This window comes from Pempheris klunzingeri, chromosome 23 (assembly GCF_042242105.1).
Source record: "Pempheris klunzingeri isolate RE-2024b chromosome 23, fPemKlu1.hap1, whole genome shotgun sequence".
Lineage (NCBI taxonomy): Eukaryota > Metazoa > Chordata > Actinopteri > Acropomatiformes > Pempheridae > Pempheris > Pempheris klunzingeri.
The window spans coordinates 4,820,084-4,964,262 of NC_092034.1; the positions used below are offsets into that span (position 1 = coordinate 4,820,084).

General features: G+C 41.1%; 7 protein-coding genes and 1 long non-coding RNA gene across 10 annotated transcripts; 2 read left to right on the plus strand and 6 right to left on the minus strand.

The window, feature by feature from the left end:
- The first annotated feature begins 34,092 nt into the window (after positions 1–34,092).
- Positions 34,093–56,786, plus strand: casq1b (calsequestrin 1b). Of its 2 annotated transcripts, XM_070854519.1 has the most exons (12): positions 34,093–34,484; positions 49,621–49,653; positions 51,825–51,918; positions 53,301–53,401; positions 53,637–53,748; positions 53,860–53,933; positions 54,177–54,307; positions 54,544–54,589; positions 54,696–54,750; positions 54,854–54,954; positions 55,401–55,475; positions 55,899–56,786. In XM_070854519.1, the coding sequence occupies exons 1-12, from the start codon at positions 34,248–34,250 to the stop codon at positions 56,184–56,186; spliced, it is 1,347 nt and encodes a 448-aa protein (XP_070710620.1). In that variant the 5' UTR covers positions 34,093–34,247; the 3' UTR covers positions 56,187–56,786. The 2 variants fall into 2 exon arrangements, with proteins under 2 accessions (XP_070710620.1, XP_070710621.1); XM_070854520.1 differs by lacking the exon at positions 49,621–49,653.
- Positions 56,787–58,029: 1,243 nt separating this feature from the next.
- Positions 58,030–59,866, plus strand: LOC139223219 (complement C1q-like protein 2). The gene is made up of 3 exons (XM_070855194.1): positions 58,030–58,258; positions 58,999–59,127; positions 59,586–59,866. Exons 1-3 carry the CDS (start codon positions 58,030–58,032, stop codon positions 59,864–59,866), a joined length of 639 nt encoding a protein of 212 aa, XP_070711295.1.
- Positions 59,867–60,909: 1,043 nt separating this feature from the next.
- On the minus strand, positions 60,910–63,818 carry LOC139222685 (uncharacterized). The gene is made up of 3 exons (XR_011585936.1): positions 63,771–63,818; positions 62,232–62,446; positions 60,910–61,052 (listed from the first exon to the last, which is right to left on the minus strand). It is a non-coding gene; the product is annotated as an uncharacterized lncRNA (long non-coding RNA).
- Positions 63,819–65,175: 1,357 nt separating this feature from the next.
- On the minus strand, positions 65,176–80,109 carry LOC139223220 (uncharacterized). Its single transcript, XM_070855195.1, has 29 exons — positions 80,073–80,109; positions 78,779–79,359; positions 78,452–78,547; positions 77,926–78,159; positions 77,631–77,778; positions 77,519–77,549; positions 76,984–77,375; positions 73,370–73,563; positions 73,141–73,222; positions 72,974–73,044; positions 72,579–72,666; positions 72,374–72,462; positions 72,087–72,174; positions 71,882–71,970; positions 71,705–71,792; positions 71,500–71,588; positions 71,213–71,300; positions 71,008–71,096; positions 70,831–70,918; positions 70,626–70,714; positions 70,339–70,426; positions 70,134–70,222; positions 69,906–70,037; positions 69,268–69,363; positions 69,011–69,114; positions 68,497–68,605; positions 68,028–68,172; positions 67,911–67,937; positions 65,176–66,587 (listed from the first exon to the last, which is right to left on the minus strand). The coding sequence occupies exons 2-29, from the start codon at positions 79,355–79,357 to the stop codon at positions 66,043–66,045; spliced, it is 4,047 nt and encodes a 1,348-aa protein (XP_070711296.1). The 5' UTR covers positions 79,358–79,359; positions 80,073–80,109; the 3' UTR covers positions 65,176–66,042.
- A 1,063-nt stretch (positions 80,110–81,172) lies between these two features.
- LOC139222678 (E3 ubiquitin-protein ligase TRIM47-like) lies at positions 81,173–85,365 on the minus strand. Its single transcript, XM_070854521.1, has 4 exons — positions 85,290–85,365; positions 82,524–83,168; positions 81,470–81,708; positions 81,173–81,341 (listed from the first exon to the last, which is right to left on the minus strand). The coding sequence occupies exons 2-4, from the start codon at positions 83,091–83,093 to the stop codon at positions 81,257–81,259; spliced, it is 894 nt and encodes a 297-aa protein (XP_070710622.1). The 5' UTR covers positions 83,094–83,168; positions 85,290–85,365; the 3' UTR covers positions 81,173–81,256.
- A 1,182-nt stretch (positions 85,366–86,547) lies between these two features.
- Positions 86,548–88,981, minus strand: LOC139222672 (E3 ubiquitin-protein ligase TRIM39-like). The gene is made up of 6 exons (XM_070854514.1): positions 88,409–88,981; positions 88,212–88,307; positions 87,907–88,140; positions 87,324–87,471; positions 87,216–87,242; positions 86,548–87,125 (listed from the first exon to the last, which is right to left on the minus strand). The coding sequence occupies exons 1-6, from the start codon at positions 88,979–88,981 to the stop codon at positions 86,548–86,550; spliced, it is 1,656 nt and encodes a 551-aa protein (XP_070710615.1).
- Positions 88,982–89,535: 554 nt separating this feature from the next.
- On the minus strand, positions 89,536–94,799 carry LOC139222904 (E3 ubiquitin-protein ligase TRIM39). 2 transcript variants are annotated; one of them, XM_070854807.1, is made up of 7 exons: positions 94,776–94,799; positions 92,722–93,727; positions 91,939–92,034; positions 91,569–91,799; positions 90,979–91,126; positions 90,837–90,863; positions 89,536–90,746 (listed from the first exon to the last, which is right to left on the minus strand). In XM_070854807.1, the coding sequence occupies exons 2-7, from the start codon at positions 93,682–93,684 to the stop codon at positions 90,193–90,195; spliced, it is 2,019 nt and encodes a 672-aa protein (XP_070710908.1). In that variant the 5' UTR covers positions 93,685–93,727; positions 94,776–94,799; the 3' UTR covers positions 89,536–90,192. The 2 variants fall into 2 exon arrangements, with proteins under 2 accessions (XP_070710908.1, XP_070710909.1); XM_070854808.1 differs by having other exon boundaries at positions 92,722–93,659; positions 94,776–94,797.
- A 559-nt stretch (positions 94,800–95,358) lies between these two features.
- LOC139222905 (E3 ubiquitin-protein ligase TRIM39-like) lies at positions 95,359–105,048 on the minus strand. The gene is made up of 8 exons (XM_070854810.1): positions 104,997–105,048; positions 103,290–103,765; positions 102,477–102,668; positions 102,120–102,215; positions 99,364–99,597; positions 98,188–98,335; positions 97,352–97,378; positions 95,359–96,756 (listed from the first exon to the last, which is right to left on the minus strand). Exons 1-8 carry the CDS (start codon positions 105,001–105,003, stop codon positions 96,218–96,220), a joined length of 1,719 nt encoding a protein of 572 aa, XP_070710911.1. The 5' UTR covers positions 105,004–105,048; the 3' UTR covers positions 95,359–96,217.
- Between the last annotated feature and the right edge of the window lie 39,131 nt (positions 105,049–144,179).

Here is a 144,179-nt window from a genome sequence, read left to right on the forward strand (position 1 = left end):
TCTCACATCCACACAGCCTCCAACACCTTTTCTTCACTATCCAACCCCCACTTATCACGTTGCTTTACTTCTTCCATTCACTGCCGGAACATCTCCACCACCTCCACCCTTCCCTCTCATTCAGTCCTATTACTGCATATCTCTTTTTTCCCTGTTGCGCTGCTCACATAATCACACATTCTAGTTTTTCCCCCCCGTTTCTCTTTCTCAGACTCTTTCAACATCTTACAATCTGTTGCATTTGAACCTGCGCTCCTGCCCTCCTGATCTTGTTATCTTTGTTTTAATCTCTCTTTGACACACACATCAATGATGCAAATCCAGCAAACACAATCTCTCTCTGTGAAAGGGTCTTACTGCTACCTTTGTCTGGATGTGGATGAAACCTGGATATGTAGCCAAACTTTATTTGCTGTGTTTCTATGGAGAATACTCACTTTCTTCCCCGAGCTCAACGTCTCAGGTGCCATTTCCTCCCAGACTCAATAACTGGGATCGGCAGATTTTTTCCAACAACTTTGGTCTTATTATGACCATGAAGGAAGACAGATTAGTTTTCCTCTCTGACAGAACTAGCCGTTTCCCCATTTTTCCAGTCCTTATGCTAAACTAAACTGAGCTTAATCTGCTGCCAGTAGCATCAGAAATAAGCAGATTTCTATAAATGAAAAAACTTGTAACTTAATCATGTTTAATCTGAATGATTTGATTGGTAGTGTTTGCGTGGCGTGTTGCGTTACACCTGGGAGACTCCACCCAGGAAACCAAAACCCCTGAACCAACCTGACACATCACAAAAAAAAAGTTTGTTAACATGGCAGATGCATTTGAACTTTGAGGGCTGTGTGCCCTGAATCCTTAAGGAGCAGACACATCCATATATTTCAGCTGAGAAAATAACTTCATTTATTTTAAAATGTAAATGCTGAAAACTGAGTCCTACATTGTGAAAAAAGGGTTCTTACTTTATTATTCCCCTGGACGGGGCCTTTTTAACATTAGCACACATTTTGGCTGCAGCAGATAAAGGAGAGTACAGCCTGGACCATGACGTGGCTTTTCTACACTGGAAACAGAACCAACACAGACAGTACACTTCCCCTTTCTTGCTCTTTGTCTCTGTCCCAGCAACATGCAAACAAAGGCAAAGAAACAAGCACAGGGGCCAAGTGACACACACACACACACACACACACACACACACACACACAAAAATCAAAATCACTTATGCAGACATGCAAAGCAATGCTGATAAAAGGTCCACTCTGACTTTGATAGTGCAGGGCTTGTTTCCCGCTCACTTTGCACACACAGCAGCTTTGCATAAATAAATTCAGGCGGCTGCTTGGACAAAAAAAAGAGCAAAGAAGAAAAACAAGTTCCTGTTTGGCTCCTGCCTGATCCCAGATGGAGAAAAGGCTAGATGGAAAAATGCTGCTGGAGCATTTGGACAAGATGGGAACGGCAGAAAACTCTTGCTCACGTGTTTATATAGAATGCCAATGAGCTGATGCATTATCACGTTTTTATGGTGCTTGTGACGCACCAAAATAGCCCCTCATTCTGAATAAGACACAAGCAAGACACACAGGATTTCTCCAGCTACCATCCCTGTCGCACCATGAAGGTGTACTTGTATGTTTTCTGTGTCTGTGTTTGACAGACACCTGCACAAGCCCACATTCTCACATTTTCCAAGCTGTTATCAATGTGTGAACATTGTGCCTTCGACAACACGTTTCTCTCCCCTATTGTTGGCCTGTGGTTTTCACCAATGTGAAGCATATGGATGAGTGTTATCCTGCGAACAGGGGTTTGTTCAGCCTGCCTATCACTGCCTTTGCAGCAGCTGCTGTTTTGCCTGTCGAGATGGAAAATAGCAGAGACGGAGTGAAACTAAATACATTTACTCATGCACTGTACTTTTGGAGTTAAAGGAACTAAAAACCCTCTGGAAAATGCATCGTCACAAAGCTGAAAACGGCCTATTTTTGTGAGTGAAAAGTCGACTTTTTAGAGATACATGGTTCTCACAGGACAGCAACGCTGCAAACATATGATAATCTTGCAGACCATGATGCATTGCTGTAGATTAAACTACCTAACAGTATACAAAGTTGTTAAAAATAGCTCATCCTTAAACATGTACAGCAGTGAAATGCTGCACACATCCAAATACATCATATCTAATAGTAAAACATTCACATGGACTATTTTTCTGCAGAATGAGTACTTTTACAACTTTTACAAGTATATTTTGCTGATGATGCACACGTTTACTTATGCAAGCAGGAGTTTCACTTGTAGTGGATGAACTTGATGAACTTATCAAACCAAATGAATGCCATTTAAAATACTTATGGGGTGTTTTCATCGACCCCAGCAGCTCAAGGCCAAAGAGATACTACTCCGTGCTGACCACATTACCACCTGTAGGCTTGAAATGCTATGAAATGTGCAGCAAATCGTTGGCAGCAAGTGTACACACAAAAATTAAAACACACACACGCATGCACACACACACACACACACAGAGCAACACAGCGGGTCTTGGTCCGGAAGCCGGCATTCTCCACAGTGATAATGGGGCTGTATCCCACTGTAATGCACAGTTCACTGAGGCTGGCTCCACTCCAGATGGAGAGGCAGCGAGGAAAAGGAACAGGATGCCATAACCTCGCCTCACACAGTGGACAAGAGCCACAGCTGCAGTCACACACACACACACACACACAGACACTTACAGAAACACACACACAAGGATAAACAGGCCAGAGCACCCACGCCTGCATCAACCCACATGAATGCTTGCATCTACAGAAGAGCAGACTCGCTCGATATACAATATCTACTGTATAAGTTTTAATGAAATATAGAGAAACTCACATGGGCATGCTCAGAAACACACTTGCAAACACACACATGCAGTTTCATGCAGAGTGGCTGCTACATTCACCACAACACCACAACAAAACTGGTCTCAGTGCACACACACATCACACATTTACACACACATACAGTGCTCTTCATAAAAGGTGTTGGCTGTGGTCGTGCAGCTCCCACTGTCTGACAAGAGCAGAAAGTAAAGGTGATGGTGGTGGAAGTGGCAGAGGCTCTCAGGCTCTGTGAAAGGGAGAGGAGTCACGACGTGTGAGAGGATTAGTCACTGAAAAGTAATAATGTTATTCTGCCCCATTCTGACCTGTTAGACAAGGAAGCCAAACCCGTTCTTTGCCATAATCAGGTCAAAAGTTTGTCCAACACCTATGACCAAATACCCAGAAAATGCACTACATTCCCATCAGTCTCAGCCTCACATTGTAATGTAAAACTAGAATTTGTACATCCAGACCCATTCATCCAACCAAATGTGAATTATGCTCATAATCTCCCCATCTGTTCCTGAGTTGTGGCATTGAATAACCATGAAAAGAGTGTTTTTGTAAAGCATTATGATGTCACAGCGAGGCTGACCTTTGACCTTTTGGACATAAAATGTCATCACTCCATCATTTCTTCCTATTAGAATATTATAGTAAAATGTTGTCATAATTAGCGTATTCATTTTTCAGTTATGGCCAAAAACGTGTTTTGTGAGGTCACAGTGACCTTTGAACTCTGAACTCCAAAATCAAAATCTGTTCAACCTCGAGTCCAAGTGGACGTTGAAGAAATTCCCTCAAGTGGAGCCGTAGAAAATTCTCTCAACAGAATCTTTACTATGTGGCGCTACAAAACACTTTGACGAAGGAATCTAAAAAACTGAATCCACTTGTTTATGTGTATTGTAAGTACTGCAGCGCTTTGCTGCCATTCATTTTTTGGGCTTTTGTATTCCTCTAATGGTGTCTAGCATGCTCACTAAAGACCTTGGGTTACATAATAACAAATCTATGCCTCTGTGTTTGTCCCATTTTCTGCAGGACTCAAAAAAGTACCAGGGAGAGTCAGAACTGGTAGTTTGAGACCATGTTACTAGCAATCTAGCCTTTTATTAGCTGTAACAACCTTCAGTCTAACAGGATATTGCACACCTGCGAATACTGCATAACTGAGAAAGCGGAAAGGATCTGACAAACATGGGCTTTGAAATGTCAGGATCAATAGTATTATTTTGTAGGACAGATTTGTGTCCTAATACTGTGTATCTCTCACAGTTCACAGTGCTGTGATGGTGGTAGCAAAGTATTTGCTAGACATTATTCTTTAAATAAATGAATTAAATGAAATTATTTTGTCGATGAAAAGAGTCTCGCATTATCTTGTAAAAAGGGTTTTAATTGAGGAATTTAGAATTACTCTTAATCTTGAACCGTCAGCATTTTGGAAAAGATAAAAAGGACGTGGGCGGAGAGTGCAGCCATACCCCGAGCCTTGAGCTACAGTAACTGCCACTAGAAACACAAGAGCTGCCGCTGCTGCGATGAATCTGCGAACAAATGGGGAGGAGGGAGACATAAGGGATGAAGGAAGCGGAGGTGAGAGAAAACAGAGAGATGGAAAGAGGTGAAAAAAGAGGGGAAGGAAAGAAGGGAGAGCAGGATGAGGGAAAGGAAGACGAAAGAGGGGAAGAAGGGGGGGCGGGGTGTGGTCTGAGTCATCGTCAGTTACAGCCATCAACTGAGCCGAAGGGGGAGAAGAGACGAGAACACACACACACACACACACACACACACACACACACAGAGGAGAGCCCATCTTTAATGGCAGCTTCTCCCTCTTTTTAACTAACAGGGACGTAGAGTCAAATGGTCAGGGACTGTGGGGAATGGCTCTCTATATTGGAACCATTGACCCCTCTCTGACACACACACACACACACACACACACACACACACACACACACAGTGAGCCGGAGTCCCCAAACAGTCCAATAGAGATTAAACAAGTTATTCGGTCTGTTTTAGACTCTACACATGGCTCAAAATTTCAGATCACTGTGCCTGCCCGCCTGCCCGTCTGCCTCCTGTCCTCCTGCCCGCCTCTCCGTCTCTCTTTCTATCGCTCCGTCCTCTCTATTGCTCCATTAGTGGATTAATCACGCTGGTACCAGAGAAGAAGACGGGTGCAATTCAGAGGAAATAAAACTCAGTCAATCACCCTGCATCGGGGGGACGTGAGACATCTAACTGGCGTACTTTACCTGCCTGCCTTCATCACCTCTTCACATTATGGCCCTGTTATGGAGTTCTATAATAACACAACAGCAGATGAATTCACTGCTGGACTCCTTGTGCACTCTTGTTATTTAGCCTCCACGTTATTGAGGTAATAACTCACAAATGCATCAAATGCATGTTCCAGTTAGCAATGCAGAATTTTATTTATATTGATGGCCAAGTTTGGAACCTGTTGAAAGGCAAGAGTTGCATCTCATTCTGTTGCACAAGACTAAGAATCACAATTACAGTCATGCTAGCGGCTCTGCAAGGCTGAATTCAGGCAGTATGTGTTTAACGGTAATGCTAGCATGGCTGTAGACTGTTACCTCTTAGTTCCTTGGTGGCATCCACCCACGGACCACTGATGGAAATGAGCTTTTAGCTGTATTTGATGCAATGAATATCTCGTGCATTGTCCGTATTAAATAAAATGAACAAAAATAAAATGCTAAATAAATAAAACATGCTCTCGATGACAATGTTAACACACTCACTGTTTGGCAGGTATATTGTTTTTGTAAAATATTGTTGTTTCCAATGTTTCTGTTAGCATGCTAACATTTGCTAATTAGCCCGACACATAAAGTACAGCCCAGGCTGATGGGAATGTGATTATCTTTAAGGTATTTGGTCACCAATAAATAAAAATTGGATCTGGTAATGTTGCTAGATGGCTAGCTAAGGGATCACCACGTCGTTACAATTCGTTCTAAGGGGAGAACATGGATATTTGTACCAAATTTAATGGTAATCCATCCAATGTTTGTTGAGACATGTGACTCAAATCCACAAATGTCAACCTGCTGATAATAGAGGAAAGGTTAGAGGATAACCGAAGTCGGTGGTATACATCATCTGGAAACCATTAATGTCTCGGCAATCCATCCAAAAATTGCAAAAAGTAACCTGCTGATGGCGACAGACAAAAAATCATTAGGATCAATCCTCTGGATATCTGCCACTTTGATGCTTAACCATTCTGAAGAAAATATCCTTTCAGATATGTGGTACACAGTAATGGTAGATAAAGAGCAGTTATGCGGCCATAATAATACCCACAATTACAGTGATTAACACCCTCAAGAACATTGCTGCTTTTTCAGCGAATCATTACAAACTCATGTGAACTGAACAGGCATTATGGTGAGATGTAGTGCAGTTGCAGTAGGATATCATTGTAAGAGATTGCTAATTAGCTCCTTGGTTACAAACCACTTACCTTAGCGACCAAAGCATCTCACAGCTCTGTCCTCTTACAGTAATTATCAGTATGGCTGAAATATAACTTTCATCACTAAGATTGTTTGGATTCAATTACTTCTTATGTAATACAAGCATTAAAAGGCCCATTTGCCCGACAATATATCCTTGTTATCCTCCTAATGTGAAACTAGATGCTGTGTGAGGTCATTAAACAGGAACACAAACATAATATTGAAGAAATATGGGCTTCCCCGCTTAATAGTTTCGCTCAATAGTGTCCAAACTCTGTCTAAAAACACCACCAAAAGACTTAATGAAATAATATGAGTCAGTTATTGAGCTGCGTGGTGCGGACTGCAGGAGGCATTCATGCAATTTAACATGAACAATAAGCTGGACATATAAATTAAGAGGGATGCTATAATTAGTTTGATCTTTATCAACCAACTTGATATGTTAGAAAGATGTTTGTTCTAGGCTGCACATGTAATCAGGTGCAAAAGGATAACGTTGAATGTAAGCGCTGCAAAGAAAGAAAGAGATGTGGGACCAGAAATGAAACAAAGACAAGGGCAGATGTGGCTTGTGGGCTGCTCGTTGCCCACCGCTGACTTTAGTTTCTCTAAAAACTCTGTGAAAAGGTATTACATTAAAGCTCCTAGTCGGGCCTTTGTGTAATGGTACAATGCATTAGTGCAGGCTGTAATACCTCAAGCACTAGGTGGGTACACAGGTCCCCAGAGGGTTACATAAACAACATGCACAGAGCAAGTTTGACGTCTGCATCGCATTTTATCAGTTTGAGTCGAAGCAGAGAGAAAGTACACGTGTGTGTGTGTGTGTGTGTGTGTGTGCGCGCTTTGTGAATTTTTCATCTCTGTGGCAAGGAGGTTAACCTGATTCCCCGGGCTTTTTCAACCACACATTCAGTACATGGACTTACATACACAATCCTGAACACACAAACACTAAGGAAGGGGATGGAGGTAATGACATTAAGGCAGGCAAAGACACGTTCTGGGCTTTAACTGATGAATTCAGGAAGCAACCTTCTTTTTCGAGACGGATGACACGAATGGATGCTCATGGTTCAGACAGCTGTGTGAACAAACATCAGGAAATGCCAGAAAACTGGCTTTAAAATGTGTATTTCAGAGGGTTGTTCCCGTCCAAATAGGCTGCACCAACCAAACATTCTCATAAAACATGTTCTCTAGAGTACATAAGAACAACATTTGGTGTAATTCAGCACGACATAAAAAAAATCATCTGAATCACCTCAGCAACACAAAGTGTCTCATCAAGGCACTCATGGCTCATCAGAGCAACTGTTATAGACCCGCACTTTCCACCCACGCCACGAGCTTCTTTATCTCTGTCTCTCTCACACACATACACACATGCATACACACATACCGTGTGTTGCTATCTTTGTGGGGACAAACACAAAGTACACGGTAACTCAAAAACACTAACCTATCCCTGACCCTGAACCTTACCCTAACCTTAACCACCAACCAAACAAACAAGTGGAATCGTAGATTTATTAATAACAACAACATAGTTTAGAAAAATGTTGTTCTCCTACTGTGGGGTCCATCAAAAAAGCCCCACAAAAAACTGTGGGCCCCACAATGTGAGTGTTTCTGGCCCCACTTAGTAAGTAATACACAAAGACACACACACACACACACACACACACACACACCATCATCCAAAGAGCAGATGAAGAAGTGCAAATATACCAGACCCCCCGACGGGCACTGCCAGCTTCTCGCCGGTGCCACAGGCTGAGTCCTCGTCTGTCGCATGACAAGAACAAAAACTGGCCACAAAGTTAGCTGTGTGTCACAAGCACAGCTACACACACACACATGCACGCACGCACACACACACACACACAAGGCTGTTGTTGAACGGCCCTGATATTTCATTGTGCAAGACTGTGGTAGTTACAGTTACAGTTGTTCGCTTTCTTACTGAGCGTTAGACGAGAGGAGAATCGATCCCATTCATTCATATCTTCTGAAGGCCAGGCTGCTAGACACCTGAACAGGTTCCTTTGGATCTACTTTCTACCTGAGAAGCAATCCCTACTTTTAGCACCACAAACAAAATTCCATTCTCTTCCATTGTATTAACACCACTAACAAGTAAATGAGCTAATACTGAATTTGGTGAACAAATCCTTTCATTCTCAGCACAAGCACCTGAATGCACCATGCAGGTTTATTTTCTTAGCTTTGTGAAATTATTGGAAACCAATGGCTGCCTGAGAGCTAGAAAATTAACCTAAGTGGTAAAGTAGTCGTGACTTATGTGAGGCTCTGTGCAGATGTAGATGAGAAGACCATGTGAAATGCATCAGCTCGAGGGCCTTTGCTGAACAGCTGACTACGGTGTATTCAGTCTCATGATGTTTGCTACTTCACTGCGACTGTGCGATGGCGCTCAGGAAGTGTCAGAAAGTTTGGTGTGATCAAACACACATTTACACTAATGTACACACTGAAAGGCGAGGTTGAAAGGCAGTTGCATGGAAGGAATCCAGCGATGCTGTACCCTGTAACACCTCAAACACACAAAGCAGAACTGTATCGCCTCCCTCCCCTCCTGCTTCAGTCGAATCAACTCTTATCAAATCCAATCAGACCCACTGAGGCGTTTCATTTGGAGCCGGGCGGCAGAGAAGATTATGCACACGGACGAGGGGAAATGGCCTGAATCAAAGTGCGCACGTATATGTGTGCATGCAAAACAGAGAGGTAGAGAGTACCGGAGAGTGTGCATATCCACGTGTTTGTGCATGTGTGCGCTTCTGCCCATCTGCACTGTTGCCGTTTGTGTGGCTCTCCCCGTCTGTGTAGGCTTAGGTGTACTGCATGTGTGTGTGTGTGTGTGTGTGTGTGTAGATCATTTCATCCATTATTCTGGCCACTGTGAAACGCTGCCAGTCGAACAGATTGGATTTATGGAACACTTCCACAGCTGTGTTAAGGCAGACAACACGCCTCTGTTTCTCCCATCCATCCATGAAAATCAACAGAATCACTCCAGCATTGCACACAACCTCGCTAGAGTCAAACCTTTTCAAATCCTCATTACGTTGCTGATGCATCGCTGCTCCACCCCCCAAAAAGAGGAAATTCAAAAACTCTGCAGCACGTCATATTTGCATACATGCTATTACAACACAGAGCGGATAAACAGCATCAAAAGTGGAAGCAAGCATTAAAAAGTAGCATTTTGCTAGTGTAGGCGTCACTTGTAGCACAGCAACCTACCAACCACGCAACCAAGCAGTTGCTGCAGAGATTAAATCTCTTCTGTCCATGTGGCTGCAGCCTGAGAGAGAGAGAGGCTTAACCTTTGTGGCATCAGGGAATTTACAATAAATCATTGCACATGCTTCAAATATACAAACACTGTATCGAGGTAAACCTCTCCTTTAAATTAGATTCCCCCTTCCAAATAACACATCCTGTCATTTTTGATGCTCATTTCCACCTGAACATAAACACAATCCTCTTGGCTAATGCATTAACCTGCAAACAAAATGGTACACTGTGACATACCGTAGGCTAGTGGGCGGAGTTAGATAACAAACCCCGCCTACTGTAACCAGATCATCTGTAATGTAAGAAATCTGTGACAGGGAATAAGAACTGATTAGAGTTGGTGATGTAACTGGAAACGCGGTCTTCCCCTTCAAGGCATTACTTGGGTGAGAGCAACACAATGAACAGTTTTTGCTATAGACATTTCTAAAACATTGGGGGCGGTAAGCTTGGCTCTGGGTGCTGGTTTCACTCTTGGCCCAGTCCTCCTCTGCCCTGTTCGCAGTAACACTTCCTGTGACCCCAGTGACTGAGACATCTGGCTAAAGTTTCCAATGCAGTTTCAGCTGCGAGCATCAGGCCCGCACTTGAATCTGACGTTTAACTTTTCAGGGGGAGAGGGGGTAAGTGTATCATGAGCTTGTGATGCCTTCTTGTTCTTACTTTACTATTGATGTTTTTCTTTTAAAACACCTTTCCTAAGATTATGACAAAAAGCAGGGAACAGAAACAAGTCACAACATCCTCCAGAAAACAATTACATAACTTACTGGATCAGTTTTGGAGTACTGTTTTAAAGTTTCAAGCACCGACTGCCTGAATATTTGTAGTCATAGAATTATTCCACCAGCTTTGTATCTGTTCGGGGCTGCAGGACCACAATGCAAATTTAGCGTCATGTTCTAACCTCAAGTGATTTTGCTCGTCGCATGTGTAGAACGTGTGCGTGTTTACTTTAAGAAACATTTTCCTGTCGAGTTAGACAGCGGCATCTGCTCCCACTGTTTAGTCTGTAAATGAATACGTAGAACAGAGCCGCGGCGGCGGAAGAAGCGAGCAGCCGTAGCACAGATTTCAGGCAGTGATGTAACACAGCGTAAAGACACTGAGCCTCTGTAACTCATAGCTTCCCGAGAGCCCGGCGCACACATGGTGAAAGTGAACAAATGCGCAGCAGGGGGATGTACGGGGAAACAAAAGGCAGGAATGGTCTGACAGTGACATATCTGTTCCCTCTGTGTACCAGGAGGCCTGTCAGAGGATCCACTGCTGCAGGAAGTGATTCTTTCAGGCTGACGGCGAGGAGGCGCTGCTGAAAAAGACGGGTTGTTTTCCTGATATCCGAGTCCCTGCTTTGAGACCACACGGATCTGTGTCGGGTTTTCATCATGATGTGATCTTAATTACCCAGTCTGCTGCGTTGACATGCACTGTTGTCAGATCAGGCTGATACCGGGCTTTATTAAATATCAAATGTCAGCCTGTCAGTGTCGTCTACAACTGATGCAATGGGGGTTAGCCCGAGTCTCATGATGACATAAAGACTTTTTCAGAGACTTTTCTACATTGAAAACAAGGCAGTGAATCCTCAGTCTTCACTGTAATAAAATATATTAACAAAAAACACTGAATAGTCCGTGACAAAGTCAGTGACAACACTTACATTTGGCGGTAGGCATCAAAGCTGTTTTGTTCCAAGTGGACTCTGGGGTCAAAATTAAAGGCTCACCTTGGACTAAAAGGTTTAAAATGGTTTGAGTCCACTCCACTGACAGCTGTTGGAAACTTTCTGATACCCCCGGAGGAGGGTCAATACGAAATGCATCAGGCCATTCAAAGTGTATCTGACACACACACTCTTTGTTTTAATGGTACAAGTCTTTAAAACACTTTGCCATGCTTTACATTTTGTGCATTTCCGTACACACATTTGTCACAGAAGTCAAAAGTGGGCCAATTCCACTTTGTTCATGCTAACAAATGCTAATGCTGACAGCTAATGTCAAGAAACATGAAACTGATTATTGAATTAGATGTATGCGCTTTACTACTTTGGTCCAGACTGAAATATCTCAACAACAAATAATAAAAAAAATGCGAATCATCCCCCATACTTGAAAAAAGTAACCAAGAGCAGCTTTTGAAGGATGAAGTCAGTGAGCTCCACACTGCACGCTGGTGTTCATCTGTGATGTTTCATACTGAATGAAGCCAAAAGGATGAAGAGACTGCCTGTTACACTCCCTTCACATCTTTGGTCTGACTTTGCCTCCAATCTAACTGGTCTCCATGGGGTGGAGGGTGATCAATCACTGGAGACCAACGTGTCCACTTTAATCTAACCTCATTTTAAGATGACACTGATGCGCAGCCATGCCAACATACTGGTTTGCCTGAGTTTTAAGAGTGGAGCAGAGCCAAGCAAGGACAGACAAAAGATACCCGCTTGACGACGGCATCGTCAATCCTGCCAATCCACCACTCAGCGGAGTGGACGAAGGCTAGAGAGGAGAGGAAATGGATCAGATGTTGGTGAGTTCAGTTTCATCTGCACAAAGTTTCCATTCCTCATTTCATGTGGTTGCAGAGGTTACCATAATCAACACCAGACTTTGTTTATGGGTAAATTCCAGTGAATTTATTGGTTTTAGTTTTTGTCGAAGAGGCGCTCATCCTTACATACTAAAAATATGCTTTCTTAATAGTTTGGTTGTTAGGCTGAACACAGTAGCTACAACTTGTTTCTCATGGTTATGGTGAAGTGATTAAGTCTATTCTGTTCTATTGCCTGTTGTCTGGAGTGTGTGACAATGAACAGCTTGCTGACAAGGGAGTCGATAAGTCGTCCATGCCAAAAAAAAAAAAAAAAAAGACATGTTTTTCTTTTGTTTTGATTGTTTCAAGTTACACCAGTTTAACGCTGATCCTCCCGAAAACTGTATTTGACTCAGCGCCTGCAAACAGTCCACCACAAACATTCCCCTGGCGGCGGCGGGGGGACAACCGACACCACAGACACACACAGAGAGGAAGTGAACCCGAGAGAGGAAGCACATTTCTGCTGCGCTGCCCAGTTCTTCCCCCCTTCGTCCGAGAAGACAGATCAATATGTATCAGAGAGGAGGAGAGGAGACCGGCTCCCAAAAAGCTGAGTCAAGGCACGCACACACACACACACACACACACACACACACACACACACACACACACACGCTAAACCCACCTCCTCAAATATGAACCTAAAACTAAATCAAACAACTTATCTTGTCCCTAAAACTATGCTTTAATCCTGAAACAGCCCCTTTGAGTCAGAATCTCCTCACTTCTAAAAAAAAATCCTCATAAACCTGCAAAAATACACACACACACATATTCAATGCACGGATTACAAGGACAGTTCACTGTTTCTAGCGCTTTGTGATCTTACAACTATTTCTGAAACGTGAAGGTACTTGCAGTTACTGTTTTCAGTCAAATAAGGGTGACTCCTCTCTGCCCTGCTCTACTGGGATGGTTTAACAGCTTGTGAAAAGTGCCCACTGCAGAGGGAGAATATGACTGGAATGCAGCCTCCCAGGAAATGGACTGACAGCTGTCATGCCGTACGAGTGCTGCATGCTCTGAAGTGTTTGTGTGCCGTATGTGGATGTATGTACAGTGTGCAGCATGTGTCTCACGTGGGGTCAGGATGCAAGTGAAGGGCAGTGATTTAACACACGCACAGCATAGAAATCACTTCAAATTAGGCCTGAAACTAAACGTGAACAGATAATTATTACCTAATATGTTCATGTCTCTGTTGGTCAGATCAACCAAACAAGCAATCTGGTGATGCAACTGTGATTTTTCACAATTTTTCTGACATTTTACTGACAAAATGAGAAAATAATAATCAGATTAATCAATACTGAGAAATAATTCTCACTTAAAACAGGACAAAAGCAGAGAGACTGCAAAACATACTGAAAACATGTAAAAATAATCACAATCACACAGCTTTCACTGCTTTATAGTTATTACTACTTTTCTGTTTATTGTGTTTGAGCGTTACCAGAATGTCTCAACTCCACAAAACAAGCCTACTTTTACTCCACGTGTTTCATTCACGCCTTGTTTTAATGCCTTTTTATCATATTTACAGCAATTTCAGTCACTTCTGCTACGCAAAAAAAATATCCTTTTAACATTTCTACACTGAATATATGAGAATATCACGGGAATATGTTTGTGAGACTATGATAGGATTAAAGTACAGACAGTACAGGGATATTAGGTGATGTAAACCAGCTATTGGTGGGGGAGAATAGTACTCGTCACCCCCTCCCCTCCCAGCACACATACAGTGTTGGCAGGCCAGACAAATCCATTCATAAAAGACCCACCCATTCCTCATCCGCTCTCTCTCACACACACACACACACATTCACACACAGCCATCAGGGATGGTCACAGGTGGCCGCTGGTGGTTTATGAACGCCTCTTTCCTCTGACTGAATTTTTAGTGTGTTTAGAGGCAGAATGTTCTGGATAATCTCACCCAAAAGATCCTTACAAACACAGATATGGTCCAGTAAAAACACCACAGACAACTTAGGGAACAAACCTCTATTATCTAATGTTCTCTGAACATATATAATAACATATAATAACGCTAAATCCAGTCTGTATAGGAGTAATACGGCACTATTTGGCTGGGACATAATGAAAAGGACATTAGATAGGTGAATGCCAAGAGCGACACTAAACCCAATCCAATTAGTTTAATCAATGGTGTGTTAAAATGCCCTCTTGAGAATGGGAAATTCAACAACTACTTAACAGTCAAGTTCATGACTGAGTTGTGTGTCGAGCCAAAGAGGCATTGCTCATTTCACATGGCTTCTTACTTCCACAGACACAAAATGTGAATATATTCTTCTTCTTTTTTTATTACTTTTTTCACTATTCTGGGGAAATAATTTGTTGAAAGTGCCCTTTTAGTGTCCCAAACGTCAACTTGAAAAAAAATGATATGTTTATGCTCTTATCGTCTACATACATTTATACACCCATGAGGGCCGTGAACGCCCCATTTCTTCAACTTTTTTATGCAATTCGCCCAATTGATGCCAAAAAAACAAGCCGGAAAACTAAATTTTACAGACAGGCTGTGAAGCAGGCGAGTCTCTCCCACAGACATCATGTAGAGGTATGCGAGGAGAGAAATGATCCCCGTCCATGAATGGAGGAGGCTGACTGACTCCCAGCATGGGCCAATTAATAAACTACACTCTGGACGTTTCTGTCTTGCCTTGGTCGCAGACATCATGGGAATAAAGAGAGTAAAAAAAACAAACAAAAAAAGAGGTGTACTCACCCCGAGCGCTGCAGAAAGGAGTCGGCTACAGACAGGGAGAGAGATGCGGGAGTGTGCGGGAAGATAATCTCCTCTGGATCTCGCAGGAAGCCGCTCTGTGGGGATTTACCGTGGGCCTGGAGAGAGAGAGAGAGGACGGGCGCGCTGCAGGGGGAAAAAGTCCGCTCCGTCAGCCTCTGGGCTCGGCTCAGGTCGGGTCAGTGGCGGATCTGGGTCTGTCTCATCGGCGAAGGGGGGAGGCGCGGCCGTGAAAAGGGGGGACACGGGTGGGATGAAGTGACAGTGTTGTGAAAGAGTGATGAAACTGAAATGCCGGCTTCAGGATGATCGTGACTCCTCTCTGTGTCCGTCTGCTCCGCTGTCCGCTGCTCTGTCACCGGCTGCTGAAACGTGGAAACGCCTTTTCCTCTCCCTCTCTCTCTCTCTCCCTCTCTCTCCCCCCTCTCTCTCTCTCTCTCTCGGTCACGGTTTAGCACGCTGTCTGAATCGTCCAGAGATCGTCTATTGAGCAGAATAGCTCACTCCCTCTCAAGACAAAAAGCTCAATTTATTAACGCGTGAATTTGGTCGAATTTAAATTGAATTTAATTGATCCATTTTCAGATTGATGGACGTTCAGATCCAATCCAAAAGGGACTTGGGGATAATTTGGAGCAGCTAATAAGGATTCGCCGTGAATAAGTCATTTTGCTGGAGCTGGTCAACAAACTGTGGAAAGACTCCGAAGGGCCAACAAATTCCAGTGGAGTTTTATTTTATATAAGCTGGTTTTGGCTAATTAATTAATCACACAGTTAGAAAATGTGTCCCACTGCAGCATAATCTAAACCTATAAATCTTATTATTTTACTTTATATTGTGCTCACTTGATGCAAGTTGTGTTTAATGATAATAAACTAGCATAAAGTAATTAAATAACGCTCCAACGTGCAGTAAGAGTTTAGAGAGTAGAAACATTTCCACCTAATAGATTCATCGGGCTACTAATGATGAAATTTAAGGGATGTGAACAAAACACTTGATTCTTCTGCGATAATTTCGATGCCCCACTAGATCAGAGCTGATAGCAAGTCTGCAGTCACATTTAATCGTACTGACGGCACACAGTACGTGCCTAATACGATATAGGCCTACCAATTATTCTATAGTGCATTAGTCAAACTGCAACTTTACATTTTCACTTACAGACTTTTAAGCAACTTGGAGTATATTTGGTCAGCCATCAGTGTAACTACAACACATACTAAAACCTGCTGAGAATCTTAGAATGAGAGTTTATATTTTGGAATTGAGGTTGTGGTCATTGTTTAATCTACATGGTGCCGGCCAAGCTGCAAATGAATCAAAGATTTATGCATCAGACTAACTGTTCCTGCAAGAAAAGGGAAACAAAAGAGAACACATGCAGACTTTTGTGTGTTTCCAGTTTCTCCTCGTCTTGACATTTGGTCCTAAGGAAATTTTTTTAAAAAAGCAGAGTGAGAGCTCTTTCCGTCCTCCTCCTCTCTGATTCCGCTTTTTCTCAGACACTGGCACACACTCAGACACACACACACACATTTGCACACACACATTTTTCAAAGCTGATGTCACCGCACTATCCGGTCTGCAAATCCCTCCTCCTGTTTCTTTCTCTCCATCACTACACCATCCAAAACAGCTCCCCCCCCCTCCTCCCTCCAACCCAACCAACTCTATTCTTTTAAAAGTGACAGTGAGCCTGCAGGAGCTTTAGGTGTTGGTCCCTCAAATGAAGTTAATCATCAGTCAGTTCCCCTTCTCAGTCATCCTGTGGTCAGGGTTCAGGTTACGAGGGGGCCCATGAAATCAGTAAAATCATACATCTGTGGGGTCATTAACACATTATTAACGACGGCCATCTACATTTTTCCATGTATAGTAAGTATTATTTACCTTAAGAAGATAAAAGGACGACACCATATTCTCTCATGAACGACAGCACGGCTGCATTTCACCACCAGTCAAACAACAGTTTCAAGTAGTGAGCAGCTGACACATAACACATAATGACCAGAGAAGTGTCTTCCTCACTCCTAGAGAGCACATTTATTTATTTATCTCCACCCTTAATGATTAATATATTGGAGACACCCACAAAACTCAAATTATAACTCGAGCCGTACAAATAAAATGGGTAAGAAATAGAGTTTAGACTATTTCCTATTAGACTAACACTGGGCTGCCTCCCTGACAGCCGTCTACCTGACAGACAATTCCCCCAAAAAGAAAAGCGGCTGCTGCTGTTGCTACGGTCCAAAGGTGCGATTACGTCATAGCCTCGGCACAAGTCAGGCACGGTTGCATTTTGAGTAAGCATGCTCGTTTTTGATTACTGGAAATGTTCTGGAAACTCTCTCCACTGACCCCCAAAGCCAATACGGATAGTGTAAGCAAAGGAAATGTAATGATACATCTTTCCCTCCCGCAGAAGAGACTCGGCCGGCAAAGATAATCAGAACTGAAACTAAAAGTGTTTCTTAAATCAGGCTTGTTGGGACCAAAGAGAATATTTACAATAATAATGTCTTTCTGGGTGTTTTGATCATCTTTGGCCATGTTTCCTGCTGTACCTCTGAAGTGGACAATAAGGAAAGGAACATTTCAAATGGGTGTTGCTGTGTGCAACTTTCCTTGTGGCTGCATTGCATTCTGGTCTACTACTGGAGGCTACTGTAAATCAGCCTGTAGAGCTTAGATAAACAGTCTTGTAAGTTATTGACACAGAAAACCAACACGTATTGTTGATTTGAGATCGTTTAAATATCTAAACTAAATATCTAAATATTCTAAACTCGAGGGACACTTGATCACATCCCACGGCCTTCTTAACTTGTATAATTCTTAACTATGTGGAAAGTTGCAACACTAGTTACTGTATCAATAGTATCAATAAAACTGTGATACTGTTTTATTTGCTGGGAATATTTTCCTTCAAAGGCCAATTATTTGCCCAATTTTATCTCCAAACATCTCCAAAAATGCTCCTCCAGTACGTGGGTGTGCAGTGCACAGCTGCTTCAGTTCGTGTGAGCAGTCTTTAAGTGTAATCTAAACCCCGAATGTTTGCAGGTGTTGGAGGCCAAAATGGCCACAACATCACATGAAGCCACTGAAAGAAATGGTCCTGCTTGCAGCTACGCACTGTGGAGGTAATGACTTCTAATGGGTCCACATACCTCAGGTGTGTGTGTGTGTGCGTGTGTATTCTTCAGTTCTGAAAGAAGTATATTCTAATGCACAAAACGACGGACTTGTAGACTTTTTGGCCTTCTACAATGTGATAAGCTTTTCCTCTCAAACTGCACTGGCATGTGCAGCAGCGCATGGTTTGGAAGTGAGTCGCTCTGAGCGCTGTTTTGTGGAAAATTTGCAGTGCATCTCATGACCTTCAGTCTTTCACACTGTGCTTCATTCCTCGTCGGAAAAAGAGCTGTGACTTTGCTGCTGGTCCATAACTCATGATGAGGCACATCTTCACATCTTTGGCTATGAATTAGACTTTTGTTGTGAGCTCTGTGACCCAGAGGCAAGGATGAAGTCCCCTTTTTAACACAAACGCACAAGCTTTAACACACACACACACACACACACACACACACACACACACACACACGCACAAAGACACATAGACACACTTCTCTTCTCTTGAAAGCATGCAACACTTCTGACTTAAACTTATGGACAAACTATATTACACTCGATTTATGTTGTTGCCTCACCTCAAAAGATGCAGATGAACCTTACTCACATGACATGAGAGGACAGATGGGGTTGTTGTATCTGGGAGGGAAAAGAAAACTAGAATATGTTACTTTACATAAGGGTTTCACACCAGTTTGATCGCATTAGTGGTGGAAATGAATAACCATGACCAATCCGAATCGTTTTGTTCAAGTTAAAGGGTTAAATAACCACGTAGTTTGTAGTCTTAATCCACTATGCTGTTATGATGTTGGGGCTGATTCTGACTGACAGCACTAAGTTCAGTCTGTTTCTGGCTCACACTCATTCAGTTCATTAAAGAAATATGAAAACATTGTTTAAATAGCTCAGAGTTCACACTGTGATCATTTCTGTGGCTTTCAATGAGGAAGTGATTTATTATTTATCATATTTAAGCTGACAACAATGCTCTCACTGCTAAAAGTTACTAATTTGGTCTCGTCAGGTCAAGACCGAAACAGGTCAACCTGTTTTTATGCAAACGTTGTGATCCGTAGTTTGAGGATTTGACTGGCGCTTATTTAATTATATCATCTTGTTGCACCTTCTTCTTCTTCTTCTTCTTCTGCAACGGTTTGATGGCACCCAAGTGGAAAATTAGCACCACCAGCTGTTTATTTTTTGTTATTGATGAACGAACTCCTAATATTCGTGTAACAATAGTGGATGGAAACACGAAACAAAAACAGCAGGGAAGCAAAACACAAAGCAGACAATTTCTGTCCCGTAATACTAAAATAAATCATTTAAAATTAAAAAAAAAAGGCCATCTTTCAAAATAACCTAAGGGGGAATCTGTTTGTCGACGGGTGAATCCATTGTATTATAGAATTAGAGGACTGATGAAAGGTGTCCAACATATAGTAAAGATCTGTAAGTATTCATTTAGTAGTTATTAGTCCCATATGCTTATGGCTCATATACATACTGAAGGGCTCATAAGGAGTTTTATGTAATATTCCACCACGTACCATGGACCAGTTGCATGCATTGCTGCTTCGGATGTGGTGTTTGCCCAAAAATCGTACAAAGAGCATGTGTGTGTTAGTGTGAGTCTTTGTATCCTGGGGATGTGGCCGTCCTAACTGACAAACAGGATCCAGATCGAAGACAAAGCCGAGCCACACACACACACACACACACACACACACACACACACTCTCACACACACTCTCACACCCACAATTTGGATTAAACATCATTTTAATACGAAAAACTGTATTTTTATGTGAACTTGTCTGTTTAGTATGTACAGCATGTATATATGTGCATGTGCATATGATTGTGTCTGTATATGCGTGTGTGTGTGTGTGTGTGTGTTTTTCCCCAGAGCAGGACTAAAATAGGGAAGTTCTTGTTTCCCATCACAAGACCGGCTCGTTCATTGAAGCGGAGAAGAAAGACCCACAGAAAGGAAGTTCTCCCAAACAAAACAAGTCTGAGGACTTGCTCAGCTGGACGGAGAGGAAGGAGGAAGGGAAGGACGGAAGAGAGAGGGAAAGATAAAAAGAAGAAACAAAGACAAAAGGGATGGAGAAAGAGAACGCTGGAAGGATGGAGGAACGACAGAGGGAAGATTAACGGAGAGGGAGAGAGAGGGAGAGAGGGAGAGAGGGAGAGAGGGACAGGGAGGGACGGACTGTTGTGTCACTGTGTGTGAATGTGCTTATTGAAAAGGATGAGTCAGTGGAAAGAGAAACAATGAAAATGCAGAGTCACTGCACCCCTTTCATTCTGATCTCTCAGTCTGCTGCTCTTACTTTCTCTACCTTTGTTTCTGTCTTGGTTAAAAGCCTTATTTGTCTCCTCAAAATCTGGATTTTAATAGCCACATTTTAACTGGGATCTGGTGTTTGTTAATGAGTGTGAAAAAAATCTGAGAAAAAAACCTGATCTGGCTCTGCTGGATATGTCAAACAAACAAAACAAAACAAAAAAAACATACCTTGAGGTGCATGACCTCGACTTGTCCTGTATAAAATGCCTAAATCCTAAATTGTCTGCATTGTCTCAGTGAAGTATTTAATTCACCTGAGACCAATGCTGTGCACTGGGCTCATGTTCAAAGGATCTGGGGGAACATTTTTTACCATTTATAACTTTCTAGTCCCGTCAAAATCAGCGGTGGAAATCGTTGATGATCAAACACTACATGAATTCATATTTTCCTGTTTAGGCCTCAGCTCCAGTATGTCAGATCATAAACTCTGTCTGTCCTCATATAATCCTGTATTTTTTGGAGAGGAAATGGTCATACATGGGATATTTCTTCAATCATTAAAACAAACACTGTGTACACTAATATACCGGCTGCTTTTTGCTTCCATGCATGTGTCTTTTAGGTTATTTTTCTGGCAACTTTTTTACTTTCTACATTCTAACATAAATATCTGTACTTTCTATTCCTTACATTTTCAGAACAGGCTCGTTACTTTAGTTTTAAGGCATCTGAGGGGAGTTTTTATGTTTTTATTTTGCATCGTTGTGCACCTTTTCAACACCAAAACCCATTTCAACCTAAATAGATGGGACAATAACACATTAAATAGGGCAATCCCTTGGTGTATCCATCGGTGCACATAAAAATAGCAGACGTGACAAGATGACAGAGACAAAAGAGGAAGATTCAAACGTCTAGTGAATGTTACGTCTATGTAGGAAGAACTAGCAGCAACATGGACGAAAGTGAACCAGCTGACATTCAGAGCAGCAAGACCTTCCCCATTTTAAGTACCTTTCAGAGCCTGTACTTTTTCACTTTTACTAATAAAGAAGTTGAATCAGTGCTTCGACTTTAACCAGAGTCTTTTTAACACAAGTATCAGAACTTCTACTTGAGTAAAGACTTACATACTTTTGCCGAATCTCTCCACACCGCAACTTTGACGAAAAATAAAACAGACAAAAAAAATGAAAGCTCATTGCTGACCTTGGGAATGGCATTTTGAAGAAAGGAAAGAAGATTTTTCAGGAGCTTTCAACCATTTTACACTTCACTTCGTCCTCTTCAGCAGATGGAATTTGCTCACTTGACATCGAGATGGATCAAAACCTTCACTGCGGTTGGTTACCGCAAGCAAGTTTCACTTTGATTCTCATAGACAGCCGCCTCAAGTTGCACAGTTAAAGAGAAAAGGATGAAATCAGAACCAGAGACATCATCTTTTTTTATTCCATACCCCTACACACCCCCCAATGCAGCTCGACTGCAGACTTTTCCAGTTGTACTCCTTAAGACGTGTCAACAGAATATGAAGATTCAAATAGGCCCCTTTAAGAAAATGTAGGACATTATAGAGCTTCATATTTCTCTCAGTGTCCTTCGTCTTTTTCTTTATCTTCCAGCAGGTGTCCTTTGTCATTTATCATTCTGCCATCTCACCTGCCTGCAGTCATCACTCACTTCCTATTTGTTCTTTTTAATGGACATTTTTCCCTTTACACACTCGAACTTGGAAGGTATTTCCATGTAATCTTTGCTGAGCATCTCTCCTGCTCTCTCTCCCCTTCCACGCGATGACACCGACTCCACGGCAGAAAATCAAGGCCGAGCTCTAATCACCAACAGCACTAAGTGCAGGCCAGTAGCTCGGGGCATCAGACCCCATTATAAACACAGAGACAGTCAGCCCAGAGCGGTAATGACAAAGCAGCCGCTTGATAGCAGGGAGACAACCCTGCCCTCCCCTGTTAGACCATGACACCATTTGATGCTTACCTAAAACTAAAGCACTACTATTACAACTATGCCCTTTAAACTGATGCAATTACAGGTCACAATTACCTGACAACTTGTTGCTTTGAGCTCGGGTCTTACATTATGGTATCACATTATGGAGTTGTGCTCCTCAATTAAAGGATAATTCGTATTCATTACAACTTAGGTCATTTATAGTTTTTACACACACACACACACACAAACATATATATATAGTTTGAGTCATCAGTTATGTCAGTTGTCATAGCCACTGTCATGTCAGCCATATGTTTGGTGACTACTGTTCAAACCTTGAGTTTAGCATTTTCAAAATCACCATCTTGGTTTAACGGGGGTCGTCATCTTGCTTTTGGAGCCACAAGTGATGCATGAGTTTATTTCCCTCTGATTGGTTAGTCACTAGGTAGTCCCGCCCTAAAGCATACCCCGCTTTATGGTGTCTTTTATTCTAAATGGGACCATGACTTACTAAATAAACATAAAGAAGACACCTCGTTAGGCAAGTGTTTACTGTGGAAATAAATCTAGTGAGAAGTAGGATCATTTTATCATAGACTTCCATCCATCCATCCATCCATCCATTATCTATACCAGTGGTTCTCAACGGGTCTGGCTTCAGGACCCACCATCACCCCTTAATGACAAGCCCAAATCGAGGAAAATGTTCAACTTCTCAAATGTATTTAATGAAAAGATGGTGCAGATTGAACCTGAGATAGTCCAGAACATCCCAGTACGCCAACACAAAAAGTTTAATGATAAACCAAAACGAGCAGCAGGTGGCGACACTCGATTAGCTGCATTTAAATTAAAACCAAAAAGTGCATCTTGGGGACAAGACACAAGGTTTCAAGAATATTAATGTGACTGTAGCTGTGATAACCTGAACAGCCCTGGATCAATAATATTCAATCAGTAGCACTTCAGTAGCCGTTGATCCTGAGGCTGTGACAACATACACAACACTTCAGTAACCTCAGCCTGTTTTAGCAGACCTAACAGTGCTTTCATGCACAGACAGGAAATAAAAAAGTGCAACTGCTGAGAAGTATTTTGAAAAAGACTCAAATGATGTAGCTTTGTGTCCATAGTGTAAATATTTATTTATCATTACAACATATATTTATTTGTTATTGCTTATTTTCTACTGCTGTTTTCTTTACTCTTTCTTTTTTCTATTGTTGCTGCTGTAACATGTGAATTTCGCCCTATGAGGGGATCAATAAAGAAAAGTCTAAGTCTAAGTCTTTGGCTGAGGATCCTCACTCACTGAATCTGAATCTGTGACCAACCAACACTGCACTGTGGGAAACATTCAGTTTCTTCAGGAGCAGTTTTTAATCCACAAACTCAAAATAAATTAAACAAAAAGTGCAATTCACAAAAGATTCAAGATTACCTTCTCAGTAGATACTGAAAAACATTGAGCTTTGAAGAAAAGTAAGCAGCACTCACTTCAACCTCAGGTGAAACAGCTCACTGCACAAAACTGAGGTTTTTGTCCTCCTTTGTCCTCCATATAAGAAAATCCAGATGGCATGTAGTCGGTATCCTACCTGCGTTTTGCTCAATTAGGATGAAAACAAACTTTGCAGGTCTTCTTCTATACTGGGTGTCAATTAGCATCACCGGTCATTATCGCCACCTACTGTTAGGGAGTGTGAATAGATAATCCTCTTCAAAATAAAAGCACAGGATTTTTTTCTTAACCTTTTTTTTTTTTTCTCCAACTGAACACAGATTTGCAACCCACTTTTGGGTCGCAACCCACCAGTTGAGAATCACCGATCTAAACTCCACACAGAAAGTCCCCAGGTTCAAACCGGGATTTCAAACCTGGAACCATCTTGCTGTGAGGCAACGGTGCTAACCACCGCACCACCATGCCGCCTGACTGCCAACCAATTGGGTTTAAGGCTCTTCAGCTTTACTTTTCAGCTACCCAGCCACGTCCACTTCTTTCATTAAGGCTAGCAGAATTTAGGTAATTTATCCTTTTGTTTTAATAACCGTGATGAAAAGATGAAAAGAACATACAATGAGCTTCTCAGTAACTATTAACTGCACCCCCACGTTCTTGTTCAGCTGAGATAAGATGAGTGAATTTTTAGATTAAAGCGATAGTCAGGAGTCACGATCCCAAATCTCCTCCGGGTGACTTGAGTCATTCAGAGGTTTGTGTGGCCTCTCCTGAAATACTCCAGCCACGTCTGAATGTGTCAGACGGTTATGACTCCCATATGTGATGTGTTAATTACATCCTGGTGACGTTGTCTGGTGCTGTGATGAGTAATGACTGGATAAACGAGGTGGATTTCTTTCTTTTTGTACCACGTCATAAAACTCATCACATGCCATCTTTTCATTCTGGGGGTTATTTTTCTCCGTCATCTTCTGTCTTAGTGTTCATTTATTTTTAAATTTCACTTACACATTATGTTGAATACGTCATAAAAAGCCTAATTATCTACAAGGACAAACTGATTCAGTCAAAGAGAAAGTCAGTGGAAGTTAGATCTGATGAATTCTACCGCTGTCCAGATTCACATCACTCATCTCAACACCTTTTCTTCTCCCTGAGTCATGTTTCTTTCTATGATTTGTGGCTCTCATGCTACATTTGCCCTGCCGTCAGACACAGCTGCATTCGGCCAGGTCTGGGTTAGACATCCATACAAGGATAACTGTTCTCCATTACCTGCAGTTTCGTAATTACACCGTCCCCACAAGGCCTGTTAGCCAGGACACGATTACAGTTTGCAATTATGACCTAAAAGGGTTGTCACATTAGGTGTTGCTCAGAAACCTGCAGAAGAATTGATTACAGAGCATGAATCACAACACACAATGGCTGCTGCAATTTGTAGCTGTGTGTGGAAAAAGGCTGAAACGTTGCAGACGGAAGGATAAATGATGCATTAGCATTGGCTTGTGTTTAACCCCTTGTACTCCCCTTTCCCGCCGATTTAATTTTTATTAAATCATATTATAATATACTAATGAAATGCATACAATAATCTTATTTAATATACCTTCTATTCTTTTATTTGATATATCTTATCCCATTCTTTTATTCTTTCATTTAATATATCTTATTCTGTTCTTTATAAACAGTACGACATCACCATAGCAACATAATATCGTGCGTGTTTGTTTAGCCATCCTGCCATTCCCTCAGATTTGTTTGTTTTCCCTGTGCCATCCAGAAGGTGTTGTTGTCCTCTGCCTGAATCCATGTGAATGCAGTATAAACCTTGCCAAAATACAGTCCTAGCCCAAACCCTAACCTGGGACACCACCGGCAGGTAGGGATTGAAACAAGTGGAGGTTTTTTCACATATGACTAGTTGAGCTCAGCAGGTTTTGCATGACTTGAGGGGATTTATAGGGGAAATGAGTCTCCATGTTAATCTGAGAGATAATGAGAAAGATTATTGTGAAGCTCGAACACCAAGCAAGGGTGGCCTTCACTGCAGAACCAACAATCAAAAAATGAGCCTGGAAAATGAAATGTGAGTGAAATTAATTGCAATTTTAGGTGCAAGACACCACATGCAAGTCATTCTTAAGCATGTCTCATACATAGAAGAGGAAAGAGGTCAAACGAAGAACAATGTTGTCAGAGTAGAGACCCTTAAAGGCACAAAAACACACAAAACAAGACTGCGCTCTCAAGAACAATGACAGTTGTTTCAAAGTGGCCCAAAACAACCTACGTTAGGACTCATGGAGACAGTATCATGAAGCTCAGGATGGATCGATGTCAACAAAACATCTGTTTGTTTCCCTTTACAATCGCTGATCAATGTATCTCTTTTTAAAACATAATCATGATCATTCCTGAATTTCATCCATACTTGTTTTTGTCCGACGAGGAACTTCTAATAACCCAAACAATAATGTTTCCTCAAACCTATCAGACAGTATCAAATCACAAGAAGAATTTGTTTTTCCACAGTCATTTGCAACACTCGTTTTTATTTAGAGGACTTGTTGCATAAAACAGTTTTGGAATAGTAAATACTCTGTTGCAATAGGTTTCAAGCTTAGTGTTATTCCCTGGGCTGGATCTCATCCCAGCATGCAGTTGGGTGAAATGTGGCAAAACAGCTTAGGCAAGTCACTAATTTGTGTTTGTTTGGATGAAAATCTACTAACTAATCATGAAATCCTGTCTCAGACACGGGACACAAGAGGAAGGGTTGGTGGGTGCTGCCTCAGGTTCCAGTTTAGGGTTAAAGGTGACCAGATCTGAAAGAATGCAGGTATTAAACACTAGATTGTGAAAATCCTGCATTACAGTTAATACTTTTTCTTTTTCATCTCTGATTGAACGACCATCTGCTTCAGTCTCTTGACTGGGAGCATCCTGACTGTAAACAGGTTAAACCCTTTGACCCTGCCTCAAACATTTGCATATTCCACATCCCTGGTTCAGAGGTTTCACACAGCTCTCTCTCGCTCTTTCACACACACACACACACACACGCTCACTTACTACAGCACGTATCCCCATCCTACACACACCAACTGTTCGGTCTGAGGCTTGATCAGTCAGTCTGTCAGGGTTTTCGGTTACTAAGCAACATCTCATCCTCCAGTCATCAGCCAACTGTCAAAGAGTCTCTTTATATTGACATTTCTTGACAGAAGACTAAATGGTCTGGCATGAGCACAGACACTAGAGTCAGAAATGAAATTCTGCTCCAGGCAAACACGCTTTCAAATGATTATAAAATGAGCAGTAAAGGCCCCAAAGTGCTCTTGATTAGGTGTGCGCTCTCTTTGCATTTCACTGTGTTCACATTTTATTCACTGACTTGCCAAATATTCATGGTGGATGGATGCAAATGCCGTCCCCCGTGGGCTAACGTGGGTGATGTGTGACTGGGGGATTCTCTCCTGTGCTTTTAGGGTGAGAAAAATAAGGTGGTAGAAAACCAAGTGCGCAGCCTGAAGCAGTTGGAAATGTTGGCAGCACACAGGCAGCAGAGCCACACTAAAATCACTGCGTCAACAAAAAAAGTACCAGGCAACAGTAAACATGATGCTTTGCAGCTCTGCATCTTTTAGATATTTTTCATGTTTTCCATAGAACAGAAAGAAATAAAACAAAAAATACAAGGGGCAGTGAACAGTTACAGCTGTCCTTAAAATGAAAAATACTTTATCTCCTATTAATGCATTATATTAGAGATTCATAACAGCAGCATCTGTGATCGGTTTTGTGACATTGTCCTTTGTAAAGATGTTAAAATGTGTCTGTTGGCCACCTGGTGAATGTAGGTCCAATATTCACTCTCTTTTAGCTCTACTTTTGGTCTCCACCAACGTCTGACTCTTAAGCTGAAAATGAAGCTACGAGAGTGGTGAGAGTGAACTGCAGGTCTGACAGCTAAATAATGAGCTGAAACCATAGACTGTATAAAAGAAGTGGACGTAGCCACCATGATGTTTGTGGACCACCGTTTTGAAGCCTCACTTCACTTTACGGGCATTGTCATCTTGGTTTCATCATCACTACGAAGCTGATATATATGATTGTATTCATTATAGCCACTTAAAAACTAACATAAAACAACTTGAAGATAAGGTTTGATTTGAAATTAATTGTAAAACTAAAGTTAGTTTGTACCTTGCAGCGCGTTATATTTCACCGTGTTGGCTCCTTCTGTTTTTGTGAGGCAAATTCAAGCCTCAAATGTAATTCGACACTACGGTGGAGTGTTGAATGTTGCATAAAGTCAAACTGCACCGCCCTTTCATTCACAGCTGAGTGCCATCCTGGGAGACAGGTGAAGTCTGACAGCTACTCAAAGTATCTCACCTGAAAGACTGGGACTTCTGAACTGTAAAGAAATTGGCTCACTCACAGCGGCTGCACACGCCCTTTCCCCACTCTTCTGGAAATGTCAAGTCCTTACCTGCTAATAATATAAAATTGCACGTCAAAGAATCTCCGTGTATATCTGTCCTTGATGTTCTATGTGCATGTGTGTGCGCTTGTGTGAGAGAGTACACTCTTTTCTGCCCTCTCCGGTTGCTTGGACACCGGTACTGAGAAGCTGGCCTGTGTTTCACACTGAGTGCCAACCCACCACTTCACCAAGAGAGATTTATCTGTAAGGTACTGTGGTGTTTCTTTATGTATAGTTTCACATTTATCTATGCATTTGATTATCTGTGTTGCAGCTCCATATGTTTTTGGAACATTATTTTGTCTGCGTTTACATTTACTTATTCTCAGTCCCCATAACTTCTGGACATGTTTGTGTATGTGTCAGAGCAGGAGTGGGTGTCGGCTGCGTGTGGAGACGCTTAGCAACATTTACGCCAGCATACGGACCGTGGGTGTGGGACCGAGAGGGAGCAGGCACCAGGGCCAGACTGGTCCTGGTGGGAGGCAGCGATGTGTGTGTGTGTGTGTGTGTGTGTGTGTGGGGTAGTGGCTTGGGTATGATTTGGCAGATTACTCAGACTCGATGAACTATTAGTCAAACAAATCTTTTATTAAACATGTTGAATTTCAAATCTGGTCAGCTGCAGTACATCAATGTGATTCAGAAGTGAAAAAAAAAAAACATGACAGTCAAAAGCTTGATGCCATATGTGTACACCCACTGTTATGCTCTGATTGTCTGCAGAATACTTGTGTCAGCATGGATATACAAGAAGCAACCACCATGTCTGAATGTTAAAACCAATGCAGAAGCACGGCTGAAATATTCAAACAGAAGACTGCATGTTGTTTTTTTTGTTGTTTTGAACAATGTTTGGCTGCAAAGCGTTTGTAGTGACTCACTCAGCACAGTTTAAGACATTACAGTTGCAAGCAAAAGTGCCGAGCGAAGTACTTCTGGTGCATTTGCTCTCCATCCAGCAGTGCCTTGACGTGGGTCATGGGTCGCGCTTCAGAGGGCAGATTTCTCGTTTCATACAATGCATGTGGTTCACCTTTGGAAAATGATGCAATCAGTCCCCAAATGAAGCTCTGATGAAAGTTCATTGAGGAGCATCGTTCTGCTTTTACTCCTCTGCAGAATCATTTCTTCTATTCTGACCTCCTCTATCACCGACGCTCACCTTCGTGTCAGCAGTTTCCATCATCCATTGTTTGCTGGCTTTACTCCACCACCAACGCCATCATCTAGACTCCCACAAAGTGTTTTTAGCTCACAGTTTCCCAATAAATAGTATGTGCCACTACTGAACACTGTGATTTGAATCACATATTGTTACAGAAAGAACAGATGTCAAATTTTTTCAAGTTATAGGTGTCATAAAATGAGAGGAAATTCGAGATATTGCAAGGGAAATATGGTGCTTTAGTCATTTTACCCTCTGTTTTTGTGTCTCAGATGTGTATGTATTCATTTACACCATTCTGGTGAGTATTAGAGTTTGGCACAATCATCTCCACTGAGCCTGATTACCCTATAACATTAATTATAGCCTTGTTATTAGTTGCACAGGCCCATTTCTCTGTTTTTCTACTCCTTTATTTAATTTATTTCTCCATCTTCATTGTGTGTTCTCCTCGCTCTTCTTTTCATGACTTCCCCTCTCTTCTCGATCCTTCGCCCTCTCAGCTATTATCTCGCTTCCCATTACACCTTGTGCTCCCTCCCCCCCTTTCCCCAACTCTCTCATTAGCGCCCTAACTAAGACGTGTCACATTCTCACCCTCTGCCGTGGCGGAGGAGGTGATGTGCAACATGGAGGCCTTTCATCGCCCTGCGGTGACACGCTGCAGGTCGCCGGTCTCCAACCAGAATGAGCTCAGTCCTCACTGTAAAGGGACAAAGCAACAAAGGCTGTGATATCACCATGACCCTCTTATCTGATGAACCGAGGTCTTTAAAACATCTTGTTTAAGGACTAGTATGAAAGAGATGCAAACTCTAGCCTGTGCATTTTCATTTTCCATTTTCTGATAAATAGATATGCAAGGTCTTTTTTATAAAACAAAACCCAAAACATTAGATCTTCATCAATTTGGACAGATGGGTGGGCTTTATTTGCTTAAATTTGCTTCAATTTCGTCCTCTACTGAGACATGTTTTAAGTAGCCCGCATTGTGCTTTCTCATCTGATAAAGAGAGCTGTTTGAGTCAACCTTCCAGTTGTCATAGCAACGGCACACACACGCACACTTTAATAACTCAGCACAAACCGTACGGCTGCATGTTATTACTCATGATGCTTTAGTTGATTTGAAAAGAGGGTGAAGGAGAGACGAGAGGTAAGACTTAAAATAATGCAAAATAGTGGTTTATTAGTGCAACTGCCAGAGGGGGGTGCTGTGTACCTCAGGAGGTGCAACAGTTAGGGGGTCACTCGGGCACATACATACATCTACACAGATATCTTACCAATGCAGAGGGTATTTAAATAAGGAAGGCAGTATCTGTTGCTATGGGTCACACATCTGTTAATAATTAAGAGTAAATGTCAGCTCTCAGTGGCAGTAAAAGTCTCCTCTTAAACCTTCCTCCCTGTGATGTTAGATGTTAGATGCTGAGTGCAGAGAAGGGATATGCACAGTCTGCTTGTATCTCTGTGTCAAGTTTCTTCCACTCTCTGTCAGCATGAACTCTGATGATGAGTCTTTGAAAAACTGTCAAATCCTGCTGCTGTCTGCCATTATCGCGGCAGCCACTCCTGCCTGCGACTTTTCAAAATATTTAATACAGAGTTGACGAGTGTAACCCAAAGCCTTTCAGTCAGCTTGTCACCAGACCATTCTTGCACTTTCTGACAGCTGAAAGACGAAGGAAACAAGTGCTTTGAGGCATACAGACACGCAGTGCTAATCAGGTATAATGTGAGATCTCTATAATGTCTACATCACAGTGTAGAACAAAACAGTGACTGGATGCATTCATTTTGATTATATTTCTCCTTAATTAGCTTTAATGTTGGCAAAATCACCCTCTTCTACACTGTCTCACAATGATGTAGCTATATTTTGGATCAGCTTGTTTTAGCGTGTTATCCATGACGTATATGATGTTTAGACTCTTTTTAACAACAAGGCAACAAAAGGCCTCAAGACAAAATACAAAAGAAACACAATATAAAAGGGCATTTATAAATGGGAGTTTTAAAAATAGGAGATACAAAAATTAAGTTAAACATTTAAGCAATCATTCTATGTATAGAATAGTACAGCTGAGATGAAACACTAAGTGAATCAAACTACATCATCGCATCAAGATTTTATACACATTTCCCCAAGATTCAGTCAAATTTGGCATCTTTGAAAACTTTTTTCTCAACTTCAAAACTTCCATGAGTGTGAAAGATATGAGAAATGGCGTAGATGTGCCAGCGGTTAAATATGAATGTTTCATCCCAGTTGTATTTGTTTATATGGTTGAAATGGAGATTAAACTTCAACTCCAAATGTTAAGCTTAAAAACTGATTATAGAACAACACAACATGAGCATAACGTAAATATTTTCCTCATTGAAATATGAAAACGAGGACTCAAGGCTCAGTTCAAGGCTGAGTAATACCTTGGAGGAGATTTTGTCAAGTCTGGGCTTTTAGTCTGGACTATAAATGATAATAATAACCATAATGGATGGATGAATAATGGATTTTCTGAAGTGGGTACTTACATTTAGAGTATACCTACAAGCAGTCGCCCCCAGCTTGGACAAGCAGGCAGGAGTCTGCATGGCTGTAAGCAATATTCTGCTGTGACAGGGTCAGCAGGAAAATGTATTTTCGCCACCTAAAAAACTTTTAATCAAGTGTATGCTACATTTAGAATATCTGCTTTTTGTTACCTTACAATTTCATGCTGTTCCCTCATTCTCTTTGCTTGCTTCAAAGCCACCAGACTCTGTTGGCAATAATAGTAATTTTACCTTTGCTAGTCTACTGCTGCCTCAATTGTTCAGCTTGCTTTTATTATTGGATCATTTTACTGTATTAATTGGTTAGTTCAGATCCAAACTAATGTGTTGATTCATCGATTGAGGCAGCGGTAGTCTAGCAAATTGGTGCCTCATAAAATCCCACTTCAAAAAACTGGAACAATCCATTTAAAATAATCAATTAGAGCTGCTATTTTATAGAACTACTGCAATCAAACTATGACGCTACTTCTAAGCTAACTAAGGCAGTTCAAAAATATCAACACATCTAAGAACTTGCTTTATACAATCAATGCTGAATTCATCAATTTTCAATTGTGAATCCCAGAATTTACAAAACAATGAAACAAATATTTCTCTATCTGAAAGCTCACACTATCATGATGCTCTACCCGCATAGTAGAGACCCTCAACCAGTGCCCCCACACCCTCACTGGCATCTAAATAGGCACACACTCACACACTGCCTGACCCATCATGCTGGCAGGGGGAGAAGGCTGATCATATTACACAGTGTTATTAATAGCCACCCTCTCCCTTTTCTCATTGTAAATTAATAGCTGACATGATCCCAAACTGACGCTCTCTGCTTGCATCTCTCTTTATCTCTCATTTCATGTTTCCATCTCTTTTTCCACTCAGATCACGTCTTCCAAAATACCTTTAAAGTGATGGCAGTCAATTAAAGACATTAAACATTCTTTCAATCGTGTGCTTCTATCAAGTTACAACATTTTTTAAATGTTTCTATTTGATGAGGGACACCGAATCCTTTTGTTTATTCACAATCAACTCCACAGGGCACCTTTAACCCTTAAGCTCAAAATTGATTTTATCCTTAGGGAACTTTTACTTACACTTGGAAGAAGTACTCAGAAGTAAAAACCAAATATAATGCTCCATTATTTGACTGTTAACTATCCATATCTATGGCTAAACTGACCAACACCATCTTAAAGATAAGCAATTGTCCAGCTAAAAGGAATATAAATGTGATTTAATTGCACAAATCATTATTATGGCATGAGAAATCAGCTAGACACACATCACGTTTGGATTTGCTTTAGATGCACAAACAAGTGTGTGCAAGACTCTGTGTCTCCATGTCCCTCTGTCCATCTGTGCCTGCAGAGCACATCTACCCTCTGACCCTCTGCGTGGACACCATCTTGTCCACAGTGTTGTCCCGCAGAGGCCTTATTTTTAGCGAGAGTCCGAGTCCTCTGCAAAACTTAATATGGGAATGGCATCTTGGAGCTCTTCTTTCCTCAAGCTCTCATCGTACATCCATCCATACCTTCAGTCCTCCAAGACACTGTGCTGGTATCTCTAGCTCTCCAAACACCCAACACAACCGCTGTCCCTTTTCATAGCCACGGCTTCAAACAGGTGGCTGTATGACCTAATCGCAGCTCCGCCTATGTTACCACCCATTTGCTATTTTTCTGACCACTGCTCAGATGCCCCCTCCCAGTCTCTTTCACTGTCTGTCCGACTATTTTGGCAGCCCCCCTGACTTGTGCACGGCTTTTGGACGGGTGGGATCAGTGCCTTGCCTACTCACATACCGATTTGCGTCCACAAAAAGAGCCCCTCCCCTTTTCGTCGACCAGTGGCGTCAGCAAAACCACGTGTATCTCTTTTTTAAAAGGGGGGTGTCACTGTACGACCTGCTCTTCTCTTGCTGGTGGGGGACGGAAGCAGACTTTGTTCCTAACTCTCCCTGCTTGACACCAACTTACGTTAGGGACAACATTAAAACAGTGTATTTTTTTCTACCCCACGTCAATAGTTAAGGCTCTGAGAAGAGGCGTTCTTGTGGCCACCAGGTGACGATAGCCATGAAGTGGGGCTGGGTGTTTCTGGGGGTCTTCCTATCTTTGGGGACCCTGTCCTGGGGGGAGAAGGGCTTGGAGATCCCCGAGTACGATGGCAAAGACCGTGTCCATGACCTCACAGCCAAGAACTACAAGTCCGTCATGAAGAAGTACGACGTGATGGTGCTCTACTACCACAAAAATGTGGATGGGAACCGCAGTGCCATGAAGCAGTTTCAGATAGAGGAGCTGGCTCTGGAGGTGGGTCTCCGCCAAAGCATGACAGTGGATGGATCTGTGGCCCATTTGGGGAAAGGGTCACGGTGGGAAGAGGGGAAGGAAGGTAAGGGTCTCACATGAAGAATTCGGCGCCAGTTGGGGATTCTTGGCGCAGTCATGGCTTTTACAGTTAGGGTTTCAGACAAGCTGTTGACAGGTGAGGAGGAGGGCAAACAACTCAGGTGGAAATTATGGAGTGTGGTTGAGTTGGGAAATTCATAGTCCTTTCAGGTGTGGCCTCCTGCCAAGTAGGACTGGATAGATGCTGCAGGTTGGAGAACGTGCGCACGGAGGGAACATGATGGAGGGAACGACTGATTGGAAACTTAACGCCAGGATGCACATGTCAAGTGATTGGTGAACATATTTAATCACCTGTTGTCTGACTGTCAATTAAGTTGTGATTGGGTCAACTTGTCACACACGAGGATTTGATAGGTGTGTAGAGACGAGAAAGTAGGCAAGGTTTGAACTTGAGTGTAGCCATTCAACACTTGTGTTGAACAACAATTTGTATGGCTCAGTTTCATTCAAGCATCCTCAGTCCTTCTGCCACATTGTGCCTGTCAGGTTAGCCCAGTTTATAAAGCTAATGTAGTTATGGTGAATGCCAATAACAGACCATAGCACAAAAGCCTCCCACATAATTTTTATAGATCATTTGGGAGTTTTATAGTTTTCCATTAAATTACTGGATCGGACAAAGTCACACCCGAGTCAAACACTGTATCATTTAAGTATGTCTATTGTGCAAGTCCTTCAGCCGATGTCACCCAAGCAGCATTTCACTGCAGGTGAAGACCAGGTGAAAACAGTAATACATTTTATACATAGTAATACCTTTCATGATCATCTCAACACGGACGGTCTTTAATATTGTGTATTTCCAAAGTGTTGTTTTGTTGAGTCTGTATGCGGATATGGTGCATCACATTTAGAGCTCAGTTTAACTGTCACAGGTTCTATTAGTAAATAGAGAAGAGGCAGATCATACTGGGGCAAGTAAATGAGTCTTTAAAGAGTGATTGCCGAGGTGCCTTTGAGCCAAGCACCTAACTCTGAAATTGCTCCAGTGGTTCTACTAATCAGTTGGTAGTAGAAAATGATTGCACATGCTCTGGAAAGTCTTTTTGGATAAATAAATCTACTGGGCTCTTCACCAACCGACCTACAGGCGACGCACCTGGGCCCCACTGTCTGCCAGTGTATTCACCACAGCAGACCCCTGCCTGTCAGAGCAGCAGTGTCTTCTTACAGAGACACAGTGTACCTTACACTAGCCTCCATAAGTCACCTCTGTAAATAGCCCAGGACAGCCCTGCATGCTTAGCAAGAGGCTAAAAGCCCTCCAGGGATGGACAGAGAGTTTAGATCCATATCTCACCTCAACTACTGCTACCACTGCTCTGTCAACTCTCGCAGGCAACACACACGGTTCTGTTTTGAATCACTACACACCCTTCTGGGTGCAGTCCTAAACCATCATTTACACACCCAAGTCATTGGATCTGATCAATTTCCTCTCAGTGCTGCCAAGTTGTGCTTCTTGGCTTGAGAAAGAGATGCTTACTAGAGCAGGTCCCTGCTGGACTGTTACCCTGTTACTGTCTTCCTGCCAGTGGTGAACCATTCAGCCAATCAGGAAAGAGCACAAGTGGCGCTCAGAGGAGATGCCTAAAATAGCTGGTCATTACCACCTATGAATCAGGAAGTATGAATTATTTAAGTGAGGAGCTCGGGGAATCAAATCAAAACTAGCTGGGTTTAAAGCTTGGACCTTACATGTATGATAGGATGTGACATTTATGTATGCATCTACTTTGAGGCATCATACTGTACTATTCATATTATTCATAACAACATAATGTCAGAGGGTTTATTGCATTTATTTGGTTGTATTTTAATTTGAGCAATATCAATGCTTGTTTTCAGTTTGTATGACTATACCATGTATTTCTTATAACATGCTAGAGTGCACGCTTTGATGACACTCTGTGGCTCTTTCTTTTGGTTTTTCACTTAAACAGTGAGACACACGGGAAAGTAAATGGCCTGTCATCATTTTCAAACCACAGCTTCCTCTTTGATACCCACCACATGAGCAACAGATTGAATTAAATGTAGATAATTAGTTTAAAGAATAATTGTGTAGATGCTCATCCTTTCCAGCCTGAAAATTATAGTATTAAGTTTCAAGGCTTTTCTTTGTCTCTGAGAACTTTATTGAGATATGATGATGGTAACAACATGCTAGGTTATGTTAGCATTGTGTGATTAGCATTGTGCTGTATGGCTGCGTGTGGCTGATAAAAAGCTCGTGCAAATGCTTCTGTTGAAGTGTAACTTGCGAATCATGACAGCAGTACGGTGGCCGGGAGGTGCAAAACAATTTTACAATACGAGAAACACTTTTGCAAAGCTGGAGACAAATTTACATTTTAGAAAACATTTTTACAAATCAGAAAACAAAATTACATTGCCATAACACATTTACAAGTCCTGAGACAAATTTACATTTGAGAAAACAAATTTACAAGACGTGAAACACTTTTACAAACGCAGAGACAAATTTACAAGTAACTTTTTCAACTGGAAAGGGAATGTACCAACTCTCGAGTAGAACCGGAAGTGATAAGGAGTTCATGGTGACCCACGCTGGACGGCAGTCAAGCGGTCTTTTGCCCGTTTTGTGGCGAACATATGATCCGATTAACGCGGTACATTCCCTTTCCGGTTGAAAAAGTTACTTGTAAATTTGTTTCGGCGTTTGTAAAAGTGTTTCGTCACTTGTAAATTTGTCTCGCTGTTTGTAAAAGTGTTTCACGTCTTGTAAATTTGTTTTCTCAAATGTAAATTTGTCTCAGGACTTGTAAATGTGTTATGGCAATGTAATTTTGTTTTCTGATTTGTAAAAATGTTTTCTAAAATGTAAATTTGTCTCCAGCTTTGTAAAAGTGTTTCTCGTATTGTAAAATTGTTTTGCACCTCCCGGCCACCGTACAGCAGACTTGTTTACGTTAAAAGAAAGAGAGATGAGAAGGCTAAAATGCAGACATGACAGAAATCCTGACAGCGAAGACAGGTAGCAAAACCTCCCAGTGTAGCGACAGTGTGTCACCAACTCACTGTTAACTCAGCATTTTCCACTCAAAAAGGTTGTGTGACAGAAAGAGTAACCCTGTCACTCCTAAAATATGCCCAACATGCCACTTTTGACCCCAGCTAGAGTTGTCTTCCATCCATCCATCCATTATCTATACCGCCTATCTGTCAGGGTCATGGGGAGGGGGGGGGCAATCCCAGCCGACTTTGGGTGAGAGGCGGGGTACACCCTGGACTGGTCAATAGTCAATCACAGGGCCAACACATAGAGACGGACGGCCATTCACACTCTCACTCACGCAAAGTCATCAATTAACCTGACCTGCATGTCTTTGGACAGTGGGAGGAAGCCCACCGCAGCACTGTGCTGCCCTAAAGTTATCTCAGTTTGTGAAAAATATATCCAGCGTATCCTCACCACTGTTGGAGGCTATGGCAAGTTTCCCCTCTAATGGCCAGGGGTTGTGTATATGCACTAGATTTTAGTATTACAATAAAATGGTGTGGTTTATTTTGTAAATCTCCATCAAAGAGGTCCACGTCGTGTGGGATGATAATGATAATGACACTGCGTTGCATCCAAGGCGAGAATAGATAATAGTTATTACGGTTTGTAAATGTTTGGGAATGTGTTGCACAAAACGCTGCAAAGAGGTGGAGACAGTTGGACAGAGATCTGCTTTGAAACAGAGCTTCTCAGATAGAACAAATAATCAAATTTCAGTCAGAGACACTTATATCAAATGACATTTATCAGATGTTTACAGTTTATTTGTCAGAAATGGAGGAGCAACAAGGATTCTGACGACAAAAATAATTCCCCTTGATACAAACATATATGAATTAAAATCTTAAAATGTACCGCATGAGGACGATTGCGATCGTATTAGCAGAGTATTGACAGTGTCAGGTTATACTGGCCACTCTGTACGCTTGAATTGAATATGGGAGCTGGTGAATGAACAACACTGCATTCCAAATCACATACTTTTTATTTTTACTATAGTACATACTGCAGCTGTCCTCGAAAAGTACAAACTGTCCATCCATTGGGGGAGACTTTGTCATAACATTACCTTGAACTGTGACCCTCTTGCTCATACATTGGCCGTAGTCTATAATGCAAAAATTTGAATATTGGAGAAAAAATGGTTGCCTTGCAGTGCAGCAGATATTGTGGCATATATAAGCAGTAAAACTATAAACCGTAGCTGCAAACTTGACAGGACAGAAGAAACTCTCAAGGGAAACAGAAATAAACTTTTAGCTTCAGAGATAAAATCTTTCAGACAGCTGTGACAGGAGCTCAGGATCTATCAGGGGAATGGCGACTTCACTCCAAACTTTTTCACTTTCACTTCACTTAACTTAACTATATCACTGGATTGCCTGTGTGTGTGACCTGTATGATGTGTAGGAGAACCCAGAACATGAATTAACATTAGATCCTGTCTGGCTCGTGCATAAATACGTACAATGCTTAGAGGGATACACACTTGTTTCTGCTGCAATGGGATCCCTTTAGGTGATTCACCTCTTGCAACCGATCCTTTATTAATCAGAATGCTAATTTTAAGACCACATTAACCACGTTGGTCACAGATGACTGCAATCGATGCATACGTTTACTCTGTCTGCAGCTCGGTCGATGTGACAGATCTTCCGTTGCACAGAGGATTGTGGCTCAGAGTAGCCAAAAAAGTATTCTGCATTTCATACATGCAACCAGATGTAGTAGGACATCCTTGTATTTTTGACACGAAGCATTTGACATGTATTTGGACAGACTAAATCATTTTCTGGCACACTTGATAGCATGGTAGCATGTGTAATGGAATGAAAGAGCTGGTGCCAATCAGTTAATGTAAGCTGTGGGTTTCATGCTCTGCTTGAGTTTGTTGCCATTATTATTTTCTTTATTTACAAATTAACCATACTAGGACTACAGTAAATTATTGCTTTAGTTATTGATTATTGATTGTTTGGTCTGATAAACAAATTCCCAGCATCTTCAAACTCAGATGTCCAAACAGCTATACAGATATTTAATTTACCATAATGTGTAAATGACTGAGAGAGGCAGCAAATTCTCACACTGAAGATGCTGGAATCCTATTTTACTGGAAAAAAGATGAGCCGATTATCAAGTAGTAATCGATTAATTTTCTATCAATAGAATGACTGATTGACTGAATGACTAATTGTTGCAACTTTAAACCAGGTTGCATCACTTGTACCACTCAGATTCATACATGATCTAATCAAACCGATGTTTGAATACATTTCCTTCAATTTATTTAGATCTAAATAGAACAACTCTGTCTTCAAGAAAGTTTTGCATGTAAAAAATTGTAATTTGTATAATTTGTTGAGTGAGATGTCATGTAAGAAGAAACAGCTTGTTTTTCCTTCAACATATGTTGATTTCGAGCGATTATTTCAGGGCTTTTGTGGATTTCACATTTGGCTTAACAACAGGGTTCAACATAGCTGTCACCATGCAATCTTTCAGTTCCATTTAATATCTAGGTGAGAAACGGCGGTGTCTAACATTCAATCTGTGCAAAGTGACAACAGCAATCTGTTTAATGAACTGGAAGGAAATTCAAGAGCCGTGACACAGATTTGATGGTCCTGATGAGTTGGTCTTAGGATAAACCCACCTCACCTGCAGCACGTTAGCCAAAATTATCTCTCATTATCATGACTCAGACCAAATATATAATGAAGCAGAAGTCACCCAGAGATATGATTAAAGGCTAACAGACAGGCAGAGAAATTAGCAACCCTATAATAGGCCCACATGTTGCACTTGTTAAACACATTATAATTATTACATCTGAACTCTGAAAAATGTAGGTCCCCATTTAATTTTGAGAATGCTGGCACTGATTAACCTTTTCCTTGCTTGTCTGTATATTCATTCTCTCTCTCTCTCTCTCTCTCTGCTTGAACTCTGACCTTTGGCATAGTGCATACTGTAAATGCTCACACTCATCAATCACTGCACTCCAAACAGCTCAGATTGCAGTGAGCATACCACCCTTCTCCCCCTCACACACACACACACACACACCCTGTTGCCATGGCTTCCATTCAGTAAACTGTATGAACAGATCACCGTAACCACACCTCTTCGCTCTCTTCTTAATGTCTTACTACTCTATCAGCAACAACCACAGAGAGAAGAAATATACAAAACGGTGTAGGGCTACAGCTTATATTTGACCAGGTGTATTAATCAGAGACAATACACATTTATTAATGTCATTATGATCAACAAATATATAGCACCACATAACTGTTTAGAGGTGACATAACATGGCAAACGCATAATCCTCACGTACTGTAATTTTCAAGATTACTACACTGCAGAGTTTCATCTTTATGTGAATGCCATCAGAAAAAGTAGACTGCTTTGTCAGTTGGGGTATATTTTCTTACTATTATGGAAGCTGTCAATGTAGAGTCTGTGAATCTATGTGAATCTATGTGCGTTGTAAAAGAGCTTTAAACGAGTTTTAACAATGATGGTGATCAGTCCACCACTTCCAGACTAAAATATCTCAACAACTATTGGAAGGATTGCCATGACATACAGGCATTCATTGTCTCCAGAGGATGAAGCCTACTAACTGTTTTGATCCTCTGACTTTTCTTCCATGAGATTAACACTGGTAAACAAACTTTTTATCCAAACATCATCAGGTTTGTCTTTGTATTTGTCAGATCCTTTGGTGTACGACTAAATGGATTATTCACTAAAGTCAGCTGGCGACAGTGTTTTCAGGTGACATTTCAGCAAGCAAACGTGGTGGTCACTGGTTAGAAATGGGAGGCCTGACTTTGTCCACCTCTGTCTGAAATCATGGACCAATACTTCAGAGGTTTCTCTGAATTTTCTAAATTGTAAACTGCATACTGTATGTGCTGTGCGAGTACGGAGAGCATGAAAGGCATAGCAACAGTTACTGAGGTGGGTTGTATTTAATGTTCGATCGGCTCATGTTGCCAGTAACCGGGCTGTTGAAAACTCTGCCAGGCTCTCCCACAGCTTGCTGCTGCCACTGTAAACAGAGAACAAAATAAGCCAGCTTTGCGATTCTCAGTGGACACAAAATTAAATTTCTCTAAGTCAGGGTCAGTATTAACTCGTACAACACGTCCATCCCATGCAATGACCTGTGACCCTGACAGGCAACCAGATAGCTATTATTGACTCTGATTTTAAGCGACAGACATTGACACCTCACATTCAGAATGCATAAGTAGGATCAGATCTCATCACCACAAGTTATCTTGGATGAGGTTGGGCCATCAGGCCAAGTCCCCATGGCCCCTTTACCTGATGAACTCCAGATTAGGGACTTCACCTCCAAGCCACTTCATTTCCTCCAGGTTATACTTTGAGAGCCTGTCATAGAGAGCCCCCACCTTACTCCTTAGCCGCACACTTCAGACGACAAGCTTCCTTTTCCCTCATTCAAGTAGTACAGGTGTCACCACTTAACGTTTCCCTCCATTAAATGAAGCTGCTGTCAAGTTGTGTGAGAGCAACATCACATCTTGATAGATCTCCTCTTACCTTCCTTGCGCTGCATCTTGACCTCCACAATTAACGGCGTGAAAGAGGCGCTAAATTAAGAACTAATTTGTCAGATGTGATGTCATTAAATGTGACAGGAGTTATGTTTAGATAAAACGTCCTTGGTGTTATTCTCTGATGACACCTCATCAGTGTTGATGGGTAGAGATATTTGTTTCGCAGCTAAGCTTTGCTTTCCAGCTTGTCCAGTTTATTCCATGTCAAAAGCCACCTGTTGTTTGCAGGCGATTAATAATAGAAGCTTTAGCCTATTGATTTCTAGGGTCTCAGCTGCCGTTGAAACCATATATTTGTGCTGCCTGATGCAGTGTCATAATTTGGATCGCCTAAGAAGTGTTGAATGCTTCATTGGATAGCGCTAAACTATCTCAAAATATATATTTTTCTACACCTTTGTTCTACTCCTCAAAACAGAAATATATACATCTCATTGATCACAGGTATGACTGTGCATCTGGATATACAATGCAACATGAGACTTGGATATTGTGTTTTTTGTCTATTCAGGAGAGTTGTTTTTATCCAGATTGGGTGACGATGAACTGCCGTTCTCAGGTTGATTTATTGTGCTGAAACTCCACCGGGCATGTGATCATCCCTTTCTGTCATGCATGAATTAAGATATTTTGTCAAATTTATTTTAGAGTTTAATTATAGTGGAAACAGGTCCCCCTCAGCAGATGAACAGTATTGTGCATTTTCATGAGAAGCCACTACAGAGTACATTTGCACATCTGCAATCTCATTTGGTAAAAACTCCTAATGGCTTTATTATCGCTAGTGCTGTTGAGCAGCTGTTGACTGCGCCAGGCCTCGAACCAACTCCCAAATGAAATTCTGCTCTTCAGTACATACATGTTTCTGTAAGAGTGAAAGAAAGAAAGAAATGAACATGAACATATTGCATAAAGTTCACTGATGTTATGTAGCAGGATTTCTGCCTAAACTACTACCTACTCCTATCGGGTTATTGCTCCAAAAATGTAATTCTAGAAAATTCAATCATCATTCATATCACCTACAAACCTAAATCTTAGTTGAATGTTTCCCCCTATTCTACCAGATGTGATGTACCTCTTTTTGAGATCCACAAACTTATTCATTAACTCATGATTAAATCCCAAAATAAACTTGACTAGAATCTATTTTTTCTAATAATCCCAGGGAAATTGGGTCATTACAGGGGGAGAAAGAGCAACATAGGAGCATATTTTGCCTTGCAAAATAGGAAATAAATAGAGTACATTAATTAAATGAAAGCAAAGGGGAAAGGAAAGTGAAAGTAAGGCATATGTATAGTATCAAAAGGATACCCCAATTTTAGTGTGGCACTTTCATAAAGTTGGGGGAATCAAAAGAAACAGGTTTGAAAAAGGACGGTCAAAATCAAAGCAGCAGAGGCTTAAATATCAAGCAAGGAGCCACACAAACACTGCATTCTTCTAAACCTGGATGTGGGAAATAAACCTGTTTTATAGTGTGACGACACTGTGGTTAAGCTTCAGTTAGGTTCAGGCACAAAAATGACTTGGTTAGTTTTAGGGAAATCTTCATAGGTTGTGTACTGAAATGAATACCTTGTTAAGGTGCTTCATCATCATGGTGACTATAATGACCACGAGGTAAAAGGAGCGATTGTAGTCATGTTTAAAAAACAAAAAATCTCATGGTAGAAAACAGGGAATGACCAGTGGTCTCTTGTGTTAAAGTCTGGTGTTTGATGATGATAGACTTTCAGACATACAGTGTGTTACAGTATGCTTCCTTCTTGCTGTACATAATTATTTATAAATGATCCCCGCTGTCTTCCTCAGCAACATATATTTTTTAAGCTTTTTACCCTTAATGTTCTTTTGTGCCCCCCCCTCCCTCCCCTCCTCGTTATCCGTATCAGTGAATGTCTTCGTATCTCTTATTCATGGGAGAAAAATGTCAAGAAAATGCTGGGGATCAAGGTGCACGATGAATAATTTAAATGTGAATTTTGTGGCGTTGAAACCCTGACTTACGTCTTCATCCACAAAGTCAAGAACCTGAATAAAGATAGCACTGATAAAAATAAAGTACTTTATTTCATTGTTATTTATTTATAGTAAGTCGGTGAATATTCTTACTTTTTCCTGCACAGATTATCTCTAACTGTGTACAATGTAGACACAGATGAGATGTTTAAAGTAAAATTAGATACTTGGAAAGACTGTGCTAACATCAGCACGCTAACACTTTAATTATAACAATGCTAATACGCTGATGTTTAGCAGATAATGTCTACCATCTTCACCATCTGAGAGTGTAGCATACTAATATTAGCTAATTAGCTCTAAACACAGAATAGCCTACAGCTGAAGATGATGGGAAAGTCATTAGTTATGCAGGTATGTGGTCACAAATGACGGTAGTGATTTCAACCAATCCACCAAAAAGATGCCAAGATATTTCAATCAGCCTAATAGCAGTACTAGAGAAAAGGTTGGGGGGATTCATCCTCTGGGAACTATGAATGTTTGTACAAAATGTAATTTAAGTCCATCAAATAATCATTTCAGTCCTGTGCCAAACTAATTAATTGTACTGACTGGAAAGATTGACACATGAGGAAGACACGGAGACAGAAAGTTGTGGGCCACCGTTGACCTCCGGTTTCTACGGTAATTTAGGTGAAACATTATGATTTAGTGATGCAGAGAAAAGAAACAGGAAATAGCCAGATTGATTTTTTTTGTGAGAAATTCACATTATTTGTTTTCTTCACTTTTTTGATGAGTGCTTACAGTATGTCACTGATATACAGATAATTTCATGAACGCAGATGCTCTTAACGTTAGCTGCTTTTGCATGCTGCCCATTAAATCTGAATAACTGAAGTGAAATGACGGATTGGCTTGAAAGGTTTGGTGCATTTAACACCTGCAGGATTTTATGTATCTCACAAAACAAGCTTGACTCTAAGTTATAGCTGGGATTGTTATGTGACATGTTTGTGATATGGCTTATTGCTGTCAAAGTGAGTCATTCACAGATGGTCCCAAACACTTGTGCCCTCACAGTTTGTTGTAGTGAATCAGCTTGAAGGCCTGTGAGATTTCTAAAAGCTTTCCATGCATTTCATCATATCTCCCATGAGAAGAAGTTGTGCTGAGAAAAAAGTGAAAATAGTCAACTCTGTTCAAGGAATCACAGGATGAGGTTTCTTTTAGATTTATGGTCTTTAAAAACCATTAAAAAAAGGCGTCAGCTTCGAACATCTTATTTCTGTGTAAAATCCTGGATCGCCTTCTTCCAAACAGTGCAGTTACACTAGCTGGTGGCAACTCAGAGTGTGTGCGTCTATACACTGTTATATCTGAATCTTTCATGACCACCCCAGCGCAGTGTTATGTAACAGCCTGGTGTAGAACGTCCTGATGTGTTACAGCAGCCATTACTAATTTACTGTCTGGCTGGGGGGAAAAGCTGGCTGAACTTCTAATTTCTGCACAAATCCCAGGACACTTTCTCATACGGGAAGATGGGAAATCTTGCAGCGCTGGAAAACCCTTTAATGTTCTTTCATTTTACAGATTCTGCATTTTTTTGGACACCGAATCAGATGCTAGAATTTTGAGAAATGATGACAAAGTTTGATTTTGCTGCTTTTGTTGTTGCCTGTATTATTAGTTTCTGAATGGGCTGTTTGCATGTTTACTGCAAGTCACACGTACTTTTACTGTTAAATCATCTTATTTTTTCTAATACTTCTCCCACAATATAGCCATTGGTTTCTTCTGTTCTGTTCTGCCAAAGTGAAACTGAATAATCTGTCTGCTCGTACTTTTCGCTAAAATTACGTTAATGTTTGTCATAAATTACATTTTTCAAACAAATATTCACTGTAATGCACTACAGTGAAACAATACTTTCAATAACCAAACAACAGGCAAACTGTCATTACTTACTATACCCAGATCAAACAGATTTCAAGTCTGAATGTTGATTTTTATCCTATATCGAAATCAATGGAAGCCAACGGCTGCCTGGGAGATCACCTTCATAAATAAAGAAAACAATGGATTGTTTTTGGACAACAATTAGGCTTCATTATTTTTGTACAAATAACAGTTGAAAATCCAATAAAAAAGAAAATTTATTGTATTAGCATTGCAAGATGGCCTCATTATTTGTAAATGCAGTGAACAGCGTCTTCTTGTCCTGGCTTAAACTGAAACCATTTTGTCCTTTGGATTCTCACTGAGTGATTTCCATCATAAGGTGACAAACAAATAAAAAAGTGTGACTCATCAACAGTTGTTCACTTAAGAAACACACAAGGCCTACAAGAGGATGTAGACAAAAACACTCAGTCAGAGGCTCAGATTCAGAACAAAGAGTAAGAAAAGGGGACAATATGGCATGTTCTTTTTCAGTAATGGTTTGTTCGGCCCTTTCCAAGGACTGGCTCTTGAAGCGTGAATGACACATAGTGTGGGGGCAGTGAAGAAGGACAGCGTTGAGTTGATGGATAAATAAAAAAAGATCAGGCTTATGTCAAGTCGCATATCTGTTTTGTTAAATAGTTTACATAAACAGGAAAAAGACAAATTCTACCAGACCTGTCGGCATTGGTTTGGGCACTGAAATATAACTTCCAAGCATGAGTGCTGAAGCCAGAAGCTGTTTCCATAGAAGCCAGCCTGTACTGAATGATCAGGAAACACTTCATGTCTTCTCTTAAAATACAAAGGTTAATGTATGTTTAGGTATGGCTGATCTAATCTAATTTAATTCAGTCAATGATTAAACTGCTTTCTTCTATCATGAGTCTTGGTGATGTGATTGGAGGTTTTATTTTCTAGTACACAAAAGAAGTACTGTATGTTTTTGGGTTCTCCTTGATTGTCAGGAGCTCTTTTGTAACTCAACTTAGATGCAACCTTTGCTGAGAATGAATAGAAATAAGCAGGTATAGAATTGTGTAGAATGGATGGTAGCTGATTGCATAGCTGTTGTGCATTTATGGATGAATGGCATGCAAATGACTGTGATTACAGTTCTGCTTTATCATTTTTTGTATGAGATGTTTTTCACATGAAATGTTACATGAAATGTCTTGGAAAGCCTGTTTATTTCCAGTGGCACTATCCACAATATCTGTGCAGTAGATGTGAGGAGAATAGAAATGACTTGACATAAATCCATGTGACGGATCATGAGCCAGAGGGTGACTTTTGGAGTCCTGAAATCTTGGCATCTGGTGAGGGAATCATTGATCCCACCCAATCAAATGCCAACACATACAACACTGTCATCTTGTGGCACCGACCAATGCAGTTCAAAAACGTTTCGCCTCTTCAAAGGCGATCTCGACCAAAAGCTATTGCATATCAGCAACTAACCATACTACCTGGTCACAAGCATCCAGTGTAAACACATTAGTGACAAATGGAGGCTGTAGCTGCGCTGTTGGAACACAATGATGATACAAATGAACAGAGGGGAGGTGGATTATGCTGCAAAGTAGATTAGGAAGTTTATGTGAACTTTCATTTCCATGAAAATGGTCACTTTATAGAATCCTTTCTGACATTTTTTGGCTTGTTTTATGGAGAATTTGTAACTTTTTATGCTTGCGTCAGGTGAAATGATAAACTAAATACTAAATAAATATACGAGTATTACTGCATTTATTCCCAGAGGCTTCTTCTTGATCTACTGTTGTGTTTGAATTGTGCCTAATTTGTGTTGCTAACTACGACAACTGAAGTATCTTCCAAAATGATTAAATGTAAAGGTAAAGCAAATATATAAAATCAAGGCTGACAAGAGCTACTGTCTTCTGCAAGAGACAAAAGGGACGATTGCAACTCAATTGCAGTTCCAACTGATGAAGATAAAAGAGCCCAAATCAGAGACTGGAAGGTTCACTATATATGTGATGTCATTTTGGACAAATGTGTCTATCCCATAGCAATAACATCTGCCACTCGAGTCCAGTTAAATCAAAGTAACCAAAATATAGGCTAGCCTGCAGTGGGCAGTGCAGAGTAAGTATGTGAGCGGCTACATTACAAGAAATGTGACCCTTCTACTGCACTGCGAACCGGCCACCCTCTCCTAGCTCATCATTTGGTGCCACAGCCAAGTGCAGTAGGGACCCAGAGCACGTTTTTGACAACTCACCATGGCACTCTGCCCTCGTCTTGTGTCACCTGACAAGCTGACACTGACTGGGCATTGGGAGATGGAGCCAAGCGATTACACTGTTGACCTCTCGCTTGGCCCCGTGCACTCAGACTTCTCTGGGTAGGTCGATTACTAGCAAGGGAACAGATGAGGGAGGGTGAAGGGGTGTCAGGAGACTGAGTCAGGGCAAAATATCCAAAATGGAGACAGAGGGTGCAAAAGAAAGAAGGTGATTATGAGAAAGACAGAAAAACACTAAGCACAAAGCAGAAATGAGAGATGACGGCTGTGGAGTGTTAATTTGCGTGTCAAGTGTCCTCTTCCATTCATCGGCTACGCCTGCCTACGCCTGCCTTCCCTCCTCCCCCTCTCCACACCCATTTCTATATGTAACAGATCTCAGCTTTCTTTTCTGCTCCTCAACATGCTTTCTTACACACCCTTATATAGCTGTGGGACTCCCTGCTTTGCTTCCCACCCCACTGCAAGCACCCACAACTTCACCTCTCTTATAAATACCCCAGTGTTACAAATATGGCCATGCCCCGTGGTAACAGGGAGGGGAATATAGGATGAGCTTTGAGGAACAGTTTTGGACAATCAAGTTCTATGCTTAAAAATTAAATGAGGGATTTTATTGCAGCGCTGTTGGCGTTGTCTTGTCAGTTCTCTAGTCTAAAACATTGCTGACATGCTGCAGTTACTGCTGCACCTACTTTGACTTGTGTATGGGGTTATTCTAATCAACAGAAGAACATACCAAAAAAAAATTCAGTCATCCCAAATTCCAGGCAGCATACCGTTTATTAAGTATTTTGTCAAAATGGTAATTTCACTCTATAACTAAGCACTCTTCTGCTTCCAGACGGCGATTGAAAAAATTAAGAAAAATCTAGTTATTCAATCACTGATGCATGCTACACTTGAAATTATTCAATAATTGTTGGATGTCTTGTGTTAAGCTCTATTCACACTCAGCTAGCATGACCTCAGGACCTCATGCGATGTGAGATGTGAAAATCATCAAGTGTTATAAACAATTTTTTTAAATGTAAGCACACTGCTTATAAATGCTTAAAGTAAAGTGTTTCCCATAATCCTTTGTAAATGGGGCTTTAATCAGCCAAGTACAGTGTTCTCAGTGTTTAAGTTTGAACCTATTTTTTTTCCTGTGAAGGCAACTCCGATTTGTTGTAAACCTGGAGGCTGTGACTATTGTGCTTTGCCCTAAAGCGTTACCTCTTCTTGCAGTTGATCGCAAGTCAAGCAGCAATTATCTTTCAGGTATGTTAAGGTCTGCCTTTTGTGTCTGTAAAGCTGGGCTGCGAAAAAAAAAAAAAAAGACTCCTCTGCTGCTGCAGTATCTGCTGATTGTTCTCTTCAACTCCTTGACTTCAGTTTACTTTAAAACAGATGAGATGACATGAAGGAACAACCAGACGCCACAGACCAATGGAGGCTTAGCTGCTTTCAGAGCTTGGGCCAGTTTGAGTCTACAGTGAGACTGTATCCTTGTGGGCCATAGAGATGCAAGAGAAAGGCAAAGCTGCTTGAAAAAGGCTCTTTCCTAATCTATTAATCAAGCATTAACATGTCCATCCATCCATCCATCCATCCATCCATCCTCCCTCCCATTCATCCATGTAATCATTAATGCATCATGCACAAAAATCACATTGTCTAACTTGCAAGTAGTTTTGGTTTTATGTGCCGAGATATTAGTCTCTGAAATTTCACCCCAATCCAACAGAAGTAAATCATGTTTAATTTATGCTGCTCAAAGCATTGAAAAACAATACTTGAAACTCAACTCAACTCCAATTAAACAACCATCTAATTCGGAACAACTCTACAAGAGTTAAAATAGTCCCAATGGAAATAATACATTTTTTGTAGCTTTAAGGAGCACAAGTGAAATTCCATTTACCTCCACTATAACACTATAATTGTGGTGGAACTTAAGTAAGAGAAACCTTAAATTTATAGGTCGATATTATATATTTTGGACATATTTGGTATTTGATTTCTTGGAAATAGTTTGGTAAGAACATTGATAAAACATTCATGTCTTTTCAGTAAGAAGCTATAGCAAAAAGCAGTTGCAAGAGCTTCACTCCTTAAATTAATTGAATGTAAAAACGACACCTTGCAGTGTTACGAGGGCCATGTGATGCTCTAAATCTTGGCAGGGAGAAGGCACTTCCTATAGTCTCCACTGGTTGCCTGGTAACCCCAAGGCAAGGACCAGCCTTCAGGAGCTGAGCGTAACTCTAAATCAAACATATTTCCCATAAGGTTCCTTTAAAACCTCTGCAGATAAAACTGGAACTATTTGCATGGCTACACAGAACTAGGGGTGAGATTATATGTTATTTTCTTCTGATTTGGGAGAACTTACCCTTTACCCATACTCTTAGCCTCAGCCGAACATTTCCAATGACATCACCAGTTACATGGTGATTATCTTGGTTTAGTGTTTCAAGGTAAATAGGCCTGGCCAGATTAGAGAGAAACTTGGCCCTGCGTCCAATTATGAGCTAATGTGTCCGGACTCTGAAGAGCAAGAGAATAGACGGCATTAAAGTTTGTCTGTGAAGAGCAACATAGCACATACTACACCTACCAAACAATACACTCTGCACAAGCTATTTATGCTGGTGCTTTGGGGAATTTGGGCGCTTATGAATGTTACCCATTTTGCAATGCTGCTTTGCAAGCTGCTGCATAATGCTTTTGACTTACTTCATGAAAGTGTAGCCTCACATTTAAAGGGGCAATCGTACCCTGTACTGCAAGTGCTAAATTGACTAACAAAGCAATAAAATGGAGGACATAAATAAAGGGAAAATGGTGGTGTGGTTTTCTATACAACTGTGAGAAACACAGTTCATGAATGTGTGTCTAGAGAAATAATGATAAGAACACCAACGTATGCTTAAGTCTGCGTATTTACAGTGTAAATGTGTATGCGCATGTATGCGGCAGCTTTTCATTCGCAAAGTGTGAGCTCCTCTCCTTTCCACCACACCTGTTGCAGCGTCTCTTCCCCTTGACATAGTTGGCTCAAGTTCTGCCCCTCTTGTTCTTCTTGAAACCCCGCTGTCCGTGCTGCTCTCACGCCGGCTATGAGGGCTGTCAATTGTTGGCTTCAGTTTCACTCAGATTTAGAAAGTGCAAGGCAGCAATCCAAAGCTTTTGCTTTTAAGGCCTTGAAATTAATATGAAATGCCAAGGGGGAACTCATGTAAATGAAGCTGAAAGTATGTTTTTAATGGAGTTCTGAGATTAGGAAATGTCTATCAGGGGCAGATCAGTCAGAGATAGAATCCACACTCATGATACTAAATACAGCTTTCTCTTGATCTCCTTCACTCCCACTCTTGTCCAAACACCCCCACCCACCCTCCTACACCTCCCACCTCTCTCTCTCTCCCTGTCTATGTCTCTCTGTCCAGCTTGCAGCCCAAGTTCTGGACGATCTTGAAGATGAGGACATTGGATTTGGCCTGGTGGATGAAAAGAAGGACTCTGCTGTTGCCAGGAAGCTGGGTAAGCTTGCTGGTCACTGACAGAGACCTTGTTGGTGAAAACATAGCCTAATTGTCAGTGATACCAAAAAAAAAAAAAAAGGGAAAAAAAACCTTTGGCTCAGTGTAAATTATCTCTCTCCATTAAATCCCACCACTTTTCTCACGGCCTCTCCTGGTGTTTTCTCTGAATGCAGCAGATTATTTGCCACATTTCTCACAACTCAGCAAATTCTGCACATTTTCCAAGTTCTTCTATATTCTAATAATTAAAATAGAGGTTAAAAACTACTACTGTCTCCATTCAAAGCATCAATCTGCATCTTTTTGTATTTACAGTCCCTTTGTATTTGCCACCTGATGACTGATTGATCATCTTTGTATTTCATTTAGCAATTTAGTCATCAAAGGAAAAATATGATTTCATTCTGTTATTCAGTGTAGGATATGTGAGGATTCTTGTTACATATTGAACTTACACCTGCTATTTCATGGCCACCAATGAATGGATTAAAACATACTTGACAAAATTAAAGGATCAAAAGTCTAAAAATACATGTAAAATATGTCAGTTGATAGATGTCAAATTGGAATTTCTTTGTAAACTGTAGTAAGGCAGGAGATTGATGTCTGAAGTCAAGCGCAGTACAGATAATATGTGAAACAATCCTGCCCTCAAGTGTTGACCAAAGATGTCACAGCTTCTATTAAACGACAAGTCAACAACCCAAACCAGTGACTATAAGACTATAAGAAAGTGAAAGCTAAACTGTGTGGGTGGAAAACCATGTCAGTACTTACTAACATATTTAATACTGTATTTATATTCTTCTTTTTTATAATACACATCCTTCTTGACAGACACCAGGAATAGAAAACTGTGATAAAGTCTTATTCCGTTCAAATATATGCTTACGATGCAAAATGCTACATGCAGCAAGGAACATAAGGCTTTAAAGTTCTAACAGCAGCAGTACTCCTAGCCAAGTGTATAACTGGATGCTTTTCTTTTCAAAATATCTCTGTGGTTTGTTACAGCAGTTTGGAATCAGCATTGTTATGTCAATCACTATCTTATTGATAAAGGCTGTGTTATGTAACAAGCATGAGGAATAGATGACTAAAAGAATACATATAATTATACCAATACATTACCATAAGCGTATTTCTGCGTTGTGATCTATGAATTGATAGTATTATTCAGTGCTCATTAGTACTGTGTTAGCAAAAGCAAATTTGGATATTCTAAATATTACAGTTAGAAGATCATTTATAGTTGGGACCAAAGAGTTCTTACATCTTATGAGCAGTAGTGCAAGAGCACACTAGATATGTGTTTTTATGTCACAATCTACCTGCTATAATTCTGTTTGGCTGAAAAATGTTTTTTTTCTAACTTACAAGGTCTGGATGAGGTGGAGAGCATTTACATCTTCGCCGACAATGAGATCATTGAGTACGACGGAGAGCTGGCCTCCGACACCCTGGTTGAGTTCCTGTATGATGTGAGTAATTTATGGTCAGTGATGAGAGATGCTGCCAAGTACTGTGGTTCAATTCAGACCAGTGTTTTGTCTTGCAGATTTATTGAGCGCTTTGTTTTACTTTTAATTTGAGCAGACATTCAGTGTGATTCTGCTTCTAAGATATTGACATATGGAAATAAGTCACCCAGATATTAGGACTGATTGACTGACTGGATAAATATTCTTCACATATTTTCCTCCTTCCTCCTGTCAGGTGATTGAAGACCCCGTGGAGATCATTGACAATGAACGTGAGCTGAAAGGTTTCCACAACATGGACGAGGTCATCAAGCTGGTTGGCTTCTTCAAGAGCGAGAGATCTCCTCGTAGGTGGAAGATTATGATATAAAGACTCAGCGTCGAACAGATCTTTTGCGAAACCTCTTTGAATTAAACAAAACTGCATCTTGTGTTTTCACCTTATTTTCTCCATCCAGACTTTATTGAATATGATGATGCTGCTGAGGAGTTCCACCCCTTCGTCAAGTTCTTCGCTACATTTGACCCCAAGGTTTAAATTAAGTATTCATTTTCACATGTGTATTTAAAGATATAAATTAACTGTAAGTTCTTGGGTTCATTAAAAAAAAAGATGCATGTCATATGATAACAATATAGACATTTAAAATATTAAGATTATATGACTGAGCTTGCATCAGCAAAGAATGCATTTACTTTGTAGCATGAATATTTTTGAAATGTTTTCTAACTGGTTTTTTTTTTTTCTGTCTCTTCTCTTGTCACATTATCTCAGATTGCCAAGAAGCTGAAACTGAAGATGAATGAGGTTGATTTCTATGAGCCGTTCATGGAGGAACCCACCACCATTCCAGGAAAACCCTACATTGAGTCCGAGCTTGTTGAATACATTGAACAGCATGACAGGTGAGACCCTGTTTGATACTAAGATGATATCAGTAATGGTGACCTTTGATCCTTTCATAATTTACATCATCTAATGCTGATGATCTGAACCATTGAGCTGATGGATTTTTAGATCGGTCATATGGGTTGTTTTGGAAGACACTGATAAGCAACATTTAATCCATAAAGTATCTCTAGTGGACAATCAAAACAGCACCAAAACTATTGATAATTTGATTGTTTTTCGTAATGCCTAGGCCCACTCTGAGGAAACTTGAGCCTCACAGCATGTATGAAGTCTGGGTAAGCGTAATTTTTCATGTCATTGTTATTTTTCTCCAATGTAACTTATGTTTGTTGTCAGTCAAACCACAGCAGAAATGCCTTATTCCCTTTTCTCTGTTGACAGGAGGATGACATTGACGGAGAGCACATTGTTGCCTTTGCTGAGGAAGATGACCCTGGTAATTTCTCACATTAGTGCCTCTTTATTTATTAGCAATTACAGCATTGATATGACCCAGTACCTGGCACACCTCCACGTCTAACCTCTGGACTTTTCCTCAGACGGTTTTGAATTCCTGGAAATCCTGAAGGAGGTGGCACGTGAGAACACTGACAACCCCAACCTCAGCATCATCTGGATCGACCCTGACAATTTCCCCCTGGTATGAACCCACCCGCTAAAACTGACAATCAGTTTTTGTATAATAGTGCAAAAGAAATTGCAAACAAGGGCAAACAGAGTAGGCAAGCAGCAGCCTGGCAGAACGGGAACAGGCAAGAAGAAGAATCGATGGCTGAACTGCCTGAAGACTGGGTTGGACATTAAACAATGCGGCTAACGACTGGGGAAAGAGGTGGCTTATATGCAGGGGAGCTAATGAGGGAATGGTGAACAGGTGCGCTGGTGGGTGAAGGGCTCAAGTGAATGACAACTACACACTGAGGACAACTACTGGGCGGGTGAGGAAGGGCAGGTTTCCGAAAGGACAGGAAATGTGTGAAAATTCCTAAACAGAGACAAAAACAACTCTTCCCAGTGTTGTTTATACTTGTGTCAGGATATATAGGCCTTACCTTGTCCTCCCTTTTGTCTGTATCTCACTTTCAGCTGGTGCCATACTGGGAGAGGACCTTCCATATCGACCTCGCTTCACCTCAGATCGGTGTGGTTGATGTTGAAGACGTAAGTAACAAAAAATGAACCCTGTACAGCCAAAAAGGTATTTATCTAAAGGTATTTTTCATCAAAACAAAATTAAACTTTCTTCAAAAATTCACATTAGTTACTTCAATTAGTTCGGTTTTCTCGAATCAAGTGACATGATCCCGGTCCTGTTGGGTGTTCTCACATCACCATGGTATGAACATTTTCCAGTTTCTGCGCTACTGCCAAACGTCCTTTCCATAAGCTACCTTGTACAGTAAGTTATCTTGAATAAAGTGAAAGCTGGAGGATTTTCTTCATCAACAAACTATTCAACACACCATAAGAACACATTGCGATGAAGGTGTAACCTGCCTCTAAGAAATCAGTCATTATTTTACACCTTTTCGAGGTGTCGAAAACTTTCCTGCAACCATTCTGTGAATAAACTCTCCCTGGCAGGCTGACAGTGTTTGGATGGAAATGGATGACGATGACGACATGCCCACCGCTGACGAGCTCGAGCAGTGGATCGAGGACGTTCTGTCTGGGAAGATCGACCCAGATGATGATGATGATGATGAGGACGACGACGACGATGATGATGATGATGACGATGATGATGACGACGACGACGATGATGAAGATGATGACGATGATGACGACGACGACGACGACGACGACGACGATGATGACGACGATGACGATGACGATGATGATGACGACGATGATGATGATGATGATGAATAAATGTTTACTACCATTTTACACTTCACTATGATTTAGCCTGTAATGGCAAAACCCAAAAGTAGCACCAGATTTTTCCAACATCTTGCTGCAAACACACTTTGTGTCTGTTTGCAGGAAACCATCTCCTGTAAGGGACGAATATAATGACCCGATGGGAAACTTTCACTGTCAGTCAGGAAAGGAGATTTTCAAAGAAGCAGAGGATTTGTATCTCTGTTGATGATCAGGGTTGCATCTTAAAATGTTGCGTTATATGTCCTTTGTTATTGTATTACAATTGCTAATCTCTCCTCTGAGGTTCACAGCGTGAGAAAAGAGGCTAACAGAGGCTAACTTCCCTGACATTTTCTACCTAATTTCACAGACCAGGGTTCACCCCTTTCTCATTTTCTCCAATTTACTGTAATCCTGTTTCATTGTCATGTTTTCTACTTGATGAAGAGAAGAAACAAATACTTTCTTGTACTATTTTTAAAGAGAATAAACCTAAACTCACTGGACAGTCTTAAGATTATTACAATCTTGGAAAACTATTAAGGTACTGGATAATAAAGAAATCCAAAATAATTTGTTTCTGCTCTCATAATAAAAATGAAAGACAAAAATAGTCTAAAACCACTGCTGTTTGCTGCTGTCATTGCTTAGTGAAGTACTTGTGTGTGTGTGTGTGTGTGTGTGTGTGTGTACATGTAGTGTAGGAGTGGCTCTCTGGTGGTCAATAGGCAATGAAGTTCAAGTACATATTCAAATATGTTGTATTGATTTATCAAAGATTTAATGTATTTAACAGATGTTTGCACATGTAAGATGAATCATGCTAGTTAGTTGTTACAATGAAGGTTGAATATTATCTAGATTGCATCGGATCAGTGAACAGAGATGACCGAAACTGTAATACAGCGGTCAAACACATGTGGGCCCCTTCCCATCCACCTACTTCCTGTGCCCTTGCTCTGACCATGACCATCTCTAAACTCGGCCCTCAATGTGAGCTCACCTACACACCTGTAAAGTTTGGTGACTGCTTCTTGCACGGTTGTTAAGCTATGAGCAGCCACCAAACATACTCACTAATTACTCTTCCATCCCTTTGCTCTTTCATGAGTAGCTGAGCACCAATGAAGGCACAGTACAGTGTCACACCTTGCTCTAAAATCTGGGTTACATAACATTTATATTAAAGTATTTCCAATGCAGCTACAACCTGATTTTACAAAAGAAGTAAGTTTAAGTTTGACACAGGTAAGTAATATTAAACCAATTGAAGTCGATGGCTAAAATGCTAATAAATCAAATAATTTCAAATATACTGTAGCAGACAATATTTAAAATGCATTTGTCTTATCTCTATCCCAATATACAAGTTTAGCAATGAATATAGGATTTTTTTCTCATCCAGCCTGTTTATGCTACTATAAGTAGATTTTGTCTTTCTTGGCTCAAAGTACTGAAGAAGAATGATTTTGAGGTATATATTTGTGAAAGTGGCTTTATGAGTTTTATACTCATAAAGTATTAAAGAGATTAAAGAATTAAGAATTAAAAGATTTTTTTTAAGAAAGGCTAAATCACTTCTTAAAACACCTGGGTACTGTAATGTTAGGCAAACACTGACAAATACAGTGTTAGTCCAAAAGTAGTGTAATGAGACACTGGATGTAAGAAAAAAAACAAGTGAAATCTGCTCTTTACACAACCACTGTGTACTGGAAACTCCTAACTTTCCAAACGGGAGACACTCCCTGCCCCAGATGTTAAAGATTAACAGATTATTACTGTTCAGCCGGGGAGACCGACTGATTTAGGTCAAGGGAGACAGAGAGACCTTAAGTCAACTAGTGAGATGAATCTTTACGTTAAGTTTTTGGTCATTTTGCTGCTCTGCAGCCTAACTTTGGCCCAGGAAGTTCTTAAAGCTGTTGAAACAGAAGAACAGACTGAGACACAATCTGTCTGCCATCCCCAAGTGTGTGACGTCATGAGAGAGCTTGCTGCCATGAGAGAAGAAGTGGGAGCTTTGAAAATTAGGCTGACAGACAATGAAAAGCTGATTGAAGAACTGAAAAGCAAAGGTAGATTCAAACATTTGCTTGTGAGTTTGACTCTGATGCTGAGCTTGACTCTGATAACTTACACCGCAACAATGCGCTGTACAGTATGTAAAGAAAAGCTAATACTGTGACCCTCAAATGCAAAGCCTTTGTTGTTGTTTTACGTCTTTATTTGGCTTATATGATCAATTGATAGAAATATTGTTCATTCATGTTTCAGAGCAATAAGACCTTTAAATCAAAGCTGAACTGAAACTAAGATTTTTTGTTTAAAAGATACCAGCATATCCTGGATCCTTATTTCGACACGTTCACACTTTTGATTAAGAGTATAAAGGTCATTCACTGGGTGTGGCCAGTAAGACACATTTATTGAGCTATGAAATTACTAAGAAATTAGCAGTAATGGAAACAAAAAGAAAAGTGGGAAAGAAATTCTGCTGCAGATATACATGAGGTATTTATACCTGGCTTGACCAACAATGCAAATAAAAGCAATATAATCATTCTTGTTGATAATTTAAAAGTGGCATGCAACACTGTATTAAAAGCTATCAATAGCCTAAACATACAATAATCTACACTTGTTTTTCTATTCTAGTTTCCTTTTTTTCACTTGGATCCAATTCTTTACTTTTAGCAGTTTGATAAATACATGTCAGGGCCACTGCTTACTATAATGGGAAACAAATGGAATAGACTAATAATTTAACAAAATAAATGGGCGTGCTATTTACTACTTCATTTATTGTGCACATTAGAAAGACGTGAGGTAGCTTTCAGTGCAGCGGCAGATGGAGATGGCCACATTGGACCCTTCAACACAGACACAACTTTAATCTATGGAAAAGTGATGATGAACACCGGCAGCGCCTACAATCAGTACACAGGTAACAACGTCATGACCAGAGTGTTATTGTTGATCATAACAGATACACATAGATGCACTCAGAATTATTCAATCCCCATTGCAAAGTAGGTTTATTAGCAAAATTTACAAACCATCAGCTGTGTTCAGTGAACAATTGAAAAAGCACAACACAACTAATATTACAGGTGGTTTCTCAACACGATTCAGTCCCTTCTTGTCAAGTATCTTACTTAGTAGAGCACCCTTTTGCTGTTATGACCTGCTGCAAACATGATGCATAACTAAACACCAGGTTCTGACAGCGTTCCTGAGGAACCATAGCCCATTCCTCATGGACAATAGCCTTCAGCTCTCTAATATTCTCAGGTTTGCGTTCTCCAACCACCTTCTTTGTGAAAATGACCACCTTCATTTTCACAAACAAGAATTTCTACAAGGCCGTATGTCAGTTGTTGGAATAACATGTTGTTTCCACAGGTGTCTTTGCTGCTCCAGTTACAGGCGTTTACTACTTCACCTTCTTTTACCATGCTGCTGGAACAAATCCAACAACTCTATCCCTCTACAAGAACAACCAGCTTGTGGCAATGACCCATGATCACAGCACATCGCACGACGGAGCAGATAACGGAGGCAATGCGGCGCTCCTGCAGCTGCAGCAAGGGGACCAGGTGTACGTGCGCTTGGGTGCAAATACACATATTTGGGCACAATCACATGTGACCACCTTCAGTGGCTTTCTGCTTAGTCAAGGTTAAGAAAAAGAGCGTGAATGTATCTAAAATTGCCTGTGTGTTCAAAACATATGCGGTTTAGATACATTTCTGTTCTAATTCCACTTGTTCAAAATGCAGTTTCATCACAGTTCTTAAGCTGATCTTTTGGAATTGCAAGAAAAAAAGAATATTTTGATCAGATTTCTTAAAACTTCAATATTTGATAATGAAATAAGGTTTTTTAAAAAACAATAAATGATAAAAAAAAAAACTATGAATATTTTTTGGTTCTTTTCTCTTTTTTTGATCCTGTAAAAACAGGTTTACAGGATCAATGATATTTTGTGAGCAGGCGTGTGTGTGTCAACGTTAAACATTCACCAATATGCTTCGATTAGCCTGAAAATCATATTGTCAGTTTCATAAACAAGCTATAAAATAAAGTTAAGTTTCACAGCATTTCCAGGGCAAAGCAAACGGACAAAACACTTTTTAGAGCTGACTGTTAATATGGAACAATGCATTTCATCTAAATCTGAATGTACAAACAAAACAGCTGGTAAAAAACATATAAAGTATATAACCACTGTAAGCTATTTAACTATTTTTTATTACAGCCTAGTTACCCTGTTTGTAATTGCAGACTCAAATTGTATAGACAAGGTGCTGTAAACTTGTATGATTGTTTCAGTAAAGTTAAAAAGTGATTTATCACAAAGTGCTGAAATGTATGAGAACACATTTCACACACACACACACACACACACACACACACACACACACACAGTCTCTTGTTGTTTGATGCATGTGTGAAAGAGTAACTTCGGACAATGTCTGGACCTGATTCTCTGGTTCATATCAGAAAACGACTTAAAGCTATTTTTTACAATGGTGAAATGGCACTGTTGGCTGATAATTTTGTCTGTGACAAAGTGGCACATTAGCAGTGTACCTTTATGGCTAATTAGGTGCGGCAGAAGACTCGAGGGTAATTTAGATAGCCAGATTTTACACTGCTTATGTCTTTGTTTGTGTGAATGTAACGGGTGTGTGGATGGGCATCTTAAAGAGGACTACACATCAGACCATTTTCCAGTATTTATTTGACCTGAGAAAGACAGAAAAACATATCAAATGTCTTCTGGGTTCCTTTTCTTTTGTCTGCTCCCCCAGCAAGGCACAGCAGCATTGTGCAGGGTAGAGGGGAGGAGCTAACGAAGCCCAGGAGCTACGGAAACCCAGAAGGCAAAAAAAAAGGCAAAGTGAAGGAAAGTAATTTCCACAGGAGAAATTATAAAATAAGGGTAAACAAAAATAACTCATGGAGATAAAATACACAATGATTAAATAATAAATAAAATTCACAAACATGAATTGAAAACAAAATACATTTTTTACATGAACATTGTCAATTCTATCGTCATGTTTTATTTGTTTTATGTTTTTGTGCCACAGGAAGTTTCCCATAGAGATAACAAAGTCAACAAAATCATGATCGTCTTCTACAAGATAATGAAAATAACAGTAGCCTCAAGTAGCATCTACCGGCCATAACCAATTTAGAGTATCAAGGCTAGGCACTGGACCAGGAAGAACCCAAAAGCAGGACACAGGACACTTTTAATAAGGACTGACAGGCAAACAATACTTATGGACGTGGGCAATGACAAAATACTTTACAAGATACAATGGTCACAAAAGACTCCAAAGGCTTGGTAAGATATAATTGGCAACTTGAACGCTCGACGAGACAAGACGATCTGGCACGGGACACAGGGAGACGCAGACAATATATACACGACGTAATGGGGAACAGGTGGAAACAATCAGGGCAGGGTGGACAATCACAAAGGCTGGAAACACACAAGGGCAGGAAGTCAATGTCAACGAGAGGAGAGTTTTAGATTTCAAAATAAAACAGGAAGTGAGAGACGAGACTAAACACAAGTGAACACAGACAACTTAACAAACACGATGAGACATAACATAGAGCTGTGCCAGAAAGGCCCACATGCTTCAGGAACATTGCGATCAGCAGCGCTGAAGTGTGCGTTTATATTATTCATTTAGTAAATGAAGTATGGAAATGCGAATCACTATAGTACAAGTAATAGTTATACACTGAATTCCACTTTGATAGATAGACTATGAACTGTAAAGAGACAGATGGTCAACAAAAGGCCTTGTAGAAACTAAGGGGAAAATAAGGCCAGGACTGAATAAAAGGTTTGTGTTGCTAAGAACTGTATATATATATATGCTAACTTGTTGCAGGTCCCTGTGTTTAAAAAAAAAAGAAGAAGGATGAAACATAAACATAAACACTCCGATGTAGTAATTCTGAAGTTGGTAAAAAAAGAATTCAGCTTTCAGCAAGTCAGCTGAAGAAGCAGAGAGATGTTCGTACCTTTCCTTGTTGCTGTGTTAGTCCGGAGGAGATCAATACCAACTGATCTTTAAGTCTATGAAAGAAGTTTTAAACCTCCTTTTTTCAGTTGGATATTTGATCACAGCCAATCATTTTATCCCACAGCTGCGGTTGTGGTTGTGGTTGGATTCCTTCTGTGACGTTAGCGAGCCCAGATTTCAGTGACGCAACAGTTTCACAAACTGTTTTTTATTCTGAAAGAACCCAGAACAATAAATAAACAATAAACCTCCTCTTGTCTTGTGTTGATCACAACCAATCGTTTTAGTGCACTGAGATCAGTAGCCAATTAAAATACTGCAAACTACCTTTTCAATATACACATGTATGATAATTACCAGCAAATTAATATACAGCATGATAACGTACATATAGTTGTTAACACATGGGGAGCTACAGTATGTGTGAAGCTGTCAGGCTGTTTTTTTTTTTAATTAAAACACACTACAAGAAATACACATGATCTGCAACCCATCCAGTCAATAAAACAGAAAGGACCATGTGTGAAATCTTTGAAATATTATTACAATGTAACAGCTACATACATGTAGTGCTCAGTGGTGCGTGATCTTGATGTCAGTTACCAAAACAAATGTAATGCCAAACATTGCTTTATTTTTTAAGATTATGACAAAAAAGCAGTGAATCACATATTACATGACATCAAACAGGACACATCATTGTCAGCTGCAGCAGGTAGTTGTTTTCTTGTATAACCCCACCGTACAGTGCCTGTCCAGCATCAAACAGTAGACAGACAACGTGATGACAATTCAAAACTAACAAAACCATCTAAATTGTCTTAAAACTCTGTAAAGCTGCAGAGTTGATGGTGAATTTGTTCGTGTCCCTACTTAACATTTATATTTGAGCCATTTGACTCTCATGTAAATTTCAAATATTGATTAATGCGGCATTAAGGCATTTGATTTCTGACAGAATACCAAGCAAACCAAGCAGGATTACAGCAGTTTCACAAAACAATTTTATGCTACAGAGACAGCAAATGGATACAAATTATGGGGACATCAATTCGATGTGGTTTTTATTGTCTCAACTTTAATTAGCTTGAAATCTAAATTTCACAGGAGAAATTTTTATTTTAATATTGGGGAACTAAATTTGCACGAGTTGATAGTAATTTAATCATGTGTCTCCTTATTCGTTTTTCTCTCATGCACAGCACGTTTTTCATGACGTGATGCTCATCTCGCCAAATGTTGTCAAAGATGTATCGAAGTGAAATGAGTGTGTGGCTGATGAACAAAAAGGCAGCTCAAAACTTCTTCATATTTTTATCAGCAAAAATCAACCATGTAGCTTAGCTTGATTAAGCACTGCACATGCAATCAACACTTACTTATGAGTGTATATATATATGTATATATATATATATATATATATATATATATATATATATATATATATATATATATATATATATATATGTATATGCAGTAACATTTAAATTGAGTAATCAAATTAGCTGGAAAAGTTCAAATAGAGGCTGTTTCTTACCTTTTCCTGTTGCTGTGTTATTCTGATGATGATGATTCTGATGTTCAGGTCCAGCAACAATTCTCCCTTTCTTAAACCCCCTTTTGTCAGGTGGATATTTGATAGCAGCCAATCATTTTGCCCCACAGCAGTGACAGGGGACGTTTCTTGTTTTCAGTGATGCAACAGTAATGTGCCAACAACAGCCTGGCTTCTCCTTTCATTGTCCCAAAAGGTCAGCCACTGTTTATTTTGAATGTAAGAGGAATTTAAATAAAAGTGAACCAGTCCCTCTTACAATGGTACATGAACCACAGTAACATCAACCTGTACTTCATGTACACACTATTGTGGAGTAGTGGGAGTAGTAGTTTAGTAGAGCTCTACATTCATATCTGCATAGTGATTCAAAAAAGTAAAATACTTACAAACAAGTTTGGGCCTTAAAAAGAAAATAATGATTTTTAAAAATCTTTATTTTACCATTTCTTCTTCACTGAAATCAATCCCTCTTTCACCAGCACTGCCCCCGTATCTTTTGTCCTGAAGGATGTTTGAAGGATGCTCAGGCAATGCATTCATCATGCAGCCACCACCTTTGACCCTTGTCCAGTGCATGCTTCTATTTAGAAACAAATGTTCATACTAGTTGTATATAAGTTGTAATAGCTGTATGCTATTTTAGAAGTTACCTGGACAAATGAGAGTTACTGCTCGGTGCAACAGCCCCACCTGGACTCTAGTTTGCGGTGGGCAGGTGTCTGACCATTAGACATTGCAACAAAACCAAAGCTAATATTCCTTACACTTTCCCATGAATAGTGGGGTATCTATATAATTTTGTGTCACATGTACCTTGCCAATTTACCTCCCCCCCCCCAAAGTAGTTCTAACTAATTTTTTCAATGAAGTTTTCATTAATCAAACTAGATTTCTCCCAAGAGTGGCTTTGCCATGTTTCAACTTCATCTAGTGTGAAGTAATCAGCTGTGCTTTCATACCCACTCCTTGCACAACCCATTGAGCAATGTCTTCTGAAACGCAACCACATTTCTTACTTTACATACAGGTTGCAGTTCTAAACCACAAAATCAAAACAATACACACAATTCTTCACATCTGGCACAATTTGCATGTATTATGTTGAAATGGAGCACAATGTCATTCAAAATGTTACAGTTGAGGATTTTTATAGCATCCACTATGAGTCCTGCCCAATTATGCCGTTTTTCATGCTATTTTAAACTTATTTTTTAAAGTATGCTAACATCTATCTGTGTTATCTGATTTGTGTACAAGCTCACATTAGGATCAAAATTGACCAGAGCATTTTGTTATCACCTCTTTTTGTCAAAATAAATGGAGGAAGGTAGTGAGAGTGGATGTCATTGTGACTTTCAGTTACATTGACAAATACAAAATCAAGCATGCTCAATTCCTTTATTCTTTACCCAAATCATGAAAAAGAGAATACAAAATATAGAAAATATTCCCCAAATCCCAGTTCTACTGATGTAATCTATAAAGTATATTGTAACACCAGTGAAATGGCCTATTTAGAGCGACTGCAGAAGAAGCAGCCTCATTTTAAACCCCATTATGAACATACTGGAGGCAAATAGTTGAACAGATGAATATTTACATACAAAATAATCTGTTAAATTGATTTAAAAAGGGAAATATGGAAATGCCACCAGATGCTGTTGCAAAATGTAGACAAATATCAGTGGTGGAATGTAAGTGCATTTATTCAAGTACTCTAAAACTTACTTAAGTGCTTCCTTCTCCTGTCACTTTCTACTTCCACCATTCCAGGGAATGTTGTAGGTTTTGCTCCACTATAATTATATATTATTATATCATAATTTGCTGTTTTTACTTTTAATTATTATAATTTCTTTTTAAAAAATTAGCAGTTTGGGTTGTTGGTTGGACAAAACAGATATTAGTACGAACCAAACAATCAATTAATGAAGAAAATAATAAGCAGATTAATCCAGAATAAAAATAATCACAAACACACTTTCATTTTCTTCTACAGTTTGAGATAGACACATTTCGCAAACTGCCAGTAATCATGTATAGCACACAGAAGTGAACTGAAGCAAAGAATTCATAACTTCTTCATTGACATGTTAATAAGAATGTTTGGGAGAAAAAAACAAGACAGCTCAGATAACCAGGCCTGAAAACTCAACTTTCAAGAAAGCTCATACCACTAAAATCCTTCCATTTCATATCGAGTGGTGCATTTTAACTTTCCCTGCATCAGCAACACCTGAACTTCATATAACTACTGTTTTTTTACAGCAGAGATGATCAGGGGATCACCGTTTTTCTCATTTTGTTTAAGATGTGGACTGAAATATGGAAAAATCTCACCACTGAACGAGCACTCAGTAAACGAGTAGATGTGAGATTCAGTTGTCACATTGTAGAAAGACACAAGACCTTCCTCGTAATCTACAAACACTCCCACTTTCTGAGGTTTCACTGTCAGGGAGAGGCTGACGGGTGGAGATGAGAGGGCAGCGTACTTTTTATCTTCATAGTGTACAGTCGCCCAGTAACCATTATCTGGGGTCAGCGAGAGTTTCCCCTTGCGTTTTGCATTGCGTCTTGCTACACCCAGATCCCATCCTGTCTTGTTTCTGACCTCCACCTCCCAGTACGACTTCCCAGAGGTCAACCTGTTGAGCCCCAGGACGCTGCCAAACATGTCAAACCTCTCTGGAGCATCAGGAACTTTCTGGTTCTTTCCTCCGTCTTTCACTGTCTTCCCATCGGGTGAGAGAACCAGGCATTGGTGTGCCGTGGCTGGGTCCAGCTTTACATCCACTGCAGTAGAAAAATGGAAATAGAATCATGGTGTATTGCATTGAGAGACCAAAGTCCATAACCAACCATAACCATAGCAAAATAATTTTAACCCAAACTACAATGTTTTTCTAAACCTAACCAAGTGTTTTTTGTGCCTAAACCTAACCAAACCTTAACCATAGACTTAACGCAAGAACAATACCATAATTAATGCAACAACTAAGGTATTTCAATCAATCTGATATATTTTGATGTTTTCTATAGGTACACCCTAGAAACCACTGGATTAAAAATTGACCTTCCTACAGTCAAAATAGAGAAGCACCAATGCAATACTGGTTTAACTTTACCTTGTACCAATGGTTTTATGGTGGTAAGCTTAGTACCAATGGGTAGCAAACCACCCAACAGTGGGTTTTGATCGAGTAATCGAACACAAATGTAAAAATAACACTGACACTGGGTCTAAGCACCCCATTGGTTCTGGGTAAGGTTAACCCAGTGTTGCATTGGTGCTTATTTTTTGTCCACTGTTCCTCATTCTGTGGAAGGATAATTACAACACTTCCAGGTCAGCAAAATACCATGGCTGTTGTAATAATTCCACAGAAGACTAAGTGTTAAAATCAGTGCATCACGAGTGTTGTTACTGTGAAACATTGGATAATTATATAAAAATGGATGTGATTTGGGCAATTAGCAATAGAGCCACTGAAGAGTAGCTGACTCTTTGTTTTGTGTTTTTATTTATTCTTTCAGGTTGGTAAATGTCATTAAGCACTCATAGTTTGTGATTAATGCGTAATTGTCGATGTGTACTTTGTACTTTGCAACAGTATTTTGGTTAAAGATTAAATCTTTGCAGTGCAATTGCAGTCAAAGCCAGAGAGACGTAAAGTGTGAGCTACCATGCATGTAAACAGGAAAAATTATAGATTGAATCCTTCCTGTCATTGTTGTGAGTAAATAAGATAATTATTTTATACTAATATTATACTGGTATATATATACTGGTATATACAGTATATATGTGTGTGTGTGTGTGTGTGTATAGATAATGGATGGATGGATGGGATGGATGAATATTTACTATCTACTACTACTACTATGAAATATACTGAGATTTTATATTTAATCCACTGTGATTTTGAAGACAGTGAAGCCACCGAAGACCAGCCAATCTCACTGTTTTGTGTTTTCATTTCTAAAATATGTCACCCCAACCTGAACTCTCTGGGTGTAACCATGAGTTGTAATCATGATTACGGGACTGAAGTGAAGCGTCTTATGATCAAAATGTATCAACACCCTTTTAAATAGTCAAATTTTTTAAAGTCACACCTGCAAATGTGGGAATCCTCTTGAGTTCTGCGGAGAGAGAAATTATGTTAAAAGATTTGATCATACAGACTTTGATTCAATTAAATAGAAACATTGACAAGCTTCAGGAAAACTCACCAACAGAGGAGAGTTTTTCCAGTTGGTGGTGAATGTTTTGGATCATGTTTGCTGTTGTAGACCTTAGTGTCCCGAAGGAGAATGAAGTGTCAACAGTTAGATTTTTCCAATCTTGAGATTCATCCATGTCTGTTAGAGGAGAAACCTGTGTGTGTGTGTGCACGAGAGAAATGTGACATTGTCAAATATGAAGTTGTTTTAATAAATCCAAAAAAACAAAAACTCAGATAAGTGGAAATAGACAGACTTGTTGATATGATATTTCTAACGTATAATGAATTAATGTGTAAATCTTGAACTTGCGCCTAAGAAATGCAGATGTGGTCATAGAGCCCAAAACAGTGAATACTGGTTTGGCGTCCCCTAGAGCCTGATAGTGTCTGAATGTGTTGCTTGGTTGTGCTTTGTGAATCTTGTAACTTAACATTAAAAAGGCCAAAAGCTTGGATGTAAGATTCTCGGGGTTCACCTGCAAGTCGAGGTTTTTGTCCAACTCATCAGTGGCCTTTTTAAGTTTGTCAATTTCCTTCTGAAGTTTCTTGATCACGTCATGTCCTTCTCTCTTTAATCTGTGTCTCCTAAAGACATTAGACAATTAGACAATTAGTTTGAATAAAAAAGTGTAGTGTCATTAGTGCATACAGTACATTTTTAGCACTGATGACCCCAAACTGTGGTGTTGTTAAAGGTCCCATATTCTGCAAAATGCACTTTTTAATGTCTTTTCATTTAATTTTTCAGTGTCTAGAGACTGTCAAACTGAGAAAAGACCATCCTCTCTCTTTCTCTCTTGCTCCACCTTTCAGTAAATGTGTGTGACAACATGACATTTAGATTTGGCTCCCCTTATGATGTCACACGCCATGTAAACCTGTTCTAGTAGGACCTGCAAACACAAGTATGAACTTTAAAAAGAAATGAATATGGGACCTTTAATGTTATACATTATATCAGTTTTATAACCTGAGCCACACATAACCGACCTTTCCTCCATAGGTTGAAGGGCCTTCTGGCGAGCGTCCTCCACAACTCTCATCACCTCTGAGAAAACATTGTTGATCTCCAGCCATTCAACATCCAAGCTGCCCTGAAAGAACAATGGAGAGTGAGGTTGAAATATTAATACACACTAAAATCATTCATCCATCCATCCATTGTCTTTACCACTTAGCCACCTTGCGTATTAGCTGGAGCCAATTCCAGCTGGCAATGTAAAAGTTAAAAATCTCCTGCTGCTTACCTTGCAGGCTTTTACAGATGATCTGACTTCAGCCATCTTGTGTTCTCTCATCTGAACTCTCAGCTGTAAATCAGCCCTCATCCTGTCTTGTTTTGCCTTGAATGAAGACAAGAAGCGCTTATATTAGTATGCACACATCGCAGTGACCACTTGCATGTATACGCACAAGTAGAATGTATACCGTGCCCACCCCAGTCTCACAAGACTAAGAGGGTACAACCATGCTGCATCTGTGAGGCTAATGCATGCTGACATTAGCACAAAGAGCTAATGTCAGCATGCTAACATCATCGTTAACGTCATTAGGATGCAACATCTGATAATCGTGAATGTCTGTACAAAGCTTTGTGGTAACCAATTGAGTAGATGCTGAAGCCTTTCACTGGATAACTGAAAACTTTGTCCTCGTGGTGGCACTAGATAAACAGTCAGAGGTTGGCCATAGTCTTTCAGATTCATCCTCTGGGGACCACGAATGTCTTTACTAAATGTTATAGTGATCCATGTGGTATTGTTTTTAGATATTCCAGTCTGGACTAAAGTGGTGGACTGACTGGCCAACTTAAAGACTGACATTGCCACCATAGAGCCACAGTTTTGGCTAAAAATAATAAAATGTATTATTAACAATGTCGTACCTTTACCAGTTTTTGAGCCTCCCTCTCTTTCTCCTTCTCTTTCTCCCTCTCTTTCTCCTTCTCTTTCTTCTTTGGTCGCACTATTGTCTCCTGATCTGTGGATGTTGGGAGCTCACGGGCCAGTTGCCCCACCTAATGGATAAAAGCACTCAGTACAAGCTGGGCCAAATTTTTGAAAAAGATTTTCTCTCCAGCACGACATTTAGAGTAGTTAAGAATCTGGTGTACCTGCTGTGCATCAGTGGAGAAATCAATCGATCGATGACCTTTGGACAAGTAGGTGGTGGTTTCATGGCACTGCTGTGGAGTTCCAAACACTGCAGACAAAGACAACAGCTACTGTGAAACAAGGCCTCTTTAAATTGTGTGTGTTGAACTGTATTCTGTTTCTGGTATGAATACATTGCAGTTGTTAATTACAGTTAACGCATACATGATTGGTTTGCCTCCTTCACTTTGACCTCTGCAGCTGCAGGATTCATTTGGGTGCTGAAGGTTTGTGCCACGGGCATCAGGATTGGCTGTCAGAGAAAAGTGGAAAATGAGATTTTACGTGTTTTGCTCAACAAAGCTTTGCTGACTTCTCAGGATCAGTCAGTGTTACCATGACACTTAAACCAGTTTTTACTAATCAAGTTATCCTATAACGTTGATTTTGAACAGCTGAAACTGGATTTTCTCTCCAGCACGACATTTAGAGTAGTTGAGAATCTGGTGTACCTGCTGTGCATCAGTGGAGAAATCAAGTGCTCTACGAGCTTTGTGCAAGTAGGTGGTGGTTTCATGGCACTGCTGTGGAGTTCCAAACACTGCAGACAAAGACAACAGCTACTGTGAAACAAGGCCTCTTTAAATTGTGTGTGTTGAACTGTATTCTGTTTCTGATATGAATTAATTGCAGTTGTTAATTACAGTTAAAGCATACATGATTGGTTTGCCTCCTTCACTTTGACCTCTGCAGCTGCAGGATTCATTTTAGTGTTGAAGGTTTGTGCCATGGGCATCACCATTGGCTGTCAGAGAAAAGTGGAAAATGAGATTTTACATGTTTTGCTCAACAAAGCTTTGCACGACACTTAGACTAGTTGAGAATGTGGTGTACCTGCTGTGCATCAGTGGAGAAATCAAGTGTTCGATGACCTTTGGACAAGTAGGTGGTGGTTTCATGGCACTGCTGTGGAGTTCCAAACACTGCAGACAAAGACAACAGCTACTGTGAAACAAGGCCTCTTTAAATTGTGTGTGTTGAACTGTATTCTGTTTCTGGTATGAATACATTGCAGTTGTTAATTACAGTTAAAGCATACATGATTGGTTTGCCTCCTTCACTTTGACCTCTGCAGCTGCAGGATTCATTTGGGTGCTGAAGGTTTGTGCCATGGGCATCACCATTGGCTGTCAGAGAAAAGTGGAAAATGAGATTTTACGTGTTTTGCTCAACAAAGCTTTGCTGACTTCTCAGGATCACTCAGTGTTACCATGACACTTAAACCAGTTTTTACTAATCAAGTTATCCTATAACGTTGATTTTGAACAGCTGAAACTGGATTTTCTCTCCAGCACGACATTTAGAGTAGTTGAGAATCTGGTGTACCTGCTGTGCATCAGTGGAGAAATCAAGTGCTCTACGAGCTTTGTGCAAGTAGGTGGTGGTTTCATGGCACTGCTGTGGAGTTCCAAACACTGCAGACAAAGACAACAGCTACTGTGAAACAAGGCCTCTTTAAATTGTGTGTGTTGAACTGTATTCTGTTTCTGATATGAATTAATTGCAGTTGTTAATTACAGTTAAAGCATACATGATTGGTTTGCCTCCTTCACTTTGACCTCTGCAGCTGCAGGATTCATTTTAGTGTTGAAGGTTTGTGCCATGGGCATCACCATTGGCTGTCAGAGAAAAGTGGAAAATGAGATTTTACATGTTTTGCTCAACAAAGCTTTGCACGACACTTAGACTAGTTGAGAATCAGGTGTACCTGCTGTGCATCAGTGGAGAAATCAAGTGCTCGATGACCTTTGGACAAGTAGGTGGTGGTTTCATGGCACTGCTGTGGAGTTCCAAACACTGCAGACAAAGACAACAGCTAGTGTGAAACAAGGCCTCTTTAAATTGTGTGTGTTGAACTGTATTCTGTTTCTGGTATGAATACATTGCAGTTGTTAATTACAGTTAACGCATACATGATTGGTTTGCCTCCTTCACTTTGACCTCTGCAGCTGCAGGATTCATTTGGGTGCTGAAGGTTTGTGCCACGGGCATCAGGATTGGCTGTCAGAGAAAAGTGGAAAATGAGATTTTACGTGTTTTGCTCAACAAAGCTTTGCTGACTTCTCAGGATCACTCAGTGTTACCATGACACTTAAACCAGTTTTTACTAATCAAGTTATCCTATAACGTTGATTTTGAACAGCTGAAACTGGATTTTCTCTCCAGCACGACATTTAGACTAGTTGAGAATCTGGTGTACCTGCTGTGCATCAGTGGAGAAATCAAGTGCTCGATGACCTTTGGACAAGTAGGTGGTGGTTTCATGGCACTGCTGTGGAGTTCCAAACACTGCAGAGAAAGACAACAGCTAGTGTGAAACAAGGCCTCTTTAAATTGTGTGTGTTGAACTGTATTCTGTTTCTGGTATGAATTAATTGCAGTTGTTAATTACAGTTAAAGCATACATGATTGGTTTTCCTCCTTCACTTTGACCTCTGCAGCTGCAGGATTCATTTGGGTGTTGAAGGTTTGTGCCATGGGCATCAGGATTGGCTGTCAGAGAAAAGTGGAAAATGAGATTTTATGTGTTTTACTTCTCAGGATCACTCAGTATTACCATGAACCAGTTTTTACAAATCCATTGAGTCATCCTGTAATGAATCAGTTCTGTGTAATGGACAAAAACCTGTTAGATAAAGTAACATTTTCCATGGCTGATTATTCAAGAAAAGCGATGCTTTTTAGAGGAAGCCACAGGGTTACAGAAATAAAAGGCAAATAAAATTCTGTACATCCGAGCGCATCTAAACTTTTTTTTATCCACAGCAGGATCTTTAAACAAGTCGGTAATCTCTCATACCTCTGCGTCACTCATGAAATAAAGGGCTCCGCAAGTTTTGTCCGGGTTTGAGGCCATTCGCAGTGAGTGCACTGTAGGGAGAGAGGATGGGCTGCTGTTAAACACAGCTGCTTGGTTTTTCTAAGCATTGCTTCCTCTTATGATTAAACCATTATTATAATGCATACATGATTTCATCATCCCAAGCAATGTGGCATCTGTATCTGCAGGGAACATTTGGGTGGTGATGTTTGGAGGCTCGGGCACATTCTGTGAGAGAGAGGTGGAAGATGTTCTGATTTATTTCTTAAATCATCCTACAGCTTTAGCAACAGTACACATTTTATATAGCAGACAACAAGTTCTGAACTGATGTGCAAACTTTAAGTTAGCATAAAATATTTTGCTTGGATCTACCTCCTTCTTGACAGAAATGTTTGTTATTTGTCCGCTGTTCTGCCAAAAGAGGTTCCCACTCTCTGGGATCCTCAGTCCCTTTGGCGTGCATCCCATCTTGCCCTGGTGAACTCTCAGGCCTTGGTATGATGTACATTTGGACCAGCCGCAATGGCAAACCTGGAGGCTCATGTCCGATGATGAGTATGTTGTATCTGTTTAAGACATCATTAAAGACTTATTTTGCTTTTTGTTAAAGTAAATGCTATATTTGAGGCTCTGAGTAAAAGCTGAAGTGAAAAGACCACCATGTTCACTATTCAGTAGTTTGAGAGATCTGTGGTTTATTGTACTGTGAAGTTAAATGGAGTTAACAGTGATATGGGGGTAAAAATAATAACCAAATTGTCTCTGTAAAACAAATGTTGTCACTGCAGAGCACTAGAAGTCTCTTGTCATTTCTTTCCCAATCTTTTACTAGTACTGTCTACTTCCTGTACGTTTGGACGTGTGCAACAGGTGAAGTGGAGACACCAGTGATTCATGTAGTTAGTAACCAAGGCGCACAGATGAACACAGAACAAGAATCAGTTGCGTACCAGAAGTGATGAAAGGCTCCTCTACTCTGATTGGAGGTCCCACCTAGGTCAGTTTGGGAAGGTAACTGAATTGTTCGCTCTCAGCTGCAAACTTGGAGGCTCATGTCTGATGTGCTGATTATCTGTAGAAGTCAAGTGAATAGATTTATTCGTCAAATACGGGATTTCTTTCATTCTTCTTCTGTTTTTCATTTTTAGGTTGTTTTATTCCCTCTTTAGGATTCTGTACTCGAAACAACTTACAGTGTTTCACAGCTTGATTTCTGGGATTTTGATTAAAAAAATGAAAGAGAAAGAAATAAAAGAAAATAAAACCCAAGTTAATGCTCATTCTATTTCTTTCATTTCCACAATTGCTTATTTAGCGATTTAATGATCTGTGTTGCTTATGTGCAACACAGATGTGTAGCACATAGATTAGACAGTGATCAGTCGCCCTCTAGTGATGGTGAGTACATTACACAGTGTCGACTAACACAGCTGGACACCAAAACCTGAAAAACAGAATGAAATGAATTGAAAATTAGGTGTTGTTGTGGATAATGTCTAAGAAAACATCAGTCAGTATTGTTGAGGGGGTTTTTCTTAAAATGGGACTGAATCAGCTTTAACTGGTGGAGTAAGTGTTTAGATAAAGTAAAATGAGATCAAACCACAAAAAGACCAGATTTTATATTATTATATAGTGGGATAGTGTAGTTTTTTTGTCGCTATTTCATATACTATGAAATAAACATAGGAAAAAAATATTCAATAATAATATTTACCAATATTAACTCAAACAGGCAGTATGATAAGATCAATAAGTATGTCATTAGAGGAAACTAGTCCTCTATCACAGCAGGAAGAGGGCAGCACTACAACGCACACAGACGTTCCTGTTCTGTGTATTTATCACACGCCCTGAAACTGTGGTATACCACAGACTTTGTCTTACTGCCTGCACTTCCTCTTACTCTCTGGCACCACCCTGCACTTTGTTTGCATCATAATCATACTGTTACACAACCTGGACAACAGCAGGTAACATGATGAGGTTCACGCTGCTGAATTTGGTGTTTTTGCGAGACACTTGTTGAAATAACAAAATAAACTAACAAACTGACATCTGAAACCATTTAAATATCTAAATCATTTCTTTCAAAGATTTCTAATATTATTTACTTCCACAACTGGCTATGCTTTTGCAAAAAAAGAACAAGTCACTCAGTATTTAACCGTTGCCTTATGTTGCAGACATCACAGAGTGCTTTAAATCAAAACAACAACATCAGATCTCTCTGCAGCTTACCTTGTGCTCTCGCCTCGATGCTCCCGTGCGATCTGCCTCTCAATTCCCTTCCCTCCTTCTATCTGTGCATCCTGAACTGTTTCAGTTTCATTTCAGCCAAAACAACCCCGATGGTTTCCTCCAATAGCTCCAGAAGCCATCTTACAACAACTACTGTGATTTGGTTTTCTTAAGCAAGACCTGAAAGACTTTTTGATGAGTTTACATATCATTTGATTCAAATAAATAAGTTAAGATAATGTGTGGTGTAAACACACAGGACAAAATCAACATTCATTTCCCGGCACATGTACAAAAAGCAGTTATGGGCCATTCAGCTAGATAGTATTACACCCTCTCATGTGTTTGTAAATAATATATCATATATATATATATATATATATATATATATATATATATATATAAAAGCACACGTGGTTTTAACAGCTTGATCTCTGTCCACTGTCAGAATCATGTCTAATCTATTTATTTATTTATGATCTGAGCGGATAAAAGACTCAAGAAACAAGAAAATATATTCATGGGTTGTCTCTTTGCCCCCCTGCCTCTACAATTGTTTCCTCTCTGTGGTGTTGAGGGTTTTTTCTTTCACTTTCAGTTCCAGAAAAAATCCCCCCCCCCCCCAATTGTTGTGTAACACAAATGTGCTGAAAATGGTCAAATCAAAATCAAAACTCACAGAAGGTTTTTTATTTAGATTTTGAGATTTCACAAAAAAAAAAAAAGTAAACAAATGATTTGTAAATAATCAGGCAATCGGTATGTAGACACACTTGATTGTTCATTTAGAATATATTCTAGGATATATTATAGGATATTACAGTAGAATAAGTTGATTTGCCCTCATCACCTTCATAATCACCACTTGTAAAGCGCATTCACATGCCTGAAGTCCACGTACAGGTCAGTTCTTGCACTTTGAACATCCCTGAAGTCTATTGTTTTTATTCCTCAAGTTCTAAGAGGCTCCAAAGGTCATGCATTACAGTGCAACTGCAGATAAACCCACGAATGCATTTAACTTCTGGCTCAGTGTTAGTTAAGCTGCTTGGCCCAGATCACAGAATGAGATCAAGACTTCACATTTTGGCTTAGAGCCTCAAGTTCAACCTGGTGTTACAGCATTCAGGTTTTACTTTACTGACCATAGCAACCATAGGCATTTATATTTCACTGGCAGTTGTTGGTCAGCATTTTTATCTCAGGTCTAAATCAATGCACAAGCTATTTTTTTTTTGTTTTTATTATCTTTGTTGGTGTGACGCCATTGGCAGATGTGTGGATCCACCCACTAAAGTGTTAATTTCTCCATAGCAGTACTAGCAGTCAAAAGCATTTCTTATATACAATGCTTAATGAATTTTAATGCACCCATTATTGTGTATTTAATTACACCCTCCCTACTAAGTGGAAAAAATATCTTCCGGCTAAAAAGGTTTTATTATTTATTGAGTAGCTATGATACCCTAATGCACTGGGAAATGTAGGTAAAATAGTCTACATTACATGTACAGGATGTTGCTCCCCAAGGCTGTTTGTTTTCATATAATTGGAGACATTCTACCAATTTTTTACCTAAATTTGATGCCCTCTCTGAGACTGGGACACAAATTTACACATCCTTCATGACAAATCCAAGTCCTCCTCACAATGTTTCACTGCAGAAATAATCAACGGATCTGTGTTTTTCTCATCTTGTCTTACATGTGGACTGAAATATGGGAAGATGTTGCCAGTGAACGAACATTCAGTGAACGAGTAGATTTGAGATTGAGCCGTCACATCGTAGAAGGACACAAGACCTTCCTCGTAATCCACGAACACTCCCACTTTCACAGGTTTGTCTCTCAGGGAGAGACGAAGTGGTGGTGCTGTCATGACTGCGTACTTGTCGTCGTCGTAATGTACGGTGACCCAGTAACCGTTCTCTGGGTTCAGCAAAAGGTGTCCTTTGCGGTTTGCGTCACCCCTTGCCACCCCCAGGTCCCACCCCGCCCTGTTGTTGACCTCCACCTCCCAATACGATTTCCCAGAGGTCAGACTGTTGAGCCCCAGGACGCTGCCAAAAATGTCAAACCTCTCCGGAGCATCATCCATTTCTTTGTCCTCACCTCCATCTTTCACTTCCTTCCCATCACTAGAAAGAACAAGGCGCTGGTGTGCAGTGGTCGGATCCAGTTTTACATCCACTGTTGATTACAAGTTGAATCTGGTTATGAGATCTTAACACAAAAGTCTGTATTTTAAAGGATATTGGTAGGAAGAAACAGATTATGTCACACACCTGAGAACTTTGGAATTCTCTTCAGCTCTGTGAAGTGAGGAAATAGTTTTATATCAATGAAGTTGAAATTCTAGTGTATAAAATTGACGATCAGTACTTCAGTCTTACCAATGGAGGTGAGCTTCTCCACTTCCAATTGAACATTTTTCAACATGGCTGTTGTGGTTTTTGTCATGGTGCCAAATGACAGCGATGTGTCCAGCTCTACCTCTGTCCAGTCTTTGTTATTGTCCAGGTCTGGAAGCGACGGGTAACTCTGGGACAGGAAGAAAAGAGAAAGAAAGAGAGGATAAACCAACCAGCAGTTGCAGACTGCAAAGATATCCTTCTGGAAAGGTGCTCTCTTCATCTGGTAGACATATATCAGCCACAAAGTGGTTTGAAGTCAGAGGTTTCCTCTCACCTGCAGGAATAGGACGTGGTCCTCAAGCACAGATATGTCATCCAGCCCAGAGATGGCCTTCTCAAGCATGTCAATCTCTGCCTCCAGCTCCTCTTTGAGGGCTTTTGCCTCTTTCTCCAGAATCTGCCTCCTGTCCTTCAGTGGCTGAAGAGCTCTCGCCTGGGCTTCCTCCACAATGGCGATCACAGCAGTGAACACAGCCTCAATATCCCACCAATCGTCATCTATCAGGTCCTGAAAATGGGAGAAAGACGAGCATTGTCCATCTGACATTTGACCTCTGTTTTTCTGTCTTGTGGATTGCATTAAGGCACCTGTGGTTTGATTTTACATATCAAATTTGACCTGATTTGTCCAGAATAGCCATAATTTGACTAAATACCAACTAGCCCAAGAAGCTATATTATCATTTGTAGCAGACACTATTGATACTTTGCAGTTGTTCCTTTGTTGTTCCTGTAACCTTGACTGATCTGACTGGCTTTTCAATCGAGGCTCAGAAATGTTTGTCTCAGTTGCAGCTTACCTTGCAGCTCGTTAGAGATGCATCAATTTCACTCATTCGTGTTTTTCTCTTCTTAACTGTCTCTTGTAACTCTGTCTTGGTGTTTTCAAGCTTGGCCTGTCGTAAACAAAAAAGCAAGTCAGTATCCCAACATCAAACATTCTCCTTTTCAAGTACATGCTGTGATTTAACATGATCGACAATTTCACACACTTTCTCGTCATTTGGGTACCTCTCTTTGGTGTGTTTGCAATTCAGTTTATCCAACATACCACAATATATTTAAGGAAATGTACACTTCTATCAAGATTTTAAAAAAATGACAAGGCCTTGCAAATGTTAATTCACCTTCTTTGTGCTCCATTCATCTTCAGTAGAAACAACCTCATCCTGACCTTCCTCCATGCAGAGTACACAGATGCATTTCTCCCTCTTCCTGCTGTAGAGCTCCAAAGGGCGTCCATGCTGCAGACAGGCCCTCTCATCCAAGTTCTCCACTGGTTCCACCAACTTGTGGCCCTTCAGCCTTTTAGTTGAGGAATGATTCTCGAGGTGGATCGAACAGTACGAGGCAAGACACACAAGGCAGGACTTCTTGGCCTTCAGCTTAAGCTCTGTGCAAATGTCACAGGCCACCTCGCCAGGCGCCCCGGTGTACTTGTCTTCGTTGTATTTCTCCGGGGTGTTCTTCAGCTGTTCGGCGATGGCTCTCAGGACAATGTTCACGTCTGGGGTTTTCCTCAGATGGTCCTTGCATAGGGGGCACATCATGTCGTTGAATTTAAAGTTGCGGTCCAGGCATTCCTTACAAAAAGAGTGGCCACATGTTGTTGTGACAGGATTCACAAACAGATCCATGCAGATGGTGCACATTAGATGCTTCTCCAGTGCGGTGGTCTCGATGGGCGATGCTTGAGCGGAGGCCATATCTGCTTATAGAGAGAACCGAGGGGAAGTGTAGTAAAGCACAAGTAGAGAAGAGTTAGAGTCACTTCACTGACTCTAATGTCTAATGCCTTTGACACATGAATATTTAGTTAAAGTTTTAATTGGAAAAGTCTTTGAGCTGAATTTGCACATTCAATTATTATACAAAATTATATATATTATACAGAAATAATGAAATACCATAGTTGCAGAGGTCATTTAATTCCTAGAATTCAATGATTTCTTCACCATTTGCAGAGATTTTTGGATGTTGTGTTGTACAAGTAAGAAAAAGTACAACTACTACTGCAGCCACTACACCTACGACTAGTTACTCTTCTCTATTATGAAGAGAGACTGGATAGATAGCAGGACGCAGGCTTGCTCGTACAGGTTTTTAAAAGATATAGATTATTGCATGTCTCATTATTTATTCACGTTTCCACTGGTCAGATTTCAACAGTCAAGACAACATAGTACATTTCTTTCTGCACAACCAGGAAACAACAGTGTAGCTCTACAGCATTACTGAATCACGCTTGTGTGTGTGTGTGTGTGTGTGTGTGTGTGTGTGTGTATGTGTATGTGTTAAATCCCAATAGCAGAAAGTAACAAAACACTTAATGAACAAACAAGCACTTTCCTAAACAATTAGTGAGGTAAAAACATGAAATGACATCTGATCATGATCACAACATGTGGAGTATAATGTTACCTTTGAGCTATCGAGACGTTCCTTATCTCCCAGGTGTCTGTCTCTTTCTCTCTCTGCTCACACAGAGAATGTACTTCCTTTGGGTCTTCCTCCCTCTGTTAAGTTTCATTTCTCTTCAAAAGCTCTGGCACACACCTCCTTTCACTGAAAGAGGCATGTGGCTATGCAAGTGTGTAACCAAATCATCTGTTTGTCTGTTGCAGGGTGTGTTGCATGTTGAACAAGTTTGCACAGATCAAATATTGGACCTGCCAAAGGTTGCTTGGTTTTGTTGGGACACTTATTGAGGTTTTATGTTTACAACTCTGTTAGACTGTGAGGTTTACACTGAAAGTGATTACTGTCTGTAGTTTCTGTTTTCAGTATGTGAGGCAAAAACATAACTCCAACAAAACAATAAAGTATTGATTTATGTTTTGTTTAGCCAGAAATGTGCTGTTTTGGTTGTTTTGCATAAGAAGAGTAGGGTTTGACATTTTATTCATTCGCCCAAAAAAAGAAAAACAAACATGAATGGATTTAAATAGTGAAACACTGTTCTGCAGGTAAACTCATATCATCCTTATTATAAATAACATCATTCACCCAGACATACATTACATAGATACAATATATTCTCATTGAGCTATTGGAGGAATGTTACACATCGTGCTTGCAATTCAACACAGAATACATTCAAATTAATCCCAAAAAATTTGAGAAATACGCTCATTCACTCTCGGGCAGAGAGTCAGATGACAAGATCAATCCTGATAAATATGAGGCTTCGTCCAGCAGCCAGCTAGCTTACCTTAGCAGAAAGACTCACTAATTAGCATGATATACAAGGTACATGGTTATTTTAGTCCCAATTACTACATGAGAAAAAAAAATATGGTGGATGCGTTAAGAGTTTTACAGCCTGCAGATGGAAGCTGCTCTGTGGTCTGGTGGTACGACAGAGGATACTTAATATAGGCTGGGTTTCATCTTTGAATATCTATTCTGAGCAGGCAACTCACTTCACCAGTATCATTGATGCGTGGTACTAATGATGTACTGGACGGTTCTGCAGAGCCCTCCTGTCCTGGGCCGAGCACATCCCATGACATGTTTCCAGTCAAGGTGCTTTCTAGTGCTCCTCTTCAAAATGGGAATTTTGCTTTCTTCAGTTTCATTAAGAAATATAGCTATTTCTATGTTTCTTAACCAGGGTGGAGATGTGAGATGATGTGAGATCTTGGTTCCAGTGCTCCCGGTGATTCATCAACATGCAGTTTGTAGAAATCTCTGTAGGGACAAGACAGAGGGGGGACATGCATTAAAGGAACAGTGGTCATTGCACAGTGTTTTATGTCACAAAATTTTGTTTATTAAAAGAAAATCAGCGAATGAAAAGTGATTTGTTGACTTTCGACCTGACGTAAACCTGTAGGAAGTGGAGGTTGTCTTCGGTCTGTGAGAGCTGCTCCAGCTCAGCTTCTTTCCTCTGCAGCTCAGAGATTTCTTCTTCCAGCTGCCTGATGAGCTCTTTATTTTGCGCACATGCTTCTTTTGGATGTTTCTGGAGGTCTACAGAGAGCTTGATTTTCTCAACTTTACACAGTCTCTCTTGAATGGCTTGCTGAAGCTTCGTCCCTCTCCGTTTTAGTTTAACCTGTGGAAAAAAACATTGTGTCAGTGTTGCCAGTGTTCTCTCTGAAGCATGTTGCAATCCCGACTACACCCCCACCGCTGATGTCAGTTTGATCTTATATTCCTCTGACAGCTGATACAAAGCAGGCCTGCTCTAAGACCTTCAACCCACAAAGCTGGATCAACGTTTGTCAGAGTAATTTGCTGTGGTTTCGCTCTTCAACGATGTTAGGTTTGTTTTGTAATCACCATGACTGTCAAATGAATAACAGCCTTTTTGTATGAGCATGCGATTAAATGAGAGTATGTTTGAAATAATTGGACTATGTCATGCCAGTGGTTTTTGCTATTGTATTTCACATTTAAGACCAGATGTTCTCTAAAAGCTGCTGCTTTCTGTCATAGAAGTGATATTTATACTTACCCTCCTTCGCTTTACTCAAGTGGTCAAATACAATAATAATCATAATGACAAATAGCTGAAAGCTTCAGCCTTGGTTTCAGGTCTTTGAGTGCTCTCATCAACATGAATTTGGTCATTGGTTCTATTTGATTCTTAAAATCATCTAAATACAGTGAACATTGGAGTGATTTAAAACAGCACAATGTAACTTTTGCAGAGACTGTTACCCTGTGGGATCTTGTTAAATGCTAAACTACTGTTAAGCTGTTTGGAGTTTCGCTAAACAATATTTTAGCATTTTGTTAAAATACTGAGCTGTAGTCAGCAAACTGCCTGACTGGCTACAGAATACATCTAACATTAGCCATCATTTGCTACTGGTCATACCAGACAGATCTTTATTTTCCTGGTGTTGTGCCTTCGTTAGACTTTACCTTCTTCTTTGTAGCTTCCTTGTTGATTGAAATAGTGCGATGGCCCCTGTGTTCTGTCTGGGCACACATGGCACAAATACAGGTTTGATCACTCCTGCAGAACCGGTTTAACTGCTTTCCATGCACGCTACACACAGAGTCCTCCAGGTTCTTCACCACACCGATCAGAAGATGGCACCCAAGATCTTCATTCTGGTAATGTGGCTCCAGATGAGTGGCACAGTATGAGGCCAGGCACTGCAGGCAGGATTTGACTGCTCTATGCTTTGCTGGGCAGAAATCACAGGGAACCTCTCCAGCTTTTAAAGGCACAGCTGCGTCCTCAGCCGGAGGCCTAGCATGTAGTGATTGGACTGTTTTGAGCTGTGGCCTGGTGGGGAAAAAAGCCTTGCAGAGGGGGCACAGGTACGCCCCATGGATCCTCCAGTATCCGTCTATACAGCCCAGGCAGAAGCAGTGTCCACAGGGGAGAGAAGCAGGGCTGCTGAACTCATCCAGGCAGATGCAGCACTCAGGAGGCTCTGACATTGGCTCAGAACTGTCTGGATTTGCATGTGTGTGCACATACATGCACAGTGTGGTCTGATTTGGTGTGGTGTCAACATGCACAGATGATGGTGTATTCCATTGTTGAGTACAGCAGATCTGTACAGAAAACAAAGATGTCAATAAGCACATATATGAGGGGGACAGATTGGACCGGCAGGGGGAAACCACAGTTAACCTGATTCCTAATTTTAATAAGTCTTGCAAAGTCTCCAATTGCTTTGAATCTATTGTTGCTTAATGTTTTTTGATGTGCTTACATTGAAACGCTGAAACCAATGGAAGTGGGTTAAAGATGATGGCTGTGAATGGTTAAACAGTAAATCATATCTAAATTGTGTAGTTCAAGTACAAGTGTAGTTTTCCACAGTTGTCCTGTTAGGTGTGTGTGTGTTGAGGTCAGCTAATCCACATTGCCTGCCCAATAACTCTAATTTAAGAAGTACCTCAGACATCAGAAATACAATTTAACATTTTTCTTATCAGAATTGGAGGTTTGAAAGCAAGCCGGAGTACCCGGAATGAAACAATAAACACAATATAGTACACAAACATATTGCTGTAGTCCTACATCGGCAGCTGCCACCGTGCTGCTTTATGGTATGAGAGCAATTACAAAGAAGGCAGCGAGTAAACCTGCAGCAAAAGCCATGACTTGGAGCAGATCTTTCCACCGACAGCGTGAGGGATCTTTGTTTGCAAGCCGAGCAGATAAGTCCTTGATGTGTGCTTGCAAAGACTGGACAATGGCTGCATCCACATCTGGATCCTGTAATGATATTATAGACTCCAGTAGGCGCCTGCCGCAGAACTTCTTCCTCAGGTGTTTCACAACAGCCCTGCAGACAATTTTGGTGCTCTTGGTGTCCGGGCAGAAGCCTTCCACCGCAGTAAGTCCCTCCATTGTTTGACTGACGAGTCTCTTGACGTGTGAGACCCACTCTTCCTGGCTACGGCTGTGCAGAGCCTGACACTTTGTCAGCACTCTCACCGTCAGCAGGGTCACAAACAGCCGGAGCTGCTTCTCACTTCCTGCCTCGGCTGTCGACTCAGAGCCAGAGGCAGAAGGACCAGCAGAGTCCAGAGATGTTAGAGGTTGGTCCAAGGAGACCTCAGAGCTGTTCCCCTTCTCTGGGACGGCCTCTGGTGCTCGAGGTTCAGCCGTCGCGACTTCAGAGTGGTTTTTGTTCTCTGGGACTATGTCCAGTCTACCTTCTTCAAATCCGGTGCTTATTTGCAATTCTTCCATGTTCACAGATGCGTACTAGTCCTCAGTAGTTGAGTTGTTTCTGGTGTGAAATCCAGTCCTGAACCTGAGAAGCTGTGTGATGATGACATGTCATCGATTCTAGATTTCTAGAATCCCAATGACATCACACACACACACACACACACACACACACTCACTCACTCACACACACACACACACACACACACACACACACACACACACACACTCACTCACACACACACACACACACACACACACACACACACACACACACCCCCACACACACACACACACACACACACACACTTACCGAGGTTGTAACTTTACAGAGGCTATGCATGTCCTTAAAGGGCCCAAAAGTCACTCAGGAGACAGGAAGGGTAGAATTTATCAAGAGAAATATAATGAATATGGAAAACATATAATATTCTTTATTTGCTTATCTTATGTATGTAGTTTTGGGTCTCGATACACAACATCGTATGATTTGCATCAGTTGTCCATTATTGGTAGGAAAATACTTATGGGACATTAGACTTCTGTTGAACATAACAAGTACAAGGCACAGTACAAGGAAATGAAAAGCCTTCAAGTATTTACCATAGACTGGCATACATTCAGAGGAGTGGTGAGGAAACCCGTGTGAGGAGAGCCACGTGGTGATTTCAAAACACTGAACATCCCCTGACCAATCAGAATTGAGTATTCTCTATGATTCTGGTAAAAGATTAATTCAGGATGGCCAGAAGTCCATTCAGTAAAACTATTTGGAGTAAAAATACAATTCTGGATTTATGTTTGAATATCCTGAGTGGCTAAAAATGGTCTAACTGACTGACTCATAACTTAGGTGAACTAAAAACAAACTTTAAAAAAAGCTTTAGTTTAATGAGCCACACAGCTTTTAACTTCCATTTGACAATGACATATCACATTAATCAAAACTTTACTTGTAAATACTAGAAAATTAAAACATAAGTCTTGCTTACCTTTCATGTATAAATTCCAGCTTGTCACTCCTGAGGCTCGAACAGTGTCGAGTTGCTCTCTTATCTGTCGTTTCACACTGCTGGAGAAAAGAGCAGCCCTGCTGGACTCTGTCATTTCCTGGATCCTCATAAACCCAGATACACCTGATAAAGTGGGTAGCTGGGTGAGGTTTCTTTATATCAGTTCAGCTGCAACTCCAAACAAGGGCAACAAAACCTCTGGATATATTTATTTTAGTACAGTAACAATACAAAAGAAAAAGTTTATACCTTATTTCACCTTTATTTTTTATGAAGAAAGTCAATGTATGATCATAGAATGGCATTAAAATGAACAAAAAAAAAACATATTATGTCATGACAGCATTGCAAAATCACTTATTACGTACTGATACTGATGCCGACTACTGAGACTGATTATACCTTCACCTGATGAGTCCTTTGAATTCGTAGGACAGTCTAAACTATGCGGATGCAAATTATAGGTGACCGTTTTGCGATTATCCAAGTAACTAGGCTCTACAGGGAGACATTCGAGACTTAAAGAGTTTGGATTGTGATGTATTTTCCTTTTTAGCTTTTCCAAAACCAAAAACACAATACTCAAAATGTAAGGAAAAATGTCGGTGTTTCTCTATTCTCAAGTAAGCTCAAATTGTTAGCACGCTCAGCTAACTAGCTTAGCTTACCACTCACACTAGTAACTGGGTGTTACTTTCAAGACTGAGGAGTATATCATTGAATTAACTACATTAGTTTTTGGGGTTACAGGTTATGATTCTTTTTTAAATACCTGCACTCCACCATTCTCCACTGTGTAGAAACTGGTCCTAGATATAGGATAACTTAGGGGAAAAGCTGGTCCTTGGGAAATGACGTTTTAGCCTCAGTCATGATATCATATAAGTAGTCCTCCAGTGCATATTTAAGACTCCTTTAAAAGGGTTATTCTAAAATGAGTTAGCAGGAGATGACAGTGTTTTCAACCAGCATATGAAGCTAATGTTAATGAAGCTAATGTTCAATTACAGCAGATGAAACTCTAGCAACTCGTCATTTTAGCCTGTAAAATATATGGTTGACGGCTACAAATAAAAAGCTTGTTTTTACCAACTTCTGTTTGAAATCCGACCTATTTCTTTCAGATTGCTCTTCAATGCATCTTTTAGGATATCTGGCAGGTTTTGAATGTTTTTTATCTTAGAGGACTTAATTGGAGTTGTTAGTTTTGACCTCACAACAACTTTACACTGTTCGACTATTCTTTACTTTGTTGGAGGAAGCGAATAAGAGAGAGGCGATATGTTTCATCTTCCACTGGCGTAATAACCAAAGGCTTTGCTTTCTTGGCCCAGCTGTACAGATAGAAATACGGGAACAGTTTCTCTGTGAAAGATTCTCCTGTGAAAGAGTGGATGTGCATCTTCCTATTCACATCATAGAAAGACACTCTGCCTTCCATATAGTCTAGATACACTCCTACTTTTGTTGGCCTGGGGCACAGGTAAAGGTCAGTGTAGGGTGTACGATGAACTCTATAATCAGAACCCCTCTTTCCTATGGCAAAGAAGCCATGTCCTCTATTCAAAGTGATCCTTCCTGTTCTGGGTACTGTTTCCTTGGCAACACCAACATCCCAGTCCGTTCTCAGGCCCACTTGGACTTCCCAGTAGTGACGCCCAGAGGTGAAGCAATTCGTCCCTAAGATCATGGGACAGTCGAACTTCTCTTCATCAGACGATGAGGGGCTTGCATTTTTTAAGTACTTCAAACGTTTCCCAAAATCATACACCACGAGGCAGCTGCCAGCAGTGGCTGGGTCAAAGGTGACTGACTCTGAGAAGAAGAAAAAAAGTTATCCTAAAGCTTTTATCTTTAGTCTTAATAAGTGAATTTAATGAGCAAGAAAAATCATTTAAATCTCACCTTTATATTGTCTCATTCTGGTCAGTTCTGTGAGAGGTGAAAACACAACACAGTTAGGAGAAACTCTTCAAATAGCGACATCTTTGCTGAAACGTAGCATATATTTACCCGCGTCTGTCAGAGTTTTCAGTTCTGCTTGAAATGTGTGTACAAGATGACACATGGCTCTCCTCACCGTCTGCACACACAGGTCTGAGTAAACCCTGATGTTTGACCAGCTCTTGGTGCCTGAAATGGTGCTCAGCGCCTGCAAAGTCTGATGATTCACAAACACATGACCACTGCTGGTACTGGGGTATATTCAGTCTTTTTATACAGCTAACCATCTGCACCCAAGCAGACATTTTCATGTAGACATGTGTCTTGACACACTCACTGTCTTCTTAAATAGATAATTACACATTTTGGGGAATAAGTTTACTTGCTTTACTGTCTAGCCAAGTTGTAGTACTTGACATACACAGGTTGCTACAAAGGTTTTGCACTCAGCAGAGCAGAAAAAAGAAGGGAAAAACATGCATTAACTTGCATTGTTTTTTGCAGATTTCTTGAAGATTCAGTTCAAATTTCCGTTACATCTGACTGGAAATTTGACTACTGATATGTATGGTCTTTGTGTACATTTTCATTAAGTGCATCTCATTTCTCTTGTTCATATACCTTCAGCCGAATAGTGTTAGTGTTGACTGACCTGCAGGAGGTGAAGGTGGTCGTCACTTTGTGAAAGCTCCTCCAGCTCAGAGTGCTTCCTCTGCAGTTGGGTGATTTCCTCCTGCAGCTCTTTAATCGTCGCTTCGTCTTTGTCTTGTGATTTTCTGATCTTCTGCTCGATGTTGCATTTCAGTTTAGTTTGTGCCTCTTGCACATGATTCATCAGAGTATTGAAGAGTTTATCACTGTCTTCAATCTCTTTATTTGCTTTGTTCTAATAGAAAAATTCAATTAGATCAATTGCACAGATATATATTTAAGTGCGAAATGTTCCCCAGTACTCACTGTGCTTATTTGAGAAGAGTCTCTGAATTCCTTTATCTTTTCCATTCTGCTCTCAATCATTATTTTGATCTCTCCTTTCTTAGACTCAATATTTTCCTACAATAAAGAATTTCAAGAAAAAAGTGGTTAAGCCAGTGAATCATTTTTTTAAGTTTCAGTTTACAATCAAAGTAATTTAACAAAATAAACTCTCTTACTTTCTGTTGAACCCCTTCTTCTTCAACGGGCACCTTTTCATGGTCTTTGTGGTCTGTCTCACTGCACACCAGACAGATGCACACCTGATCATCCCTGCAGAAAAGCTCCAGGATCTTCTCATGCTTCTTACACATCCTCTCTTCCAGGTTCTCCACCGGGTCGATCAGCTTGTGTCTCACCAGGGAGGGAACTCTCTGGTGAGGCTCCAGGTGGGCTTCACAGAACGACGTCAGACACACCAGGCAGGACTTAAGGGCCTTGAACTTTGTTTCAGTGCACACATCGCATGTCACCTTCCACGCTGCGCTTTCAGGTGTCCTGACTTTTCTCCTCTTTATTTGGACTGAAATCTCCTCGATGACCGTGTTTGTGGAGATATCAGGCCTCACACAGAATCTTTTATTACACACGGGGCAGTGGCATAAATCACTTTTGTCCCAGTGCTCACTGAGGCAGGTCTTGCAAAAGCTGTGACCACAAGGTGTGGTGACGGGGTCGCTGAAGACGTTCACACAGATCGAACACTGGAAATTACTCTCGGGCAATGAAGCAAAGACACTGAATGATGACATTATGGAAACTCTGTGGGAGAAAATGTGATTTATTTACTTTGTATATGTTCTTTCAGGTTTTTTAAATCATGTGTGACATGACAACCATCATTATACCGAACATAAACACAAAAACTAGGGGAAAAAGAGCCAAAATGTTAGAGAAGTCTTTGGAATCAAGTCTATTTTTAGGCTGTTTACAATGCTAATCCTGACCCGCCCGATGAGTCATATTCATGTGAGTCAGCTTGCACATCTTAATAATGCATAACTTACTTACAGCTCTGTATTTTAAATGCAAAAACAGAAAAACAACCAAATTAGTTGGAGGAATGACTCACCTGACTCTCCGTAGGTCTTATGGAAATTGAACTAATCTGCCTAAACTGTCTGTTAAATGCAAGACCGTACGCAGTAATCATCGCACCACAAACACTTCAACAATGATCATCTGAAGACGAGTCCTGAGAAGCTGAGGCAGCTCCAGACACTTTAGTAGGTGTGGTCAGTTCACTGAAATGAAACTGAAAAACAGACACAGTTGGGCATATTTAAGAGAACATTTATTGTTATGAACCAAAACACTTCTCTTCACTGTACAACCTTTGCAGCATCAATCACACTTTAATTTTACTTTTAAAATCAACATGCAATCGGAAAATCAGAGCTCTAAAAACTACAATTTCTTTAAATTTTTTTGAGGTATCATGCATTTAAAGGAATAGTTGATCTAAGGAAAACTTCTTCATATATCTGTATGGTAGCACAAATATGAGGTTTCAGCCAGCGGCCAGTTAGCTTATCTCAGGCTAAAACTGTGAACAAAGAAACAGCTAGCGTGGCTCCATCCCTCCCACCTTTAAAGGTGCTTCCAGGTGCATTTTGTTGCTTTTGGAGAGAGCCAGGCTCGCTGTTTCCCATTTTCCAGTCTTAATGCTAAGCTAAGCTAACTTTTTCTCTAGCTTTTTAAATAGCGCTCAGACATGAGGGTGGTATCGATTTAATTTATCTAAGCCTCTGCAAGAAGATGAATAAGCATACTTCCCAAACTGTCACACCATTCTTTTAAGGCTTTGTGGAACTTCCATGAGCTGATGTGAAAACACAAAATGTATGATTTATTCATTTGTTGAGCTACACTATACATGTCATAGATATACATAAAACGTAAAATACACCAAAATACAGTCAGTTTGGACTTTGATAAGGGCTTTTCAGTGTATTTACTCTCATTAACTTTGCTTGATCAGGCTTTTCTCATTCACTGGGCAAATCGCAATGGTATCAGAGGCTTTGTCACAGCAGTATAGGTAGAAAAAGGGTAAGATCTTCTCTGTAAATGAATCCTTGAATGTGTAAATATGGGTCCGAGCCCTCACATCGTAAAAGGACAATTGACCCTCCTCGTAGTCCACATATACACCAACTCGCTTGGGCTTGGGGTCGAGGGAGAGCAGGATAGGTGGGGAAGTCGACACCCGGTACCCCTGGCCTTTCTTCATGGCCAGAGCCCAGTAGCCCTGGGATGTGCTTACAGAGATCCTGCCCTTTCTGTTGACAGAGGACCTGGCAACACCCAAGTACCAGTCGTCCTTGTCCCCTAACTGGACCTCCCAGTAGTGTCTCCCTGAGGTGAAGCCGTCGCGGCCCAGGACGATGACCACTGTGTCGAAGCGATCAGGGTGGTCTGGGAGGTCCTGCCATGCGCCCAGGTGTCTCACCTGATGCCTGTCCTGAGAAAGCTGCAACCACGGATTGGCTGAGTCGGGGTCCAGAATGACGTCCACTGCAGAAACAACAGACATATTAAACGATTTATTTGTTTTGAGAGTTTCAAGGTGATGAAAAGATCCAACCAAATGCAAAAAAAATGTACCTGAATATTTCAGAATCTTTTTGATCTCTGTAAAAAAAACAAAGACAAAGATCTCTTCAGATAACGTGTCAGCTTTCTCTGGTGATGCTTTCAATGTAAAAGACAGAGGAAGGCTGCATTTAAATGTTAAAGGAAATCCTACCACTCTCAGCCAGTTTGGCGATCATTTCATTTAACGTTGCCTTCAGTTTGGTTACCGATCTCCTGATCATGCCGATGCATGTATCAGTGGGAACAGTGGTCTCAGACCAGTCTTTGACAGACGGAGGCGTGCTAAGGGCTGGGAAGTTCTACAGAGAGGCAGAGCACAAGAAAAGACAAGAAAACAAGTTAATTAACACAATAACATATCTACAATTTTTATTACAGTCAAGATTTTCATCTACTTTATAGACAAACAAGCCTGCAAAATTATTTCCACAGCAGTATCCAGCCTACAGAGAAAATGAAATGATGTGCATGTGGATTGCATTACATTTCAATGTAATACTTAATTTTGCCATGATTACATGTTTAGTAAAACAGCAGAGAAAAAAATAGCAAAAAATGTACTTTCCTCTGTAAGAAGGTGTATGTAAACTCTGGTCTTAGTTAGAGAAGCACTTGCAGAAATGCTGCCCCCAATATGAACTACAGAAGCCAAATATCTCAACCAGGATGGAGATCTACACCTTAAAAACATTCAAGCTCAAATAGAAAAGTTGTATTAAACTTTAAAATGATCCCCAACACCTTTAAGAAGTGAATGTGGTCAGTCCGAGCCATGTGCTCCAGGTCTGTGTTCCTCCTCTTCAGCTCTGCGATTTCCTGCTCCAGCTCAGCGATGAAGCCTTCGGCCCACCTCTCCGTCTGCCTCTGCTTCTCCTCTATGGACAAAACCAGCTCGGCCTCGGTCCTCTGGATGGACCGCACCAGCTCCGAGAACACCTGCATGCTTTCCTCCTTCTCTCTCTGAGCGCTGGCCTGAAAACACAGGCGACAAAACGCACAAATCTGTGGTGAATAATAATCACTGTGTAAATGATGTGTGTGAATTGTGCAAATGTAAATGATGGTCTTAGAATTTCAATGTACCAGCGAGCTCTGTGACAGCAGGACTCACTTTGTTTAGTTCCACCGAGTGTTTGATCTCCTCCACCTTCTTCACCCTGTCCTGGATCATCTGCTGGACGTCTATTTCTGTCCTCTTCAGCTGCGCCTGCACGACATGATTTCACACAAACAAGGCCGATGACAAGCGCACACACACAATAACGTGGAGAGAGAAAAAAAACATACCTCTATCTTTACTTTTAGACTTATAATTCTTTTTCCTATGTAATTGTTTTCCTGGGGCATTGCCTATGGGGCTTATTGATATGAATACAGTGCTCATGTGCCCCATCAGGAAATCATTTTCATGATTTATGCGACAGCAGTGACAGCATTTGCAACATTTGCCCACTCTACACAGAGAATCCCAACTTCAAAGTAATGGAGTGTTAATGCTGAATATCACATTTAATCCTTCATACTACATGTTACTAAAAAAGGTTATCACATTACTGCACGACACTGAAGACAACAATATAGTTAGTTAGTTCAAATGTCACCAGAAAAGCTGCATTTTCCTCCAAAACGGAAAAAAATGTCTGTAAGCAAGTAATGGCGCAGCCTTCAAATTAAACTGACAGTATGTTATTTAATCTCAGGATACACAGAATCTGTTGTCGTTATCTGGATCTAGTGTGTGTAAATGCAGTTGTGATAGCACTTTACAGCACTTTTAGTGTGTCATTGACTACTGTAAAACACTATAAGGAAGATGTAATGTTGTTCTGTAATGTTCTTTGGCTCTGTTGAGGTTTTCTGATCTTTGATTTGTACAACACCAAATCTGTCTCACCTTTTTCTCTGTCCATTCTCTCTCCACGGGGACGGTGTAGTGCGACCTGTGGTCCGTCTCAGTGCACAGCACGCACACACAGGTCTGGTCCTTCTTGCAGAAGAGCTCCAGGAGCCTTTCGTGCTTTGGGCACATCCTGTCCTCCATGTTTGCAACGGGCTCAATCAGCTTGTGCTTGGTGAACCTGGTGGAATGAGATTTCAGGTGCTCCTCACAGTAGGAAGTCAGACACACAAGGCAGGATTTGACTGCCTTTGGCCTGCCTTCCCCCAGGCAAACATCGCACAGGACCTCCTCCCAGGATGGAGGTGGGAGTGACGAGGAGGGAGGCGAAGGTGAGGTTTGAGGAGCTGGAGAAGCCGGGATCTGAGGTGAGGGCGGGGGTGATGTTTGGGGTAGTGGAGGCGATGGTGGCCCCTGAGCTGTGGCTTGTGGTGACGGCGGGGGAGAGGTTTGGGGTGCTGACACAGGGGGGAGCAGTGGTGGTAACTCCTCTTGCGGTGGCTTTCTCTCCACTGGTTTCTCTTTCTTTTTCTTCTCCTCCTCTTGCTTCTGCTTCAGCTCCTCTAGAAGCTGCTGCTTCTGATCCTTCTCCAAAAGCCTCTCCTCATCCTCCTTTTTCCTTCTTTCCATCGTCCACTTCTTTTCCTTCCTGTTGTCCTCCTCCTCGTCCACCTTCCCTTCCACACTTCTAATCCTGATTTCTTTGAACTGCTCTGCAATTTCCCTCAGGACAGTGTTAACACTAATATCAGGTCTTTTGTAGAAAGACTTCTTACACATAGGACACTGGTACAGGGGGCTGGTTCTCCAGTATCCCAGAATGCAGCTCTGGCAGAAGTTGTGTCCGCAGGGGATGGATACGGGGTTGGTGAAGACGTCGAGGCAGATGGAGCAGTGCACCTGCTCTTCAGAAAGGTTTCCAGTGGAGGCCATTCCTACACGGCGGAGAGGTAGGGTCATTTTCAGCGCAAGCAACCGGTCTCTGAGCGGGGCATCAAACCTGCTGTGATATTGAGGTCGCTAGGGTTAGATGGCCTGGGTCATTTTCATGCAAACCTACAAAGCAATGCATGACAGGACTCATTTATCATTGCAAATTCCAAGATCTGTCAATTCAAGGTTTTATACCACAAAATTCAATCAAACATTTTCTTTTTTTATATAATAAATGAGCCCTTGTGAGTCTTGGGGGAGTGTTTACAGACTTGACTTTGTTCTTCTTTTGCACGTGGCCAATACCAGACTTTATCCATGTCAATATTTGAGAGTTTAATTATTAACTGATTCAATGTTAATACACAGCGAATATGAGCCAATGTTTTTGATAATGATCCCTTAAATTTATACCAAGCTATACTGTGGGGAAAGTTTTACAGCTGAAAAACAAACTTGTCACTACTCTCTGGTGGACAAACGATGTAATGGAATCACTTTTTTGAAATTAATTCAAACATATTTTTGGCATCTCCTGCAAAATCTTATCGGCCAACATACCACCACTATCAATATATTTGTTAGAAGCTAGTACCTGCTGCTAATGTTGGCTTCAAATGAGTCTGTGCTGATCCAGACTTTGTATTTTTAGCTGTCTTTACTTGAACTTCAAGCTAAATATACATTATGCTTGTTTAATGAGTTTGTACACTGGCAGTGTGTCTTGTGAAGCTGTGAGTGAGTTTGACTTTTAAGACAAGCAGCGCCCTGCTTTGAGGCCGAGGTATTCGTGCCAGACCAGATTAGCATCTTTCCAAAAATATTAGTCCAGCTAGTGTCGTGTCTTGCAGTGCTCCCCTGCTCTAAACAATATTTTGGGTTGTTTTGACACGGAAACACCTTGTGGCTCAAATACAAACTTGAAGCTACAGGAAAAAAAGCCTTTAGCTCAGGTCACAGCTCTGAAGCAGCCAAACAGTAATAAGAAAAAATCCATAATACAAACAACACTCCCCTAAGAGACCTAGTGGTACCCCGAGAAGCAGATGTGAAAGAAGAGAAATGAAAATGCAGGAAAGGACGAGGAGAGGAAAAAGCAGAGATATGGGGACACTCACCAGAGAGCAGCTGCCTGAAAGCTCCGCTGTACACTGACACATGAGACAGGCTCTAACCACTGCCCCCCCCCCACCCCCCACCCCAACCAACTAATACACACACACCTCAGACCCAAAATATACCCCCCTCACTCCCTCCCTCCCTCCCTCTCCTTTTACCCCAGATACAAATTTATACCCTCTGGCTGTGGCCCTCAGAGCTCCAGGAGGAATGGCTACCAGCTTGGGGTCAAACACAGGAGGGGAACAACAAAACACAACAACACTACAGTGCAGCAGAACTGCAGAACTACAACAAATTCCAGTTTGGAAAAGCTCATTATGTTTGGGTTTCTTAAAGGCACCATCCGTGAGTTGTGTCATTTGAAACTTAGATGAAGTTAAATAAAGTTGTGGGCTGTGAAGGCAAAGACGCTATAACTCTCCTTAGGGCTGAGTTGGGTGATTATTCTCTGAGGGTCTGCCACTTTTACATTATATATACTTGTTTGGTTCATTGTTAAAATGAAAATGACCAACAAATCCACAAATCCCTGCCTCACTGGTTTGCAAAGAAAGTATAATTCTGTATTTTTTGCAACTGATTATCTTTAATGAACAAGTTCAGAAAGAAGGTACAAAAGCAAACATTTAATATAAAAATACAGGACGTCGAAAATGCCCATTACAGACAATGTCATACTCCTACAGTGTGTGCAAAAATCTCTCATTTTGTCCTTCAGGCAAGCCTAAACCTCCAGACAGTACATTAATATTCATTTAACTTCATTGTTTTAATCTGTTAAGTCTCCAAAGCCTTATAGTTACAGTTAAACAAAGACTTACACAGTAAGAAAAGTGCCAGAAGTACAGCATCCCTCAAACTCAACTACTTAACACGTCCATCTGAACCAGGGCTGTGAAGAGTAAGAACAACAGGTCAAATACGGCCTTTGGCTTAATCCCCTCTAGTCCTTCATATGATTTGACATCAAGATATCTGTCCCATTTATTTTTTGTACCATTTGAGATAAGAATATTCATTATGAAAGAACAATTGGCTACTTCGAGTCACCAAATTGATTGATTGTCGGTCGATAAAACACCACACATGTTGTGTTTTGGTTTACTCTGATCTAAACTTGAATCTTGCTTCAAAACTGTCACTCTGTAGGTCAGCGGCCTTTATAAGATCTGTACTGAACCTGATTTTACTTGAGCAAATGCAGTAAACATGATGAGAAAGCGATTGTAGTGGATAGTTTTGATATGCAAACTGATTTAACTGGGTTTTTTTTGGAGTAAAGTGCTTCGCAAACAAGTAAAACTGACCTGAAATTGGCTCATTCAAATGAAAAAAAATATATTTTAAGACCAAATAAAGGACAAAATCTGTTAAAGATGAAAAAAGTATCTGCACTTTTCTTTGTCTTCGAAGGTGTTATAAAGTCTGGCTGTCGGTCTCAGGTGTGTTTAACGGGGGTTATGATGAGAGGAGAAGCGTTCTTCCCCTCCTGGATGAGACAGGGGCTGAAGATTGGGTACAAGCTCTCATTAAAGGTATCGACGAAGGTGTAGAGATGCTGACGGGCCTTCACATCATAGAAAGAAACCTGGCCTCCTTCGTAATCCAGGAAGATACCCACTTTATTGGGTAGGAGCTGCAGCATTAGGGGCAGGCGGGACGATGACAGAGCCTTCACCTCCCCGTTCTTCAACCACAGGCACCAGTATCCCCCCTCAGGACTCAGCTTGATCTCACCCTTGCGGCGGGCCGAGGCGCGGGTCACGCCAAGCGTCCAGGCGGTCTTGCGTCCGATGTCCACCTCCCAGTAGTGTCGCCCAGAGCTGAGACCCTCTCTGCCCAGGACGAAGAGGGCGGGACTGAAGCGTTTTGGACCCTCGGAGTGGGCGATCTTACGCTCCTCATACCTCACCTGGCGACCGTCGTCAGACACCACCATGTTCCTCTGGGCCGTGGCAGGATCCAAAATCACCTCACCTGGGCAAGACACAGCATCAACATCATTCTACAATATCATTTATATATTATCACAGTGATAGATTTTCTATGCCTGAGGCAGAAATGCCATGTTGGTGTTTAAATGCTGTCTTAAGGAGTGTGTCACTGATTCTCACCCAAAATAAAGAGTTAGAAGTACTTGAGTAAAATGAGCAATACCAAAATCTCAAACCACAAGTTAAGGTCCAATACTCAAAGTTCTCCTTGAGTAAAAGTATAGTAGTATTCTCAGTAAAATGTACTAAAAGTAACAAAAGTAAAAGCACTAGTAATGGACGGCCCCTTTCAGAGTGTGGAGCACAAGCATGTGTGTGCACAAGTGTTCGCAGCAGAGAGCTGAGAGTGAACTTTACACTCTTAAATGCGTGGCTCGACCCTGGATCGAGCTCGTTTGTGCCATGAAAAAGTAGCGCCATCTTGTGGACAGTTTGGGGAACCGAACATCCTGTTAAGTGTTGGCTGCACTGCCAAAGATTGTAAAGAAAACAACAACAAAAACGGCTCCTGCTCTCTCCTTAATTCTTTAATAAAAAGCAGCATGACTCTGAAGCTGATGATTTAAAGTCTTACTCACTTGAATAGTTCTGTATCTTCCGAAGCTCTGAGAGAGAGACAGAGTGAGAGAGAGAGAGAGAAACCAAGTCATTCAGCTGCACAGTCAAAGTCAAAGCAGATGGTTCGTGTGGGTGGTAAACATGTAGATAGATCTAAACCAGAGCTGTAAATGTTCAAGACATGTGCTGCTGTCAGTCAGCTCTCTCCGCTGCCGCCTCTCTACTGATTCCAAACGGATGAACTGTGGCATCAACACCATCTCCATCTGTCCGACCATCTTGTGTGTGTGAACGTGTGAGTGTGCTGTGGGATGGAGGCTGGCTGGTGCAATGTTGACTCACTTATCTATTTCAAAGTGCTCGCACAGTGACCTACATATCCCTGTTTGGGATTTTGCACAGGAAGTGAGGTTGGTATTTGATGAGGAGGGATGGATTTCTCTGTAACGTTGCATGGATAAAAAAAAAAAAACAGCTTGTTGGGTGTGACTGATTTTTAATTGATAGTCCTGCAGTTTGTTTACTCTTATTTTGAAAATATACAAGACATGTTTATCTAACTTCCAAATAATTCATTCATAAAGTTCTATTTATCACATTTTCAGGGTAAAATCAGTCAGTATAAAAATTTACTGTGATATTTTGTTGTACAGGGATGGACAAAATAACAGAAACACCCAACAATTTTAATAGCCTTTCAATAAATGCCACCAATATTAAGTTCATGATGTTTAGATATTTTATCCAACCTTGTGTATCAGGCCGTATCTAATGTCCTGTTTCCCTTGTAGCATAGTCTTCAAATCTTTTACAAATGACAGTGTTTGATCGTAACAAGGTGAGAAATTAACTTCACCTTTCCCGTACAGCCTTTTGAGCTCCTGCTGGAACTTTTCGATGAGGTTGCTGACGGAGGAGCGGATGGTTCCCAGGTAGAGGTCAGTGTTGATGCTGACCGCTGACCAATCAGCGGGCTCGGGCGGGGGCTGCAGGCTGTTCAGGTTCTGCGGGAAATGCAGCATCGTTATGCACATATGGTGAAATTAAAATGCAATGACGCCTCGGGGGAAATACAGTTTTTGCAGTGAAAATAACAGCTGTGTGGAGTAAAACATCTGGGCAATGTGCTGATGTATCTACAAATCTATGTCTAGTGATGCAAATACAGAGGAGTGAATGTGGTTGTCTGCATGGTCCCGTGTTTGGGTGAGTGGCTTTACACCTATGCCTCCCCTCATACTGTCTGAAAGAAATCTAAGCTAGTAACTTCAAAGATGTCTTTCATCACCATTTCATCCAGATAAACAGTCCAGGATAAATGCACAAGGGGGAACCTCCATAGCAGCCGGCTCTGTGCATAGAGGCTTTTGATGTTGTGGCACAAATCTCAGAGCAATTACAGCTGCTGCAACCATGCAGGTGCACTGGATAACTGACTGTGTGGATATTATCGGGATGGACGATAGGAAAACAGATGGATATTAAGAAATACATATAGTTTCAGCCTGGTCGGTGACATTATTGATAACAGTATAATGTCTGTTAAGAGAGTTGACATCTTTTATGTTTCCTTTATAATTTACAGCCTTCAAACTAATGAGCTCCCTCGCTGTGTCCTAAATGCATATTAAGTGTGTTTTCTGGATGTAGGCTACACACCGGAAAAATGACTAATGAAGCCAGCGTGGATTTTTAAATTACAGTTGGAGTGTGATCTAAAATATTGATCGTTAATAGTGAAAGGATTGGAATGGGACAGAAGTGGTGAAAAAAAACACACCAAAAGTTGGAGAAAAGCTGGCAAACGTATTATTTAGCAGTGTGTAAAGCATCTTTCATCATTCCCTGCTATAAATTGACCAAAGACAAAAACGAACCAGCAAATTTCTCCCAATTTGAGATGTTTTCATATGTTTTAAAATTCAAATTTAATTTGTTCAACCATTAAAACATAGTTGATCAACACGTATGATTATAAAGAGCAGGCCCTCAAACATGGCCGCCACAGGGGGCGTCATGCCACACGTGCTACCTGCAGGAAGACCACTTTGTCCTGCGCCTGCGCGAACGTCTCCAGCTCGGCGCTCCTCCTCCTCAGCTGGCTGAGCTCGTTCTCCAAACCTCGGGCCAGTTCCTGCGCGTGGCGCTCGGCCTCGCGTTGTCTGGTCGCGATCACCTCCACCAGCTCCGCCTGACTCTGCTCCACCAGACGCTGCAACTCCCCATACACGTGCCAGCTCTCCTCCAGCTCCTTCTGGGAACTGGCCTATAAAGGAGGGGACATGAGTTCAGAGGCATTTACTGGGCAGTCTGATGAGAAGTTGCATTGTGGGGGATGTAGGAGTGGGTACAGTTGGAGTAGTCTTAAAGTGAAGATATTGATCTCTAATGCTTTGATCTAATCTGTGAATCCCCAACTTTATGGCCGCAGCAGCAAATAAACTTTACATCCAGACTACAGATCTCTCTAAATCAAATCTGTTTCTGCTCCACACTTTTGCCGGATGAACTACCTACTAAGCCTGCAATTTATATTTAAGCATTTTGTTGTTTTCGTTTATTGAAGCTGCCTTATCTAAAATTAAATTTGGGCCCATTCATTCATAGGCACTTTGCTGTAACTGCACTGTTGTTGTCATTTTCTATTATTAATTATGGATTTATTATTTCATGTATTAATATTCTACTGTTTAATTTAATATAAAACACCTTTTTCAATCTTATATATATTTTTTATATCACTTTTATATCACCTCATGATTCTTGTGTATCCTAATGCCTTTTTACTTCTGATGTATAAATCACTTTGAATTGCCTTGTCATGATGCAAATAAACGTGTCTCTTCTTGCCTGAAAGAGTGTCTTGTCTGTCTTGTTCCCATATCTGTCCCAGTCTCTTTCTCTCTCTCTCAACAAGCCAGTCCAACAAACTAACCTACGAAATAATGCGGTTTCAGTAATCACAGCTCCCCTTTTATTCATTGTTTCCTGCAGCTCACAAAGTGTCATCCTGACGCTTGTATAACTGGTGTAACAGGTTACAGGAAAGTACAGGAAAGTACAGAGCTGATCTCAAACCGATAGCTTTCCATACTACTCTCTAGTTATCTCGGTTTTCATTCCCCATCACATGAACAGAACGATATAATAGTAATCTAGGTGTGTAGACAAGTTCATGATTTTTTTTAAAAATGCATTCATCAAGTATTAATGAAGGTTATTTGGCTCAATCCTGCGTATGATTCCTCTCCGAAATTCGAAAGTATCCAGTGATGCCTCATTACAATGTTGCCTTTGTTTTTCCAACTCCAGGTCTGTAATCAGTGCCATCACATGAACCCACACACAGCAGCATGCACATTTGCAGTTGTGTGTTTGTACAGTACACACACACACACACACATACAGACGGACGTCCTGATATTCAACCCTTTGGTAACTGAACGCTCATTGTATTTGTAAAAATAGACGAAAATGTCACCAAGCAGGAAACCCAGAACGTCGCTGAACCTGGGAAATTTTGCTGATGAGAAAAAGTGTGAAGCACTCATATTACTCACTGGATTGTTATGGAAACCCATTCAAAACCTCATTAACAGTATAGTCACAACAGAACAGAAGTGAGTAATCCTCTCTGTTTTCATTTCTTATCTTCCGGATTTGCTTTACTGTAATAAAGCTGTAGGTAAAAGCAGGGTTGGGTGAAGGTAAATGTTTCCCCCAGTCACACCGGTTGGACGGCCTCAGATCTCAGTCTATGTACGCAGGAGAAAAACAAACTGCATGACCAGAACGCCCTCGTCACTACCGCAGAGCACGAGAGGCATGACAAACATGTGGCCGACGTCCTGACCCAGTGTTTTGCAGATTCTCTAGCAAAGCAAAGGTAAATCTGCAGTGTTGTGGCTGATAAAGTGATTGAGTCTCTAATTGAAATGTCATTCCATCAACAGCTGTGCATCAAAGTGCCCCTGAGCTACAGTCTGCTCATGTTTTGGACGCCTGCCTAGATGAAATCTTTTGTTCTACAATGGTGAGGGCAAGTCCTGCCCCGTCTTTGCCTTTAATTAGCCCGACCCTGATATTCTTACCTTAACTCTGCCCTTGTGACTCTACATGCCTAAACCTAACTAATTAAGAGTCCCCGTGTGCCTAAGCTAAACCAATGGTGGGTCTGACAGACGGGATTTATCTTCCATCCCAGGAAAAAAAGACTTGCTGGCTGGATCGTAGTGCCGCTTAAGGAATAAGGAGTGCCACATTAGAGTAGACTGGGCAAATATTTAACAGTCAGCACATGAGGGAGAGAACAACCGCGATACGACAGACTGAATTACTCCAAACTACAAGATCGATCATAGAATTTGAATATTGGTCAGTCAGTGTTGTGATGAATTGTTTGATTTTTTTATTGTATTGTTTAATTAGAAAGAAAAAAAAAGAAACTAACCAAAAATGTTTCTAATGTAAAGCAATGTGATGCTGATTTCAAGCTTTTATTTTGAAATTTCAAGTTCAAGTTCAGTTTTATACCCATCATTCGTCATCTCAATGACTTTGTTAATGTTTTGATTACAATTTGTCATGTTGTTTTTTGTGGTGTATGTTTTTCTACAGTCTTTTTCTTTAAATTACTCGTGTGGATTTGATTGAATAGAAGTTAAAGGCACTGTCAGGGAAGCTGTTACCCACAGTGGTCTTTAAAGAGCTGAAAAAAGGCTTCCAAACAAGCTGTGTTGCAGCTTCCTGGTTCCTAACTAGTCGTCTATAAGCCTGCAGTCGACGCACCTTGATAACCTTGATGGATTGTTTGATCTCCTCCAGTTTCTTTGCTCTCTCCTTGATCAAATGTTTGAGCTCCGACCTCTTCTTACCCAGATTACTCTGTAAGGAGAAAATCAGGATCGTGGCTCAATTAACTTCAGCACAATTTTACACCTTGTCAATTTCATGAAAGTCCTTGCAGCTGTCAGTGAGGCGTTCATGTGGTGCTTTTGAGGCAAGACATAAAATCAAAATCCGTTTACATACAGAGCAACCAGCTAAATGTCAAAAGTATGAACGTATTTTTTGCACATTGCCTGCAAAATTGTTGCTGCAGCACGTTTTTCCCTCATTGCTATACAATGTATTCTAACAGCTCACCATCTTCTTCTTCCACTCATGGTCAGTGGAGACGATGTCGTGGGATTTGTGCGTGGCTTCAGCGCAGGCCGTGCAGATGCAGGTGTGGTCTGTGCGACAGTAGACCTCCAGAAGGCGTTCGTGTTTCTTACAGATCTTCTCCTCCAGGTGGAAAGTGGGTTCGATCAGACGATGAGATATCAGAGACTTCACCTGGGAATTAGTGCACAGAGGAGGAAGGCCATGAATTTGAATGGGCAAATGTAGGAAAAACAAACTGAGAGCTGTGGTTTGGATTCTCAGGCATGTTGGGAAATCTGCCCACTGCCAATAATTTACATCTGAACAAAGAGTCTTGAAGGAAAAAAGCTGTCATGTTCAGCAAATCTTTCACAGACAGATAAAGGGGAGAAATGAGAGTCAGAGATGATGATAGTGATATAAAGAGATATGAGTAAGCAGGAAACCTGACATCCTCAAATCCTCAAAAATAGAGAAATACAATATATTAGGCTGAATTAGAGTGAACCATCTACATTTTTACACTTAATGTAAATGTATACCCTTAGAAATGCATCTTCGATTTGAATATTTAAGTATATCAATACGCTATGTAATATATGATATGATGATATTCACTTTGAAGTTCCCAGAAATAAAATTCAATGGGAATACTGTCAACTTGTTAGTTGAAATACATAAATGGTACAGTGATTAAGTAGAAAAATATTACAAGATAAGAAATAATGAAATAATAACAAAAGGAAACAAAGACAGGTATTTCAGAGGAGGGAAAGACAGAGATTCATGATCCTAAAGAAGAAAAAAACGGACCTTTTTATGATGTCTGAGGTGGGTCTCACAGAATGACCCAGGACAGTTCACACAAGACTTGAGCGCCTTTAACTTCCTTCCAATGCAGGCATCACAGGGAACCTCCCCAGCCCGGGCAAACTCCCCAGTGTCGGGCCCCAGAGAGCCGCCGGGGCCTGAATCTGAGCTCAGATTCAGCGTGGACCCCCGTGAGGAAGCTCCCCCGGTCCCTCCTGCTCCTCCGCCCGTCATCAGCCCCTGGAACTGGGTGGAGATTTCAGCCAGGACCCTGTTGACGCTCATCTCGGGCTTTTTGTGGTAGCTTTTCTTGCACATGGGGCAGAGGAACTTCTTGCTGTGGTTCCAGTAGCCCTGCAGGCAGGCCTTGCAGAAGCTGTGGCCGCACGGCGTGGAGACGGGCTCCACGAACACCTCCAGGCAGATGGAGCAGCTGAACTGATCCTCAGAGAGGACCCGGCCTCCCGGAGAGTTCATGCCTGGAACAAAGAGGACGGAAATGAGAGAGACATTATATAGACTGGATGCAGGTACTTTAGCAGATAGAAAAAATAATCCACAACTAGAGACATTAAATCAAGACTGCTGGATCTGTTTGGCCTCTGACTATCTCACCACACATTCACACCTTTGATTTTATTCATGTCCTGTTTCTGAAAGCACGTTGAACGGGCTGATGATTACAGCATCTGTCTGACTACAGGGTCAAAGGTCAGTGGGTGCACAGCTACAATCTCATATTGTTCCCTTTGGCACTCGAGTTGAGTCATAAAGAGTCACGGAAGACAGAAAGGGAGAAAGACTGGTTAGTCTAAATGAGGTTGTTTTCTATCAAAATCAAGATGCGTTTTGGTTAAATCATCATCAAGTGAGGATGTAGTTTAAGTTCATGCTTTCAAGGAGGGGATTTACTGAAGAGCAGAAACAGCACAAAAACAGGCGAACCAAGAGAAGCAGCACAATTAGATTGAGCAAGATGAGAAAACAACTTTTTTCATCCCAAATTTCAGAAAAAGTCTCCTGAAATTCAGCACCAGAGAACACAGCAGCCTTTTCCCACGAGCAAGAAGTGTTCTGAACAGCGTCGTTCTGTCCAGTGGTGGAGAAACTATCTGAGGAATGCAGAAACTCAGGACCTACTACCTCACAGCACCTGCTTCAGGATTAAAAGTAACCCAACGCCTTCATGGAAATGTACACTGTACCAGCCGCAACAAACAATCACTGCTTTTGGTATTTTTTCATTAGGCTTCAGTAGTTCGTCATCATTCTAATCCAAATGAACCAGATTTTATGGAATTAGTATTTAGAAATGGATAATGTGTTTTTGTGGGGGTCCTTTTAATTAAATGTACTGTACATTTTTATTTTTTTCTATTACGTAAAAGCCACTGAGAACTGAAATAGACATTATTTAAACATATTAGCCGGTGTAGCATCATTTCAGGACATTAAGCTAAAATAACATAAGCGGCTGTTTAAAACTTTTGGCTTTTGGCCATTTCTGTTTGAAACAAAGGTGCTGAGCTGTAAGTTGTCAAATATATGACACCGAGAGAGGTTTTCTCAAAGGTTTTATTATAGAGAAGTTTGCTCAACTTCAGTTTGTATGTTTGTTATTCTTCTACTCTACATATGGAGCAAACTCTCAAAACTCACAACACACATCATGTCCTACTGTCAAGAAAAAGACGTTAAAAAACAACTTACTCTGCATGCTTTCCTCTGATGTGGACCAGCGTAGCCCTTCGCTTCATGCACTTTGTAATGAATCACACACCGACAGGTCCTTCGCTCTTCCTGAAACTTGAAGTGGCCCTCCCACTCTCAGTGGGACACACCCAAATTTGCACACATATCCCCCTTTTGTTATCACACTCTGATTTATGTGGCTCTGCTGGGTAGTTACGCAAAACCCTGAAGCAACGGATGAGCTGTGCTTCTTCCAAGTAAAATTTTTACCTGGAAAGACATTTTCTAAAGATAATTACTACAAAAGTTGAGTGAGTGTATCAGTACATCACATATATACTATAAATTTCATGTATGTGATGTAACTTCACATGATGCACTTCCCTTCTGTAACTAACAAACTAATTTTAACCAAACCATGATTTTTTCACTAAACCTAACCAGGTAGTTTGGTGCCTAAACCTTACCAACCACTGGGGATTGGTCTATTTTGTTGTTTTAGGATGTTTTACATAAAACACAGTTAACACCTTTATTCTGTAATACTACTGCGAATGGATCAAAGATGCGCTTACTTGATTTTTAGTCTATTTCTAATTACATATTGGTAATTGTGCTCTTTCAGCCATTACTCAGGGTGATGAATCTAGATAATTTCTCATTTTGAAAAGAGGAGTTCCCTCCTTCTTTTCTGTCGCCAAGCACGGATCACATATGGGGTAGACGGTGTGTGCACATTTTTTTACCTTGTGAAGGTTAAGATGTGAGTACTGGCCTCTACACTGCTGACCTGGCCAAGGACCCGACTTTTCTCACAATCCACAAACACCCCCCCGTCCTCGGGGGAGGAGAAGACAGCATTATAGGGAATGGATTTTTTCGCGAACCCAAAGTGACCCTGTGAGCTACAGTCCACAAGCCGTTCTCTGGAGACCGAGCAATCTGCTTTCTCCTCCTGAATGTGGCAAAAGCAGCTCCCAGCACCCAGATGGATTTCTCCTTCACCTCGACCTCCTAGCAGTCTGACTTCTTTCTGTGAGAATTAAATATGCAAATATCATTCTTATTATGACATGTATATATCAGCCTAAGAGAAAATTACTGACTGCATTTTAAGCAGAATTTGAATTAATTCACATGAAAACATCCAAATTAAAATGTGGAAAATGACAAATCTGCAGATTCTTTCTGCGTTCTTACACTGCGAGGGGGAAGATAAGCCATAATTAGCAATGTGATGAATGACACTTTGGCGTGATTAATGATAAAGGAGTAGATAAATTAATGAAAATAGACCAATTCATCAAATCACCAGCAGTGTTCACATCATCCTCAACAACAACACAGTTAATAGCACCTTTTTTTTTTTTAAATGTGTGCTTTTATCAACAACCTTCCACCCTTTGGACTGTCAATGACACAAAGTCAGAAATATTGAGCAACCAATATAACCACTTATTCACTGGACTAGGCAAAAAGCAGGGATGACCAAGTCTAAAGCACTAAAGCAAAAAAAGCAAACCAGTCCAAGTGCAGGACCAGAAAGAAGATGTCATTCGAAGTGTAAGCTCAGCAGTTGGAGTAAAATTGTGAAAGTTAGTTAGCTACCTTATAGTAGCCTTCCTCAACTGACTCTAGATATATTTCATTTAATGATTTCTACATTTTATGTTGCCCAGAAAATTTGCATAAGCATACAAATAATTCTATAATGTTCACATTTCTTTTATGTGGTCGACGCTCGGCTGCCTTATTGAAACTCCACTGGAAATAAAAATATAAACAAAACAATTTCAGTCATTCACCAAAAAAAAAAAAATCACCTGCAGTGTAAAACACTTGGGCCCCATGTTGGGTTAGAAAGCAGGGTGTGTGTTCATGACAGATTATCTCGGAACGTCTCTTTGTGTGAGTGACACTCTCAGGTTGGGGATTAATTAGAGCAGATTACTAACAGGAGTGCATGAGTTAAGGCAGGTGTGCACAGCTGATAAAAAGGGGCTGCTCTGAGCTGTCTGTAACACTCTGCAGTGTACTAGCTTCTCTTTTCATGAATTTGGTAAGTGAGAAGTTCTAGTTTCTTGTGTTGCATTTGAGCTCATCTGTTTGTTTGAGTGACTGATTTCTTTAATCCTCTTTTGCCGATCCTAAATCATCAGCTCCACTTTCCTCCCGCTCCTCTGAATACCTGAATATTTGAGAAAAAATGAAAACACTACTTGTAGTGAAAATACTTTTATCTGGACAAAATATGTGAATTTATCTTTACAAACGTGATCACAAGCTTTTCACATACCACAAACTGAACCACTGCTGTAAACCAGTGAGACCATTTGAACTCTGACTCTAAAGCCACTGGCTTTTTCACCAAACATCAGTGTGTTCTTTAATAGAAATTAGATTTACACTTCAGTGACAAGCTTTTAACCAAGTGTGAACTAGTAACAGTTGCACAGGGTTTAACCTAAGCAACCCCTGAAAATATCCTATTTAATAAAAATATTTGCATTAAAGTGAGTCAGTTCAATTCAAATTAAGTCATATTTTGAATTTAGCCCCTCATATTACTTTTCAAGATCCCCCCCTGGCACAGCTGTGACCCCAATACACACTTTAATCCACACGTGTAAAGTTTGTGCCTTTAGTGCATCATTTAAACAGGTGAACACGGAAGTTTGGAGCTTTATTTTGAAAGGACTCTGCGCAGGTAGCTCACGTAAACTGTCAAAAGGAGGAAACACGGAAGTAAATGATGCAAAAAAAAAAGCTACAGCAGAAAAGTAAAGTTAACGGAGCACCTGAAGGAGTGAGAAAGAGCGGAGAAACTTGGCTTTAACGGGAATTTAGCACCAGTCAAGTGGCAACAAGGTACATTTATTGCATTTATATGCATTTTTTTTGCATTTTCTACATTTTGCGCCCAAACATTTAAAGTTTATTTCGTGTATTTGCTAATGTTTCATGTGCTGCTTTGCTATTTTTTTTGTTTTAACAATGTTGCATTTATAAATAATAATATAATAATGAAACTAACTGATATATATATCATATATATATATATTGAAAGAGACATTATACAGCCTGGCACAGTGATGTTAATCTGTGCATCCAAACATATTTGCCTGTCCAAGCTGACCGGATGCTCTTTGTACTTAATAGCAGAAGTCATATCATGTCATTTTTTTTATCTTGTCGTGCAAAGAAGTGAACTTTCCTGCTTTGTTTGCTGTGACAAACAGAAACCTCTAAGTGTTTTTCACCTGTGAAGCAATCTGGTTGACTTCCCGCCAAATTGAGCCACATCATAGCCCACAAGTGTTCCCAGCTTGTCTGTTAGTCTAAATGCTGATGTCTCCCACCATAGACTGTATGGAAGAGGTGGACGTAACCGCCATGATGTCACCCTTTGGTTGGAAGGCCGCCATTTTGAAGCACTTGAGTTTGGCACTTTTGGCCCGTCGCCGTCCTGGTTTTAAGACCAGGGCTGTGTTCAGAATGACTCACTCAACACACTCAACTACCCCAAAATGCAATGTGTCTCGTCAGAAGTGACATTTATTCTGTGAAGACCCCACCTGGTCACTGTTTGGGTTAATCACAGGGGACTCCTGCCCTAAAGCTTATCCTGCTTCATCATCTATTTCCCCCTAGATGAGATCATCATTTATTAACCCTTCAGTCTGGGGTAAAATGGTGTTTTTTACTACTTTTCATTTTCCCTTTGTGTTTCCCATTAAAACTGCTTAGCTTGCCTTTCTTTGTGTCTTTCTTTTCAGCACAACCTCACCTATGTGATTCTACAAGTATTTATTTATTTTGACATAATATATGGACACACTGTATGTAAAAGTGCAAAAGAAACACAAAATCCGAGTAGGAACTAGTTGGATCTTTGGAGGAGCGGGGGTCTGCGCGGACACCTCCTCTCGTTCGTCTTCACGTGCAGCATCCACTTCATCCTCTGAAAGGAGTCTTCCTCAGAATTAGAACGTTCTAACCCCAGATTCAGCATCTTCTAACTCGTAGAAGAGCTGTAGTGCGCGACTTCGGCTCTTCATAAATTTAGTCTTAATAGGCCGATCGACAAAATTCAAACACTTGTAAAAAGTTTGAAGTGTCTGCTTTCCAACAGTCTTTGAATTGAGCACCTGCGTGCTTGTGTGTCACAGCTTTACGTTTTCAAACGTGCGACATGTGACTTTGACGCCGTGTGGCGGTCCTAGACTCCGAAGGGTTAAGAAGAAGATGACTTGAAACTAGTGATTGAGACCATAAACTCGCTGGGAAAATGTCATTTTCTCAAACTTTCCAACCATCAGACTTCCCTTCGCCTCCTGCTGGGCATTAGAGAGAGTGTATGTTTATGTGGCTTCACTTTTTTTTTTTTTTCTAAATCTGATTACCTGTGAGGTCATGTACTGACTTATTGGTGCACAGTGTAGAACCTTTGCTCTTTTCCAGGCGGTAGCTATAGCTGCATGACTTCTGTGCTCCTTTGTGCATAAAAAACCAAGTTCTGTGAAGCAAAAGGAACAAAACTAAATTTTACAATTCCTTTGCTGTGATGCAGGACCCTTGGCGTCCGCTGTGGTTGGTCTCAGCACAAATCTGACATGAACTTTTCATCCTTCTTCCAGAACAACTCCAGGACCACCTCCTCTTCTCCCGTCTCTCACCCCTCGTCAGTCTGTCAGTTTATCTCGGCTCAGGGCTGCTGCGGTCTTGTGAGGCTCCAGGTGAGTGTCGCAGTAAGCTGCCATGCACGCCAGGCAGGATGTCTTGGCCCTTTCTTTCAAAACATGTGCAGACATCACACACCACTTCACTAGCTTCATCCCTGTGTCCACATGGGGTCCAGACTGGGTCGGTGTTGAGATCCCGACACACGGAACAACAGAGGCGGCGCTCATCCAGTGTGTGTGCGCCATGTTTGAAAGCTGCTGGTGCCGAGGTTGCCAGTTTGGCAGCCACGTTCTCTTTGTCTCTTTGTCCAGAAGACTTCAAAGCTGCTCTGCTCGTGATGATTTTAAATTACACAAATTAGCCATGGAGGGACAAGATATGACACCTTTCTTAGACACCTGATTCAATTAAGAAAAAACTCAACCCCCTAAAAAAAAAAAAAAAAGCTTTTAATGGGAAAACAAGACTAATGAAGTGCCCAGAAAACCACAGTAAATGACAAATTGAATCTTTGTCCTGATGGTGGCACTGGGTGAAAAGTCAGAGGACCACCAAAGATATTATTATTCATCCTGAGGGGGACAATCTATCCGACAGACCCACGTTGACACCACTAGACCCCTGCTGTCGGCATGGCTAAAAAGGGAAGAACATGACATGGACATTTGTTTTTGGTTGGGTCTTTGCGTCAACTAATTACATGGAGGTAGAAATAGACATACAGCCGAGAAAAAAAACAAGGATGACAAAGACGAACAAAGAGGCTGGAAATGTTCGTACAAGTGGCTGAAGAAATGTGCATGTATGAATATAAAGTATATAAAAAGCAACAATGGAGAATTACATACAATATATACAAGAGTTTCTGTAAACTAAACATTAATATGAACATATAACATAGATATATATAGACATTAAATGAGTAACGTAATAAATTATATATACTATATACATTTATACGTGTGTATCTCAACGTTTTCCTGAAGTTCAGTGAATGAACTGCATTACAACACTGACCACATCACATGTTTATTTGAATTTCCACTTTAGATGTTCTTCTATGTACATTCACAGTTAAATGCAGGCAAGCAGCATTAAATGTGTGCGTGAGGCTGCACCGCTCTCTCTCCACCACTAGTGGGCAGGCTTCGGCTGGCACTGAGGGAACGCCAGCCTGTGCCAGCACACGCTTTAGCATTCATGTTGCATTTTTACCCTATACTGTGGCTGATGCTGTCGTCCATGGCAACGTGCGAGCGCAACAAGAGAAAACAGGCTGGAAACACAACAACCATCCAGAAGTGATCAGTGCTGGGGTGAGAGCTGCTGCTGCTGCTGGATACAGTAGAGGCGTATATTGTCATATACTTATCAGAGGACATAATTGTTAATTCAATTTTACAGAATATTCCTCTATTTCTGGTCTCCAGCTTTGAATTATGACCCTAGAATCCACCACCCAGAGAGGCTCTCAAAAAGGACTGATTTCTTTGCACTGCAGCATATTGACGGTATTGATGTCAACGGGGCATTAAAGAGGGGGTTCTGTTCCAAAAATGACCACATGTCCAGGCCTCTGAGATGTTATTGATCTCCTTCATTTCCTGCAAATGTCACTCCATCCCTATTTATCTGTTGCACGCCATTGATTGTCTTTTATGTCTTCATTCTCGTCTCTTTCTGTTGAGAAACTGTGCGCGCCTGTGCTGTTGGTTTTCCACCAGTTATAGTTGAAAACAAACAAACTGAAAGCAGAATTTTCCTTCACTCAAACACTGTTAGTTTATTTGAAATGCCCCAAAAGACTTATTACGATTTTATTCTTTGTTATTGGTGTGAATCAGTGTTTTTTTTATGTAGGTGTTCGAACTGCAATAACAATAATCACTAAAAACAGATGTCCGTCTTACCTGTACAACTGCAAGCAGAACCCTGCATTAGCCTGTAATTATAGCTGTGTGTGTGGGGGGGGGGGCACGTGGGCATGCGGGCATGCATCTGTGTGTGCATGCTATAATATTCAGAGTAGCCCTACAGCAAACCCACTGCAGAGATTGTGTCGCATGATGTTATGGAGCTACAATTTCTTGGAGTGGGGGATTCTGCTTTCTCTCTTTCTCTCTCCCTGTCGCAGTGTCAGTCAAGGTAAATGTATTCCTCCCCCCTCTCCCTCCTTTCCTCCCCCTTTCTCTCCCTCTCTTTCTCTGTCCACTGGCAGCTCCGGCTCTTCTTTGTATCCATCCGTCTTTTCATCTTTTTCACCCCTTTGCCTGTCTTTTCTTTTTTTACTCCCCCTTTGTTCTTTCTCACTGTTTTATTTTCCATAAACCAATCCAAGGGTTCTCTTTCAGGTTTATAAATAGAAGCTATACCCTTCTCCTGTGCGCTCTCTCTCTCTCTTATTCTCTCCATTGCTTCCTGTGTTTTCTCTCCTTCCCTGCAACCCGAGTCTCTGCTGGAAGCTACACTGTGTTGTGTTTTTCCTATCTTGAACCCCCCCCCCCCCTCCCCATTTCTCCACATACCTCTCACTCTAAACTCCCTCATGTTGCACCGCCATCTCTCTCTTTCATGTTATAATTTGAAGAAGTCTGAAAGCACCCTGCCTGCAAATAAACACAGGTCTTTCTCGAGAAAATGCCGCTTTAGGTTACCCACTCGCTCTACTCTCTTCTGGATTTTCCTCTCCCCTCTCAAAGACGCAAGAAAAACCATCAAGTTGCCTCTCCATGTAGTTTTCTCACATCTCAGCATGTTTTCTCCCTCACCCCAGCGGCTCTACTCTTCTGTGTCATCTTCCGCCTTCCTCCTGATGCTCTCTGGTTTCTCAGAGAGGGTATCAGTGCTTTCACCTCCTTCAGGGGATACGGTAGCGCTACTGAGCATTATTGATAGTCAGTGCCGATAGTGTCACACTCTCTATGTTACTGATAACCTCGCTGTGCCCTGGCAACCGGAGGACAAAACTCACCGCTGAAATGACGCCTCCTGGATCTGATCATGTGGTATTTCTCAATGGGGTAATCGTGTTGCATTAGCACTCCTAATACCACCGTGAGACTATGTATTAACCCCAGTTGGGATATTCACTTTGGACTGTTTAGGGAAAGAGAGATCATCTGAGTGTCTTGCTCGAGGGCTCTAACGCAGGGGCAGGGGCAACTTTGAAAGGTGTTTCTGAGCACCACTGAATGGTTATGTAAGAGTGTTGGTGCAGACTAAATGATTGTTCCAAATGAGTGTTGTGGCACAGCCGGTTTGTTACCATCAATACCATTAAACAGCCACCTAATGCTGAATGGCCATCGGCCCACTGATTCATGCTGAGTCAGGAATCTATCATAGATTTATAGATAAATGAATTCAGCGAGACCTTGATTATATGAAACCAGCATCTCGTTGACTTTTTTTAAAAATCTTGTCCAGTGGCTAAAAAACTATCTTAACCCTGAAAAGTGGCTGTTGTATGTAATGTAGATACATACATGATGTACACGTGATGAAAAACTACTTTTTTCCACAGACAAACATTGTAAATTAGCGGATTTTCTTTTTTGTAACCCCAGTGAAGTGATTCGTTTCACTATCAGAATTTGATCCGTTCGGGCCAGTAACATTGAGAAAGTCTACAAGAGACACATCCTGAAATCCTTTTAATCCCCATTCAGGTTACAAGGTTAGCCAGCTTATGCCCAACAGTGAGGAAGCATGGACGTCCTTATGCAGATGATCCAAGTAATTTTGTACCAGGTAATTTTTTTAGCTTCAGGCACCACTAACCAACTTTTATAGGAATGAACATCCTGCACCTTTAACGCTGTGTCTGGCTCTCTCTATACTTCTATGGTGAAGCTACATCGGGTCATATTTAGACTTCAGTTCGTGCAGTGATTCCACAAACAAGATATAACCTGTTTTTCAGTGAATTTTAGAGTCAGACAGAATTTCCTTTGCACCTTTTGGATTCGATTGTTTTATTAGTATATGGCGTTTTCACAAATACAAATATAAAATAACAAGTTAACTTTAAAATGAGGCTGTAAACAGGGTAGCCTACAACATGATATTCAAAACAGCATTGCCTATTTAAATCAGGTGCCTGATGCTCTCTCCTGTCTCCAAACGAGACTGAAGTTGCTTGTGTTGTGGACGGTGCTGGTATGAATGAGGTTTTGTGGTCGTCCTCAGTCCATTTATCTGTTGTCATGGCACATCCATTCATTTCGACGATGGGCTTTATCTCCGTCACAACTGACGCCTGCAGCGCCGGGTCCCTCTCCTCGACATATCTGACAGTGGTTGGGTGAGGCAGCACATCTTTTACATCAAATTTGCCATTTTTAGCAAGTGTCGACAAAGTCCAATGGCAGAATGTCTGTACAGCAAAGTGTGACAAGTTCCTCAATAGTATCTTGTTCATAATGTGCAGGAAGAAGTGACTTCTCTTTGAAGTAGAGCTCACTTTGACTGGGGAGCACATACACTACTCACAAAAAGTTAGGGATGTTTGGCTTTCGGGTGAAATTTCAGGATGAACCTAAAATGCATTCTAACCTTTCCAGGTGGAAGGTGGTGGAAGTTTTCACTGAGCTTAGAGGGTCACAGAGTGTCATCAGGAGGTTGGAACAGTGATACAGAGACTGGAAGAGTCACAGAAAGGAGAGGAGTGGACGTCCTTTGGCCACATCCCAATTTATTGAGACACTGAACATTTTTTGTTGTGGTATACCTACCACTGTTGTTAGATTTTCTTTCAATGAAATGTTTAAAATGAAGAAACTACCAGTGCATGCTTCTACTTAAATGCCCTACTTTCATGATACAATATCACTGTAGCATTCACTTTTTACATTTTCCATAAATTTCCCCTGAAAGCCGAATATCCCTAACTTTTTGTGAGTAGATTAATACTTTTGCAGATTTGTAGCAGCTAACAAAGTCCAGTTCGTTTCAATCTTTTCCAAATGCCAGACTTGCTTTGCTTTTGTATTGTAATGACCTGCTTTGATTTGCTTTTCAACTTCATTTGTTGACTCCACCATCCATCCTCCTGGTTAGCGGTTAGTGCTAAATCCCACCTGCCGTGGAGTCTAAACCGCCGGCTCCTGCGAGATGAGTGTTTGGTCCCGGTGGACTGAGAGGAGCGATAACGACAGGAGTATCGGGGTGGGCTGAGCTGATTAATGAGCGTGCACACATTTCCAGCTCGCCTCTAATTCAACAGGAGCATTCAATCATCTGCACGACTCCTGTTTGTGTCAGTCCTCACTTTGATGTTTTGCACACAGCAGAGAGCTACATGAGAGAGCAGATACTTGCCCCCCCCCTTTTTATTTTCATTCCAAACACTGCTTCCTTAAATGATAAAATGCATCATCTCTGGTGCGGAGAAAGGATTTTCCCTGGTATCCATACACATTTTCAGCATGCAAGAATGACTGTATGCACCTGTACGAATGTGCAAGAAAACAATGCTGAGAAAGCCAAACCATCCCAGTGGGGAAGAGAACCACAGGTTTTCTACGCTGCTTTGGAAAAAACTCTAGTTTCAGCTTAAGAATTACTAACAAGCAGTTTTTTTTTCTTTCTTTCATTCACATGCAGCAAACAATTTAACTACTGTGTCCTCTTAGCTGCTGCCTGTTTCTGCATGGTGTGTGTGTGTGTGTGTGTGTGTGTGTGTGTGCGCGCTATCCCTGGATGGGTGAAGTGAGTATCCGTGTTCTCCAGTGAATTCTTTCACTGTAATATCTGTATCACACCCGTATCAGGTAATACCTTTTCATGCATCACATGGCTTTTGTTGCCCTGATGACTCATACGTGGGTTTTTTTTTTTTTTTTTTAAATGTAATTGAGACATGACAGCTTGTGCATTCGAGCCAATGGAGGATTTTCTTTAAACCATATTCTGCTTAAACAGCTTACACAGCCAAGCTTCAGTTGACAGCGGCATTATCTCCTGTCCCTTCAGATCAGATCGGATCGGATCTAATTTGATGCAATCTGATCTGATCTTGTCTCTCTTCATCTTGTGCAATTTGAAATATTCTCTGCATATGTCTTAACAAAAGACATGCATGACAAAAAGCATGCAGAGAGTCCCGTCGTCATGTGATCATATGAGACATTTTGAGGCTGAAAATCATGTGGTTCAATAAACATGAAATCCCATCCTTAAAATTACTGACTCCAAAAATAGCACTGTTAAAACAATAATCCTTTTTAGCTGCAGGATCGTCTTTTGCTTTTCGCTTATGGAAAGCGTCTTGAGATACCGCTGTTAGGAATTGGCGCTATATAAATAAAGACTGATTGATTGAGTGTTGAACTACAAGAGAGTGATTCAGGCTGAAGGCAGCCAAAAGATGAGAGATCTCAAGTCTTACTGGAATAACGGTTTTCTTTTCATTATTCCTTATCTGAGCAACACATCCAAACATAAATAAAGACGAGCCTTAAGAAAACATTTGTATTGTTTCTTTATTTGGAAATTTCCTCACTGGGTCAAATTATCTTTTTAGCTCCCTGAACAAAGCAAGTGAAGCTCTAATCTGTACGTACTGTATGTTTTGGCCAAAAACGCTCCAGGGGAACATGGGCATCTCATCAGGATTTTGTCTGGACACTGTTGTTTTTCAGTCCTCTGATGTAGGTGATCAAGGAAATTGAGATTTGAGTTTCGCTCCACTCACTTTGACTGAAAAAGAATCAGTTAATTGCCCTAAAGTGTGAAATTAAAACCACCGCGGGCATCATAGTCTCCGCTTTGAGTTCGACATCAACCTCAGCGACTGTGAAACTTTATTGATCTTCTACTGGGAAATTGACAAAAAGGTAAACCGATCTTCAAAAATGAAAATTGATCCTCAAAAGGAAAAACTGACTCTCACGAGAGCTGAAACTGCAGTAAAGAATCAATGGGACACAGACACCGGAGAAGATGGAGGAATAAAATCCAACGTTGAAGATGCAGAATGTAAACTCTGCCATCAAATACAGCTTTGAAAAATCTGCTGTAGGTGGAAAAGATACTGGACATGAAAGCAACTACTAGCCTCTGTTACACAACTTATTGCTTGTTGATTTAGCTGTCTTTACTCTGCAGATGTGCCCTTTAAATGTCTCTTACTGCACTTCAGAGGGCCATTATGTCCAAGACAGATTTCCTGATCTTTCAGTCTTCAATCTTGAATCATCAGATGAGTGAAAAGAGAATTCCTTTTAGTCTGAAGTCATGTTTTTAAATATGTTGAAGCTGTCTGGCTTTTCATTTACGTCCAGAGCCATGTTGCCAAAAATAACGAAGTTGATGTCTGTTCTTGAGCTTCTTTTAACATATATACAATATATAAAGATGAAGGATGGACTCTGATAAAAGAATATCTGGAGTTATTATAAGGAAAAGCAACATACATCAAGTGTATTCCAGATGTTTTTGCGTGATAAAGTGCTGTAAATCACTACTTTGACAAAAGGTCTGAGGTTCTGTCTGGCAGTGAATGCATATATCCCTTTTATGGTAAACCCGACCATGCTGCTCTTAATTCCACCTGGTTGTGTCTTGCAGTTGCAGTCAGTTGAAGCATGTTGGGTCCACTGAGATTCAGACCTTTTGAGGTAGGCAACATGGCAGTGTGTGTGGTAGATTTTGGTTCATTTTTTTAAATGAATCACATTTTTTAACATTAAAAATAATGTATCTGCTTAAACAAAACAAAAAAATTGAAAAATTTAGACACTTAGTGTATTTTTCAATCACAAATCTAATGTTTTTCTATTTTTTTGTTACAGTTATTAAGTCAGTATGATGATTTGGGCATTTTATTGTGTTTTTCAGTGAAAATACAGACACTCCAGTAATGATGTAAATCCAGGTTGTTACAGCCAATATTGTTAATTATTCAACAAAGCCAAATTTAAGCACGAAAACACCTGTGGGCACTTAAATGTATCGGAAATACTTTGTAAAAAAAAAAAAAAAAACCCACAAAAAGCAGATCCATCACCTGAACAAAGTGTTGTGCTATTTCCCCTAAAACACAAACAAGCCGGTCCTATTAAGTTCTCCAGATGATAGCACTACATATTATTTTATACTTTTTCGCTATGACCCACATTTTTAAAATATAGTTTATTCATCTTGAGATGTCATTTATTTCAGTTAAATCTATTCTTTAAAAGCTATTTCGGTCTGGGACCGCTGAAGAATGCCAGGCCTCTCTGACCACTGCGGTATGACACATGTACATGCGTTCATGTGTGTCAAGGGGATACGCAAAGACAAAGCAAACGTCCTATTTATGCTGTGTATAATTGACTGTTCCAAATTCCTCAATTCCAGCACTGTAATGAAGAAGTGAACGTGTTTTTTTAGTGTCACCCGCAGAACAGTTTGAACTGGAGCAGCACCCAGAGGGGACTAGATTGAAACCAGCTCCTGCGGGGGCCCTCGTAGCAATACGAGCATCCCCTGAAGGGTCCAGGTCAGAAGGATAATCCCTCAAGAAAGTGAAATTGCTTTGAGAGCTCTACATTCAGATTGATTTAACGTATGTAAGACACCTACAGAAATGGAACGGAAGCGTTTATTAAAACTAAAAATTCATATCTGTCAGTCGAGGTGGATTGAATTGGACTAAAAGAAGGAGAGACCTTTATTATTTCTGTTAGTGTTTGTGATGTTTAATGCAAGTAATTGACAAAAGCAATGTGTATAGAGTTCAAAGCAATATGCAGCAAATTTTATTTAGTGCAGAAAACACAGTACAGTGAGTATTCTTGTGCATTCTCACCTTAGCCACCATTTCTTAAAGTCCAACAACACATCATAGATTGAAATGTCAAATTACACAGAGGGAATTTATAGCCTAAAACATACAAATATGGATTTCACATGCCTTCACGTCGGGAACACAACAAAACAAGTCGGAGGAGCTCACAACAACATAGGGGTCCACATGAATTATAGAAACATAATTTCATAAACCAGCAATAAATAAAGCGTCAATCATCGTGGTAGAAGTGATGAGGCATTAAGAAGATTGGTGGGTTGTGGGATGGGGCCCTGTAGAGCTTCCTGATTGGCAGATGCCTCCCTGAAAGGACAGTGGTCACTGATTGGCCACGCTGTGAAGGGTAAGCCCACACCTTAACGCCACATTGTGAACGTACAATCATTTCAAACACCGACTAAAATCCTACTTTGTTTTTGTAGCATGTTCATTACAGCGGGATGCACTGGATTTATTCCTCTTCTGGGTTGCTTGACTTTACAGACAACATAAGAGAAGGGATGTACAAGAAAAGATTATCTAAATATACATGTTTTGCTCTCTAAAGTATGGCTTTGATGTCATTTCTAGGCTGTAAAGCTGTGCCCAAATATCCGCTCTTGGCATACCGCACCAATTACTTTCCACTATAAATTACATTATATTCTTGTCAAGCATAATAAGAAGTGGATGTAGATAAACATATACAAGCAGAGGAGAATATTAAGGTAGCAAGCGTGGATTTGGGGAGACACTGTACAGACGCTGAAGTGTATAAATGGTATGTACAAAAACCCTGGCCGCTATTTGCCAAGCTCTTGTCTGCCGTGACGTCAAGAGGTTTTTAAGGAGGATGTGGGGACTTCACTTAAGCCATCTTGGACAAACTATATGCGGCTTTGCTCCATTCATGATCACAGCAGTAAGACGAGCTTTTTATTCCACCCATCCCTTTCTGCTCATTCACAGCAACCATGCTGTTCTCGTCGAACCTCTCATTTGGTTGCCTTCGGGGGAAAGTGAAATGAGGTCAGGCTAACAAAGCAAAGCGAAAAACACCGAAGAAAAAAAACACTGACAAAGAAAGAAAGAGGAAGAAAGACAGAAATAAAGACCAGTGTCCTTATAGGATATAATACAGTGCAGTATATTTCCAACGGGAGCTAAATTTCTAAAATTAGCTTAAACTCCAGATGAGAGATTAGGAAAAAACTGTAAATTAGGGTGTGATATGATGCATTGACAAATCTGACCTGAATCATCTTGCACATCTTGAACAACATGCTGAAGTAGCAGCATCTGCCATGTGTTAACAACTGTAGCTGTGTTAGCAAAGTGCATCCACACAAATGGCTTTAATTAGTTAGTTTGCTGTTTAAGAGAAGCAAAGGGGGGGTTGATGGATCGGTAAAGGTGTATTGGCTGTTGTGATATTGCAAAGAAAGACGTGATATCCCTGCTTGAGAGTAGTAAAAAGTCATAAGTGGAAGAAACTTTCAGATTAGACTACATGCAAAACTCGCGACTGACCATAGAGAAGAGCGACTATGATGGCTTTATCAACTCTCCATATTGTACTGAATTTGTATCAAACTCCTTTTTCCCCTCCTTTTTTTTTTTAACACTGCCCCCATGTGACATTTGGAGTTGAGGCATTTGGCTTACACCAATCTGAGAGAACAATCTTGTTAGATGCCACAAGGAACATGGCTGCACATAGTGACTCCTGTGAGGATCAAAACTGTGCCCTTTCAGATGCAGGTCGCCTTCATCCAAGCGCCTGAATGATCTCACAGCCTCAAATCCACAAGGCTTATCACAAGTCCCATTTCACATTGAAATGACCAGCTTAGCGTTACTTTCTTGCGTTGTGTCTGTTGCCAAGCAACATTAAGCTTCTTTAGATTCTGACAGGTAGCTATTTACAGCCTCCAGACAGAGACTCTGTTTTCAATTACATGGATCTGGCTCCTGAACACGGAAGACTCAAAATCTTCTCTCTTTATGTGCGTAACGAAAGATAAATGTGGAGTTAATGCTTTTTCAGAAACACAAATGTTCTCGCAGTTGTAAAAGCACTCAAGTCATAGCAGCACAGATTGCCTGGGCCCTAATGTGAGCCTCTCATCCACTTCTTTGTACAGTCATTACAATAAGAAAATCACATGTCGTCCAAATTGTGAATGTACACTATTTGCAGACGGGTGTAAAACAGCTGCTGCACTGTAAGTGTGCAGTGTGAGTGATGCTGAACAGCTGGATATCAAAAGGGGCAGCAGGTCCAGGTACATAAAGGAGGCTGAATCTCAGTGGTGTCCAGTAAGCTTATCTGGGCTCTTTTCTAACTTGTTAATCCTATCAGCTCCAGCACAACTGTATCTACACTGCCCAGACCCACATAGATTTAACATTTTTAAATATTTACAAGCTATGCTCATTTTTTTTTGAGGTGTCTGTCTAAAATGTCTGCCAAGTCAAATCCACCTAAATCCCTATTAGTAAGTGTACGTCAGGTAATTATCTGAAAACCATGTCAAATCCGCTTAAGGGGAGAAAAAGGGGGTTTGATATCAAACTCAGGTGATGTCATCAACAAATTTCATCTCCGCTGTGAAGGAAGGAGGAAACAGTCGGACTATGACAGAGAAGAGCGAGCGGGCGGCGACGATGGCGATGCGCTTTTGTGCAACTGCTTCCTGTCCTCGAAATAGAAAAGAGGTTACATTCCAATAATAATTGTAGTAATTAGTGAGATTATTATTAAAGCGATGGAGAGTAACGTCTGGCTGTTTAGAAGCAGTTCAGTGAGCTACATACATCGAGGGGGAGAGAAGGGAGGGGAAATGGGTGAAGCAGGAGGGTGTGTGTGTGTGTGTGTGTGTGTTGTAGGGATCATTCGTTTGTACAGTGTGCTTCATATGTACTGCTGTAAGTGTGAGTGTGACTAATTTTCTTTCTGTCATTCAGTGTCTTTCTTTCCGTCTCTGTCCAACAGCTGCAGTGTCTCTCTTTCTTTCTGTCTGTCTGATCTAAAGGTGACAGGGCTCAGGTTCACGTCTGGCATCTGCTCCCAATCATTATCAAGTGTTTATTTAAGGATGCGGAGGTTCGAGTTACCTACGGGGGCACTCGGTAACCCAACGCCGGGCATGGTTGAGAGCTCGCAGCCGTAGACAGACGCCGTGTAAATGTTGTAAATGTGACTTTAGGCTGAGAAGCAATATGATGCCAGTTGTATGGCAAACGTCATTCTATATCAGTGGCTTCGGGCGTTGTGTCTGGCCTGCTGGAGTTCAAAACTATTCCTGGTTGTGTAAAGATAGTAGAAAGGTGCTGAGGCCTTGAGCTGTGCCATGATAACAATGTATGCTGCATTCAGTTTCTGTTTTGTGTGATACTTAGCCACTTTTATGTTGTATTAGCAGCCTCTTCTCATGCAGATTTAATTTTTATTCTTTCTTTTTTTTGTATATGAATATGCCTTAGTCAGCGGGAGGGACCAAACCGCTTTACTCAAGGTGCCCTTACTAGCTTTTTCTCCTAGCATCTCAGTCTTTCTCACTGGATGGCGTTGGCTCAGTTGTTATGGAGATCTCAATGATAAATCCATCAGCTGAGAAAGAGCATGAGGTCAGCTGCAAACAACAAAAATATATCGGCCAGAATCAACTCAACCTTAGGTAATGTAGCTGAGGAGTTAGTTCAAAAAAATAAAAAGAAAACTGCCTGTGACAGTTTCACCCGCAAAAGTGGAGGGTCAGCGGCTAGAAATGACAAGCCTCCTTTGAGTCTAACTCGGTCTGAAACCAAAGACCAACACTGTTTGCAAAGAAGTTGAAGAATTTCAAGTGGCAAATGTGTAGCAGCGGTAACAGAGAGATCAGTGCTCGGAGGGCGGTCAACGCTCAGGACACTATATAATTCTCCCAAGCTGTAACCGGCACTGAGGAGAGTCAGTTTACATCCAAGATGTGTGAAGGAAAACATCGTCTCACGTTGCCAGACTTCTCCTCCTGTGCCAAACCCCTTCTGTTCTTAGTTTAATCAAATCAAAACAGTGAGAATTATTTATCATTACTCGTCCTTGGACTGTCGGTGACGGAGAGCTTCACCGCGGCCACCGCTGACACCTCTTCAGATCTAATAGCACATACTTCATTAAAACCACTTCAAATGGTTGTTTTCAAACGAGCAGGGACGAAGGTTTGAATGAATTTTCCATCCGGTAGTCCAGAGCTTATTGATACTAAACGGCATCAGATCGCTGGGAGACCGTTGAAAGATGCCGACACTGTAGACACATAAACACTTGATGATAACTAATGTGTCGATAATGTGTGAGAGAGGTGTTAACGACTCATGTGAGCGCACGGTGGGCCTACTTTTCCATCACGTATTGATCTTGCCTGCAGCAAATTGCCTCTGACTGTGTTAGCAGCCAGTTTCCATGACCACCACCTCCGTCACCTGTGAGATCAGACTGGCAGAGGCGATCCAATATCTGGCCTACACAGGAGGTGATGCAAGGGTGATTTTACACCTGAGACACTTACTCGGTGTTATTTTCATTCTTGCAGAGAGAGGGGGGACAGAATGAGAGAAAGCTTGTGATGGCGAAGGAGGCGGAAAGAGAAGAACCTGGAAACTAGAGAGTGTGCTTCTCTTCTTTTTGTGCGTTCCTGTTTCAATCGCCGCTGAAGGACGTGTGCTTGTTCTGTCAGTCAGCAGAGAGAAGCGTTTGTCTGCACAACCTCTCTCTGCTTGTGAGCTGGGCTTGTGTTGCATCTGCTAGCGAGGACGAGGGGGTAGGAGTTGCACGTTCGGGAGCATCGAGGGACACACAGGTGATATGTGGGGACATTTGCAAAGGTTAATTTGGTGACGGGAGGTTACAGTATTTCTTCATGCTAGATTATAAATTCCAAATCTCCACCTTTTTTCCTCATCCTTTCCCTCTTTCTCGACCCTCCCAACTTCAGCGTCCTTGATATCACTCGATCTCTCATGCAAAAAGGCATTTCATGACAATTTGCATAATATGACGATAAATCCTGAACAATTAAAATCCCTGCTCCGTCACCCCCAAACCACTCATCTGAACCATTTACTGTATTTCTGTACATCTGCGGAATTTTTTTTTCTTTTTTTTTTCTCTTTTTTTCTCTCATTTAATTTTTTTTTTTTTTATAATCAGTCACTCTACTTCTTTTTCTTCTGGAAACGTCTGAACTGGTTCTGGATGGCGAGCGCTGCCTTCTCCGTCTCCGGCGCCTCCAGGTCGATGTCGATCTCCTCCTCCTGTTCCTGAGGCTTCGCTGCTGATGCCTTCTCTGTAGGGGCGGAGGGGAAAAGGTGGAGGTTAACGCGCAGCAGATTGGACAGGAAGTGACACTGAGTTATTAGCAGTATCTCAATGAGTTTTCTTCTTGACCAGAAAACGAAGAAGTGTGTGGATGAACAAACAACACACCCTGTAGATGAGTCCAGTCATGCCCAAGGATTACTTAAAATCTTGTCTTTTAAAGACAAATAGACTAAAAATGTCCGACCCTTAAGATGAACTTGCAGCTAGCAGAGTATGAATCAGAGCACTATGGTTAGCCTTGAGATATCTAGATTTCTACTGTACATTCTCCTCATACGTGTGCGGTAGCAGCACGGCGCTGTAGCCATGACAGCAGGTGAACTTTGCCTCTGTGCTATAATGGAAAACCTTGTTGCACAATTAATGTCAGGCACATTAAAGCAGAGGAAGTATAGGTGATGAGAAAGGAAACATTTGATGTAGTCTCAGAAAAAACTGAGACACAAAACGGAAAGATCTCGAAATGGTAAAAGAGATGTGGAGAAGGAAATAAAAAGTTAATACATGACACATTCACATGACAAGCAACCTCATGCCACTGGCTGATCCAGATCAGTGTTGCATTGATAGATGGTAAATTCTGCAGTGCTGAAATTGGTTATTGATGAGCAACGTTGCACAAAAGTTAAACCGCAGCCAACTTTTTCTGGCTGACACAATAGTGATTCCTGCCAGAATGCTGCCTCGTATTGGTTGCTTAGCTCATGGAAAATCAGAGGTCTGACCTCTGTAAAGCAGAATGTCAAGTTTCTTGTATGGTGGAAGCTCAAAGAGGGAGAGCGGGACAGAGAAAGAAAGAGGCAGAGAACAGAAGAAAATAAGGTTGCGATGAGAGGCGGCTACACACATGCCTTCCAGACACTTGGCGAAGATTTAGTGATGCCTCTGACTCCCCTGACAGGTTTGGATCTCCAGAGTGACCGGCAACAAATGCCTGCAGCTTTGACTAACGTAATGTACTAACCATTACAATCAAGACTTTGCACCTTTTACCTTTCCTTCTGCGTGATCTAATACAAGTGATTATAAAGCCAGTCATTTAAAAGACTTACTTGGGCTTCCCTGAAAATGTTTTCTTTGCCTATGTCATTGACTCAAGCGCAGAAGAAATTACTACAAACAAGCCCGAAGACTCTCAGAACCTCTTTCTCTGAGGAAAGTTGTTGATGTCTGCTGAGAGACTTCGCCTGAATGAATAAAGCTGTTTAAGGGGTTGCAAAGTGACCAAACCGTTGGTCACACCGTTTGCCAATTTTTCCGCTAGATGAGCACTTGTCTGCCAAGAGGAGGAGGAAAGCGGCGCATCAAGTGACAGTGACAGTGATTTTATCACAGGCGACAAATGATTCCCAACAGAGCATGCTGGGCTTCATCATAGGGAGGGTAAAGAAAACCCAAACGTACCTTTATTATCAGCTGCAGTCGTCTGGCTGCTGTTAGCAGAGTTAGTGGATGCCAGCTGTGGAGAAGAAAAAAGAATACTTTGAGCAACATGAACTGTAACTGTAGTCACATTATTGTATGGACTTTTGCTCTACACCTGAGACGACTTGTTTAGAAGACACTTAGACTGGGATGTTTATTGTACACACACACACACACACATATATATATATATATATACATATACACACACTACTCACAAAAAGTTAGGGATATTTGGCTTTCGGGTGAAATTTCAGGATGAACCTAAAATGCATTCTAACCTTTCCAGGTGAACTTAATGTGACCTTCTCTAAACCTTTGAATGCACATGTCCAACTGTTCAGTGTCTCAGGACTTTCTGCACAAGCTGCTGTTCTCTAACAAGAAGCTTAACAGCAACATTCACAACAGGTTTGATCCATGAATCCACCAATATATTTCCTGCTTCAGTTAGAATTGGTATTTAAACAGTCCTCCTCATCCTGCTGTTCACATTCTGACATCATGAGACCAAGACGACACCTAACAGTTGATCAGCAGCATCTCAACACTGGAGGCTTCAAACAGGAAGTCCTCAGACGGAGGTGTTCACTGAGCTTAGAGGGTCACAGAGTGTCATCAGGAGGTTGGAACAGTGATACAGAGACTGGAAGAGTCACAGAAAGGAGAGGAGTGGACGTCCTTTGGCCACATCCCAATTTATTGAGACACTGAAAATGTTTTGTTGTGGTTTACCTACCACTGTTGTTAGATTTTCTTCAAATACATTGTTTAAAATGAAGAAATGACCATTGCATGCTTCTACTTAAATGCCCTACTTTCATGATATAATATCACTGTAGCATTCACTTTTTACATTTTCCATATATTTCACCTGAAAGTCGAATATCCCTAACTTTTTGTGAGTAGTGTGTATATATACATCCATGTACCTAAAGGCACACACACAAAACGTGAAACATGTTGTGTACCACAGCATCTACACAACTACGCAACATCCTGCCAAATGTAGGTGTTTTCAGTCATGATTGAACGGTCCAAGTGTCATGGTTTTAATAAATATTACAGCTCCCACTGTGCTCACTTCTGTTACAGTATTCTGCCAAACAGTGCGGCCCAATAGTTTCACATTTTGCTCAGAAACACTTCCTGGCAGACTGGACGAGAAGCAGAAGACTGCATGGTGTCCTCTTGGAAGCATTATGAGGGACTCTAAGTGACCCATTCACTGCTGAATGAGCATGTGGGAAAGTCAGGTTCTCCTACATCTTGTCATGTTTACCGTCAGAGAGAAGAAACAGAAAATGACAGGGGCTAACATCTCTGCCATCTCCAGACAAGTGATCTAATTTTATAACCTGTTTTTCTGTCTCACTGAAATCCAGTTTGTTTTCAGCCAACGGCCTCACTTCCTTTTCTGGATCTCTCATTTTGTCATTCACTTACCTAGTTATGCTTCAATTTAGGTATTTTCTATTCTTGGCTCTCATTCTTTCACCAATTTCTCTCATATTTGCTCACTTCACAACTGTTCATATGTATAATTACAATAGTATGAGATGTAACTGCTTTTGCCTCCTAAAATATGCCACTTGTTAGCACATTTACGCTACATCTAGGGGCATTTCTGGCCTTACAAAGCTTCTTTAAGCTGCACTCACCAGTATTTTTATATCAGCAATTGAAGAATAATGTCTAATGTGAAAGATGTCGGTCATAGTTACAACTCCTCTAGGAATATCAGCCAAGTCTGCAGTTTCCCTCGGGTCTACAAAGCATTTTAGCATCTTTAAGCTCATTGTTTTGGTTTTGATGAGCTCTCATCGACCTCATTTCCAGCTCGTTTCAGCAGAAAGTGTTTGATAAACCCACTTTGCGTCTCCTGCTCAGCAGACATAAAAAGGGTAGCGACCAGCTAGCAGACATAAAGGAGCATTGACAAGACCAGAGCTAGAATTAAAGGGGATATTGGACTTTTGGCAAGTGGCCTGACACAAAACTCTAAATGACTGTTGCTTGGTGTCGGCTAGATATGTAAATAGGCTACTATTAAAGATGTTAGCCATATTCATGAGGTGATAATATGTTTACAGCTTGTTCTGTCACCTCCAGGTGGCCAAAAAAAATCAATGAATACTGCCTAAAATAGAAGTAAAAGTGTGTGTGTGACCATTTTTAGGTTAATATTCTCAGATTTTCTGTCACCTCACTATGGTTTTCGCTGTGTTGTTGTTCTGTATGTGTTTTTATGTCATGGGGTGTAATGAGAAATGGTACTTATGGACTTTTTTGGAGTAGGAGATGTGAATCCATGTCTAAATTCTCATCTAAGCTTTCCTTCACTTCTCTCATTTTCCTTGTTAAAAATGATATTTTTAACTCAGACCTTCATTAGCTGTCATACTTCTAACAGCTCCTCTCCCTCGGCTCCCTCTTGCTTCTCTTTCATTTTTTTTCTAACTTTTTTCTTCAGTCCTTAAAGCTGTACTTGCTTTTTTTTTTGCTGCTACATTATTAGTGTTACTCTTGTGGTCAGTGATACAGGAGAGAGTGAAGAAAACTGACAGTGGGACATGGACAGGGAGGGGGGGGGAGAGATTTTGACAGATTCTGCAATTATGCAATGTCGTTTCAGATGGAAGAGAAAAAAAGGGGAATCTGCGCATGTCCATGTGTGTGCTCCCATGCCTATCCATGTGTGTGTGTGTGTGAGTCTAAGTGTGTGTATGCGCCATCTATCCCTGCTTAACTCTGTCCTTATTGCACTTTATGATCCATGTAGCAAATGGCCCATGCATAACACAATCTCCAAGAGAGCGTGAATAAGTTGTGAGGACAGGCCTGTCACTCCAGCCCTGCCAATAACTCAGCAGGAGTCTGTGTGTGTGTGTGTGTGTTTGCATGTGTTTGCATGTGTGTGTGTGTGTGTGTGCATGTGTGTGTGTGCACCTATGTCTACATGAGTGCATGCGTGTGCTGATGTGATGATTTGTGTGGGAGTTTTTCCTGCGCTCATACAGTCTGTGAGCATGATGTGTGTGTGTGTGTGTGTGTGTGTGTGTGTGTGTGTGCACACGTGCAAAAGAAACCCAGTGGGTCAACAGCCAATCCAGGGCCCACGTTCAAAGCCAGACAGCGAAGAAAACTAATGTTCAGTGACTGCAAGTGTATACAGTATGTGTCTGGTAGGAGGAGGAGAGGGACTGGGGGTGAGAGGCACAGTGAAGAGAGAGGGAGGAAGAGGAGGAGAGTAGGGCGAGACGAAGAGCTGGGAGAGAGGAAATTCAAATGACAGGCAAGTAGGAAGAGGTAGAGACGGGGTGCTAGAGAACAAGCCGGAAAGAAAACATATACATGTAAAGAGTGACTTAGTCTGAGCAACTATTTGTTTTTATATCGAAACCTGTGAGAAGTGAAAGTTCAGTGTTGATTTTTGCCAGGATGTTGGTATGAAAGTGAGCAAGCATGCACAATGCCAGGACCCTGAAACCAGCTAAATGGAATTCAGCCATCAGCAATTGCATTTACACCTGCGTCCTCAATCAGGGAGTGATTTACCACAACAGTTGGTCGTCAGCTAGATTGGTCAGTTTTTCTGTAAGCAGTAACCAGTCAAGTTTATCTCGGAGGTGATTTCTCTCTGATTTAGTGGCTTGAAAAAAAGAACCCAGTCATGATCTCAACAAGCTGAATCATTTCCTCAGATTCTATTATTGTGTAGAACAGGATACATTTGAGATTATTGCTCAGTATAAACACATCATGTTTGAAACAATGTAGACTACAAGCCCGTGCCCTGAAGGGGGAAAGCTCGGCCAATAAGAGATAGGTAGCATTGTGTGTGTGTGTGTGTGTGTGTGTGTGTGTGTGTGTGTGTGTGTGTGTGTGTGTGTGTGTGTGTGTGTGTGTGTGTGACGTAACCTGAATTGAAATTGTTGTGGGAGGGAGTCTCCGCCAGTGAATATGATGAGAGCCAGCACATAGCCACAGCCGCATTACAGTCTGTTTAGGGCAGCGGGCCTGCCTCTGAAATTTGTGTTACTTAGTGTGCTATACACTGATTGGCCATCAGCATATACATCATTTAATCAGTTAAAACTGGTCTAATTTGTAAAACACAAGTGTTTTAATCTGTAGCTAGTTGGCCAAAGAGTAGCAGGAGCCAGATTTCCCTCATCATAAGACAAGAGTAAGGAGAGCTGACTGACAGGATGACGGTGGAGGATTTGGTGTCAAAGTGAAAAGCAAGCGTATTAGCAATATTTCAGATTTAAGGGAAAGATATAAAGATGTAACATTACAGATCAAAGTAGCCCAAAGCGTGCTACACGAATGCCTTTTCTTGAAAAATGTCTGGTGTAACGAGTAACGCCTCTGTTGTCACAAATGTATTAACATGAGAGAAAGTTTCCTCACCGTGACATCCCTATTAGGTGGCTGCAGTCACCCATCACGTGTCTGGATAAATTCAGGGTGCAGCATTGAAGCTTTCAAGAGGCTAAATGTTATGTTCGCTGCTACAGGAGACAAATAAAGTCCCAATTTAAGCAGCGTTATGACATCTTTCTCCCATTCTTCACTGCAGAGTTGAGAGGTAGTTACCACCTAAACTGATTTAAATTGCATTTGCATTATTGGTTAGAAAAACAAGCAATTAGATTTTTCTTTTCTCCCTGAAATTATTCAGCCCTATTTCAGGGAGTGCAAAAAAAAAAAAAGTTCTCACTGCACCACTGCAGTCGTGCCGAACCATCAAGGCAACAAGCAAGAAAATGAGCAGCAATGGTGCAACGGAGAGAGAGGGGCAGACAGAAGAAGGGAGTAAAAAAACGGAAAAAAAAGAGAAGTGGCGAGACACGGCAAGGTAGAAAGAGGAAAAGACTGCAGAGATATGAGTGAGTGTGTCTGCAGCAAGCGGGGGAAACACTGCAGAGAGGAAGAGGGAGGCTGTATGTTCAGCATTAGCACACATCACACAGTGAGAGGAGCAGGGGCTTTCGGTGAAGGAGGCATTAAAACGGGCTTTTGCTCAGAGAGGATCCTCTTTCAACAGCTGAGAGGAGAAAATGGAATTTGGCCTTGACAAACATGAGGATAAAAAACCCAAAAGTACAAACATGAATACAGATGGGTGACAAATTAAAGGGAAAAGCTGTGTAAATGAGCGGAGAAACATATCTAATACTAATCCCCAAATTGTTTGATTATTTTTAATTAAATCAAAAGTGATTGAGGGAGAAATTCGTCATGTTTTTGGCAGCAGATGTCAAACAATGTAAAAAAAATAAATAAATAATCCAATTCATAAAACCTGTTTACATTGCCCAGAATTAAAGCTTGACACAATTCACCTATCAGGGATGTCAGAATATTTTTTCTCTCTCATCATCTTCTCTAATTCCCTCCTTTAGCACTGTTCTTTCAATGCGTGTGAGGGGCTTCAATTTAATTCCAAACACTGGATGTATCTCTGTGTGTGCAGTTGGTGACTGGCAAACACCATTACATGTTAATGACTGGTGAATAAAAGGGTGAGCAGGCATCTAGTTTCAGTCAGATTGGATTGGATGGCAGATCAGCGTGAGAGACTGAGAAGACCAGGAAGAGCCCGAAAGAGACACTTTAGAACCACTTAAACTGAGAAAGTGAGAGATGATGACGGAAAGAAGAGAAAAACAGAGCAGAAGAATGAGTTTAGTCCCAGCGCTTTGCTTCACTTTAAGTGCCTTGTCTCTTGTTGGCCACTAAATATCAGAACTGTCCTCTCAGCTGATGTAGACAAGAAGTTACCATATTTTCAAATCTCCCGAGGCATCTGCTAAAACAGCTTCAAAACACCAAACTGTGTGGGGGATTGGCCCTTTAAACATCTGAAAAATCTGACCTTTAATTGTAGCCACAAGCAGTCACTACATCACCAAGATCCAACAGCAACTGTCATAAAGTCTTTAATCACCATTTTGGTAATTAATGGTGGAGAAAATGAAATATGGAAAAGTTGGCCTGAATAGCTTAATGTGTTTGATTATATATTCAGATTTGGTTTATCCCTGATAATAACAAAATCATGTTCTCCATTCTTAGAGCATCTCTGCCTCCATTATCGTCTCCTCTCTCCTCACCATCCTTAATGTCCTCACACCGTCTCTAAGGGTCATTTCAGAGTGGCAGTCACTTCACTTATTCTCTTTTTAAAACACAAACCAAACCTCCGTGGGTTTAAAAAAAAAAACGTGTGACCGCGCGGAAGGTCGTCAGCCCGTGTCTCGGACCTGCTGGGAAATTCTGCTTGAAAATAACTTCTAAGAGCCACTTTCCCCTCACGCCTCTGTTAGTTATGAGGGCACTTAACCCCCTTTTGCTCCAGTGAAGCTGCTTTGTGATCGACGGGAGATTAATGTTAGTGAGCCGCGCAGCTTCCTGTAAGAAAGTAACTGTGTTAATGGGATGTAGAGGAAACACGTTGGCTTTTAATTCAGCGCTTTTCTCCCCGTGAAGACGTTTCTGCATCTAAAGGTCAGATATTAGCCTTCTGAATTGGCTGAAATTAAGTTAGAATTTGACCTCTGACCCTGAAATCATCATATAATAATCCTCATATCATCTGTCTTTCACTTTGTCTCATCCTTTCTTCCTCTCTAGCCTTTTCCACTTCCTCCCTCTTAATCACAAATGACTAGCTAGCATTAACCCCTCTTGAGATGTGTCCTCATCACCCCTCCTACCTCCACCCTCTGCTTTTAGTCAGGGATTTCCCTCTTTTACATGTGGTAGTTAGCGCTGTGATGCATGAGCAGCGAGGCCCGGAGAAAGGCTGAGAGAAAGAGAGGAAGGGAAGGGAGGGCGGGGGAGGTGGGAGGGTAAGGACGGGAGACAGAGACAGATTGCAGCATTTAACAGCCTGCCCTGGGGAGCCGCTGAAGGTGATAGAGAGAGAGAAAGACACATATGGAGGAAGAGGGAGGCAAGATAGAGAGAAAGAGACATGCATTGTAGCAAGAGGGTGATAAAAAAATAAGCTCGCAGACTGGCTCAGTGAGAAAGATTGGAACATACACTACCTATTCAGTGGAGACTCGGCTGGCATAAATGGAGTCCAGATGGGCGCGCACACGCGCACATGCTCGTACTGTACACACATATACAGAAGCAAGAAACACATGCACCCCACCATCCGCTCCCAACACTCTCCTCCGCTCACACAATGCGATGCACTTCATTTACAACAAGGTTTCCCTCTGGGGTATGCACCTCCCCGAGCTGTTTTTCTCACACTTCTGTCACATTTCTTTATCCGCTCCTCGCTGGCCCTTTTCCACCATCCCTGCATCTCAAAGCCAAGTCTTCATGGAACAAACATAATAAATATTAGATTAGTTATATAAGGACCTAGAGAGCTGCCTGCAATTGTCAGAAATGATTAAAGTCACAACCCAGCCCACTGTTCCTGTCTGTTGTCCAATCCAAACTTATTTGCGGAGGTGTTTTGTTTTCAGGGGGGGGGAATTTGGGGTCATCATTTGGAACTGAAACTAACAGTTCTTTTCATTACTGATTAGTTTGATGATTAACTCTACGTTGACGTATTCAAAATGCTTCAATCATCCAAAACCCAAAGATATTTATGATGTTTATTATCGCAACAAGAGAAATTAAAGCTGGAAACAGATCATATTTGGGAATTTTGCTTTAAAAATGACAATTGATGATCAAATCCTCTGCAGAAACAATAACTCTGTCATTGAAGTGTTTCGTGCTTCAGTATGAGAGCTTTTCTTTAAATTATACTTCTGTGAGCGCTTAAAATCAACAATTCACACTGTCTTTTGTTGTGACTTCAAGTTAAACTTCAGGTAACAGATTTGTGCTTTTGTTGAGATCCTAACATTTACTGATCTGGTGTTTTTGCACGGGGAACAATATGTAAACATAAAAAGTGTTGGGGAAAAAAAAAAGCCAATAACAAAACACATCTCTCTGCCTCTACGTAACGATTAAATGAAAAGGCTGTCTTGGGAAACTAGCTGAAAAGATAAATGAGTAGAGCAACAGTGCTAACTAGCCCACGGGGGGATGCAATAATTACGAGTCAAAATAAGGTGACTTAGTGGAGTCATTACCGATTGGTCCAGAGGGAGGATGCATCATTTGTTGGAGGCGACACTGACACTGTTTTTTGTTTTTTGCTTTTTTTTTTTTTTTGTGGCAAGAAAAAAGGGAAGCAGGCTTTTTGGCTGGAGGTTTCTCTTTTTACAGCTACCCATCTCATGTATCCCTGCCTCTTTTTTCCAATCTTCTTACATAACATACGGCACTCGAGGGGGGCGTTTTTATCCACCTTATATTTTCCACGAGTGCTTACATATTTAGACCGGGCCGACTCATGCTCTTCTCTCTTTTCATCTCCTCTTCTGCTCTCTACCCTTTTTGCCAATTTTACACCCACCCGATTGTTGTTTCCATCTTGCTGCCGTATTCCCCCCCCTCCTCCTCTTCATCACTCCTCTGAGGACGCTCAGGCAGCGGCCTGTGTTCGGCCGGGCAGCCAGATGTGCGTTGGTGCTGAGTGTGTGCTACTGTACGAGCAGAACATCTGCTCAAAGCTGCTCTTACTGTAAGTGGACCAGGCTGTTAAGCTCTCTGAATGCTCCGTGCAGCCAGGACTTCTGCTCACTCAGACTGCTGTTTTAGAGCTTAATTACAGATTCTAATGGGCTCTGATTGGCTGCAGGTTCTAATGAACTTAAGGCTTGAATATAATTAGAATTGGAGCTGAACTTTGAGCTGTTAACATCCAGTCTGACAACAACAGAGCTATAATGGACACAAGGGTCACAAGATAATGTTGTGTTGTATTTTATATTTAAAAAAAAGCACATTTGGCTCTAAAGATAGACGACCTCCAGCTTAAGAGCTTAACCTGTATGAAGCAATGCTGCATTACACTTACATTATCTATAATCTCTGATCAACTTTATTGTAGGCTAACAGTAACTAACAATAACGGTAACATTTAATCCTCCAACAATGCAAAACAAGGAGAAGAACCTTGGTGTTTGTGTATTTAACCATCACGTTTTACACATCCGTGTGTTTCCTCTGACTTTACGACCACTTGAATCTTTATTCAGCCCATTCCTCCATCTGTTAAATTCTGCAGCTCGGCTCCCGTCAGCCTCTGTTCTCAAGCCATAACAATCTCCTCATGCTGAAACACACTGTACCTGCCCACTAAAAATAGCACAATGCCAGTTAATGGCTTTATATAAGTCAGTGGGTGTGGGTCTGTGCGGTGAGGGAGTGATTCAGAAATAGTTACGATTCCCGGGGGTAGATGAGGATAATAGATGGCGTTGCGTGTGAGAGGACTTCATATAGAATATGTAATAATGAGAGGGCTTCAGGAGAGTGCACCAAAATCTATAGAACTCACAGTAAGTATTTTGATGTGAACATGTTTTTAGTCTTGGTGAGCAGCACGACACAACAATTCATCCGCTCAAGGAATTTTACTCAAAACAACAAATGCCAGCCACCAGTGTGGCACTAGAGCAAAAGTCAGTGAGTCAATGAAGCTGTTAGGAGGATCCTCTGGGAAGCATGAATATCTGCTTTTAAAAAATGGTGCTGATCCATCTAGTGGATTTGAAATATTTCACTGGATAAATGAAAACTTGGTGGCCTGCTGGTGGTGCTAGCTGGAAGTTCAGAGGATCACCAAATTCATGGGGAATCATCCTCTGGCGACCATGAACGTTTGCCATAGGACTCAATTTAGCAGTTGTTGAGGTATTTCAGTTTTTCAAAAAGTCAAATGTTTGCCGATTTTAGCTTCTCAAGTTTGAGGATTTGCTGCTTTTCTCTGAATGTGATCGTAAATGAAATATGTTTCAGTGTTTGGCCTGTTTGGTGAGACAGAACAAGCTGCAAGACTTTGTGAACTTGTGACATTCATTTTCCATTTTCTGACATTGTGCGGCCAAAAATGATTAATCAGCAGATCATCAATCAGCCCTCATTGAGACTTGTCATACAAAAGATCCTCCGCAGAATGGATTAATGTTTCTACTTGTTTTATCTTAAAAGACACTAAACAGTGATGTGCTTGTTTAGAGGAATAGCTGCTGCTTGACAAGAAGGGAAGATTCAGCGGTGGCTTTTCCATCTTCAAAGTAATTTGCAATTGATATTCAAAACACGCATCCCATCATCAAACATTCACTTACTCACATTTCAGCGTTTGATATCAGATAAACACTCCCAGCTTCAACCCTTTGGGAAATGAAATCAGGTGATTGGGTAGAAGACAAAACAAGGGGACGAGATTAGCGATGGTGGGATAGAGACACGGAGGCTAAAAAGCAGGGGCAACAACTCAGGGACTGGCAGCACATCTTTAGGTCTCCTTTAATAGAAAAACACCTCCTTTCCTGGTCCCCTCTCTCAGCTTGTGCTTGTCTCGGCTCAACTCTCAACGGTGTCTTTTTTTTTTTTTTTTTTTGAAAACACACATACAGGACATTTCTTAAGCCATACACACACAGGGCTTAGTGCTGCACTTGCTGTCAGAGGGGGGGAAGGAAAAAAAAGAGGCAGAAAGCCTCTAAAAGCTCAGCAGAAATGTATTTATAGACAGAAAATAAAAGGATTATACCTCCATGAAGGAGTAGGGGAAAGCCAGTGATTTCCAGACATGCCAGATGCTGTAGAATCTCGGTCGGAGGGAAGGCGGGGGTGGAGAGGAAGATGCGGAGAGGGGGAGGAAGAGGGCGAGGAGGGAGAAAGTGGAGGGGAGGAGAGGAGAGGGGACTGATAGATGGAGAGAGACAGATTGGCAAAGAGAAACAAGGATTGGCGCTTTGTCAGTTTTACTTCACTAGCTTCAGATTGGCCTCCGAGCCACATCAGACCGTGGTAATTATCCCCTGCCAGCTTGCTACCAATAGGGTGGCTTTTTGTGAGGGGGTAAGCCTGCTAAGTGATAATTACCAGCATAATGAGAAAGCTACCTTTCTCTTACTTGATGGTGTGTGTGTGTGTGTGTGTGTGTGTGTGCGCACTGCAGTACATGAAGTCACTTCTGGATTACTCGCCTTATTTTAAAAGTATTAAAAATGACTCTGACTCCTCATTTTTCTTTCTAATGCCGTCCTGCTTTTGAGAGTGAGCAGGGATAAAAGGAAAATCCACCAAACAGCTGTCAAAAGTGGAGCCGCTGCCAAACATTAATTACATAACGACCCCGAACTCATTGAATTGCCTGCATATTCCATTCATATTCCTACAAATTAAAAGTGTCAACCCCCCTCCTCGCTCTCCCCCTTTTTGCTCCCCTTTCTCTTTTTGACTTGTTCAGCGCCTCACGCTGTGCAGATGTTAGCTCCCGGATGTGCGCATGTAAGTGTTAATACCCTGCCTGAGTCCTCTCTCGCTGTTGCTAAGGAGAATACAGTCGAGCCTTTAGAGCAAAAAGAGAGAGTAGGGAGATACAGAGAGGGGGGGAGAGAGGGGGAGATGAATAGAAGCTCGTGAAAAGAAAGAGGAGGAAATGAGGCAGTGGGTGACAAGATTTCAGCTGGAGGAGACAGTCTGTCAAAGCGGTGGGACGGTGCAGCGCGATAGCTCATCGCCATTACTTCAATGAGACTGTATGTAGCTCACAGATAGGCTGGAGAGTTGTGACACACACACCCTCATCTGCTTCCGCAAATTACAGCAGGAGAAAGTGCACATCAAGATAATCTACTGTGGGGTGCTCTTGTAGTAATATTGTTATTAAGATGAATAGTATTATTGATTGCTAAACACTTCATCTTGACAGTCTTATCGTGTATGAGTTAATGTGTCTTAATCACATCCTGTTTTCTGTCTACAAAGACCCAAAGTGTACATGTGTGTGTCTATAAGTGCCACTCTGTGTCTGCATTACATACATTAGTACACGTGTGTGTGTGAGTGTGAATCATCTGGTGTTACAGGAAGTAGGTTTAAAATTGAAATATAAAAAAAAAAACAATAAATGCTTTTTACACTCCACTTAGTGCCTCATCCGTCGGGATTGTGGCCCGGCTGCAGTCTAATGCACGAGGTCACGGTTTCAACTTGGATCCATCCAAATGGCGTGCGATAGAAATGGGATGGCCCGGATGGCCACCAGAGATTATGCCTGGTTAGAGGCGCTGCTGTGTGCAACTGTAGGTCAGCGGCTGCACAATATAAAGCGCTGCGTTCAGATGCGATGAAAAATTAAACATTCAAAGCCACGCAAGGGTGTTTTGAAAAGGACAGCGTGGACTTGTTCATCTTACTTAGTAGTTTTTATATGAAAGAAAGGGAAAACAGAAGTGTGGAGATTTGGGCAAAATGTCTTAGAGTAACCATTATTTTCAAAATCAATGAATCTGCTGGTTTCTTTCTTGGTTAACTCATCAATCATTTGCTCTACAAAATGTCTGGAAATAGTGGGAAATGCCTGTTACAGCTTCCTAAAGCCCACGTGTACGTCTTTTTCCAATAAGCCGCCCTTGAAAACCCAATTTATTGATTCATTGTCACATTAGAAAACAAATCCTCCAAAATAACAAGCTGGATCTGGAGAGTTTTTGTTCGAAACATGACATCATGATTATCATGATGTAACTGATTAATCAACTGATCGTTTCAGCTCAAATTTTGAGAAAATTGTTACAGCAGCAAGATGTTCTCTGTCCTTTTTAGAAAGCAGGTTTGGATTCGAACTTTCCAACTACAATTTTGTGCTGTGCAGGCAAACTGAAGGCAGTAAGTGGTGTGTCGAAGTGTCTCAGCTCAGCCAGACTCCATTTTTAGAGTGCAGGCCTCCAAAATGCTCGGATTTGTAGCTATCAGTGAAGTGCAGGAGCGACCGGCAGATGTTCAATCTATCATTCAGTGTTTACATTTCAAATCTCCCATGTGCAGCAGTGGCATCATCTGCTTCATATCAAAAGACACTGACACTTCCCATCTGCCCCGGGCAGGGAAGTGAGTAGCGAGGACCACGGAGACGCAGCACATGCACGGAATGAACGGTCCCTTTGGGGCGACGCTCTACCTCTGTGACAGAGAAGTGAAAATCATCACTCCACCGGGACCAACAGGACGCTGCGTTTATCAACTTGGGATTGATCGATTAAGTGACCATCGCTGCTCCTGCAGACACACTGAGCTGTAGGAGTTAGTGGGTTACATAACACATCTGTATTTCATCTGCCTGGTTATCATTTTTATTCCACACCACAATCATGACACCTCGCGCACACATTCATAGATTTCACACAAGTTGCTGCGAAGAAGTCTAAGATAAGCTGAACATTTTTTTTTTCATTGTAGAGCTGCATCCGGGTCAACTTGCAGGTTAAACCTTCAGGATTAGGAATAGATCCCAGAAGTAATAAATAACTGACAGACAGCTTCAGCAGACAACTGAACTGCGTGACTCCTGCAAGCCAGACTCAAGCCGTATTTATAACATTTTTAGTTTGACGTTTCCATTGTTGTACTGTATTGAGAAATTTTCTTATCAGCCACCACATATCAACATTATCAACAGTCAGTGAAGTGTCCATAGATGCTGCTACTTCACTCATACATGACCACACACCCTAAGTCTTCCTCCATTAGTGCTGATGCCTGCATCATGCCCCCTATCATTAAAAAGCTGCTTTATTATGCAAGGGCAAAAATGATGCATATGCAGCCAGTTTAGGGAGGATCCATGCAGTGGTTCTGCAGGAAATAAAGTACTTTATATACTGCATGGTGTACGTTCACAAGTGAGCTTTTTTAAAGCACTCTGCAGGAAAAAAAAAACAGGCTCTTATCTCTATAATTTCTCATGGATACCCAGAAACCCTAAAGCATCGCAAAATGCACTGAGCACTGCACAGTGGTTCATCTGTCTCCGTCGTGCAAGAGGAGCAAAGGATAAATTGTTCGTCAATGTTCCACAATGAGTTTGAATTAAATAAATTCAACAAAATCCCAATTTTGTGGATGCTCTAGAAAACACCACAAGGCCCCCCGGAGGTCCCCGGACCCTACTTTGGGGAAACCCTCATGCTCCAGCAGATGTTCACAGTGCCCACTGGCGATGTGAGCTGGTGTCACCGCTGCTCGCCTCTCATTGCAGTGGCTCTGTCAGACTTGGGACACAAGCCAAGCAAGAGTCGACAGCGCTGCGCTAAAACATTTTGTTCTGATTCTTAACCGCACCTTGGATGCGGGTTTTGTGGGGGTGACGGCGCGGGGCGAGTGCGCGGACACGGCTGCTTCCACACAGGTGCGTGATGCTCACACTGGGTTTGATATGATGGAGAGAACACGACCTAACAGAGGAGGAAGACTGCAGCAAGACACCTCAAAGTACTGCACTTGTAGCCTGCACCAAATGCCCCAAACTGATCTCAGCACCGATCATGATTCACGCTGTTTGCGCACACGCGCACTCACCTCGCTCATCTTGGAAACGTGCGCGGAGGGAGTTCTGCAGCAGAAGTGGACTTCAGTCTTCTGTCCGTGTCCAGCCCCTTGTCAGACCCGAAGCCAAGCCGCAAACGAGCGCTGCGATGTGTTCTGGACAGGCTGTGGAAGAGGATGAAACTGTTGGTGCCTGTGGAAGCTCCGGGAGCGAGAGGAGCGAGAGGAGCGGCGGGCTGAATGAGAGAAGTGATGCTCAGTTCTCCTCCGGCAGAGATGATGGAAGGAAGCTTTAGTGCGTGTGACGGTGCGATTTATGGGCAACAGGATCTCTCTCTCTCTCTCTCTCTCTCTCTCTCTCTCTCTCTCTCTGTCTCTCTGTCTCGCCCACTCAGTCTCAAACAGTCACCAGGGAGCAGACTATTGCCCTAGTACAGGGATGTAGGCTAATAGGTACATAATAAGAAGGGTAACCCTGGAGCAATTAATTCTGCCTTTTACGAGATAGTGTTTAAATCTATCTATCATCTATCTATCTATCTATCTATCTATCTATCTATCTATCTATCTATCTATCATCTAGACCTGCGTTGAGTCCATAAGCTCACAGATGAGTCACAACTATTATAACTATTATAATATTATATTCCTATATTAATATAATATATGCTTGGTTTGTTTGTTTCTGCAGATCCAAAGGTCCTAAACCTTCTGCATCAGAGCTGATGTTTTTTTCGATTATAGTGAACTGATTTATTTTTCCTTCTGCCAGTTTTGTGAGGCCAGCAGAAGTGAACGCACAACTTCCTTTCAAAAGTTTCAAAATAAATCCCATTAATCAAACCACAGAAGCCCAAATTAAAAACATCACGAAGATGAAATCGGCTTTGGATTGTACTAAAATATCGTTTTCTCTGTTTGCAGTGTTAATCACACATTTATAGATATCTAACTCCTTGTAATTTCAGAAGCCATACTGCTCTTGATTTTATTTTGAAAGACAAAATCCTTGACATCCGGTTTGATGCAAGCTTTCTGCAGGCTTCACTCAGATCAGGCTGCATTTCTTTAGGTGGGCAACACAAGATCAGACATTAGTCTTAACTTACACAATTAATAGTGCTGTTGTTTAATAACAGTATCAGTGTTATGTGATGCAGTGATGCTGTTGTCAAACCTATCATAAGTGTCTCCACTGGAGGGCGCTGCTGCATCATCAGACGCTGATATCCCAAACTGCTCCTAGTTGGGGATCTCTGGGCTGCTGTAAAACTCTCTCCAGGTTCAGATAATTAGGAAATAATTAATTAGTTGATGCCTGAAGACACTCACAGGACTGCAGTGGTCTTCTGTAGCAGTTAGGAAGAATAGCTGAGCTTCACAAACAGATGACCACACGCTCACACAAACCCACGGGCCGATGGGGTCGGGAGGCCCGAAAGCCGGACCTTCTGTCTGTTGTTAGTCACTACATAATGGCAGCATCACATCTAGATCTTTTACAACCAGCCAACTTCACACAGCTCCTCTGTTATGAGTGTATTTTGCCGCTTGCCAGCTGGATGTGCCAAAGGCTTTTCACATGTTCCCTGAAAGAGCATTTACAAGTTCACTGCTTCAAACAGAAACAGTCCCCAAACTGTTTCATACTGCAGAACGCTGGCTAAAATTACTTTAAGGGCCACAACTAAGCCAAAGGGGTTGGGAACCACCGCTGTAGGACACTAAAGAAATGTTGACTAATTAGCTTTAATTCCAGAATTTCTCACTTTATGTGTAGCCGTGATGTCCAGAAAAGACATGTAACTATTCTATGGGGTCACTAATTATCATGTATATATGGCCCTTTTCCTCTCAGAGCTCAAAACCACAAGAGGGCTCCCTTTTCTAAGAGCTGTAATTGGTTTTGTTTGAGAAACAAGCAGCATTGCAGCGTGAAGCGGCTTGGTTCAGACTGTGGTTTGTACTGAAGCATCCTAAACTTCTCTCAGGCTAGATGACTGTCAGATGTCCGGGGTTTTATGTAATCATGTGGCATGAGTATTTAAAACCTTGGAGAGAAAGAAAAAAATGACAATGAAAAACATGAAGAAGAGACTGGGTTATTTTGTTTGTGTTTATTTATTTCTAATGCGTTTTATTTTTTTTATTTTATTTTTTTTTTCATTTGTCCACAAAGTCATATTAGTCACTACTATGTTAGATCAGTTTTCCCTCACTGCAATGGCAGTAAACTACACAAGAGCCCAAACCCAGCATGGCCCCCTCACCTCGCGAAGATTTGTCATTTTCTAATAAACAACACCTTTAAAACGATCATACTTATAAATACTGTGTATGCAGGATCAGCCCATATGATGGAATCTGAATTATAGTGTTGTCCTTTTGGTGAAATAATCTGATTCACAATCAGGAGATAATAAGGTGCAATTTTCACATACGTTTGAAAAATCACAAGGTAGCCACATTGTATTCAGTTGAAAGCACGTGCAAATGCAAAAGGATAGTTTGGTTGGGAGAGGATTTTACCATTTTTGCAACTTAACTAAGAGCCAGATGAACTCAAGGATGCTTTATTATCTTTTTGTGAACTCTGAAGGTGGTTTGGACAGTGATCTCCGCCTTGCTTTGCTCAATTAATGGACGTCAGTGATGTCTAAGTCGGAGCTCCTCAGAAAAAAGGAGAAATACACCTCAAACACTGATTAGTTTGTGACTATTGTATCCAAGAAAATGTGACAAAAACAGAAGTGTGATACAGTCTCACTACTTTAAGTGCAGTTAGCAGTAAAATATGTAACAGATGGTTCAAATAAACCAACAGTCAAACTCTGCAGAAATGTAAAGGTGTATTTCACCAGTTTTTAGACAAGTTTACATGGCTATAATGGGGTTACACATAGTTTCAGACTGCTCACAGGCACATAAAAAGGCATCCATGTGTTTGTATAGCTCTTAGTAAGTAGTGGGTAAATTAGTAAAGTTCCTCTGGCATCAAACTATACCTTCAGAAGTGTAACCATATTGGCTCAAGTGCTGCTTTAGTCTTTCAGAGAGGATTTTTTTTTTTTTTTGTGCAAGAAATTTGACAATGGAGTTTGAGTCAAAGGCTGCCTTTTTACATTCAGATCTCCAGAGAAGAGCGCTACTTAGACAAAAGGTTTATTCTGAAAATCTGTCAGCACAGAGGAAATTTCAGTCACTTGGCATCTAGATTGATTGGCAGGCTGTTTTATTCCCATCTGCCTGTGGGAGGAGTAGAAGGGACCATCGCTCAGGTTTGTGCTCTCTTTAAAAAACACAACATCTCTAGTGCTATCTGTACAACATTCAACAACACATTTCTCTTGTTTTTTTGTTGGTTTTTTTTTAGTTGTTTTGCTTTTTAACCATAATGCCGAAACAATAATAATTATCATTATAAGAAGAGCATTTTTCCATCTCAACGGCATTGAACAAACACCACACAAACGGAAATAAAAATCTAATAAAGGCCTCAATACCAGATAGTACACGTCACCTTCAAGTGGTGCTAGAGATAGACAGTTTACGGACGAGAGAGGGGCGTGGAGGAAGAGCAAGCATGACGGAGGGAAAAGGAGGGATGAGGGGTTGAATATGAGAAAAAAGAGGAGAGAGAGAGGTGAATTATTTTGTTTTCTCAAGTTGATATATGCTTTAGTGTCATCTCAGACATGTTTTGGCACCTTAAGAGATTAAATATAATATTCGTTAGACTTAGACTTGGGCTTTGGTTTACCGAGGGTTAGTATTAAGACCAAAAATAGTCTAACCCTACATCTAAAATGATTTTTACTTGTCTAAAGGTTAGGTAGTCCATTCTTTCAAGAGTCTAGCCACGCTAGATTGTAATAAGGCCGAGTGACCTTGTTTAAGGCCGATCGGGCCTGAAGAGCAGGAGAGAAATCTGGTATGAAAACCAGGAGAGAGGGGTTGGGAGGTAAAGACACGAGAAAAAGCTGAGGAAAATGGGCTGAGGTGATGAAGGAGAGGAGGAAGGGAAGAGGAGAAAGGTGGGAAGTGGAAGGGCAAAGACAGAGAGGAAGAAAGAGAGTGTGTAGATATAGGCTAAGTGCTTTTGGTGAGTTTTACAAAATACACCAGGAAGTGCTTGAAACAGAAGGCACGATGGCATTGACAGTAGTTGTTAAGGAGACACCACTAAGGGACTTTCACTACAAAACTCATAAGGTGCTCTAAAAAAAGAACTTAAAACACATTAATGCACATTAAGGTGTGGTTGCAATCATAGAATATCCCATCAAAAAGGAGTCTGAGTAGATAAATAGTGGTTGTTGACCAGTGTAAGGAGATGTTACTGTCTCACATTCTTTTTCTTCCTAAATATACCTTTAAAACACAAGATTCAAGAGAGCGATGATGTTCACACAAAAATATATACGTATAATACGTACTTGGACTTTGAACCTTCTTTAACAACCAGTTCAATGGTTGGATATTTGATACACTGATCAACCGATTCCACTAATCGATGGGG

Bases quoted from the DNA above. Each gene is read 5' to 3' on its own strand.
- LOC139222904 (XM_070854807.1), bottom strand. From the start codon at position 93,684: ATGACCCTACCTCTCCGCCGTGTAGGAATGGCCTCCACTGGAAACCTT. The intron at 92,035-92,721 runs GTGAGACAGATT...CATGTCGTGCAG, and splicing joins GAGAATGGACAGAGAAAAAG to GCGCAGCTGAAGAGGACAGA. The intron at 90,747-90,836 runs GTACATTTTTTT...TTGTTTCTGCAG, and splicing joins AAAGATTCTGAAATATTCAG to TGGACGTCATTCTGGACCCC.
- LOC139223220 (XM_070855195.1), bottom strand. From the start codon at position 79,357: ATGGCCTCCGCTCAAGCATCGCCCATCGAGACCACCGCACTGGAGAAG. The intron at 71,971-72,086 runs GTATGCGTTAAC...CTTTGTCTGCAG, and splicing joins GAAGGAGGCAAACCAATCAT to TGTTTGGAACTCCACAGCAG. The intron at 69,115-69,267 runs GTAAGCAGCAGG...TTGTTCTTTCAG, and splicing joins CATCTGTAAAAGCCTGCAAG to GGCAGCTTGGATGTTGAATG.
- LOC139222672 (XM_070854514.1), bottom strand. From the start codon at position 88,981: ATGTCATCATTCAGTGTCTTTGCTTCATTGCCCGAGAGTAATTTCCAG. The intron at 88,308-88,408 runs GTAAGAGAGTTT...TCTTTATTGTAG, and splicing joins AAGAAGGGGTTCAACAGAAA to GAAAATATTGAGTCTAAGAA. The intron at 87,472-87,906 runs GTCAGTCAACAC...GTGAATCATCAG, and splicing joins ACCACCTTCACCTCCTGCAG to ACTTTGCAGGCGCTGAGCAC.
- LOC139223219 (XM_070855194.1), top strand. From the start codon at position 58,030: ATGAATCTTTACGTTAAGTTTTTGGTCATTTTGCTGCTCTGCAGCCTA. The intron at 58,259-58,998 runs GTAGATTCAAAC...TGTGCACATTAG, and splicing joins TGAAGAACTGAAAAGCAAAG to AAAGACGTGAGGTAGCTTTC. The intron at 59,128-59,585 runs GTAACAACGTCA...TTGTTTCCACAG, and splicing joins CGCCTACAATCAGTACACAG to GTGTCTTTGCTGCTCCAGTT.
- LOC139222678 (XM_070854521.1), bottom strand. From the start codon at position 83,093: ATGTATGTGCACACACATGCAAATCCAGACAGTTCTGAGCCAATGTCA. The intron at 81,709-82,523 runs GTAAAGTCTAAC...TTTTTTCCACAG, and splicing joins AGGAAGCTACAAAGAAGAAG to GTTAAACTAAAACGGAGAGG. The intron at 81,342-81,469 runs GTCGAAAGTCAA...TTGTCCCTACAG, and splicing joins TTCCTACAGGTTTACGTCAG to AGATTTCTACAAACTGCATG.
- casq1b (XM_070854519.1), top strand. From the start codon at position 34,248: ATGAAGTGGGGCTGGGTGTTTCTGGGGGTCTTCCTATCTTTGGGGACC. The intron at 54,590-54,695 runs GTAAGCGTAATT...CTCTGTTGACAG, and splicing joins ACAGCATGTATGAAGTCTGG to GAGGATGACATTGACGGAGA. The intron at 55,476-55,898 runs GTAAGTAACAAA...TCTCCCTGGCAG, and splicing joins GTGTGGTTGATGTTGAAGAC to GCTGACAGTGTTTGGATGGA.
- LOC139222905 (XM_070854810.1), bottom strand. The intron at 102,669-103,289 runs GTCCGTTTTTTT...ACTAATTCCCAG, and splicing joins ACCTCAGACATCATAAAAAG to GTGAAGTCTCTGATATCTCA. The intron at 99,598-102,119 runs GTGCGTCGACTG...CCTCCTTTATAG, and splicing joins AATCCATCAAGGTTATCAAG to GCCAGTTCCCAGAAGGAGCT.